Genomic DNA, 118,486 nt, shown 5'->3' with positions numbered 1-118,486 from the left:
GTGATGCTGGGTACCCTCATTGTACCATCTGCTGGGTGGACTGGAAAATGTTTCAGAGAATTCCTGAAAAACATGCTACAGCAAACTATTTCTTGTTATGGGCAGAAGTGATAAAGTTTTATATGGCATCATCAACACAGTATCATAATCTAGTTTACAAAATATTATTCTGAAAACTAATGCTTCTGCTGTTTGATTAAATTTCTCAAAGGGCGACACCCCAGCATTCTTCGAATAAGACACGAAAAATTATTTATGGAGAAATCTTCTAGAAAACTCCAATAAATTGTTTGGCAGGGTATAAGTTCGCCGATAAAGATGCAACTGTATATTTTAAAATGTGCTACAATTTTTTAAGGAAGCTCTTTTTCGTGGGGATTTTTTTAGAGGTAAGAATCAAGTCTACTTAGTTTACTTAGTGTTTCGGTTTTTTTTTTTTTTTGACATCAGATATAAACTTAATTTCGTATTATAATCATGGCTGATGATTTTTTAATTTAGAAACTATGATCAAACATTAACTGGGTAATCAGCCAAAGACAAGTCTAAAGTCAAAAAGAGAAGAAAAAGAAGAAACCGAATGCATTCATGAAAAGAACGAAAAGAAATTCACCCTGACGTCCTGGAAATGAAATTTTTTAAAAAATGAGACAATATTTTTAGCATATTATCGCTGGATTCCAGATCTCATCATTCTCAATATCTGTTTCTCCCTCGGCGCCTTCTACGAAAGTGTTCTGCCATGTTAAAGGAAACAAGATTTTTCTGTGATGTTGTGGACATGTCATCTTCAAGATTAACAAACATCATGGCGATGGCATTTCCCTCGGTGATGTATGACATAGAAGGGAGTTCACAGATGGAGATAGAAGTGTAACAAGGTTGTTAAGAGTAGAAGTGTTCGACACACTGCAGTGGACCGTTGTCCCGCCTACAAATGGCGGGCAGCCAGTAGTTAGCGCCTGTCACCAATACACTGAGGGTTGGATTCCCAGGGTTCAGTTCTCGTCTCGGGCACGCTGCTATTTCTCTTCATGTGGCATCTGTTTGCAGGTGTAGCTTCCTTACCGTGGTATAGCCTTCCTTGCTGGCTCGGTGTAAAACACCAATCATCTCCCTCCCACCGCCTACAAATCTCTCTACCCTCTTCTCCTACCCGTCATCTCTCTTTTTATTTTATCTTTCCTCTCTCTGTCTTCGCTTTCTCTGTTTTTCATTTTTATTCTCGATCGTTCTGTCAGAAGAAATATTTATAGAATTAATAGATTACGCATTCATGGACAGACAGACAAAAAGAGAAATAATACATGAGCTTCATGTTGACAGTAAAAGTCAGATATGAAGTGTAAACTAATAATACTAAAACTAACACAATACAGTGTAGAAATGATCTGTTAATAAGCAATGATAAGAAATTGAGTTTAAAAAAGATCAAATGTAATATTTTAATAATAGTTTTGAACAAAATCTGTTTAGTGAGCGTATGAAAACTTCCTTGAAATCAGACATAGACAGATCCCTCATTCTTATGTAGGTGTTACTTATGTCAGCAAACTGTGAATTAGACGGTTTGGTCCCGAACAACATTATTTCTTTATGTTCTCAGCTGGTATCTCGGTTACCTCCCACTCTGTTTGCTGTTCCTTCTCGTTTTCTTATCTCTGCCTCCCTCGAGGTCTAGTCTATTACTGTTTCTTCCTCTCAACTCCCTTCTTGCTGCACCCTGGGCATTTCTCTTTCAACTCTGTCGGGGAAAATTTTCAAGACAAGAGGGATTGGAGCATCTACTTGTGTGAGCAACTGATAGAGGCAGATATACATATACTGTGTGAGTAATATACTCACCCTCTCTCTCTCCTTATTTGTCTGTGTTTCTTTGTCTCTTAACAAACAACTTATAATCGCAAGCATCGTCGCATTTGTCTGTAAGCTTGTGTGTATATGCAGGCTCGTTCTTAGCCCCCGCGGGGCCCGAGGCAAAGGGCATGTGCGGGGCCCTCACGCCACGATCACACGGTTTTAGCTGGGATCTAAAGTCACTTTCCTAGTTACCATATCAATCAAAAGCGCGGGGCCCTAGGCAGATGCCTCGTCCGCCTGCCCCTAAGCACGGCCCTGTGTATATGTATGTATGTTTTTCATGGACGTGTGTGTGGATGGGTGTAAGTCGGGTGGGGTGGACGTTGTGTGTTTATCTGTCAGCTCATCTGTGTATAAAAAGAAATGTTGAGTTACATTTGATGATCTTTCTGATAACTATTGATTTCTCTTACACCAGATAATGATTTCTAAGCTGCAAGAAAATAACAACTGCTGTGTCTAATAATTGTGTGATGACACTAGCAACAACACGACATAATTTGGAAACATAGGTGCGGCCTGTTCGACATAAACCACTGAGGAAGAAGCTCATACCTGTCTGTACTGTCATTCCTCACACAACCACACTACAGAGAATTCTGTAGTACACTGATATATTTTACAGAAAATACTCACACAGGTATTACTACCATTGTATAACAAATCTTCTTAACTGGTCAGGTAGGCTTACTTCCCTCTAATGAATCTCAAAATGGCCGAGAAGCACTTCCCCTCAGCCTATAATTGAAATAATGTCTAGACTGGTCGATTGTCTACCTGCTGACCTACTGACCTGTCTGTGATGTAAAGTCTTGAACACAACGAGGTTACAGAAGAAATGTAATGTTATACTGTGGCAACCACTGTTAAGATTACAATAAGAAATGTTATGTTTATAGGGCCATATCCCCTGGCAACTGTCTCCCTTCTTCTCTTCTTGCATGAAGGATATTTTTTCCCTCCAGTCTTTCAAACGGCTCTTAATGATGCGGTGAAGATTTATTATATGTAAAGGAAAGGTTCATTTGTATTTGTTTTGTGTTGCTCCATCGTACATTAAAATTCAAATCATGTTCAGGCAGTTGCTTTATGCAGGTGGATCTTAAAAATTGTGTTACATCTGTCTTTGTTCATCTCTTCTTACATATTGTTCATAAGTTCATATTATTATTGTTATTATTTTGGAATCCAGCCCGTCCTGCACAAAACCTGGTTTGTAATTACAGAGATAATCTTTAAAAAAGGTATCATATATTTATTTTTATCATCTTGGTACCCTCTGCTCAGATTCTCTAAGTTTATAGCTTCCCTTTCGAGCACAAAAGGCACTTTGACATATTCATACAACATGAAAGACATTTCTTGATTTTCTTTATTTTGCCGGCAATAGGATACGGCTAAGGATGCTTTTACTTATCAATGTCTTGAAGAAATGACCTCCTCTTCACTCGCCTCTTGTTGTATTAGCATCACCAACTGGCACCGGCCTCCTGATGTGGGCCTCTTAATCATACACACAAGTAAATTCGTGTTTACATACCAACACAGTGGATTTTGTCTTTGTATTACAAGCCTGCAGTGTTGTGAATAATTTTACAAAAGCCTTCTTTGTGAGTAGATAAGGTGAGTACAGGGGATTGATTAGTTAAAAATGTTGTGTAATTCACACTTGTGCCAGAAATGAACAGGAAACACACGAACACACACACAAACACACATCAAAGCATACGCTAGGGAGTCCTTGGGTAGAAGTAGTTTAAGGTATTTTCGTATGTGTACATTCTGGTAAGGAATTTTAAGCTGTGGGTTCAAAATGAAAGCTTGAGAAAAGCAAAAAAAGTAGAATATTCAGACTCTCACAGAGCGGCGTCCTCCTGATATCTAACTAGTGATGGTTTACACTGGTGAAGAGGGTGAAAAGTGGAAGGCGATGTGCACTTGTCATTAAAGTGGAGAAGAAAGAAACAACAAATCTCCCAACTGAAGACAGTTCCAGGACTACAGAAATATAATCGTTATCAGCCAACCAAACAAATCCATTCTGTAAATAATACAGAACCGCATTAGCACCACTGGTATCAGGAGAAGAGACTGGCTTCAGACCAGGCAGCAGGGAAGCTGAGCAAACCTTTGTCGCACCCTGATAGAGAAGCATCTTCAGCTTGAACAGAACATACGGCAAGGACAATTACTACAGTGTGTCTATAGTGAGGGCCCTGTGTCCCCGGTACAAACCCTGACTGTAACCCAGGGACTTGTCCTCAGCAGCTCAGCTCATGAAGTATGACGAGGTCAACATGGACAACACGATTACATATTTAGACCCGTGAGAAACACATAAAGAACACTTTACTTATAAAGAACCAGACTGGACCTCACATCTCCAACAGTTATGAACTGCACTGGGATGTATATTATGAACCAGCATAGCGCAATACCCCGCTAATGAATGCAGTTTGCATTAAATCACAAACTCGGTGGTAAGCAATGATGATGGAGGAGAGAGCAACGAGACATCACCAGACCTATTGTAGAGGTTGCTGGACTACAGATGTCTCCGCACTGACTCACGATGAGATGATTGGCCAGTCTGGAGACATCATTAGCCTTCCTTTGACCCTCGAGTTGTCGCAGGACAAAACGTTCAAATACTTTCTAGAGAAATGGAATATTAGTCACAGTCTCTACTTTATTTTCAAATCGTCAGAATTCGGGTTGGCTTTCTTATGAAGGGGTCTTCCAGTGCGTGTTTGAAACACAGAAGAACAGTTCCAGCCGAAAGATAAGTATTCAAAATAGATGCAATTGATAGTAGAAGCTCGTCTAGACACCGGAGGAAAAGGCTAGAGGGAACAGGATAGAGTTTACAAGATTTTGGGGGCATTGGCAGCACTATGGAGCTAATGTAGTCAGCAGAAACGGGTTCAAAAGAATCTAATGGAGATATCAGCAAGCCTGTCGGCTGCCATTACAATACTTGTTTTGTGAGAGAAAACATCAAGATCATTTCCAATTTTGTTTTCGACCTTGCCTGAAAGAAAATTACACAATAACATCACCAACCATCATCCGGCCCCTAACTGGAATAGTTCACAGGGGAAGGCAGTGTACAATTATCGATGGTTGCCTACCTTGACCTGTGAATTACTGGAGTTTGGCGGAAATACCAACGATGGACAGCAAGCCAAGTACCTGACACAATCGTTCAGCCTGACCACGCTGATTGTTAGCAGCTTGAACTGTAGGTGTCATCCTGGTGCTGGCTGCACCAACACCAATAATGTCTGTCTGCTTTATGGACTGCAGCACCTAATGGCTTCCTGCGGACATCGCAGGTTTATAACAGACATAACAGGCCATTATTGTCACTATTATACAGTGGACTTCTGTTCCAAACTCAGCAACAGGCTTGCAATGTTCTATCCTTTTCCGAGAGAGGACAGACCCAATCCATCTTATGTATAACAATTTTGGTTAACGACGTCCACACTTTGTTTATATTGAAAGGTCTGCACAAGGAATGGAATCAAATGATGAATCCAAATGAAGATTTACACCAACTACAACAACTATTACAATCAATGTGTTGTTCAAGTAGGCCTGGGAGCTTATTGAGTAGCTAAGTGTTTTTCTAGGTTGATGGCAGTCTGTGGAAGCCAAGGACCTAAGACACTGCCCACTGGCACGAAAGCATACTTTGTAGTCTTCAGGGTGATTCCAACAGTCCCTAGAGTATATCCTGCCGGTGTCACCTCACATATGTTTAGTTCAGATAACAAGCTCAGGCCAATTTTTCAATTGAAGTGTGTTATTGTGGGCAATTCTCTCTACAGGAAGTCTTCATTGTTATCGCCCCTTGTAAGTTCAGGGTGTGCGTGTGTTGCTCCATTCATCGAATGGCGAGGTTATATCACATCACAAAATATGTTTTGTCCTGTTCTGTTTTATTGTACTTTGTAGATATTTTTCTCCATTACTACATTCCTCAATGTTTCTCTTCCTTCAATTCTTTTTCTTCTTTCACTCACGACCAACTGTTGCTTCTCACACGCACTACATACATTTTAGAGCGCACACACACGTAACAATGCATCACGCATAAACAGGCGTCCTGACGGAAGGACAGATAGACAGAGAGATGAAGAGAGAGAGAGAGAGAGAGAGAGAGAGATAAACACATTTTAGAATTTCAATTGCTCTGGTGGATTTGAGTCAAATTGAATAGCAGTTTACTGGAGTAACACAAAAATTCAATTTACTGCACGGCCCTCAGACACTAAAAAAAGTGTCCTGCAGGCGGAGTTGCATATTCTTCCTTTTTTGTATGGTATTTCTGGAACTGAAATAATTTGGTTGCTATATTTCTTTGAAAAAAACCATTTTGTAAAAATTCACTGTTAGGCCGAAAAAATTATCAACTCTGTATGCACTCCCAAACAATAAAGTCTTTCCGACTGTCGAGGATTAGAATTATCTCACCTTTCACAACGAGCATTAACTACTGAGAACTACTGTCGTATTTAAAATGGATTAGCCACTACTTTTAATGATTCTGTCTTCTGTCTTTGTTAATGATCACGTGCCCAACACCATGCTACTCGCTGCTTTTTCCGCTTAAGTCAAAGCCGTTGGCAAAAATACTTTTTTAAAAAATCATTCAAATTAGCATATTTAATCGGTTAAGTATGGATTCGTTATGCATCTTGATCAAGGTTTTCAATGCCACACTGTGAGAAAAAAGACACTAGATTTTCATGGATAAAAACTGTATGAAATGAGCACAAGGTGTATGAAAAGCTACTATAGTAGCCCTAACTATCTTTAGAGAACGAGAGAACGAAAGGAAAATCCAAGAACTTCTGGTGAAGGAGGAAAAACTTTGGTGCTTGTGGGCAGGGAGGGTTTCACTTGTGCTGGTCACCTCTCTGAGCCACGATTTCAATCTAGGATCATTGAATACGCCTCGAACATTCGAGGAACCGACTTCTGTCAGCTACATCGACGACCCGTGAGTCGTGAGGAGAGTCAATTCCAGACTTTTCTGCGTCATCTCAGACGGTTCAACAGCAGGTCACACGGCTACATCAGCACATAGTCCAACAGCTTGGCCAACATGTAAGGCTTTGCAGAATAACCTCTCTTGTCCCTTGTTTGCTTGAGCCCCAGTCGATGGCTGTCTTAAGACTGATCCCTGCAAGGTTATGATGCCTCGTGGACTCAAGAAGTTTCTAGACGGCAAGGATTTTCTAGGAATGAATAATCCAAACTCTAGCTGCTAGTAGCTTCACGTACAAATACTAGGTAATAGGATAGCATGCTAGCGAACTAATATGGCCCATAGAGAAAACAAAGCAAAGCAAACAGGATCACAGCAAATAGCAAATACAAGGATCCAATGCACGAGAGAAGAAATTCTATCGTCAAAAGAAAGTAGAAAAACAATCGCGTTGAGCGAATGAATAAGAAGTTGATCAACTGCTCCCACTGCTAGAAATATAAAAGAATATTTAGCAGTAAAAGAAGCCCACAATGAAGATTACAGTGAGCAAGGCAGACTGATGGCGGCTGTTAAAAATGAAGGTCACGTGACTCATGAAGCTTCTCGTCATCGTGGCGCCATAATTTTAGCGATGCTGGCGCCATCTTCTGCGATAGTTTCGCGGGTTGGGCCCTCTTAAACAGTGCTTAAACAATGCGATGTCCTCAGATTCGCAGGAAAGCTGACCTCGGGGTCAGTCCTCTAGAGTCCGTTTATCACGTGACCCATCTCAGGTCGGATCTGCACATCTGGTGACAAGGTCGTCTGCGATTCTCCACCCACCGGAAGTCGCAGTGCAGACAGTAAAGAGGGCGTTGGGAGAAATAAAACTGTCATCATTTCCTTACTCTCGCTGTGGGACATTGTGTTGTAGTGGAGTTGATTGGCTTTGGCTTTGCTGTGCTTAGTGTCTTCGCTCGAACATCTGAAGTGCTCGGGATATGACACTGTATACTTATAAAATCCATTATACAGTATACACCTAACACAAAGCTACAATACTGCAATACACAGGAAGAAGCTTTTTTTTAAAAAAAATATGCCATTAAGAGTGTATATCCATGGACCGACAATATCCTCGAGAGTGGAAGTCACGTGGTGGATAACGAAGGCCACATTCGTCCGAGCTCTCAGGTGTGCACACTGCTCAGTGTAATATTTGAGCGGATCATCATGCTTTTTCTCAGTTATACCAGATGTTGAAAGATTACAGACCGTGAATAAGTTTGGAGAAGGAAATGAAAGAATCTACTCCCATAGAAAAATCTAGCCCTGAGAAAGTGAGATGTCTGACACTCAAATATTCAAAGAGTAGCAGGTTAGGCAACTACTCCTCTTTCTTTTGATATGTTAGGTGGAAATATTCGAATACATTTCATCTTACTAAAACATGGAAATGGGTGTTACTTTACTTAAAAATACAGAATAGGTTTATTACCACACCATATTTTAGGAAACAGTGAATTGCTAAAGTAAGTTGTAGAAAAGTTTGCATAACAGCAACCTTTGAAAAAAAGTTGAAATCCTCGATTCATAAGACAGCCAACTCTTACGATGTCAGAAGAAAGCAGATGTTTGATACATTAGCATCTCGCCAGCTCAGAGTAAGAAAAAGTCAGATACTTGGAAAAACTAGAATTCGTGTGTAAGCCGCAGCATGGCGATGTGCTTTTCATGGTTTATGTCGGAGCTACCTTCAGGGTTCGCCTAATTTTCCGAGATGAAAAATGTTCAAGAGAAGAGGCGAGTGCTGAGTGTGTTTAGACAGGAATACGAATGATGCTCGGGCAAGATAGCAGACTGGCTAAAAACTGTGCACCTGCTCTGTCATATTACCACATGCACATCTCGGCTTCGGAGGCTGTATAAGTGATAGCCGCTACTGATCCCCCTCCTTATCTTCCCCTGTGCCTCATCCCCTCCTTCCATCCGAAAAAAAAATTGTCTGCTTGTTTGTGTGTGAGTCCAGAGATTGTGGTTACTATCCAGGCAAAACGGCAGATAAAGAAATAGTTTTAACATAACCAGGTTGTACCACAGATAATCGAACGATCTATACATCCATCTTTTTTTATTCTTTCATTTCACACAATTTACTCTATCACTCTCGAAACAATTTTTTCGAATTTTTTTTAACGACGCTGATGTTCATCTGAAAATAGAGTCAAAAAGAAATAAACAGGTAAGAAATATCACTTCTTTCCATATTCAGTTACCTGCATTTGCAGCTGTTCCTTGCACTGATGGTGGATAACAAGTTTCTTTTAGTCCGACGAGCTTTGCCTCGTGTTGTATCTGGAACTGTCGGGAAGATTCATAATGCAAGATAACAAGATGTCTCCTAGTTGCTGATATGAACCCGCATTGGAAGCCTGGGTATAGGCGCCACCAGGGTCACATGACAGGGTAACGGGTACGGGAACTGTCGGGGAATTACTATCAAATTAGAATAAGAAATGGATATTTGGATGTGTTGGTTCGAGGGATTTATAAGGTTGTTAACACGGTTCAAGTCTGGATGCAAATTATGTGGATTCTGTCTGCTTAGTAACTTGGCAAGTCACGACCTATGGAGCAAAGGTTTCTGTATTTTACAAGAATGTTGACTAAAACTTCAGTATAAACTACATTATGAGGCTTTTACCAGACGAAATATTTGGGTCCAAGGTGCAAAACTCTTCCACAAGTCTAGGATGGAATCTGAGTTGATGCAAAAGATTTTTTGATAGAAGCATCAGAGTAGTTTTCACTCCACATCAATTTCTAAAACCTTGTAGTCTTTACACCAACTAAGCTCCAGTCCGGAGAAAAATCCTCTTAACCACCCGAGCATAAGATCAGCGGAGTTCAGCTTGATCTCCCTTCTGAGGATTTCCCTAGCAAGGTCCTGTCTTTCAAATGATACTTAAGATGAGTAGAATACTGATTAATATTAAAAGACACAGGCCATGGTTTCCAGAGTGGTACACATACTGAACAGACAGGATCACGTGTTACAAACAATGCGTGCAGTACTTGTGTGATATTTTTTTATGACAGCGTTTATCTCATCTTACTAAACATCAATTGAAAATGTCGCCTCAGAAAGTAAACAAACCTCTGACATTATGTATGAAACATATCATATGACAAAATAGCAGCAAACAAATTTGACTGCAAAACGAGTGTAAATCCGAGAATTGTCTTTGCCACCGCGATTATTTAGCTTTTGAAACACTTCATACCTTAAGTCCTCTGGATCCACTGATGTCTGATCCAGCAAGCTCCATGTGCATCTTAGCGGAAGTGACATCAGTTTCCGTTACCATCATGCATATCCTGCCAAAAGCCTACAGCCTTGGTAAACATGAGTTGAAGCTCAGAGAGCGATAAGCCTCCTGTTCTCCCTCCTGTCCTTGTGTATGGATGTTCTTTGGCTTTTCTGAATTTCAAATGCATCCTGAGTCTTGTTTGTCACAGTAGTTGTGCAAACCTTTGTCTTGTGGGAAGAAAAATTGCTGACAGGCCTTTGCACTAAATCCCTCTTTTTTTAAGTAATATCTTGAGATTGGGGCTATGGTTGTTTTTCCATTTTATTCCCGCTTTATTTGCTCTGTTTTTTTATTGTATGTTCTTCTGTGTATCCTGTGTATATCGTTTCCATGATCCTCTATATTTATAAAACATTTTGAACCACTCTACCCAAAAGGAACGAAAAAAGAGAGCTGGGGATGTATACATATATTTAGAAAGATAGACACTCTATACTTAGTATTTGATAACTTTACTATGTCATCAAAATTTGTCATTTCAACAATAGGCATGCAAACAAAAACTAAAGAAAGAAAGACAAATGATCGAAACGAAAGAAAATGCGTGAGAATCTACCATTTGAAGCCTCCAAGTATTCTTCGTCTTGTTTAAATATCATGATACCGACATTTCAAGACCTGGTCCTGCTCAGTTTTTATTCTAAATGATAAGATAAATCTTAGAGAATGATACTACCTCCAAAAATATTTATATTAAAGAAGTATTTCTTTACTTGGTTAGAAATCTGTTTTTTTTTTACAAGTACTAAGATGCTTGTCTTTTTAGTAGTTACCGCAGTTCACAAGATGGAGACATCTCAAGACATGAAGACACTCACCAGGGATGATAAGGGGCTGTAGTTCTTCCTTCTGTCCATCATTTCCCACACGATCCGACTTTTTATTCCATCTTTCTATAACTTCAGCAATATGTAACAAAAACAATCGACAAAGCAGGCACGCCGATGCAGCCTCTCGCTGGCTTGTTATTACTGTCGATCGAAAACCCGATCTCTAACACAGACAAAAATATACTCCATATTTTAGTGTTATGTTCCCAAGCCCAGCATGACTACTACAACTTTAACATGCTGCCTGTGATTGACTTCGATTTCTTTTCATAAAGGAGACACTTTATTGGCTAGGAGGTGTAAAAGGGAACTTTGAGGTTGATTCGTAATCGCTCCTTGGACTCATCGAAAGTTGACAGGGTGTCATTAAATTTTGTGGCTGATGTTGAACAGAATAGCCGTGGGTTATGTCAGAGGCATTGGTCGTGTAGTTGATTAAATATTTTTAGTGGTCAACTAATCTTGCTGTTTTGAGAATGTTTTTGACCACAGATTTATTTTACAGTGTTTTATCTAGATCAGTACTCCACAAATCTCTTTTGAAAGGTCAGTCAGTCTTCCCTTGACCGGTATCTGTCGTTGGGGGATCAAACGAATAGACGATGGATAGCTGACAGGTCCTCCACTCTTGTCTATTGTGGATGAGATAGTCAGGTCCTGTACAGGAGGCCAGTTAAGTCTTTGATGTTTGTAAGTCAGTCCTTTCTCTGACCACCGAGACATCAACTACCCTCTGAGATGCTTGAAGGAGAGGGTGTCGTGCCGGGTCACATGACCAAACAAAACCATCTTACGGCGCTTGACTGTTGAGTGTAGATGTTGTAGGTGAGTAGATGATGATCGATGGACGATATTGAGTAATGAACAGATCGTCTGGGTATTATACGCCCCCCCCCCCAAAGTCCCGGTCAGAAGGACATGATGTATCAGGGTGATATTCGTTTGTAGGTAGCTATTCCTCTCGACGGATACCAGTGTGTCCTGCGGCAACAGTGTAGTCGGGTGAGCAAGAAGCCGTCGAAGAAGTAACATAAGGTCTCTGTGAGGCACTGAGTGGGAGAACCATCAACATACCACGAATGCATCAGACCTGCTGCTCACCTCATCACAACCGTGCAACGGGAAGAGACAGACTGACGAAGAATTCGCAGTACAAGGGAGGCAGCACCAACTGCCAGAGATAAAGTTGTGCTTATGTAAGAGTTGATGGTGTCTATAACAGGAGATAAGAGCTCTGTAGCATTGGAAAAAAGGGTGAAACTGGGACACCCTTTATAAGAGCCAGATTTCGTATGTAGACATTTTGCATAACCTGAATGTATTTTTTGCTCTCCATGAAGTCTTCTGTTCAGAGGAAAGCAGCAATGGTGCTCGTCAGTCAGAAGAAAGAACATTCTGATCTGCAGTATTGTGTTAACATCAGAGCTGAGCCATAACTGTACCCCAACTACCCAGTTCCACTGAGCCAATGTCTCTCATTTACAGAAAAACCCGGAACATTGTAGATTCTAGGAAAAAGTTTAGAAAACTATGTTGCCAGGCGCATCTTTCGTTCATCCAAGAAAGCCCAGTCATACTCTACTTGCGAAGTTGCAATATCTTCCCATTCTCCAACAAATTTATTTTTACTGTCTTTTGTTTCCATGTAATCAATCAGTCCGCTTGTTTCTATGTCAAAAATTGTCTATGTTGCTTTCAACTTTCTACTGTTTTATCTGATTCTCGATTTACGGTATTTGTGTTTGTGTTGAGATGTTTGAATGTGTAGATGTGTGTTATATATATGAAACATTTGAACATATATACACCTACCTTATACGTAGTACACTCAGACATGTACATGTATTGGAAAGGATGAAAGTCAATTTAGAGAACTATTTCCACACCAGCGGCATTTACCATCTGTCTTCCTAACTTTATAAAAGTCTTTACCACTTTCATTTGTTTTACTGGTGCCGTGGTGAAAATAGTCTACAACTAAGGGTAACTAAGACCAAGAAGATGGTGGATAAATTTCACGGAGAAAAAGGCTTTGTGGAGGTTTTTAGTATCAACGGTGAGACCATAAAGCAGGGTGATCATTTCAGTTTCCTGAAGGCCCCATCGGGAATGACCTCAGGGGGACAACAATAGGATGTCATCATCGAGAAGGCTCAGAAACGAGTTTATTTTCTGCGCCAGTTAAATGAAGTTTTTGTTTTTCATACAAGGGATGTACTTGTCCAGTTTTACCGGGAGGTGATTGAGAGTAGTGTGCAACTCCACACGGAAACAGAAAGTCCTACTCGGCCAGTCATACGTGTAACCACCAGAACTACTGGCTGTGACCTGGCACTGGCCAGTCTGGGACCTAGCTTGGACCTGGCTGTGATCTGGCTGGGACCTGGCAGTGTCCTGGCAGTGTCCTGGCTGTGATCTGACTGGGACCTAGCTGGGACCTGGCTGTGATTTGGCAGTGGCCTGGCTGTGATCTGACTGGGACGACTTACTCTTGCTTCATAACTACAGCCACAGACCAGAAATAGTTTTATGATACAGCTGTCACCCCTTACCGTTTTCTTTTCCCTTCATTTCTCCACATCAACGACAAATAGAAGCCCAAGTGCCTGTTACACACATTAACACAAAAAAAACCAGTGTGAGACAAATTATTTATTATCAATAAGTCTTCATTAAAAAAGTGAGACAAATCACATCCGAGCATATTGCACGTTCTGCCCACATTATTTTATTTTACACCGGTACAGAGGCTCCTGATCATCGGACACTTCACGTTTTCAAACTCGACAGAACAAAAGGTCGGCACGTATAATCGTATAATCTGCTCAACCTAAACTGTAAGTAATTATCATAAAACTGTATACAATTTAATTTAAAGATGCAATTCTATGACTCCGTTGAACTGTGAAAATTGTAATCCTGTAAGTTCATTCAATTCTGACCATCAGGTATAATCCTATCATGACAAGTTCCGCAGCAACGTCCATTAGCAGATAGTCGCAGCTTTTGTAAGTGGTGGAGGTCTCCTAGGAGCCCACGTGACAATCTGCACTTATCATAACACAGCACTTATTCCATATCAGCATTAATATTGCTGCTATTACCACAATTTCCGGCAAACATTTGCGAAGAAAGAGGACCTGAATTGTGATGTCCTCTTAGGTTCCTCGCGTTTCCAACAGCAACAATGGACAATAAAAATGACAGAAGTGCAATCATTGATAAGAATGTTTCTCTGTGGAGGTCAAGTGATCTGTTTTCCCGGGACAGCATTGTGCCACTCCCTGCCACCATCCGGTCCATCCTCTCACCTCTTCCTCAATCTCGAGGTCAGATGAAGTTCCTGGACATGAGTCTTCACGGTAGGAACATGCGAATGGAAGGAGATAAAAGAGTTGTACTTGTTGACATAAACGATAATGCGAGACCAGCGATGACAGACACGATGAGATTGTTACCGAAATCTTTGCAATCTGTTACATGCATCCAAGAGCTTCGTCAAGGGGAGGTTAGTCATGAAAACAGAAAGGGATAATTTCTGCGTTTTCAAAAATGAGACTGGAAAAGAAAAGTACAGCAAGCAATGTTTACATACGACAATTGTAGACAATGCAGTTCAAATAGACAGAGGAACAAAAATAGACGGACAAATATATGTATCTAAACTGACAAACATACTGAGAGATTGAATGCTAGCCTCATGAATAAAGCTATAAAGAAAGGTAGAAGCTGATTAAACACACAGAAAGAGTAAGAGGCACTAGATAAAAATGAGTGAATAAAAATTCGAAGTAAAAATATAAAATAAGGAACGAGAGAAGAGAGAATGAGAAAAATAATGAACAATTATCATTTGATCAGTTTTATCTTACTATATGAGCACTGAAACTGTCATCACAAAGACAAAGCATATACATCGTCCACAACTGAGATCAGCTAACAAATAAAACTAAAAAAATCGAGAGGGGCTTTCACCCTCTTTCGTCTAAATTTTGATCGTTTGTCAAGTTCGTATTTATATATCAGACTATTGTTGGGTGTGGGAGTTCATTTACCATCAGCATCCAAAGCCGAGATTTGGCTACACGGGCAGCTAGACTAAAAATATTCAGCAGAAATATGTTCTGCTATCGTAAATCCTCTTAAAATATTTTTTTCTTTCCAGTTCACAAAAGCTCCAAGTCGCTCACCAGATGATGCAGATGATAATAATAATAATAATAATAATAATAATAATAATAATAAATAATAATAATAATAATAATAATAATAATAATAATAATAATAATAATAATAATAATAATAATAATAATAATAATAATAATAATAATAATAATAAATAATAATAATAATAATAATAATAAAATAATACAAAAACAACAGCGAGTCTTCAAATACATGGATATGATAAGTGACAGCGAATTTTCTTGTTACTTGTTTTGCAGACCACTAGTTATCGTCTGCTAACAGTACCCGAGGTAGCGTTACACTGAAGAACATCAACTCCAATCATGGATGCTACAATGCCGGTAACTCACGAGGTCACTCACATATTTTTTACCCCAGTTTGAACATTCACATAATGTGAGCATGGTCGAGACAATAGCATCAGCGAGCCAGCGCTTTAATGTAGCCATCAGTCAGCCCTCGGCAACTTAACTGATCCCATTGCAAACAAACACAAAGTTGTCAGTCCTCGACTACTTAACTGATCCCATTGTAAACAAACACAAAGGCGGCAGCCCTCGCCAAGACCCAGTTGACGGTCGACACAATCCAGTAACAAACTTCTGTTTTCGAGACTGGCTTGGCGGTCAACTTAATCAGCTCTGTAGGCGTGTTTTTGCTCTCCCCCCAGCCCTCATTCCCCCTTCCTTGCTGTCTGGTTCACGTCCCGCAGGATTTCAAACAGTTTAAGTCTCACAAACACGTAGAACTGCTGCTGTTTCGATTCCTGTCAAAAACAAACTTTGTCTCGCACTCGGTGGGTGAGGTGGAGATAGTCAAGGGCGAGTTCTCGCCGCTGGAGGTCGACTCGGCCGTGCTTTGTTTCCTCAAAGCTGCTTTCTGTGCGGCGTTGGTCTTGATGGCCTGGCGCAGCAGCTGACCTCCATGGTGCGCTTCCGGTACCGGCTTCAGCGGGTGTTGCTCGAGGTCGAAGGACTGCGAACGCTTGCCGCGAGCGCCCCGCTTGTCGCTGGCGGAGAAGAGATGCTCGGAGAGCTTCTCGGAGCTTTGCGAGGACAGGGAGCCGGTTCGGATGCGGGTTTGTGAGGCAAAGGGAGGCGACTGAGAACGGATGGACGCCGAGGCTGTCTTGCGGCAAGAGGACGCCCCGTAGGAGCGAAAGAAAGCCGTCGGGTCACCTTTCCTGTAGCGGTGTCGGTACCACAAACGCTTCAGCTCGCCGTGTACCTGCAACATCATCATCATCATCATCATCATCATCATCATCATCATCAATCAATCATCAATCCTCCTCCTCCTCCTCATCATCATCCTCCTCCTCCTCCTCATCATCATCATCATCATCATCATCATCATCATCATCATCATCATCATCATCATCATCAGATGAAGGCATGAATAAAAAGACATGAATGACTGAACAAAAAAAAATAGTGGCAAGAAAAAGAAAGACTACACGAATAGAGAAAGAAAGAAGCTCATGTATTTGGGGATAATGACGGAGCAATGTGGGTTTCTTGAACTGCAAGGCTCGGCACTTTGACATGAAAATGTCTCTACGACGATGCTCTTATTAATTAAGAATGGCAAAGGTAGCTTGAAGTGTGATAAAGCAAACCGCGAAGGCGCTCACATTTGCAACATCTGCATCAATACTTGTAAAAAAAAGAAGCAGATAAGGACATTGCTTTGAAGCTTACAGCTTACCTCTTCGTTCAAGAAGCAGAATAGCAGTGCAAGCAGAAATCCCTGAAGAAACAGACAAAAACACGCAAATGTTTACAAATTCAATCGTTTGCATAACATATATAACATTATTTAATGCCTATAATAACCAATCATATTTACTCATAAGGGAAAGAGATTCTGGACATCTACATACTTGGACTTCTTGGACTACTCACCTGGAAGGAGTTGTAGGTCATCTCGAGGTACAGGTAAGCGATGTTATGCGAGTTGTTTTCGTTCTCAAAACTCGATGGCACCACGACATAGAAGACCAAGTACATGATGCCGAAGAGGGGAATCAACACCAAAATAAATTTTCCCAACTTTCTGTAAACGTAACGCAAAAGACCAGGTAAGCAATTAGGTCCAAACTTTTTGACAGTTTTTGTTATGCACTCTAGTTCCCTATCATTATTTTATTTGTATGTCACCTGCTGAAAAATTGGGAGTACCCAGCATGGTGGATGAGGATGTATGATCATTGTAAGAAAAAGAATATCTCACCTGTACTTTGCACGACCGCTGGCGCCCAGCTCAGAACTTTGTCGGATTTTCATAAACAATTTCCGAAAAATGTTGATAAAAAGAGAAAGATTGATCTGAAATTTAAAAAATACATATCACAATTTAAAAAAAGAAAAATCTGAATATTTTTAAAACGTATTGCTTTCTTTCTTTCTTTCTTTCTTTCTTTCGTTGTGTACACATGGAGAGTATCATTTGTGATGTCACTCTGCGGTTCACTTACCACGATGACTGCCACTCCCGGACCTCGATGAATCCAGTAGTAACCGGAGTTATGCTGAAAATTCCAGCAGCTGAAAACAGACTGTTCTTCATTGTGAAATGGGATGAAAAGTAGAAACGGAGAAATATCTTCTAATTCATTCACATTTACATAAGAAAGAAAGAAAGAAAGAAAGAAAGAAAGAGAGAAAGAAAGAAAGGTATAAAAGGACAGACGGAAGAGATAAACGAACATTGGAGGAAGCAAGGGCCCATAGGAAGGCAACGTACTGTTCAAAATCATTTATTTGACATAAATAAATAAATATAATGAAACTTGAGACAAAATAATTCAGGAGGTAAAGTTGAATTTTTTTCCTCTGTCAATTCCATCCCTACATGTAATAACCTACTTGTTCATCATACCTTAACTCCTACGGATTAGTCACTTACTTCCCCCTTGGTGGTGTACATTCGAGTGTAAGCGGAAGATTAATATTTGCACAAATTTTGGAAAACAGCTACGGAGCGTTACCCAGCCAGTCAATATAAAAACAACAACAACACTCGTTAAAGACGGTGTAACCCTCGCCATCAACAGTTGCGCTCATCACCACGACTACGGCAGCAAGGGAGGTAACGCTGACGGCTCTCGTCCTTTCCTGATAGCATCCCTCCAAGAAACACAAATTCGTTTGGTGAAGAAAGCTATAACTATATTCATTTTATTTTTATCTCTATTTTAGGTTGGCATTGCTCCAAAGACTGACCCTAGGTCACCAAAGCTTTGAAACATTTCAGTGATTACATTGTCCGACTGACATATGAAGTAAGGACTGAGCATCACTTGTTCTCTCACTGTTGTTCGAATTCCATCAGAAACATCAAACAAACTTTTTTGTAGTTGCACTTGCTCTCCTGTGGTCAAGACGTTCTTCTGCTGTTTTCTTTCTTCCATATCTCTTTTTTTTTTTCCTATTTCCGATGTTTGTATTGTTGACGAGTCTGCTGGCTTTCGTGGGATGGACTTTTGAGTGCAATCTCGAACTAATTATTTTCATCAAAGGCTGTTTTATATTTTTAAGGTTTTTTTTCTGTTGTGCCTATTAAAGAAGACATTTCCTTCGTAACTTTTCTTTAATAACGACCTTTGTTTTCATTTATTACTTCTTCTCTTTGTTGTTTACACTTCTCATCGTGGTCCTTCTGTCACTATCTTGACGCTGCTTAATACTGAAGATAAAATAAACTGTTTTCTTACTTCCAGTCTCACTGAATATCATTCTCCTGTTTTCAAAATTAATTTGCAATTCAAAGCCACATCTTTAGGATACACTACACGTGTCTATGATACTGTCCATGCAAGGCAAGACTGTGAGAGCTCCCGTCGTTTTAGCCAGCCAGAATTTTATCGAAGTTGTCCTCTACGATAGTTTTTGTTTGTTAGCTTGCGTGCAACCACCCGTGTACATTTGAATCAGTACACAGGGCAGCACATCAGCTGAAACTGTGCTGGAATTTTATATGAACTGTGAACTTTGGTACTCGAAGACAAAAATGTATACGTGATACCTCGGAGGATACAGCCCTACGGCTGCGATATACAGAGAAGCTCAAAAGATAAGTTGTGGCTAGTTTCTTAATGAGAGATTTTTGCTGGCTACCAGCTTCCATGAATACCATTGATAAATTAGTTGACTATTGCCTAACACGTCTCATTACATCTACTAAAGATAAAGCAACTTTACCCATGGATATATTACACCTGTCTATGATACTAACCCTGACAAAATAATAAAATAACTTGTCAGTGCTAACAACCAAGCTAATGTGTAAAAGCTGTGTTCGTGTTCATGATACCAGCAGGACTTAGTGTACGAGTATAATCAAAGATAAATGAACATATCACCATCATGCATCATGTAAATGTAACACTAAGAGAAGACAACTCAAGCAGGCCATCAATACTTACTATCTATTTTCGAGTACGGCTTTGACGACAACCCATGGATCATACAAATAAAGGGCAACACTGCAACAGAAATGATACACAGAAATTCTAACAAGATAATTTCAGAGGGAAACAAAATTTAAAAAATATTGATATCATTATTACTAATCTGTTCATTCATTATTCTAGGATTGGAATAATAAATCAGCCTGTATCACCAGATCCATCTTTATCCTGTCTTTTTTTTTACAGAATATAAGAAAATAGCAGTTAAAGAAATGAATCTAGTAGGCATGAGGTGGAAAGCTACAGATAAGAACACTAACAAGGATGAGAAATATTTTATTACTAGAAAACCCAAACAAGACAGCAGTAGAATGAGAAAAACTTCTTAGTCTCATTAATTTCGTGCTTTTTATCAGTTGGTAAACATACATAAATACATCATGTCAAATATTCTGGGGAATATATAAAAGAACCATGCCACAAAACCTGACATACATTCAGACATTATACCACAGACTCCTAAAGACTTGCTGCACGCTAGTTGTAACAGACAACCATCATTCGCCGAAACAAAACTATTCAAACTATTCGTACTTTTGGCCGACAACAACAGCTTCCTCCACAGGGACCAAGCACGAAATACAACCAGCGAAATCTGAATCCAATCCACATTTCAATCCAAATGCCACTCTCATATTCGGTCCTTGGCAGACCTACGGGATCTCCTTTCAGAGGAGAGGTCAGATGTCTTCGCCACCAAAGAAGGGTGAAGCAGTGCACTCCTGTAAATTATATCAGGACCCTCCCACAAAACCTCAGGACTGGAAGACTCCTTTCTCAACTTTGCCTCTCGGCCTGAACGCATGTGTGCACTTGATGGCCGCCTGCTTCACAGAAACAATATATATTCCACCCGAGATTCCAGACACCATTTCCTCCTTTCAGCCCCGGGAGGGTTCTTCAAAAGACAGACATAATCAGTCTTAATCAGGACAAATAGGACTCGAGTCGCACTCTTTGGCGCTGTCTCGTGCGCATGCGCTATTTCTGCTTCTCAAAGCTACATTTGCCGGGCGGTGGGTCTCCACCAGCCTCCGATCTTGTCACGAAGATGAAAGGAAAGGGCTTTGGGGCTGAACTGCCATCACACGCGCAAAGAAAATTGTCAACTCTGAGGAACAGACAGCCATCTATAGTTTTCTTTTCTTGGATGGTTGGTGGAGGTGCTTATACAAAATTCGGACTCATCACGCAGTGTAGTAGGAGAGGGATGAGGATACAGGATCATGTAGCCGACATTTCTTGTTCAGCTACAATACTTGTGGATAGCTCACACTCACTCCAACTCACATCATCAGCAATGTCTAACCTTGTTTTTTCATAAACACAAAGCTCAAATCACTTTCCCTTCTACAAACAGACGACAATGGCAAGTTGTCTACCTGACGGTTGGCGGGTTTGAGGAGTGTATTTGATTGGTTTGTTCAAACCTGACTTACCCCACCCCATCACCACGTACACTCGCACGCCCTTGCGCTCCGTCACCAGGGGGCTCTGCACCAGCATCGTCAGGTACAGGCCTCGGCCAGGATCCACATGTTGCAGGCGCTCACCGTGTACATGAACACCGTGAACAGCAACTTACACTCCCAGTGCTGCAACAACGATAAACAAGTCACTTGGACACTGGAGAAACATCAACAACTACTGTTAGGGTTAGTTGTTGTCATTAACATCTCATTAGATAACTTAATTATGTTTTAAAAAGAAGACTTTGCAAGCATGTTAAAAAACAATAAACAGGAAATTCTGTATTTAGTTTGCACATACTGAACCGTCTGAAATGAATCGGACAAGTCCATCAGCGTCCACCACAACGTCCTTCTTGAAGCCGACGTTTCCAACGAACAGCAGGTCCTTGAGGAAGGAGACAAAGGCCCGCATGATGAAGGCCAAGAAGAGGTTAATGTGCAGTGTGTTGCTTTTACAATGTAGTCTCCTGCAAGACATTAGCTCGGAGTCAAAAATTGTCATTTTTTAGTTATAAATCAATGTCGTTGGACTAGCTCTCTGTCCATTGATGAAAAAGACTTAGACACCATCTGACAAATGTCTTCAGCTCTATAAAAATGTTACATTTGTTTGTCAGATGAAAATAAATCAATTGTCTTGTGTCCAGGTAATGTTGCAGACATTTTCTCCATGTGTGTTTAATAATAAATACATTATTGCTATAAGGTTGTATGGCGATAAAGGATTATTTTGCTTTCAACAAAGCTGTAGATATAAAGACAAATGACTGGAGCTTGAAAGAGAAATAAAATGAAATCTTTGTCGACACTAATGCAACTAGAACTTTATTGCATACCGACAACACAGCATGATGATAATGGCGATGAGCAGGGTCCCCATTGAGATGCTGTAGCCCACTGTATACAACAACCTCAGACGATCGCCGAGTGCCTGAAAATGTGAAGACAGAAATTGATTTGGGTGGGACTCAAAGAATTCCTATTCTTTCTTCTTCCTTTTTTGCAAGTCTATTAGGCGCCTGCCATTTGTCAGCTTCTCCTTCCTTGTTTTATTGAGCAAATGAAAAATGGCGAATCTTTTGTAAGCAATTTCCAGGTTTTGTTGTAGTCGCATTTTCTCTGGTGCTAAGCCAGTCTTCAAGACCAGTTCACTGGAAACATTGAATAATTGTTTAGAAAAGAGAAAATGTAGCGGCAAGGAGGCTGAGAGAATCGATTGCAGGTTGATGGCTTTGTCTCTTAAATCAAATATGACTGTGTGTGTGTGCGTCTGTGTGTGTGTGTGTGAGAGAGAGTTTTAAAATACAAAAATAATATTATTTATTAAATGCAACGTTCTTTCTGTCTACTTTAATTATCTTATTTCATGTAAGATGAATGCATGGTTAACTTAAAGCACTAGTGAAGGAACATTATCGGCTTGGGAGGTCGGAGGGGAAAGAAACAGCAACTCAACATTTTGAGGGGATGGCTCACCTCCTTCTCCCCCTGCTTCCTACTCAACTGTTATAAAATCCCATTATTAATATTATTATTATTGTTGTTACTATTGTTGTTATTGTTATCATTAAGAGAGTGAGAATATTTTTTCTAGTGATTGAGTAAATCAAAGCAAGACACTAGTCCCCTTGATACCCTACTTCTGTTTGCGAAATACACATGTATCTACTAACATTATCATTCACAGAACAACACGGACTTCAATACTTTGGATGTTATAAAGGCTTTAGTCAGTGGCACAAGTGGGACCATAATGTGTTAATCAGGGAATATCTTTCAATGTGTTATCATTTGACAAAATCTTTTTCGTGTTTTGTAATGTTTATTTTAAATGGTATAATGCAAGTCTTAGGCCACAGAGAGAGAGAGACACAGACACAAGGTTATTTGATTGCTGATTTGTTTGTAGGTTTGTACTGTGAATTTATTTGAATGTGAATTGCTCACAGTATGGTAGGACAGGTCTATGTGAGGCCTGAGACACTCCGTGTAGTTGCTCCATGTGCCGTTGATGTCGGGATTCCGCCACCAGGTGCCGCTAGCTGTACACAGACGGGTAGCTGTCGCTGAAACAGGAGATGACAAATGTACGGATCATGATTTATAATTACACACATGTAAACTAGTAAAAAACATACATCATACATGTCACACCGTGATCAGTTAAATTTTAAAAATCTGAAAACAGAATATGAAAGCCTAGAAGCCTATAAAGCCTATCAAAAACAAAGATCTGTACAAGTAGTTCACAGGTTGCGACATCTAAGAAGAAGTGTTTGCTTTCAAAGGAAAATCTCCAAAATCATACTATTATTTCATTCGATTGCTTGTCCCAAAGCTATTTTTTCCTAATAAATAATAAAGAAATGGAAAAGGTCTTATAGCCATGGATATTGTTATCATTGTCTATTCATTGGCTCTCGTTTTACAGATACGATAGCACATTATCACTTTGCCGATTAAACTGTATCAAAACTGTCAAACTGTATCACATGCTTTTTCAAACTACACTCTTATGATTCAGGTCCACTTAGTCCATAAAGTCCATGCTGGCTGCACCTGCACAAACTGTCTGCAGAACACGAAAAGAACATACAATAGTTGTGTGTGTGCGTGGTTGTGTGATGTGTGCTTTAACACATTTTTAGATGTACTACTGCGTGTTTTGTCTTTTGATATGATGCATCACTTTATCTAATAACTAGCACTTGTTTGGGTTTGTTTTTTTTGTTTTGTTTTGCTGTTGTTGTTGTTTTTTTCCGCCTTTCCGTAACTGAACACACCTTCTCAGTTTAATTGCCCATTTACATCAATAAAGTTAGCCATTTGTCATTTTATTTTGGACAAGCAGTCTTTTTTACTTCAAAGAAAAGATTTTTTAAAGCAGATGTTGATGACTTAATAAAGGCTTAATGTACTGTTCATCTGTTCATGTTGCCACTGGCACAGCCCTAGTTAGTGCTGATTTCTCAAACGGAAGTGAGCATGCGCACAAGTAAACAGCGAGCTCTCAGGACCGGCCACCTACATATCTCTCCTGGAAGCCCTGTCTGGTCCTGTCGATATATGCAAACGAACAGGATAGGATGAAAAATTGGCTAATCCCATCGACAGTCTGCAAATGGTTCAGGGACCATATTCATGAAGCGAGGGAAAGACTTTGCCCAGCGGTAAAATGAAAAAAAGGACAAAGTTTTTGTTCTGTTGTTACAATCCACTGTCCCACCTCCACTGATATTGCTTTTTGTTATTTTCCCACAGGGAATGTTTGCCACTGGTTTATAAGTACAGTCCCATTGGTAAAGCAGCAACCATGGAATCTGTAGTCCACTTTTAAATACCGAGACAACGCCTTCATAAATAAGGCTTCTGAGAGATAAATAGGATCCTTTCATCTCCGTTCGAGAATTTCTTTTAGAAGTGCCCATTGAGTTTGTAACTAGTTTCTTTTCTTTTGTGCTTTTTAAAACACTTCCTTTGACATTACAATAGACATCTACTCTTATGTACATAAAAGCAGCCGTTAAAGAATTCGCATAAACAAGCATCTCTCTCTCTCTCCCAAGATTCTTATTTCAGATATTTGTACATACATAACAAAAGATTTCAATCACATCAAACGCTGATGCTACACACATTTATATCGTCCTATGCCATTTCGCAAACTGAGCTGGCCAAATCTCAAATCAAGATAAGATAAAGAAATCAGACCCCCAAAAATAATACAAATTACAAGACAATCAGCCCCAAATAGCTAACAACAACAACAACAACAACAACAACAACACACACACCAGTCTCAAAGGAGGCAGCAAGTATTAATAAGAAATGCTCAAAACGGAGCCCCCAACCACCCACGAACGAAAAGAAAACAAAATGTCCAGGACCATGTCATATATTCCTGCGATGAGGGTGTTCCAGCATTTGAGTTCGCATCGGTAGGATCAGTTACCATGGTTATTACTAAATGTCCGTTATCATAATTTAACATCATTCAACAAAGCCTTCCGCTCTCTCACTCTTATCTCCTTTCCGATGTAACTCAAGGGCGGACAACCTTCATCGATCCCCCTCTCCACACATGTCGTCTACTTCCCTAATCACACGTTCATAAACTCCAATGTACACATACAGACTCACTTGTAAACACCTACCCCTTACCCCACACCCACTGTTTGTATACAGATAGCCTTATCACAGTCTTTCAACGTTTGTTGAAGTCTGAGCGTCCATCTTGCTAACCTGGATAATCTCAGTGGCAGAGCAAAGCATTGTACAGTAGAGAAGGGATGCTACAACTCTACCTTGTTACATTCCTCGTCACATCACACAAACAGCAACACTAGCTGATGTGACTTCTGTTTCAAATCATGCCCGTTCCAGATTATTGTTTGCTGCTTGATATTGGGTACAGACGAGAGTAAGGGAGAGACTGTGTACATCTCCCCAAAGAATTTGTCCCAAAGAAAGAAAAAGGAGTTGATTTACGGAGACAGAGACAAGGCGCCGGCATAAAGACTCTGTGTTTACTGAGCATCGCCCGGTCATGAAGACAGGGAGGAGGGGAGAGAAGGGTTATGGCGACTGGATTCTCTCATTCCGTCAGAGCATGAATAAAGTAGTAAAACCAGAACTATTGCTGCCCGTGCACCAGACTTCAGGTCAACAAATTGAAATCACACCCCAATGAAGAGAGGTGTGTCAAGCGGTGCGCGAATCTTTTGTGCACGAGTCCATTCAGACAAGTCGTTTTTTATGTCAATGGTGTCTACGTGTTTACGTCTTGACCCTCAGTGGACGTAGTCAGTAAAATACGGACTCCACCCCGGCTTTATTAATATTTTTATCAACAAGTAGCTGGCTGCGATGGTGTTCGATAGTATTCTAAATGGACTGCCGTGTGGGAAGATGAAATGATGCTGGAAATTCGCTTTCTCCAACTTTTATGTGTCGACTGTTTTGTCGGTGTCACGTATGAACCTCCTGAAACTGAGCAAATGACTGTAATAATGATGTTTATACTTGACGATACAGATTTCAGACCGATAGGCACTGAATCCCTCTTGTTATTATTGCTCTGAAACATTAGTGTCATAACCTCTGCTTCCACTGTACCACATCTGTATTTACTGAAGTGGTGGTGATGATAAAAAACCACGTGATACACAGACTTATGTCAACAACATCATAAATAAAGTTAATTTATAGCAACATCTGCGACCATGTAATGAAGCGTCTGATTCACAATTTTTTAGCTTTTTTGAAAACGATGAAACAAATTTATCTTTATTTTATTAAATCTCTCTTTCTTTCTTTTGTCAATCCCTTTATATTTCGTCTTTCTTCCTCCTTTTTTCTAAAGTTAGTCAAAAGTCAAGGTTCTCATAGACTATTGAGCACAAGGGATTAAATGTAAGTGGCTCGACACGTCTAGAGCATCCTTCTACAATCTTTGCGCTCCAGAAACCATTGTTTGCTGAGTGTAGTTGGTAGAGAGATGCTGGTCACAGGACCCAACAGAATCTGGATTCGATCCTGTTTTATCACCTTTACCATCGACGGCTAAGGGTATGTGGACAAGCAAAGCACGCAAAAGGTCTTTAAGACCTGACCCAACCATAAACAATTTACAGTGTAGTGATAATGATTATTATTTAAAATCCCCATTTCTTAATGGCTCATGGCTCTTTGCAAAAAACAAAAACAAACAAAAAACAACAACATTGGTAAACACTTTGGTATCTGAGCAACAGAGTATCAGACAAAGACACAACGGAACAAGTGCGCCTTCAGCCACTGTTTGACTACCGGCCATGAGAAGGCATGTGTTAGCTGAAGGTAAAGAAAATTCCAGAAAGCTGGAGCGACGAAGGCAAACATTCGTCCATCAAAAGACTTTAAAATAATCATAGGGACAGTCGGCAGCTTTTCTCTAGAGAAACGGAGCAACCGAGGACGAAAATGTGTGGACAGTGTTGCAGAGCGACAGGAAATATTGTGGATAGAATGTAGTCAAGAGCTTGTCACCCATGGAATTTTCTATTTAATGTTTCTATGGTCGCAGTTAGACCTCTTGGTGTTTGGTCCATGTGACTATGTGTGTTTCAGCCCGTTGGTATGTGTGTCATACTTTTAAGAGTCTGGTTCATATCCCAAGGTGTCCACTGTGCTCATAAAGGTATGTTTTATGTTCCTGTATATCTGTTTCAGGCCGATAGAAGCTTCTAGATGTCTGGTACATATTAATGTGTATGGTTTGTGACCGTCTGTCACGTAGAGTCGACCTGTTCGCTCCTCTGACATAGACTAATTTCACATAACTCTGTTCGCTCTGCCAGACCAGCTAACGGAAAGTAAATATTCCATACATTCCTACACTCAGTCCTACACTCCTTGTTTTTCTGTCAGCCCTACACTCAGTCCTACACTCCTTGTACTTCTGTCGGCCCTACACTCAGTCCTACACTCCTTGTACTTCTGTCAGCCCTACACTCAGTCCTACACCCCATATACTTCTGTCTGGCCAATACTCCTACTTTATACACCTACCCTCGTGTTTGGACGAATACAGAATAGGAAATGATGTAAAGTCATGCCATAGTATATTGAAATTGTTTTTTTTTTATATAAGGACTAATGAGGCTTTAATGATGTGTTTTTGTATATTTTAAACGAAAGTCAGTTCTATGTCCTTCTTGTGTCCTATTGTGTATCAATGTTTGGCAAAAACTAAGTGAATTTCGTTTCACTCTCTTTATTCTGTAATGATAACGAGATTTTTACATGATACTTTGATGCAACTAACCCCTTTGTCAACAGAAAATTGGGGCAAAACAGTAAGCTGTAAAAAAAGTAAAAATACCGATTATTATAAACATGACACATGGATTATTATACAAGAAATGATGAATAAATAATCAGGATTGTTTAAAATAAGGTTAGTGCATACAGGTATCGTGAATAGTTACCGTTTTTATTAAAAAGGTTGATGTAACCAGGGCAGCTCTGAGTAGCGATGGTGCCTGCAGGTGTCAGGTCCCAGCACAGGACGTTATCCCACGTGACTTCACACCTCAAGCGTCCCATAAAGGGGGCTGTGCCTGCAACAAACACACAACACCTGTTGTCAACATTGTTCTTTCTTCATCCACTTTTTTCTCCACTTTATATATATATATTTCCATCGCTCGCCTCTCTCTCTCATTCTCTCACAGTCTCCCCTCTCACCTCTACCTCTCTCACACAGTCTTCCCTTCTCTTCCTCCTCTTTCGTCCCTTTGTGCTGTTTCTCACGCACGACATCAAAAGTTCCGTCCAGTTAATACAACTATTTACAATCATTTTGTTTACCTTACATTTCTTATCTGTCATACACATCCGACAGACAGATTTCTTAAAGCATCCCAAGCATTCCGCTGTCCTCAGTTATGTCCTAAACAAAAGCATCTGCCATTCTCAAAACATCTCTCTGTCATTCACCGTCTTGCTATAACCGTTAAAGGGGAAAAACTAAAATGTCAAACAAAAATCCATGAACATTATGTTCTAGAAAATGTTCCTTGAACGAATGCTTATTGCATGTCTATCTTGTTGTCTAGTGAAAAAGTTTATAGCCAAGTGGCCAGAACACCGGGATCCCACTGGAGATAGTATAGAATACCTACCTAACCCTTAGAGGTTTAGGGAAAGAAGGAATTTGAAAAGAGATTTACACCGGATTTGAAATCAGTTCTTAATCCCCAACGAAGTTTTGCCAGGATTTGCCCAGATACTGAAGATAAATGAATAAAATAATGAACAACAAATGCATGCATTCATTAAACGTAACTGCTTTATATTTCTCCTTTTAGGTTGTCCTACATCAGAATCCTTGACATTTTGTTCCTACCCAAATATCATCATTTTTTTTTATTTATTTTCATGGCCTGCAGGAAGACACTCAGCTCGTTAAAAGGACCTGGTTCGTGGCTCTTCTAAAAACATACTATAAACTGACATAAATAACCAGACTAGATGACATAATTAGAGAATCTCTTTAACTCCTGTTACATTTCCAAGGTCTTTAGGTCCCGACTCGAAAAAGCTTTTCGAGAAAAAAAAAATGTTTCCACATTACAAGCCTGGAAAATACAGAACCAAGACTTTCAGGTAAGGCATGTCCTTGAAAGTTAATTGTGTGTTGCTCTAATTATCTGTGACACACATCAGCTGTGGAGTTTGTGTGTGTGTGTGCATGAAGAAATAATCTGCATTGCCCCTCGTTAATTTTATTAACGCCATGAATGAAATAACTATTAAAACAAACTGTATCAAGCTGCATGAATGAAATTGTTTGTGCTCTGCTTCTAAAGCACAAGGGGTCACAGGTCACTATGATAATTTACTGGGTCATCACAACATACTCTAAAATTAGCGGCACTGATAGCAAGAACATCGCAAGGGAAAAAGCCAACCGTGCGCTCTCTCTCACACACACACCTACACGCACACACACCTACATGCTCGCACACACATACACATGCACACGCACACCTACACAAACACACATACACGCACACACACACACACAGAGCTCTGGCAGTCAGATGAATGTCCAGATATCAGGGTCTTTCTCACGCCCACAATCTGCCCTAAGGCAACACCAGACATGGATGAAGAGGACGGCGATAATATCTCATCGTTCGCCTCTTCCTGCGCAGCAGAGCGCAGCGAGGAGCCTGAGAGGATGTTTGCACCTCGCTTCACGGTACTGGTCTTAAGGTCAAAGGACAGATCATCCCGATGTTGCCTCGTCTTCGTCTTCATCAAAATGGCGTCTCATTACTCGCGACCACGCGAAAGAGCGCATCCGCAAGGGAGGAGGAGTGAGGGAGAGAGAAAAAGGAAATATTTTTTTTTTCAGCGGCAAACGGAAGCTGTGCAACAGCTGTTTATGCTCTCAAGACACAGATCGCATCCATTTCCAGCCACCTAATTAACGTCTTCCTTTACCAGGTTTTTCCTCTCTTTTCTTTATTTTTCTGCCTCTCTTACTCTGTCTCTATTATTATTATTATTATATATTATTATTATTAGTAGTATTATTAGTATAGTATTATAGTATATTATAGTATTATAGTATTATTATTATTATTATTATTGAGGCAATGATTTGTTTTTACTAAAAAAAATTAGCTCTTTTTTTTTATCTCCATGCCTACGTACGCACGAATATACACACACACAGAACATATATATATATAGACAGATTTTTCGTGTGCACAATTCAAGTATAAACTAGCCTCTTTTGTCTTCGTGGTCTATTTTCGGACACTGGTGTCCTTCTGTTCAAAGGAAAAGCGGAGACAAAATTGCTGGAGGCGGCGACCTACATCAATAAATCACAAGAAACGGTTTCCTTAAACAAAGATTCATCTTCACAGCTTTGCTGATAGTTGCTTTCTAACATGTGAACACTGGAGGAAATGGAGGCGTGCCACCAAGGGATCCATTGCAGCAGATGGTCGTTTGAGAAACCGAGTGAAATAATCTACACTTTGAACAGGAACTCACTTCAAAGGCTGGCTACAGACATGTTACCCCATTCCGCTCTTACAATTCACAGTAGTTCATGTACACCCCTTCAAGTACCCAGACCTTAAAGTTCAACGATTTTGCAGTTCCTGCTTCCTCCAGCTTACAGATGTTGTAGTTTGTACATATGTAAAACATATTTTATACTAATCGTTCATCTTGCCTTGATGTGCACGTCTCATAACCTGCTCTGTCTTTCCTTCCTTTGGTGTTCAGTAGGTTATTATTTACCTTCGTCTTTATCTTTACTGTATGAAGTGTATGTTTACTGGCAGCATTTCAAAATCCTCCGTGTTTAAAGCTCACATTTATGAATATTTTAGTGATCTTTAGACACACACCACTACATTATATAAACATTCTGCATCAGATGGAAAACTGATAATCTTTATGCTACTTTTCTAAGTATGTGTGAAATTATTTAATATTTCAAACTATTAAGTCAAGAGACAAATTAAAACAGTCTGCAGCAATAAACCGTTTGTATCACTTGTAAGTTTTCATCTCTTGTAAGAAAATCCAGAGACTGAGATGTTTTTATAATGATGACATTTTGCCCAACTTCAAGTTTCTATCGAAGCGCACGACGGATAAACACACAAACAGATGCAGGAAAAGATGAAACCATTTTTCTTCTAGTTTAAATTTAGAAAAGTAGACTTTTTTGTAAACTTTTTTGTAATGTTTTTTCCTCTTGTGCTGTTTCTGTATGTTTAAGAGCAACAGGCAGATTCATCATGTGGTACAGACACGTATCTGCACTTCAGTGGATGTCGGTGTAAACAGATGTTTTCCTCACCTGCCAGTTGCCTGGGAGACTGATATACTGGAGCAAGGGAGCGATCGTGCCTCACCTGATGTCAGCAGGACTGTGAGGTCCCACTCCATCTCTAACATTCACAACCTGATCTTGTTTCAATGGATAATGACGGATGCTAGAAAACTTACTTTGGGGAACAGTTGAGTGATGCTACTCTCACAATAATAACAATAACAGCAATAACAACAATAAAATGAAGAAAAAAAAGATGAATACATGTATGCGTCTGCGACGGTGCGTGTGTATGTTATAAAAGCTTTGTGTAGACGATTGTCTGTCAACATCATTAATTCATGCCTATGTGTTTGTATATATATATATTTCTGTTTGCGTATGTACAACTTTGTGTGTTTGCGTGTGTGCTGAAATAGGCCATTAGTAAGATAAAAGGGACAGGAGCCAGGACATGGTGAGATAATCTTGTGTCGGCCGAAGAAGTACAGATGAAGACAGTATTATTGTCCCATCAAAAGTCGTGGGTAACAATAACCTGAAACCGCCACCCGATGACAACATCTGTGATGACAATAGGATCCGGAAGGTCTTTCTTCTTGCCGACACCTGCCGCTGTCCTCTGTCAAGTCTCTTGTTGCACCACCAGACTACCAACCGGGATACAAAAGAAAAAAGTTATTTTCAGTCTGTTACACCTGTTGTTCAAGTGCTTTTTCTGGTCGCACTTTAAGCGCCTGTTTGATCGACTTTTAATCTTCACAAGTTTTGTTGTAGCGGACAAGAGGAGAGGAAGTCGCACGTGTACTGTGGTAAATAACCTCTGACCTAACTACACCAACAACACGGCGTAGTTGTACCTGAAAGTGCGACTGACGGGTTCAACAACCTGCAGGTGAGACAACACGAGCTGCGTAAATAAAGATGGACAAACTTAGAAACACCATGGCTTATGTAAACAGGTAGTCTGCACTACAAATATCTGACTGACAACAAGTTGGTATTAATAGAGCAGCTGGATAAAGATTCCGTAAAGCAGACTCATAACTTTCTGTCTAATTAGCTTTTTTGAATCATGACAGAAGGGGGAACGGCATTCCAGGTGGCTCAGTGGTAAGATGCAGTTAGCAAAAAAAACAAAAGAAAACAGTGGGGGGTTCAAAGGTGAGTTTCAGAGGTGAAAAAGTAAGGTAAAGGTCGCGTGCAACATAAAGATTGTGAGTCGGGAGTTAGAAACCTGTTTCCAGTGTGTGCGCATTTCTTTCTGAGCAATATATCCACTTGAATGTCTTTATGTTTTACTTTCTTCGCTCACAAATATTGCCAATGCTAGTTTACCAAAAACCGTGTTTCTGCCTTTGTTTAAAATATTTGGGTGGTAAAGTCATTTCTCAAGATCCCCACACTTGAAGTTAATGTTTAAACTGCCGCCCAGTCTCCAACTTGTCTTTCGTCTCTAAAGTAATTTAAAAAGTCGTTCTGACACAATTGAGAGATTGTTTACAATCTCACCATCTTATTCCAACGGCTTAGCCTATCGTTCTTTTGTAGTATCAAGACCCTGTCATCAGAGTAACAACTGACATTCTGTCTGCCCTCGACAGTGAGGATGATTTTATCTTGGCTGTGTTTGACCTTTTTGCCGCATTCAGTACAATTAATCATTCTACTCTCCTTCAAAGATTCCTCGGTTTCAAAGACATCGCTGGCACCGGAATGGCTTGGTTTGATTTCTATCTTACTGACAGGATTCAGAGAATGTTTGTTGATGGTCATCTGTCGCGTCCTGCTCCACTTTCTTGCGGAGTTTTTCAAGGCTCTTTTATCGGAATAATTCTGTTTATTCTGTACACACAACCACTTCATCCTATATTTTGCATCAGTCCCATGATACTTGGCTGTATTTCTGACCAGTCTCGGTGCATCATATCGTTTAGTGGATAACTTGGTCCAGTTTATAAACCTGTGTTCAGAAGGGTGTGTCACCCAGTACATTCCAAGTGCTAGACTTTGGATACTGTTGCCCACTTACCAGACTGTTTTGAGTGCAACAACTTGCAGGTCTTTTAAGAAGGATGCTCTAATCTCGATGACTTGCTCAACATCATTTCCTCATTATATTTTCCTTCTATGGAGGTAGCATTCAGTTCAAGCATATTGTGGTTTACCCAGACAACAAACCGTGGGTGACCAAGAGCATAAAAGCAGTACCCGTGACAATACTGTTCATCAGGCCAAGGTGCAATATAGAAATAAAGTGGAATTCTAGATTGGTACAAGCAACAGTCGCACAGCTTGGCAAGGCCTCAAGAAAAAGATCAGAAAGCCTCGGAAGCAAAGATTTCCTCTCAGACGAAGAAAGTGGGCCTTGCCATGGGCATTTCATGCTTTATTCAATTAGACACACATGACATCTCCCGGAGATTGAGGAAGCGCTCAATTCTCTCAATCACGTCCAAAGGATGTAATGTCCAGAACAAGTAGCAGACCTGTTTCAGTCAGTAATCAACCCTTTAGGTCCTGATGGTCCTTTTGACAGAAAGCAACCTTTATCAGCAAATGAACTCGAAGGCATTTTACAACAAATGTTTCAGCTTTCTAAATTTCTGCTCCTTCCTTTGAATGGAAATCGTCTACCATCGTACTGATTCCGACGAATGCATCAGCTTAGCACCTTAACAAATACAGAAAAATTGTTAGTAATGAAAGGACTGGAGAAAAAGCAATCAGTTTAAATGCCGCTGAAAAATATCTTGACTAACTGCAATTCCCATACTTAGCCAAGTGAAAAGCTGTTGATTCTAAACTCTTTACGTTTCATACTCTATAAAAATATTGTGAGATATCACATGCCAATGCCGGACTGCTGTTTGCTAGTTTCTCGTCGGCTTTTAACACCATCCAACCATATTTCCTAGCTAGAAGACTTCCTGGCAAATCTCCCTTGAGCATCAGCTAGTGGCTTGGATCGTCCACTTACTGAGTAACAGGCAGCAGAGAGCACTTGTCAACGACACTTTTCCCAGCTTTCTAACTGTATAAGCGACTTTTTTCTATGACAACCATAAAGGACAACATCTTCGATGACACTATACTGATCTCGCTGGTCAGCTGACCAGTAGACATCCATAGTGTAGTCTTCGATGAATTTATTGTATGCGCGATGACAATTCCTTAGAAGGTAACAAACCAAAGAGTCTGTCTTTAATATAGTCAAAGTTTTCCACCATGTGCAAAGTTCAACACTGCCTCTATGTTCTCCTAAAGCTGAAAGTCTTTCTTAGTTCTCCAGCTTGTCTACAAATATCATACAGAGAGTGTGCTGTCCTTTCCTTCATTTGTGAGTTAGCACTTTACAGTTAAGGACAAGAACAGCTGGAATCGTGTTACATTCACATCCTCAGACGATATTGTTGCCCAGAGTGACCTTTAGACTGTGTAACAGGCAGACATTTTCAAAATTGTCTCTACAGGAGACTTCCGTCAGCTTCTGTCCTTCCGCTGGTTGTGTCCCTGCACGCGGGGTGAGAGATTGAGTCTGCACTGTGGTCACTCGGCCGTGAAACTACCCCTACCCTGTGTGAATGAGTTGTGATCATACAACTATGGCTGTATTGGGGTCTGTCTGGTGTGGTGGATACCAGTGTGTGATTTTTCTTGCACACCTACTACTGATTGCCATCTGGGAGAAAGTCGTATCTTAGTTAATTTATTTTGTATTAAGGAAAGGTCTGGCTTTCAAGTATTACACTGAAAAAGATAAACAGTAACACTTACCATTTTTCAGTTCTGCTTCCCGTCGTTCGCTCAGGCGGTAGCAATCTTGTTTGGCGATCAGGATCAGTCGGCGCTGCTCCAGTTCCGACCTCACCGACACCACCTGTCGTCAAAGACCAGGTTAACAGCATTTATTATCGTGCCTAGCATCTCACCTTTACCACTTTGTCAATAACAAAACAAAAACATGTGAAACTCTCAAAATAAAACAAACAAGTAGCTACATATTCATTACCATTCTCAAACACATCCTGTGTACTACTTTGTGTCATTTTGAGATGTCCAGTCTGCTCAGTATGTCTGTTTTCTATCGATGTTTCTGTTGTTTGGAGAATGCTTAAGGATTCATCTGTCTGCATGTAGAACTTTTTCTTCCTTTCCGTTTCAGTCAATTTATCCGTCTGTTGTTTTTATATTGTAGACCTGCAAGTATAACTGTTTTCCATCCATTTTTTATTTTGTAGTGTCTCTTGTCTCTCTGTCCGTCCGTCCGTACTTAAACAGCTAACATGTCAGTAGATGGAGGGTGCAAAGCAAAAAAATAAAAACAATAAAAAAAATATTCAAAACATCTACAGTGGACACTTGCTCCTCTTAAATCTTACATGGTTCTCGGTAAACACAGATTTGTTATTTGTTAAACGCAGCCTGTGATCGACCAAGAACGATTTTTTTATTTTGCTGTGGGCAAATAATCTTTGCCACAATTCATCTTGAATGGCAGCTAGGTCATAGGTCATGGCACCTGGTCAAATGTGGTAAACAGCTTCTGAACTTTTGTCCTGGGAGAAACTTTCTTTGGTGGCACATTTTACATCTTCATTGGCATTTTGGGGTTATTTAATTGTAAATTTCTTATTAATTTATCCGCATAGTCGTTCACGTGTTTGGTCAAATCTGTTTTATTGCAATTACCTCGCATTTCACTCCACAGTGCACAATATTTTTATTCACAGCCAATCATAGATGTTTCTCATGACCAAGCTCTGTCAATCATGATCTACCAGACCCTACCCATGCTGTTAAAAATGTCTCGTTCAAACCTTCGCTTCTAATGTCATATAATTTATGAGTTGCATGCTCATCAAACATCAACAGACTGCCATCCACATTCTCACTTCTGAAATTACAAAACTCAAACAAAAAACTAATTTGTTATGGGAGGGGTCAGCAGTCGACGCTCTAGCCAATCAGTGTAGAACTAGCAAAAGTGGGCGGAGCTTCCAACTTAGTCACGTGACCTTACAGTGCTTAACAACAAGAACGAAGCATGGACAGCATACAGGGGACAGGAAAACAAACAACTGTAAAAGAATAAGCAACAGTACTAACGAAAAATAAAATAAAACACAGAAAACACAAAGAGGAACCAAATAACAAGAACAAGAGCTGAGAGTAACATGATATGACAAAAGGAAGGGTGTGACAAAGGCATTATGGGATAGGTTGTTGGATTCAATAGAGGGTAAGGGGCGGGTATGGAAAGGGAGAGAGCTTCATTGTCTCTCTGCCCAATAACTAAACATCCTGTGGCCATGTTGTTGTTTTGGTGACAGGAAGAGTAAGAAGACGATCGTCAGACGAGGAGTGGAGATGTCTAGCTGGGATGTAAGGGAAGAAAAGTTCAGAGAAATAATCATGGCAGGTGTCGGCAAAGAAAATTGAAACACACCATAGACAGTATTAATCGTTTTCACTAGCATATTAAGTGAATAGGAAATATGTCATACATGGCGGACTCATTATCTACTTACTATACACTGTATACATACATATGAACGGTCAGAAACACAGACAGAATAATAAAGAGATGCAGCAAAGAAATTAGTTTGTTCTGGAAGCCAGAACGGATGGGAAGCCAGTGTAGAGAAGGAGGGGGTGGCTGTAAGCACCAGACGTGCAGCACAGTTCTGTACTTTCTGGAGTTTGTGAAGAAGGTATTCAGGGAGGCAAAGAGTTGCAGCAATCAAGATGCTACGAAGGGCCTAGAAAAATATCCCAAGACGCTCAAACCTACAAGAATGGTAGTCATCAGTATGATCCAAAATAAATCCTTCAAGAGCAAACTAAACAATTAACAAATACACTTTCTTTTTACACTTTTGTCTGCTCCCCTTCGTAAACAAATTAGAGTCCTTAGGCAATTCATGAAAACAGAAGGCAAGCAAAGTTTTCATAAGTTTATGAAAAATAGAAAATACAGTGCAAAAACACCCCTAAACATCAAGAACGTGTTGCCTTAAGAGTGAAAAAGATGGTGGCATTTGGCAGAGCCAGGTCTGTCGATCATAAGATCAGTGAATGATATGGATAAGATGTGCTTTTTCTTCTTCTTGTTTCTAATCACCCCCAGTGGAGCATAGGGTTGCAACTACACCCCGCCATCAGACCCGGTTCTGGACCAAGTCATGCCAGCTGCCTCCGCCTCGCTGTAGACCGATCTCCTCCATGTCTGAAGATGTAGTACAGTACAGAATTTTCTGTTTGGACTTAAGCAGGGTGTTACTAAGTTAACAAACATTATTTCAAAAGTGAAGCGGATAAAAGAATGGTCAAAACACCGGCGTCAAAACCCAGGTGTACCCCGGGTTGAGACCTGTAATTCACAGCAAATTTCCTTAATCAGCATAGGTAAACACAGGATTGGCAAAAAATATAGGTAATGATGGCAGAATCCCATAAAAAATGCCAGCAATTAACAGCCTTCTCTCTTGCAAACCTCAGAGGATGAGCGGTGTTCAAGCCACTGCCTAGACACGCTAGCACGAGGTCTGCGGGGAATGGTGCTAATCTTTCCAGTGCCCTGGCATTACATTGACAGGATGCAGCCAGTCCCACCCGGGCCCCGCCAGCTTCTTGGCTGCAAAGATGCAGGCTGCAACACGCAGCATCACTGCAGCCAAAGCGATTAAAAGGCTAATCCCGGAAATGCCATCTGACTCAAGTGAGCATGCGCTGTAGAGCTCCTCACCTCACTGGCCGTCCACATTTTGCCAACCGCTTTACCTGCGGTGTAAAGAATGGTCTTTTTCTTTCTTTGTTTTCCCTTTGACCTCTCCCAGCCCCTCTCTCCACACCTCCCTCACTTGATCTTTTTCAGGTGAAGTTCAACGCACGCGCTGGTTTCATAATCTCATGTCTGGCCACATCTCTGTCGAGCACAAAATGCGGTTTGGCAAAGATGAGGCTGAAAGTGTCTGCGCGAGGCGGGTGGTGGTGTACGGATGTGTTTAGCAGTCACGGGTACCAAAGTGTTTCTCATATCTACTGTTCAACTCGTGAAGTCGCAAGAGAAAAAGAGATCTTACAATTTTTTTTAAGTGTCAAATGTGGAAAAGATTTCATGATGATCGAGAAGTAACAAAAATGTCTATATTTTTAGATTATGAGGGTAAAAACAATGTCAAGATGTAGGTGAGGACTTTGCACTTAAGAACGTTAGTTAGGAAAAATTAGGCAAGGAAAGAGAGCCATAGATAGGCTTAATCAAGGTTAATAGAACAATGACCTTAGAAACTAAACTACTTTCGTAATTACTTCTGAAAGCTCGTCTCGCTTAAAAGCACGCACGAGAATAATATTCATGGCCGACAACCACTGACGATGTCAATGAAACTCATCAGCTTCGCTCGTTAGACATTGTAATCCATTTACTTGCAACTTATTTTTTCATTTCATCCTCACAGCAGACTTTCTCATGCATTTACTGAAAGCCGGTATCCAGAAGTGACCATTAAGCATTCTTCTTTATTCCATTTCGATCTGAAGAAAACCTTGACACCGAGACACCGCGGCTGTGTAATGTCTCAAAGTGTTTTCATCCCCTACAAGACAATTGCCTCCAAAGACAAAATAAAAAAAAAAACCTCAATAGTTTAACGAGACAACGACCTGCAGTAATCAATGTGGGAGCCAGTGTCGTGACAGACGCCATCATCCTTCATCATAGAGGATAGGATGCCAGCAGATAACTAGTTCAAAGCCTGAAACAACATTCCCACCTCACAAAGCTTTTGCTTTCAAACAAAACACTTCAGCTGTTCTACCCTTTCCTACATTCGCCGAAATAAAACCAATTTATTCACAGAGCTTCTGAAGTGGATTTGCTTAAGTCTTCTTCGTGCACGATTTTCTCTCTTTACCCGGGACATTCTCTTTTGTAAAGAAAAGGGTTGAAAAGTAATTAAATCGTCAATTTAAAAAAGTGAGGTTGTACAGCAATGTTAGACATCGAACCCTCGTCAGGCAACGTTCATCAAAACAGTTCTTCGTATTATTTCTGGTTAATTGTGATAAGATTAGCTTGATGATTAATCTTATCAGTGTACTCTAATTTTCATCCGTCGTCGTATATATATATGATCATTACATTTAAAACAGATGATTGAGAAACTTTGTGGCAGTTGTATAATTCCATAATCTGGGACTTAGAAATAGTGTGTGTGTATATGAGAGAGAGAGAGAGAGAAGTTTGAGAGAAAAAATGCTGCTTCTGTCCCTTTGCCCTGTTTTTGCATCTATCCCTTCTATTTGTGGCTGCCTGCCTGGCTGGTCGGCTGATAATCCATTACCCCAAGCATAACTCTTCTTGCATCTGATCCTGAGAGGGCGAGGTACCCATGAGGAGAGCTTACTCTCTGTGATTCTCAGACTTTGCTCACACACTGTGTTGGCCCAGCTGTGGCGACACAGGATTCCTGGTGCCAAGCTGTGAGGTGTGGGCTGAGCTGTGGTCTTAGTGTCGGAGTGGCTTGTTTACTGAGGGCTCAGCACGGAGGGGGCCCTTATCTCCAGCCCCGACAGACACACGAACGACCCTCGTAACATCAGCTCAACGTAACATGATCCTACAGCTAGAAAGTTCTCTCAGAGCTCCCCCTCCTTCAAATGTCACCTGGTGCTAAGGGGGCTGCATGAACAGAGCATCGCAAGTTTCACAAACAGTTAATTCTATGTATCCATGAAATCAACTACAAGATGCACACTTGCTTAAAGTAAAATCTTTATCGCACATACATGAAAATGAACAAATGTTTGTAAGTTTTAACAGCATTTATCGTCTATCATCTATCAGCTATCGTCATTTCTGTCTCTAGCATTTCTAGTTCATTAGTATCTGCTTTTTTTCTCGACACGTTTGTAAATTCAGGGATTGTCTGAACACAAGCGATCGTACCATGAGGAGGAAAAATGTTACGGTTAGCTGAGAAAGGTGGAGGTCATTCGTTGTCATTTATTCGCCTGTCTCTTCCTCCCATCTCAACAGCAAGAGTGTAGTTACAGGCAAAGCCAAATGCAAAATTATTTTCGAATAAGTGGAATTAGTTTATTTAAAATCTCAATTCCTAAAAAAAACAGCCAATATGGGTTAGTACTGGGATAATTTTATGATATAAAAGTAATTTGTATTCGCATTGTTTTTTGTAAAAACAACGGTGGTGTGATCTACTCACTAGCTACCTGCTGTAAAATACTGAATAAAATTGCTTTCTAACTGGAAGCTTGTAATCGAAAATGTGAATAAAAGAAATTCTGTATGTAAAATAGTTGTGCGAAATAACTATATATCATCGACAATATGAGATTGGTTATGATCTTTTATGGAGAAATAGGCAACGAGAAATGAGAACAGCGATGCAGTTTTCTCTTATTGACATCAAGAAGGCCAATAACTTCATGTACCTTCATTGCCGGGCTGCGGCGGCCAGTCTCACAAAGATGGGGAAAGGACCCGGATGTGGGCAGGCATTCAGCTACTTGTCTTCCTGCGAAACCAGCGGACTGTCACAGATGGTGTGTTCTTCCCGCGGCCACAATATTGAACGATAACAACTTGGAGAGGGCTGACAAAGGCAGTCTGTAGTTCCACCCCCTCTGTTTCTTATTCTCCTCCCAACCACACACACACACACCTTAGGAGGCAGCACACACACACGCACACACACACTCACACGCCCACACACACTCATGCTACACACACACACACACACAAACACATGCGCGCATGACAATTTTATCCCAGACTGAGTGACGCATACACAGTCGTTCAGTTCCTATCTGCCAGACATCCGAGGGAAGCCATAACGGCTCTAATTTTAGGCATGGCCACTGAAGATACAAGGCACTTCCAGAAGATTACTTTATAAATCCAGTATCAATCCTAACCACAGATACAGAAAAAAAAAGCGTATTCCCATGGAGGGAGGAGGGATGAACTGTAATATTCAATAAAACTATAAAATGTAAAAAAAAATTCCCTTAGCTTAACTGTAGATGGTCTTATACTTTCTTAGTTCTCGGACAAAGCGAGCGAACATAATAATGAAGGTTGTGGAACAGACTAACACTGACTTCGTGAAAGAAGAAAATCCAAGTGTGGATACGGATGCATGTTTGCAGGCAAAAAGATGGAAGAAGTACAACAGTTCGTATCAACACTGAATACATTTCTTTCTTAATTAACCAACACATCAGAGAGTACAACTCAGGAAGGTCTGCTTCCTGGAGGCTCGCAGAAAACAAAAGCAGTACGGACTGATGTAATTCTTTTGTCTTCCAGAATGAATGGCTATGCAAACGGTCTCTTGACTGAAAGAAGATTTAAATTATATTTTCCACTACTAAAGATTTACAGTTATAAAGCGTTGGTATTAAACGCACGCGCACAAAGGTCGCCATGACATGAAGCCAAAAGCGAGATAAATAATTACTGTCTGAGTGATCGAAATCCATGGCAACATCCTCCACCCTTCTCAACGGGCTCCTCCGTCGGCAAGAAGTGAGAAATGATGGGATATTATTTTGGCTTTGATTTTTTTAAAGTTGGCAGGGGCTGTAACTCTTGCTCTGACAGATTAATAACGGATGAGAGAGTAAGTAACGGGTGGGAGAGAGGAACATAGTCCAGGATCATTGATAGAACATGCAAATCACCTGCATAATCTATTTTTCTGATGCAGATTATAATTAAAATTTAAAAATGCTGACATTCCTGGTGAAATTTAAATTATTTAAAATCAAGCTCTTGATGAGGACCGGCTTCCAACTCCATAGATGAAGCCAAGACACATTGCTTTTGTCTTTATATAAAATTACAACAACAGACAATAACCATTCATAAGAATGACCAGACATAATTGATTAAACTAATTTCAAAAGGCAGCTGATAGTGTAACAGCAGTAGTACAAGTGCGCAGAATCGTTCAGTGAGCATCAACTGATGGCGGCCATTAAATGTTGATGATACACCAGGAGGAGATAAGTCACAGCATTTAAAAGCAATTGATACCCACCATTGACATTGAAATATCTGTGCTGACAATACAAACTTGCTGAACATAAGATAGTGACAATTTTTCAAAGATAAATACTAAAACTAGTGGAGTGAGTGGATGTCTTTCGGTAACTGATGACCGTTGCCTCCACAACATGGCGGGATGCACGCGGATGATTAAGTCTTAAAGAATGGCCGACTTGGCAGAGATACAAATTTTATTCCTTCCCGGGTATGCAGCTGTGAATCAAAGAAATAAAATAATCTGTAGACAATTTTTAGATGAAAATGTTTGAGGAGTGGTTGCTTGTTGTTTTTGCTGGTGTTTACCTAGTTTGTATATTCCATGTAATTGGTACCACTCTAATGCAATCATCATCATCGTAGTCATCGTCTTGACATAACAAGTAAGTGAGCATAGCAAGGAGAGCAGGTGTGTGGTGTATACATGTGCACCTGTCTGCTGGCATCCCTGTGTTGTCCGTGTGAACGCACGTGAGAGGACTTTGCTTGCTGCACGCACACCTTCATCTCCGCTCTCACGTGATGATAATGTTATCAACGGCTCAAAATTTCTGCCAACCCCAGGGTACTCGTCTTATCAGTCAAGCCTACATTTTTTTCCTGTTGTTGCAACATAGAAGGTCCTTCACCCTCAAGCCAAGGGAAAAAAATGCTTGTTATCCGAGTCCCTCCTTCCAATCTGAACATAAATAAAACTAACAGTTTTGTTTAGCTGAGCTCAAGACTTCGTGTCTTGGCAAAATCAGGACCGAGATTTCTGAATTACTCGCTTCCATTGCAAACTGGGAAAAAGGAAACTATCGGACAGACAGACGGATGAAGAACGAAATAACATGAGGGACAGACACGCAGAAAAGAAAGGCAATGCTCTGTGGGTTTTTCAAGTACTCCAGGCTCAGACAAAAAATGTTTTTTACCTGCACTTATGCTGGCATGCTTCTTTTTATCTCCTTGCTCGTGTAAGCTACATTTCCGCGGTTTAATGGCTTTTTAGCCTCAAGAGATGCATGTGAAAAATATTGTAAGGATGGCAAGGAGGCAAACTTTTAATTTTGCTGTGTCTGCCATGATGGAACTGGCTGTAGAAGGAACAACTACAGTAGACCATTGGAATACCCTCATAAAGACTGTCCTAGTTGATATTTTAATAAAGGGTTTATAAATGAACTTTGGTAATTGTTCTACCATGTTATCGAGAGGACAAAACATCATGAAACAAAGACAAAAAGTAGAATGATGAAAGGGTGATAGGCAGACAAAAATCATAAAATTGTATTCAACATTCCAGAAATAAAAAGGAACAGACAGGAAGGCGAACGGACCAATACAAAAAACTTTCAGATCTTGTCACGTCCAGTAAATTTGAACTAAAAAAAGTAAATATGTATATTTATTACATCCTACTGAACTCTACATAAACCAAAACCATATAAATACCTTTTGCTGTAATGAAATACACATGCCATACACTTAAATATATTATTTCATGGCATAGCTCTTCATCAACATATATGTTTAGCAAAAAGAAACTACACAAGCTTTTAAGTAATGACATTTTTATAATGTAAAATTATTGCTCGAAGTATTCCGTCCTACAAAGGTAAGTAAGTACATCGAGATAACAGATTCTACCTCCTAGGACCTCCGTGAAAGCTTGGTCAGGTTTGGTCGAAAAGTCTACAAAGCAGTAAATAGCAAATCATCAGTAAAAGACACATACCTATAATTATGGTTACTTAAAAAAAAAACCTTCTATACTTTAAGGGTTCTTTCCATGAAATGATGGATTGAACGTTTCATCTGGACTTCTTAACCTCGTATCCTTCCCTGAAACCATTTATGTCAGGTCTTAAACCCTCTTGTCGGCAAGCTAAAGTGATAGCAAACAATAAAAATCAGAAGTGAAACTCACTGTTGTGTGTTGAGACATCGTTTTTTTTTTTTTCTACATCCAAGAAACGAACTCCAGATTTTGGTCAGCAGAGCCTCGTGCCTGTGCGTGATTCAGGACTCGGGTATCTGGCGCCCAATGTCGGGTATAGCGCGGGAATACACCAACTTCAGTAGACAACTTTGCTGTAGGTGATCTCCAGCTGCTGAGCGCGCAGCAACCCTCCTCCCAGACTCGGCACGGGAGGAAAGCTAAATGAGGATGGATGGAAGGGTTTCGGTGGGGACATGGGTGCTTGGACAGGAACTTTCAGACAGGAAAGATGCCGCACTCTCATTCCGCTGGAGGCTGGTGCCAGGTACCAGCCAAATCGGGAACTGGGTAAAATGTCTTTGACTCGTGACGAGAGAGGATTGTGCTCCCCTGGCGAGCTGTGAGGTATGGTTATGTTTCTTAGCAACGGTGCAAAGCCGAGTGTGTCGATAACATGTCAGACCAGACGATACCATGGCAAAGACAAGGGCAGGGTTGTGAGCCTTTATACTTTCTTTGTCGAGTGTGATTCAGGCATGATTGAGGGCTTGACAGTTCTTGAAACAGATATCTTTACATTAGAGGGAGAGGCAATGAAAAGACAGTCTGTTCTCACAATATTTCAACCATTTAAAAAAACTTGGGTACTTTTGGCTCAATCGGAAGCTAGGTCCAGTCTAGAAATGATATCTTCAAATTAAACAAAAATGTAATCAATCTCTCTTTTCTTTCAAATGTAACCTTTATTTACATTAGTACAGTAGAGAATGGAAAAAAAACTATTTCCTTCACAACGAAAAACACTGGTTTAGCTAACTCTTAAGATTCCATCAGACTAACTTTGTGGCGCGTATACAACCTGCAACAAGAGATAGTTTAAAAAAGTGTAGTAAAATATTTTTTATGATCGCATTTAAGATAAAACTTTATCTCCTGAATGTAAGACAATTCCTTATATGCGATCACTGACAAAAAAGTAATTGATTTTCTTTCAAGTAGCATTTTCTTGTTAGAGGCCTAGGGAGTCCCTTGACACCTTCAAACAATAATCAGAATGACATTTCAGCGCGAACTACTCTTTGCTTCTTCCCCAGGGATGTACATGCAGCAAAACATTTATTGGTGTAAATAATTCAACTTCTGTGACATTATTACTTCGTTGGATTGAACCTCACTAAATATACAGGATGAAAAAAGTCGGTCCAATGGACTAGTAGTCAACCACGGCATGTGTATGTGTGTGATTTAATTGATTTGTTTATTTCAGAGTTATTGTCCTAATGAAGGGTGAGAGAGAAAAAAGTGTGTGTGTGCGCGCGCTAACGTGAATGTCTGAATATATTCATAAGTGTGTGAATGGGGCGAGCTTACATGCAGTTTGTCCCCAACAAAATTTTTAAAAGGCAATAAGCTCAGATTGTAAACAAGTCCAAGATGCTGCCCATGAAACAGCGATAAAGCTCACCCAAAGTCTCGTTTTCCGGATTTCGATGATATCTGCCGGTACTTTGGGCGCCTTCTAACCAGATGACTGTCACAGATAAGGGGCTGCCCTTGTCTGAGACAGCATTTGTTTCCAAGGTTTTTCATTCAAATAAGAAAACTCTCAGGCTCGTAGGGGCATGACCGGAAATGGATAAAGTGGTTTTGCCATCAGCAAGGCGATAGTTCTTGCAGACACTCCGTGCACTCTCAAAAGGGCAAAGCATTTAGTTGTCCCAATGTGATGATGTCAATCAAGCATTCTGTAGTGCAGGACACACGCCACATTTGTTCTTGTTCTTAAGACTAAAAAAGTGAAAAGTGTACACAGCCTCTATCCGCACCCTCTATTTCTTCTTTTTTTTCGCTCCATCTCTTTTTTCGCTTCAAAGTTTTGTTTTGCTTAGTCTTTCTACACGCGCAAAAAAGTAAAATTAAATGCATTTCATGGGTTGATAACCCAGATTTTAATGGCAAAATAATGACTTACCAGGTTCAAAGTTGTAAATGCACGTGTAAGGGATTTTGTGGTGAGAGAAACTAAATCATAGATGTATCTCAATCTAACAGACCTGTCACAGATGCACTTGATAAATGTGTGATGCACTTTTTACTCTCATCACCTATAAACAAACATTTGTACATCTTGTCTTTCTAACTAAAGAGTTAAAGATATTTTGCAAAAAGTGTGAAACGTAGTTTGAACCATTCCCAATGTTCCACTCTTTCCTTCTGTCAGCGCGCTTGTGTGTGTGTGTGTGCTTGTTTTTGTATCTGTATGCGTATTATGCATTTTTAATAATGTATATGTACACTTAAGCATATAACTAGAAATAGTAAATCGCAATCAAGATATCACACTCTATAGTGTGATCAGTGTAGAACTTCAGCAGGTAGGAGCAAGTCAGCACTCAGACATTGGTGTTTGTCAGGCGCTGTTACACCTCAAAATCATGTTCACCATTCTGCCTGTAGGCTATTCTCGACCTGTGCCCCACTCCTGTAAGAAATGTATCCATGTAGACCTTTTAGCAGATTAAATCACCATATCTGGAGCCAAACGAGAGTGAGGAAAGCAAGAAGGAACAGGCGACACCTTGCCAAGTAATTACACTCAATTCCTGATTCTCCCAGAAACTTTTTAGCTACTTCCACTTTTTTTTTTCATCTCCGATTCTGGATTCGGAAAAATATTTTTGGTCAGTGCTTTTAGACGACTACTGTTTTCCCCCCGACCCACATTACACCCTGTCCGACCCATTTTTTGCTTATTTGTTTATTTATCTACAGAAGTCAGGTATTGAGCTAAAAGGGCAATAACCCATCAAGTGTCATGTTTGTCTCGAGGTTATCTGCCCCTGAACTGAGCCTACAGTCAGTGGTGGTTCAACTATTTATTTCTGTCAAGAGTTTCTTTATCTTTTAATGAAGCTTTTAATGGAAGTTTTCTGGAAATATCATTTTTTGTTGTTATTTTTTGTAAAACATTATGTACATTTCTTTTTTCTGGCCTATGTATCAAACACATGTTTGACCATAACTTCATAACTTTTGTTTGTACCAGATTATGACAAGGTGAGAACTGACCATCAAAGGTTTCTAGGTTTAAGTTACAGCTGCCAGCTTTCCATATGTACTAAGTACAAATATTAAAGAATTGAGCTCCAGTACAAATCAAAGAGAGGACTATAGTTGATGCTTAGAAAGTTTGTCTATATCTCATATCTAATATGCTTACTTTATTTTAGAGCATTAAGAAATCAAAACCTACCTTTCCTTTTTGGTTTGCTCTATTATTAATGTGTCATTAGTTAAACTTTCACTAAAAATATCTAATATATATGTACATTTAAACTATTCAGTACTATTGTTCATTTTTAAGTTAGTACGATTCTTGTAATTAGCTTTTGCGTATTTTTCAGCATTAAAAGTAGACATTAGCTGGTACGTGCATAGCATTATATATTTTCAATAGATAATGATATATAAAATATTTGTGGCACTTCGAGCAAAAGAAAGAAGACAAGGATAAAAGAGAGGAAAAAATCCAGAAAGAAGCACATAAATATATTTTTTCTACTCGCATCATTACACACGACAATCATTTGAGTGCTGTGCCATTGCCGAAGCATGCTACCTCCCATCCTCGCCATAGAAAGTCTACACCACTCATTTGTAAACGCACCGCTTTGCTCCCAGTGTTTCCTTCCTTCCTGCACTCCATGACCGCCGTCTGCAGGCAGAACAAATCGCCTGTCGGTGTGATGAATCGAGCATTTGCTGAACATAAATCCAATTGACCATGCACAGTCTAAGGCTTCTTTTGTTATCGTGGGTACCTTCGGCATCAACGGTCCCTGAATCGCTCTGTGTTACCGAAGAGTATTCTGGAAATATTGCTGGAGTTGAAATGGAGGACAGGAAGGTGCTCTCGTTGGCGCGTGAATCCCATTACGAGAGGAAAGTATTGGTTCACGGTGGTGTTGAGAGTAATAAGATTAACATGTCAGCTCTGACTATGAGATCTGACTGCATCCAGATGTATGGCCACAACTTTCTTCAGGCATTTTTTAAAAGTATTCTGACCAGTCACCCGGATGTAGCAAGCGATTATAAATAATGTCACGAGAGTCAAAGATCGGGAAATCCCTGCTTGATGCCTCGATTCCTGTTATTATGTTTACTGAGTAATGCTTCAGATTCTTCACGGTTATGGTTTCTTTAATATCTTCGCATTTATTTGAAAAAAGAAGATGTTGTGAACGAAAAGGAAAGTTAAAGTTAAGAAAACTGTTTACAAAAATTGTGACTGATAGTGTTTTCTGCTTGACACATGTAAGCTTACTGATTGCATCATGCCAGGACATGATTATTTCTTAATGTAAGGCTATAGTTTCCTGTAAGTGTTGAAAGATGTTTGTATACTTCTCTATATCTAGTTATAGCTTCCAGTGTGTATTGAAGGACATGTTTGTTCCTGTTTATGAAGTAGATTACAAAATAAACCAGATGAAGCCGAAAGGAGAAAATTCAACAATTTCATGCAACTATTTAATGTTTCTATGACCAGTAACATTTTAGTTCAGAGCTATAACTTCCTGTAGACCTAGATTTTGTTCTTGCAGCAATAATACTAGAAGTTTTGTTGTATTCTCATCACTGCTCAGCTCGCTTGCATCCTCAGCAATTCTCCTCCTTTCGTCAGACCGAAATTGTGATGCATCCTCACAAACGCAGCTGAATTCATTTCGTAATAAACTGGAAAGTTGTTTAACGGCTTCTACAGGCTTTTGTCTCTCGTCTTTGTGTCCACAAGCTGCATGATTATTATATTTCTTATACTTTCACATAATACAATGACACTTGAAGCCAAGTCAGGGCGAAAGAAAATAATTATTAATAACGTTCTGCAGCGTAATTATTAGTGAAGACCTCCGGTAACATTAATTTTCTAAATTTTCCGACTTTTTTTTTAAATGAACAGGCAAAACAAGTCAATGGCCAGTTAAATGCAAGAATTACATCTTCCGATCGGAAATTAATTTTCAGCATGCTTAAACTCTCTCCTACTCTCTCTCTTTGTCTCTTTCCATTTGTCCAACACTTTCTCTGTCCAACATTCTTTCTCCCTTTTTGTTTCACGTATTTTACTTTTGTCTGCTGATGTGTATTCCTCTGTGTAGTTTTTTATTTCTCTTTTTTCTCTCTTTCTCTCTCACACACACATTCACATTGGCATTCACGTGCACACGAACATGCGGAGATTCCATGCAGCAATGCATCAACAACTTTCTTTTTCTGACATTCCACGGTCCAGTAAGAAGCATGCCTCACGTGTTTCCACATATTTTCTAGCTAAACTCTCTGCTTATTTCTAACGAGCAAAAGTTTTTCTGAATACTGTTACAAATGTTTACTACTTTAGAAGAAAGTACTGGAAATGAAATTCATTTTTTTCCCTTTTTTCATGAACGCTGGGTGACCTCCAGCTAAAATACATTTCCCAATCACTACACCACAAACACTCTGTAGATGCAAAATGTAACTACAGCAAGATAATGGCACCGACACCAGCTAACCCTTAGTCTGTAAAATATTATAAGGGTTGTTCGTTTTCTTTTACGAAAATTTATGCAGCCTGTCAAATGTTGTAATGAAATCAAAGCCAAGCCTGAATCCATGCCACTTGAGCATCCATCATCACTGGACCCTGTGGAGTCAGCAAGTGCTGTAGGGGACAGAGAAAGTGGTTTGGGATTCACAGTAATTATAGTGCAAGCAGACTCTTACTCAATCTTTTATACGCTTTGCACACACAAGCAAGCTGAAATTTCATCTTCAGGTTGTAATTCATCACTCTCAAGGCTACTGGTCATTTATCATTTCTTCATGTATGGATATTGGAGACTGGAGAAGAAAAAAACTGAATAATTTAACTTCTGCTGAGGTGAGAAAATGCGAACTGTGAGTGTCAAGACACAACTTGACAAAAAAGTGTCTTGACACTCATTTTGATGATTTTTTTCCTTCAAATGAGACCAAAGGGAATTGGTAGCAGCCCTAAGTTTTTCAAAATAAAACAACGACTGATTTACACTCCTGCTGACCATAATGTCTGAGCGATTCTTCTCTCGGTGTAAAACTTACCCACTATTTTCTTGGTAGATGAAATGGTCTGGGAGTATTATGAACAAATAAATAATATTTGTACACGATGGACTATTCCCAAGATGGTTCTTTGTACCGTCCACAATCCATCATAATTATTCTCTTGATTAGAAACTCTTTCTTAGACTTACTTTCCCTAAGACAACTTCCTGAATAAACTGTAGACTGTTAAGTGACATGAAGAGAGATGTTTAGTTACAGGCAGTCGTCTAGTGTTGCAGGTTTGGACAACAACATTTAACAAACCTCAGCTAACACAACCCAGTGACGGAAATGCTCATTACTCTCTGTAAACATATGCTGTGACCTGTCAGATCTTTTAGTTGAGAGGTCATTGAGGGAGGTTCCCTGGCCAACTGGGTCTTTTCACATTTGCTGAGCTAAGAAATCTTGAAATCACGGGGTGGCTCAGTGCAACAGGTTTGTCCTATCACACGACTGTAAAGATAGTGCTTTGAAATTGCCTGCGTGTGCATTTTTTTCTTTTTAAAATGACTAAATTCGTCTTAAATTTAAAGTTTAAAAACTTCAATATCTCAAAATAATTACTATACAACAAAGATCTATTACTCTTTCAAAGTCAACTTAAGGAACAATATGTGAGTGAAAGGGATCCAGTGCAGCAAACGACAAAGAAAATATTTAAAATTTCACTTTTATGTACCCAAATTATAAAACAGATTATTGAATATTTACAGTCACACAACAACCAGGCTTCCTTTAAATTAAAGTGCAAAAACAGAAAACCCAAACTTGTCTTACTCTTATTCTGCGAGTGTCCTGATCACAAATTCTGCCTCTCTTTTACCCTCTCTCTCTTGCTCCATTTTTTTCTTTCCATTCTCTTTTTTTATCTCTCTTTTTCTTTCCACCTTCTCTGCTTCTTTCCTTTTTTTTTTTTTTTTTTTCCAACTGTCATTGCTAGTTACTTTGCTTCCCCGTATCTCTATGCGTCCCTTTTCTTGTTCATTTGTGTGTGTGTGTGTGCGGAAGACGACTCTGTCGATGATAGATGAGGAGAGAGCAAGAAACATACATACCACTGACTGTTCAAATTTAAATTATATTATTAACGAATGTAAGAGTCAGTAAGACACACAACATTCTCAGGTTTTGAGAGAAACAAAAGACGATCATAACTTACTTGCTCGCTCCACATGATCGCATTATTTCCGCCTCTGAAAATCGCTTTGACAGTTGCCGATCTACACCACCACGGTAGACAACCAACGCGAGGGGAAACAACCACTGTCAGGGGAAATAACCGACACCAGTGGGCGCCAGGCCAGCTCACTGCGTTTTAGTGTTGTTTTTCTGCAATATCTTTCAGTTTGTTAATAGATGAAAGACGCAGAATAGAAAATCGTGCTTCACCACTGCTGGGATGTAAACTGTCAAGCGTGCTTCCTCTGTGACTAAACATAGTCGACATGTGGAGTTCTTGAAAATATTAGTTCACCTCCATGAGGTACAGGAAATGAGAACAGGGCTTCATTTCCGGCTTAAAGGCTTTTATTTGAACGCAAATATTTAAAGAATCAAAATCTAAGGAGTTAATCTGACTCCGTGGACGACAGGAAGAATGAAAAAATAAAAGTACAAACACAAGCACTTAGAATATTTACCTTATAACAATGATATAAGAAATTGGGGAAAAGAGATAAATACAGTATGAGATGCACTAAGAAATAATGTATACCTCCACATTTTCATAAATATTTGAACATGTACTTTCGCTAAACACGATAAAAAAATATACCGACTTTGTGGTTCAGATTCTTCGGAAACAACAACAACAACAACAACAACAACAACAACAACAACAACAACAACAAATTATGGTTCAGTACTCCAGTGTAGTTACTATTTCATGAGTTCTTAAATGAAAGTTTTTGTATTCGACTAGTAAAGAAAAGAAAGATCGCGAATAAACGAGAAAAAGAAAAAAAGTTTACAAATTTGTTATTTATTCCCAAGCAGCAAGATTGATGGCCGTGCAGTGTAGTCCACGTGCCGTGTACACCTTAAAAATAACAAAACATTTATCCATCTCAGCTCCCTTCCCACCACGAGATGGTATCACATCTCCCTCCCCTCGCGAGGATTAAAATAACACTAAAATGAAATGTGCGCCGTATCTTCTCGCAGTTTCTCAGAGTCATCGAGCCTCATCCTCGCGCAGTTTCTCATCGCCGAGCCTCCTGAATACTTATCGACCTCGTGCTGCTCTCCCCACCCTCGCCTCTGTGTCGTTATCGCCGCGACAACGAAAGATCAAAGACCTCGGCAAACTACATCCCGCGGACGATGCCGGGGTGAGGCGGCTGCCGGCTAAATTACGACAAATGTATTCTCAACTCTAAATTCCTTGATTTTTTTTTTCACCCTGCTGCAATTTTGTAGCACTTATCTCCTTGCTTATTTTTCGAGTCTGGAAAAAAAGAGGAATCGAGCGAAGGAATGTGGGTGTGAATTTTGCTACTTATTGCCTCACATATCACCGAATCAAAGAGAAAAGGAGACTTAGAAATGTCTAAATTGTATATTAGTCACGATAGAGCGTACAGATGAAAGATAAAAATGAAGGAAAGAATTACAGGAAGAAGGAAAGAGCACATACACGGATGCACGTAATATAACATGAAAACCTAATGTCTATAGAATGACAAATGGAATGATGAAAGAGGAATCCAGTAGTCGCACCCAGCTTCCTCAATCCACTTGAAAGTCTGAAAAATGTTGGTCTGACTACTACTACGATTGAACCATCTAACACTTGCGTTAGTCTCGTGGCTCTTCTACTAGTCATTGGAAGTTCATTCAATCTCCCTTGTTTATCCAATTTATTTTCTGTTTTTCCCAAAACTTTTCACCCCAAATGAGTTGAATAGCATAAGCTCGTGACTTTATCTCCTTCGTGACACTAGCATTTATTTTCAGACTAAATATTTTCGATTTTTATGAGACAAGCCAACATCATAATCGCGATATTTTCAGACTAAACTTAATGGAGCAGACACTCACAAACAGGATGTTAAAAATTGGGGTCACCCTCATTGACTGCTTCAATCATCTCTAATTTTGTTTGTCCTCCGCAGGGAAGTCATGATCAGGGTCTTTGTGAGTCAGAAAGTTGTTTGGGTGAGGATGAAAGTGGACAACTGAAGAGATTATTTCAAAACACACTGTGTTGCTCGTGCGTGTCTCACCCTGTGATCTCCACTCTCAAACATCACATTTCAAACCTACAACAGCAATCCTATGGTAGAAAAGAAAATTAACTGGTGGACAATCGCTCGCAGACCTTTACTCAAGGAGATGAAAACTCCTAATATCATGTTTTCGTTCGTGCATCTGCTTGATGTCAGGTTTAAAACATTCCAAGACCGACTTGTGGAAAAAGAACTTTTAAAACCGTTGACGATGTGCTTAGTAAATATGTCTGCGGAAATTGTTCTCCTGAAGTTAGATATAAGAAGTGTCAGAGAGAAGAGGGAGCGAGGATGTATAATGTAAAGGGAGACACTACAGACGCCCTCAGAGATTGATGTGCACATCCTCTGTCTCGCTAATGGAAACAAGATATCTCATTAGTGGGACCTAATGGCACTCGGCATTTGCTCTAGAATTCACTGGATGATTTAATTTGGTAGATGTTAGGCCAGCAAAAAAATTTTATTTCAGTAAGCTGCGATTTGGAGGGATTGCATCATAATAAATTAAATAAATATAACATTGACAAACTTTGCATATTTTTTATTGATATCGGTTTCACACCTGTTTGAAATTAAAATCTCTTGTAAGCAGTATTTCCCGTTTAAAAACTGAACATCAGCAAATTAAATCTCAGTAAATTACTGTTTTGTCAGTCTCGAGATGGATATCAACCTGTCCACCCCACATCTGTCACGTGATATATCTTTAGAAAACGAGCTCAGCTTCCATGTGATGTATGTTCCACCAAACCTGTCAGCTTCCTGTTTCTGCATCTCCGGGGATACTCTCCCCTCTCCTGTGAGATGCGCTCCCTTTGCTTGCCAGAAAAGTGTGTCGAGAGCACAGCCGTGAAACTCGGTCATTCGTTAAAAATGTTTCAAATAAACTTGTCATCTAAATACTCCAAAAATGATGAAAGTAAAATGTTGTTAAAAGCTGCATGAATGTAATCAAAATATATATTTGCAAGCTTTACAGGTATAGGTTATTATAGTTTGTTTGAATTAGCTACGATCTTAAGGTTATAACATTTATTTGAAGAAGATGTTAATTAATATAAAGGCAGCAACAAAGCATATAAAGAAAAACTGAAATCTTAAATGCTATGGTCACCCATGAACATTTTAATTAATTAAAAATGTAACTGGTTGAGAAAGCGACTAGAAGGGGGCTACAGTGTGTATATCTATAAATACGTTTGTGTTCGTGCTTGCGTACGTGGGTGGTCGGGTGGTTGTAGAGATAAAGCATGATAAGGGTTTGTAAGATGGTGCGGGTGGTAGAACCTACTAAAAAATTACGGAGCAGAATGCACGTGACCGATCACGCTCAGTACGATAAACATTTGAGAAGACCTCCTTATCTTTCTTCTTTAAAAACTAGTAGAAAGAAGAAACCTGCAAGCATCAATTAACATCTTGCCACCTGTCTCATCACATTTTCGTCAGACACAAACATCAACACACACGCCATCAATCTTGCCTCTTCCTTCCACCCACCCATCCACTCATCCCCTCCCATACACATACACCCACGTGCACGCACAGATAGAGAGAGGGAGAGACCACCCCTGACATGAGAGAAAAAAACAGACGCAGGCCACATTGCAAGTCACTGGATTCTGCGACTTACCCCAGCTGTGTTTTGGTTTTGGAGAGGGACGAATGGCAGAGAAAATCTCTTGACAAACCGAGTGTAAAAAGTGGAAGCTCTCAACCTGCCGGCGGCAATCAGCGTCTTGTGAGTGAAGTGCGGGGGAGACAACTGGAGGGAAGGGGAGTAATTCCCCTGTCACGTTAAACTTACTCCCCGAGGACTTGCCTGAAGCTGGGGTGGAATACCCGGAACAAATCCCTTCACTTTACACCTATCAACCAGCTATCTCCTGACAACGAAATAATAATTACACTTATATTATTAATACTATGGAATTGTTTAATATCTTCTCCATTTCTCTGTAGGCCATTTTTTATATTTGGGGACTTTAAATTACAGAAAATGTTTTGTGAGAAATCTGAAGCAATAACTCATGTAACGGTTCTGTAGTCAGAGCTCAAGGTGTTTACGATATTATTTACAAACTTTTGTCTTGACCTCACTCCACGTGTGACTTTATCATAAATAAAAATGTTTAAATTATTGATTGTGAAATATTCGTGTTTCGGTAATTTCAATATACCTGTCGTCCTTATTTCTGTCTCCATCTAGATTTCAACCTTAATTAATGCCTAGCCACCCAAGTAACACTGTTTACTCCCAACAGACCTTGAATGATATTCGTTGAGCACAACCTCTCACAGACCTTGAATAATTCACCAAGCAGACGGAGTAGTTTTGAGATAGAATGAATCAAATGTCTCTCACAGAAGGTTTGGAGAGGGTGTGTGGGTGGAATCCTCATAAAAACACCATGAAATGAGTAAGTAGTCTGAGTGTAGATGTAAATACTTATCACCACCATTCACTTCACATTTAGCTGTAAACCAGATAGTAGAAGCTGGATGTGGGGTAGTCACCTGCCGGCCTGTTCCTACTCCCTTACACCTGGTGACCTGCGTCTGTACTCAATCATGTTTCTCTCTTACATATCTCTTGTTGTGTGCATTATTGTTTCACATCAAACCCAAATTTCACATCACATAAATCTTTCTCTAACAGGTTCTTTAAAATATGTAAGTCGCGACAGACCATGAAGCATTAATCATCTGAAGAGATGCATGATAAGACCGGAAACATTAACCTGTCCGGACTGAAGTGTTTCCATGAGTTTAACAATTATTAGTCCTTAAAGCTTATCAAGCGTATAAAATGGGGGCCAGTGTGTTGACAGTTTGATGGAAACTGCTTCATAAGAAGCATCTGAAAGACACGAGAGAGATACAAGATAAAAACATGTGGACAAGCTGCCAAACAGAGAGATAGCGGGCTAATGTGGGAGATAAAAAGTTCTCTGAAGACTTTTTGCGATCACGTGACATACCAACCACCAAACGTGAAAAAACAATTAAGATGCAATGCATGGCAAGCGGGAGAAATATGTTTCAGATGAACAAGCTGTCTGTAATTAGGTGTAAACGGTCTTAACCATCTGGAACACCAACAGGCAGGAGGAAGAACGGTTTTTATTAGAAAACACAAAAATGACAAGTAATGACTGTAAGGTCTTCCACTGTCGTTTTAGTGTTTTGTATTTTTGGTTTGTTTGGTTTTTTTTTTTTGTTGTTGTTGTTTTGGTAGCTTTTGTATTTATATTTTGTAAAAATGAACATAAAATATCTTCAGAACAGTCAGGAAAGTCAGAAAAGTCACAGTAGAGCTAAATAAATGAATCGCCGACATTCACGACAATGTAACACAATTTCTGCAAGCCACAGTTGCAGTTCCAAGAGTTCCATCTTCCCATCCTTTCTTTTAAACCCATCGGCTGGGAAACAAATTACGCAGAAACCCTTTTCTTTGCCATTAATTTTCTAATTTGGTTTCAGCAGGAGGCTCGTTTCTGACAAAATAAATTTTATGCGGAGCCCGGATGAAAGCCAAAACTCCCATTTTTCGACCAGTGGGCAATTTAAGAGTGTATTTCTTGAAGAAAAAACCCCAAAAGCTAGAATGTCAGAGCCGTAAAAAGTCGGAAAATAGAGAGGAGATAAGGCCGAAGGGATCGTCTGAAGTAGGTGGAATTGTCTAAAGAATAGACAGAGGTTTGAAGATTTTGTGGTCAGGGAAACTACTGACAGGATCAGAAAATAAAAGTTACTGCTTCAAAAAGAAGTCTAACTGGTTTCATTTTTTATCTTTGCCAAGTGAACTCAAAAGTCTTTCGGTCTTTCGACAGTTTCAGGAAAATCTTTCATGTTGTTTGCTCCATTTAAGAGCAGTTAACACATCATAAAGGGTCTTCCCTTTAGTGAGACATCTAGACATCATCTTTATTTGATGTTAGTTCTCGAGTTGTTTTGTTTGTTTGTTTGTTTGTTTGTTTGTTTGTTTGTTTGTTTGCTTGCTTGCTTGCTTTTTTGTTTGTTTGTTTGTTTGTTTGTTTGTTTGTTTGTTTGTTTTGTACAAGTTTCCATTGTGGGCTCATGCCACAGGACTGGATGATTCAACTAAAATCTGTGATTGCTACCAACATAGAACCACAGCACTTTCGAGAGGCAAAAGTCAAATTGTTTATTCTGGATTTACTATGAGTTCTATACTTCCTTCACTCTCTCTTTCTTTTCTTCCTACCTCTACATCTACTACTGTTTTTCCTTCTGCACTCAATGAATAGGTTCTAAGAATGAGAAGTGTCTTTGAGTGATACATATGTACTTAATGTCACTTACATGTTGAGTATTGTGCATATTTAATAAATAAAAAATGTAAAAACTTTATTCATTGGTTAGTAAGTGATGAGAAAGTGCAGTAAGTGGCAAAGAAAGCTTAGATGATTTAGCAAAATAATTATTGCCCACCCCTAGCTCCGTCTAGGGAGAGTTGAGCGCTGCACACCTGTAACATCGTCTTCTCCTGGATGCAGGTGAGACTTTTGTGGATGAAGAAAAAATTCTAAGATTATTAAAGAAAGTTCCATATTGTTTATATGGTTTATATTATATATGGATGATGCAGAGCGAGACCCACAGAGAAAAAAATTCGCTGAAAGATAGTTTGAGATGGTCTCTTACACAAAAGAACTTGGATCAAATAATTTTCCTTCGACACGAATGTTTCTCTGCCTTTCTGTTGTCATCAAGATAAAGTATTTTCGGTCAGAAAGAAAATCACTCTCGCCCTGTACATTGTCTGCCTTATTGACTGTAATCACACCCAGAGAAGAAAGGAGAAAAGGCCAAACTAGCTCTTTTCATTTTTATGGGCATAAGAGTTCAGCAAGGAAACATAAATCGAACAGCATGGAGGCTATTTTTGAACGAAAAAGAATGTGGCTTTCTTGCTCATGGCAGCCTTTTCCAGTTACATAAAATGTCTACTGGATTTATTTCAACGGTCCAATCTTGGAGAGACATGGACTCGCATATTACAATGAATTACTCCTTTACAATGAATCATGTTAACAAGTTTGAGTCTCCCGCCACTTCAAAACAACAAAAACTAAACATTGAGCTCGTGTTCATATGGGGAAGTGAGCTTTACAAATCCTCCTCCTCCTTCTCCTCCTCCTCCTCCTCCGATGATGACGACGACGACGTTTATCTCGTGTGTTTCAATATCCATGTCTTTCTTTGTTGAATGTCTCCTACGTAAATGTCTTGCCCCACATCATGTGAACAGACTAGAAATACTAGCAAACCGCTGACTGTGTCTGACCTGGTAATGAAATGCGGGCTGGTGGGGATAGAAATGATTTCAGGACAGGAAATGATGGGATTCGCAGCAAAAATACCAGCCACCATCTGAGGCTGCTGAACGGATGTCCGTCGGGACTCAGTTGAGTTTTAGTCTCTCCCTCTCTTTCCTTGATTCTCTTTCTTTCTCTCTTCCATCTATATATCTATCTTTCTTTCTTTTAATTGGACATCGGGAAGTGATATAGTGAAGTTATATTCCGCCATATTGCCGTACTATAAAAGAAAGGACACACAGACAAACATACACAGACAGATGCAGCATAATATAGATTGCTGTATAAAATGAAAGATAGGTTGTCAGAAGCTGCTCCCAGGGTGCACAGTTCATTAAATGAATTGTAAAAGATTTGGAGGACTGGGACCGATGACTTATTTCTTTTAATTAATGTACACCTGTTGTATTTTATAAACGTCTCTATATACTAATACTCTTCTCTGTTTAGGGAAAACACTTTCCAGCTACGTGGCAATGTCTGTGAATGGTGGCCATGGAAGATTATTCTCTAACCGGATTCGTACGTTGGTGTATCATGAATAAATACTACCACTTTCTTGTAATATTGGCCGATAACCTTCAATATCATTTGTTCATTCGTCTGTTCGTTCCCTCTCTCTCCCGCTTTCTCCCCTATCAGTCTCTGCTGGTGGTGATGGAGCAGTGATGATGATGAAGGTGGTGGTGGTGAGTGTATATTATACAATATCTTTTACTCACAGAACACACGCTGCACATTTTGTTGTTCGTTCTTTTGTTTGCTTGTTCTCTTTCTCAAACAGCAATTTAGTTGTTTTCGAGAGAAGTTTTCGAAATCTGCCTACAACTGAATTTTTGCTGTCCTTAACTTTATGCAAAAACATTGTTAAGGACTGTGATATCTTTATTCTGTGATTGACAACATCGCGGCTTTGTAGATTACCCAGTCTGATATCTATAGAGAACATTCATCTTATCTAAAAATAATAAGCTTTGAGACTTGAAACTTTTAATATGATTATTATATTACCTGTTAGAAAAAGTTGTTTTTCTTTCATTTGCAGTATTATTTTCTTATTTACTTCACAGAAAATCGGTCTTTTATTCAGGTCAGTCACACAAAAGACAAAATCTCCAACCCCACGCAAAGTTGATCATTCAAAATATGATGAACTGTCGAATAATTTTTTTTACACGAAAACTATTTTCCAACAATTTTTTTCTAATTCTTATAAAATGAAAAAAACCCACAGTCACAACTCAGCGACTCACCAGAACCATGCGAGGAAGGAGGAGCAGAAGAAGTAGACGGACCATGCCGATGGCTGGAAGACCTCCAGGAGGATGCTGGCAGGACTCGTGTCTACTCAGCGCATCTCGCCGCCTCGGAGGCCAGAGGCAGGAATATCGACCGAGGGCCGCGTCCCTCATCCCATCTCCTGCTCCCTCTTATCCCCCGGACCAATTGCAAGAGTAACAAACTGGACTGGCAGAATGACTCTTATCAATCACGCGGAAATAATGACTCCAAATGCTGAATTTGAACCGGTTGAACCGAACTCAAAGCTGATCGAAAAAATATTATTAGGTTCTTCTAAACCCTTGTAATTCAATAATTATTGCACAATTTTTGTGAGTCGAATATTTTATTTTTAAGAAACAACAGAAGAAGATCTAAAGCCCAGCAAGATTACTTGGCCAAGAAAAAAGTTGATACGAGGGTTCACAAATTACTTGTTATTCTCTAGGAAGATTCACTTTCAAATGATACTCGTTAAAAAATATTTTTCCCATTGGAACTAAAAGTTTCTGAATCAGATGCACAATGTTACAAAATACCGACAAAGTTTTCTAATGTCTTCCTTATTAAAGTTAACCAATAGTTTTCGAAAACAATACGGGTCAAAGGTTAATACTAGCTGAATGTCTATTTAACAAACACTCAGGCTACCGTCACTTAGTTTTCAACCCAAGGGGCTGAGATTAGCTCTTTCTTTCTTTTTCTTTCTCTTTTTCTTTCCAATGTCATTCTGCTTCCTGATGCAAAAACTAATGACGTGTATTCTATTTATAGGACTGTATAGCTTCCCAGTGAGAGAACAGTGATGAGTCTGACTCGTGAATGCCTAACAATGACCTGAAGAATCTGACAAAAATTAAAGAAAAAGTTTGTGGATGTGTGTAATACAAAATTAATAAATATGCTGACTTTAGAATGTAAAAATTGCCTCTACCTTTTACTTCAAAATCAGGATTTAAAATATCATGACCTAAGACTCCTTAAAATAGTAAATCCTGTAAGCAGACCATCTTGAAACTTTCTTCTAAATACAGAAATACTCAGACCTCGTCATCACGCTCGGGACTCGAACGCTAAATAATCAGGTTCGCGAGACTTGTTCTGACAGGATCAGCCTTTGCAAACTTTGGGCAGAAATGATGGGAGGATGTTTTCTGTTACGAGCGGAGTGTTAATGGATGGCCTGGCCTCAGTCTGTCCAAGCCAAACAGTTCGGTGACAATGAAGCAGCGCCGAGTGGACAGGTTCCCTCTGTTTGCTAAACACAAACAAAAACTAAAACAAACACGGTTTCAATACATGTTAGGTCGTTGTCAATGGCATCCGTGTATTGCAACAGTATTACAAACATCACCTCTGAGTAGACATGGATCTGGCTAACTCAAAGCCTTTTATTAGTTTTGTTCGCGGGGTCTGCGAGGGTGGATAAGGCTGCCAGGGGTGCACTGTGGATCACGAGGATTACGTGAGCATGCCTGAGGGTATAGTATACACAGGGTAGGCCATGGCGGACTTGTTTACTCTGCCGCCAGTCACGTGATTAGGCTCGGATTCCAAAACGTGCTTCATCGCCCTCCAGCCCCAAGGCGGCAAGAAGTTCGAAAACATTTTGGACAAAGAAAAGACTGTCGCTGTCTCACACACACAGACAGGTCGTGGTGAGTCCAATCTTTTCTTGCTGCTGGGGAGTGTGCATGTTCAGTCTTTGTCCATTGGTCCACAGTGTTCATGTTGAGCAGCATCTAAAGTCTCGACAAGAAGGCTAAGAGCTGTATCCCAGCCAGTCAACCTCCCACCGCTGCTTTACCTTCTTGTACATCACGTGACTTTTGTCAAACCTTGGTGGAATTCAACGGTCTAAATTATTTTCATTAATAAACCATAATTGAAAGACAGGAGTTCCATGTTTCATCCTCGGTCATTGCGTAGTCCTGAATATATCAAACATAACCAGCCTACAATGGACGAGTTGTAAAAACACACCGAGCTGATCGAGAGATAAACTCTGACTCCTCCGTGAGTGCGTGGGTGGCATTTGATGTCCTGCTGATGACTGGAAAAAGCTGTGTATTATTGTTATTATTTGCTAAACTCATAGAGCTAGAGAAATGACAATATTCGCCTATTTTCTTAGAAATAGAGAGAAGTGTGGACGTGAAGAATGAAACAGAAGAACGAACCCCCATTATGGGTAAATCTCATACAGCTATGGACCATTTCGCAAAGTTCTTTACATTCATTGTATTCGTAGCTACAGCAAAAACTATTCTTATTACTGGGTGTCGGGCAACAATAGTAACCCTTGTGTCTGCTTTACTACTGAAAGGAACAGTTTTCTACAGGAAGTGTTATCTTCAGAGGCGATCGAACAGCACTTGAAGATAAACAATATCATGGATTTAAAAACAACAACACCACAGGGATGCCTCGTCCACAAGCGCGCACACACACCACTGGGAGAGGAAAATAAGAAATAAGAAACTAAAGAAGATGGTTATGGATGATTGTGTAAGTTAAGAGTGTGTACTGTTAGTTACCACACAGCTTGAGTGTACAACAGACTTATTTCGGCTTTTACATGAGCCTACATTATACAGCAGGATTCATAGTCCGATGGTTAGAGTACTTGACTAGTTTGCTGCTTGGAGACTTATGGTTGGTTAAATGGATTCTAAAGGCAAACTAAAACTGCTTAGAGTCGCGTAAAGAGTAGGATACATTTGAATCTCGTCTATTTATATGTGTGTTCATGTGGAAAACGTTGGAGGCTTTTAGTAGAATGTTGTGTTTAATAAGAGAAATTACACTGGACTCTTGTTTTGCTTCGGTCACGTGACCCTATGACGTGTGGTTTCCATAGTGAGAACCATGTCTCCAGAATGTGCTGCACCCGATTGCCACGAAAAGATGGAAAAGATTCAAAATTGTCTTTTCATCAGTTTCCGACAGACAGAGCCTTACAAGCCTTACACAGAGTACGTCATACGAATAAACTGACGTCAAATCTTCGCAATGACCTCAGACACTTCCTGTGTGTGTGTGTGTGTGTGTGTGTGTGTGTGTGTGTGTGTGTGTGTGTGTGTGTGTGTGTGTGTGACGTCATAAAGAGAATGACGTCTCAAGAAGACTCTGACATCACAAGAAGACTCGTCTGCTTGACCATCACGAGAAGCTATCGCTGTTACTCGGCGGAAGGACACAAGGGTCGATTTCACTGGATTTTTTCAAGGTTTTTAAACATCGGCAACCGAAATAGTGCTAATAAGTGGTAATTAAGTGAGAAACGAATCCTTTATTTCTCCTGTATCGCTCTCGCGCTCTGTCATTGTAACTAAATATAGTTTTGAAACGTTTGACCGTCGCCACGGCCTTATCACAAGCCTTTAGAATCCCTTTAAGTCCCACCCGCTCTTTGACCACCAAATTGATGGAGACCACCAAAACGGAGACCTGATTCATCAGGGGAACTAAATTTGATGAATTCCGCGTGTCTTGCCCTTAACGGGGTTCAACTGCCTGTACCTTAGTCTCCATCTGTTGGGAGCAGGATATCAATGTCGCAGACGGCTCTGTCATTTGGTCACCGCTCTCCTCACTCGCCCACTAGTCTGACACCTTAACAAGCTACAGCTTCAACTGAAGACTAAAGAAGATGAACCGCTCCCTTTGCATTATTCTCCACAATCTGGTACCCATTAGGCTTCACAAGCCTTTCCACAATGCATTCGTCGGGAAAAAACAACAATTTCATGGGTCTAAAAAAAAACAACTGCGATTTCCAGAAAGAGAATAGAGAGTCCTGCCGGTATCACACCCTCGCCCCTCCCTACTCCTCACACAGGGTTGTGTGCCTCGCCTGCCCCTCAACTCACATATTTCTATTCAGCTTAGGTTTTGCACGGCTTGCAATTTCTAACAAACGAGAGAAAACCCAAAACTAAGATAATAAACGAAGGGAAGAGCACGAGAGTGTGTGGAATAAAGGAGGCAATTAAGGTTTGTGATAAATGAGACGCATCACGTGCGGCCCCTTGCTGACTGTCGAGCACAAGACCGATGTGTTATAGTTTCCGGAGGTTTACCTTTTCCCCCCGGAACGAAAAATGCTGAAGGAAGAAATAGCTGGCATGCAAATCATTGGCTTCATCTCATCCCGAGGTTGTGTTGTCAATGGCTGCAAATGTTTCAGGGAGATAACTAGTTATGGGTGAGGCGCGTTCTGGAAGGAATTCCGGTGGGGTGGTCGCCTACGTCACAAATCTTGTGCTCGGGAGGCGCGTGACGTGAATGGTGTGGGGTGGGGAGTGGGTAAAATTGTAGAAAAATACCGAGTGACTACAGTGAATACAGAGGTCGTAACCAAGGAGCTCGTGAGGATTGTTCACGACCCTCGCGTGTCAATAGTTTCCTTTCAGAGATGCGCGATTGGCGAATCGGGTATCATTTGATTCTCTGGCCAAAATTTGTGTTTGTGAAGTGTGAATGTGTGGGTAATATCCTGTGAGGGAATTGTGTATATGTGTGTGTGTGTGCGAGCGTGCATATCCATGTCTTTTTGTATTTGTCTGCAAACACGCACTTATTTTTGAAATGGATAGATAGACTGATGGGACAATGTATAACATACAATAAAACTCTCGTTACATAGCTAAGACATTGTGTACATGCTGCTGAACAGGCAAAGCTTCCAGCATCTCCAGACTTCCCGGCATCACTTGTCCCACAAGTCTCCGCCCGTGTAGGAGGAGTAAACAAGTGCAGCGCCCAACGTAAGCAAGAAACAAACACTCGCGCCTAGAGAAGTCTCAGAAAGATTGGCGGCTAGCGGGGGACTGCAATCTGCCAACAACACTCTGGAGACATGTCGTGCGAGAAAAACATTCGCAAACCTAGTACCCTGGAAACGGTTAGTGGTTTGTATGAGTCAGTCGGAGATGGTGGTGGGAGGCAAGTCTGGACACCCACTCAGTGGCAAGGGTATCAATGGCTTGAGGGAGATGGGAGCTACCAAGTGTATGAGCTAGAAAGGAAGATGGACAGGCAGCGCAGAAGACATTTCACACCCTTAAGTTTGTTCTAAGCCCTTTTCTAGCTTCTCTAGAACTGTTAATTTCTAGTGATGAAGCTCAAATGTGTAAAATAAGATCACTATAAAGAAAGACATAAACAATCTCACTGTCACATGTCTTTTTATGTCTACATATGGATATTTCCCTGAAAATTGTTCCCAGAAGATGAGCTGTGATCCACTGAAATCTCAATCTGTGCTCCAGGCTCGCTCCAGATCGCATTTCTTGCTTATCGCTAAAGTCGCGTTCCAGACGAGAGTGTTTGAAGAATCACATTTGAGTGATAATGTCCTGAAACAGGGGAGAGCATCTCATGCAGGGGAGATTACCTCACATCTACAGGTCAGCCACCGTGACCTGCTCATGCGCCATCTGCAGGGCTGTAATCTACTGAGAATAAATATGAAAAGTGCAAAGGTTTTGATGTTGCATTCAAACATCGTTGCTAGGCGACCGCGTGGTGAGGACGGCATTGCAGAAAAATACAGCAGATGGTTGTCTGACAATGGTGCTGTGACTAGAATAACAGACAGCCAGTTAAGGACCGGTAATTTCGCTGTGACATCTGTATCCGATTCGTCTTAAACATTGATTTTCTCAATATGGACTGATTTTGAATACTAAAGAATTTTTTGACGAACCCTCTACTTTCTCATTTTATTGTTTAACTTCTCGGGACGCTCAAGTTACTGACAGGAATATATTGTTTACATTTTCCTGTGTTTACCTTAACTGCAGGTGATAAACGAATAACCGTCTCGAAATACTCAGTATACTACTTTGATTTTGCAAAGGAAACATTACTAGCCAAGTTCTATTTATTTTAAGTGAGTTGGAAACACAATCTAAGTTTGTTTCCATGGCTACCCCGTTGTGGAGGTCTAACATACATGTACTAATTCTTGTGGATTTGATCACACACAAACACAAACACACACAAACACAAACAGTCTTCCCTGCTACACTTCGTCTATAAAGTTCGTAGCTGACGGTTCTCCTACAAATTCTTTAAATAAGTAAAAAAAAAGTTTTCATCCATCAGACGTGAAATTAGTTACTACTGGTTCATCATTCATGAATCTTACTGTATTCAAGAGGTCAGTTCCGGGATGATATCGCCCCTTTAATTCGTCACGAGTGCTCTATCGTGGAAGGAGAGACAAGAATGATGGATACAAGCCATGAGCGAGGGCCTGGCGGGCTCCTTGTTGGCCAAAAAAAAACTTGCTACCAGACCGTCTGTGTATGCAGACAATGGCGCTTCTCCAAACAACATCCCTGACATAAGAACTACAGGGTGTCAGCCAGAATGCTGCTGTAGCATTTTTTTCTGTAGTAAATCGACGTGGTGGGACCCTGAAAGTTAAGATGGTGATAAAAGTCCTCTCTTCTTGAGCCAGCTTCTTCCGTTTTTTTTTTTTTTTTTTTTTTTTTGAAAACAGTTCAGTTTATGCAACAGTGGGTTGGGAGAGCAAATTCATGCACACGCAACAGTGTGAATTTTATATCACATCACCTCCTGATTCAGTTATTGACCTTCATTCCATCTGAAATTTCTCTAACTTCTGAGAAGAGACTGATGTCAAGCAGTCAGCTCCTGACAAACAATGAAGGACTGACTACTAACATTTTGTTTCCTTAAATAACCCAAGCAGCTAGAATTGCAGCAGGAAATGGATTACCAGAAAGTGAATAAATATTACATTCATTGCAAATCACATTCCTATCATCCATCATTTTCATCGGCAAATGTACAGTGCAAGAAAGTAATCCAACTCACAGGGTTATCAGGCCTGTCCCTTTTCCTTACTAAATTATTTTATTAGTTTGATTTCCTTTGTCTTCCCTGTCCACGATCTTCTTCCCCTCACTCTTGTCTTACGTGTCTTTCGTGTGGAATACACTTACTGATACAACGGTTACATGCTCTTCATAAAAACTCGTTTTCAAAATGGCTGCCACATGTAGAATTATTGAAAACTGGAGCTATATAATCTGTGGTGGGTTTTTTAAAAAAATTCTCAAAATATATTTGAACTCATGAGCAGACAAGGATGTCACTGGAAAGATATGCTGTAAATGAAATCTTTCAATTTTCTCATCCGCTCGCAATCAGATGAGATTCTGGAATGTGTTAAATTTAGAATATGAATTAGCACATTCATGTCCGGAATGCCAAGGAAGCTTGCTTAAAGAAATATTTGCTTTCAGATCTTCGTGCGAAATATGATGACCCTAAGAAAGAACCGGAAGTTCATCGACCAGTCAGAATGATAATCTAGATCTCGATGTGTACTTTGCCATGCGCATGATGCCAGCCTCAGTTTTCTCTTCCTCTGATTCTGCAGGCGGAGCACCAACAACCACCACGACCTCATGTCAGCACCTCAATTGACATCTTAAAGGTGAAAAGGAAATCTGGTGCAAATCAAGCAAGAAAACCAAACAAGAGCCCTTCGGTATCACTACGCAAAGTTCCTTTCCAAGATAAATCGCTTCGGAAATATTCCGGTGCTGGCGAGGGCGGCCATCAGAGCCAACATCAGGTCAGTGTCGACTGATTCCAGTTCGTTCAACAAAATGACTAATGTAAAGCAACCCTTGATCGCTCTTGCATCTAACTCAGAAGTACTGGAACCGATTCATGGCTCGTGTATCCGGCGGACAAAGTCCAAAGTTCCCTTCACTAGTCTCTATAACGAGATCATTCTCGACCAAAGTTGCTGACAATGTCTAGGATGGACGTCCATCACTCGGGTTGGGAGCTCGGTCTGCCGGGGCTAATGGTGAGACCAGCGGCTATTACAGTCAAACTGGCGCTGGGTGCTTGGCAAGACACGCAACTGGCAATTGCTGTAATTGGAGGTCTGGTGAGGTTCCTGCTCTCAACCTCTGGTCATGTCTGGCAGTCCCCCTCCCTCTCTCTCTCACTCACAGTCTCCTACCACTGTTTGTAAGAATACAAAGACAAACCTTTTCTGAATGTTAGGCACCAGAATTTACTATTTATCGCCATAGTTGGAGAACGACAATTGTTTGTGGACAAATAACAGTATATCTCAAAAATATTTATTTTTTTTCAAATAATAGTCTGTTACTTTTGCCATTAAAGTCGCCATTTTGTTATAACAGAATATCCAATATTCCAAGCTGGTATACACGGGGATGTTAGCTTCAGCCTAATTTTGATGTTTTGTATCTTTTAATTCTTTTTTTCCGTTCCAAGTGTAGCATTTTTTTCAAAATCAAGCAAACCAATGGAATGACACGGTAAAGAATCTTTATTTTTCGGAGACTGGACTCAAGCCATAAACATGGATGAAGGGAAGAAGTGTTTTTATAACACTCTAGGGAAAAGCAGTAAATAAGCTTGACTAGATTCTCCACCTGTCTGGTGCCGCTTAGACTTTCTGATATTTCAGACGATAGAAGAGAAGTGGAAGAGATACGTCCGTCATCCATCCATAGCTTTCTCCACCCAAGCCCACGCTCTCTCTCTCTCACGTTCTCCCAGTCGTGTATCGTCCGCTTGTGCCTGTCCATCTACCCCGGGTGTGCACAGACATCACGAGGAGATTGCTATGAACTTGTAATAACAAACTAACCATTTTGCGGCTGCAGGTTTCAGACACCAGACTGTAATTCTCCTCAGCTCCATCTTCAGTAAAACACTACAGAAAATGATAGTCTTCAATTAAAACTTTAGCCATACCTTTGCGTCTCTCCACGAGATGCCTGAGAATGATGAAAATTGTACAGTTTCTATATCTAATGTGATTAAATGTTTAGGTAAAACACAAGACTTGCACACCTCTAGCAAATGTGTGTTCCACGAATGCGACAGGTTTTACCTGATATACGGTAGAATTCTAATCATTTAGGTTGTTATGTAAAATAATTCATTTTCTAAGCTAATTACACATCATTTCTTCACCTTGTAGGGGTCTAATATGCTTTCATTGAGAGATTAATTTCATGCATTTAAAAAAAAATTAAATAGTTACTGCTAAGAAGTACTTTTTATCAAGTACACTTCGCCCGCGTCTTTCATCGTTAAAGTAGAATTGGAAAAGGCACATGAAGAGGTGATTACAAGGCTAAAGCAGCTGCTGTGAATAACACAGAGATGTTGGTCTATGAAATAGGGAATCTCTGCAGTAAATTATTGCAGTGATAATGAGGGATGCTAAGGGTCATGTGAAGCATCCAGATGTGCAGCTTGTACAAGAACTGTAACAGTCGCCACAGTGAGACTTGAACCCAGTCTCCTCTCCCCCACAACTAACCCTCCTTGTGATGTTTGACTAGCACCTTACTCTTACCTTATACTTGCTAGTTCAAAGAACCAACACATCTCATGTATTTTCTTAGACAGACAGACAGACAGACAGACAGACAGACAGACAGACAGACAGACAGACAGACAGACAGACAGACAGACAGACAGACAGACAGACAGACAGACAGACAGACAGACAGACAAAGAAAGGTTAAGAAAGTTTTCGTGCGCTAGTAATGCCTCCCAGTGTGATTTTTTTTTCATTCCAAGAAGGAAATGAAATTATGAACTCTAAACATGTTTTGAAGCAGAACTACTTGAAAACCCATCGACATTAAAAAGAAAAAGAGAGAGTGGAACTAGCTGTGTTCACTTATGGGTCATTAACGCAGCAAACGTTGATGTTAAGCCAGATTCTCTTTTTTTTCTTTTCTGTCTCTCCTCAGTCTCTTTCCTCACTTTGTATGTAAATATAAATGCTTCATTTGTGTACTTACCAATTTATTGGATTTTTTTTAACAAGTTTAAGTGGTGAATTTTGAAGAATTTTTTTAATGGAGAACTCACTGCACTGACCTACATTGTCACTGCTGACGTCACTAAAGACTATAGCCGACGACCCGTTATTTGTAATGTCACAGGAAATGAATAATTCCAAACACACTGAAGACCAGAATGTCCTAACGCTTTTTTCTCATAACAAGAGATAACTTTTTTCTCACTTTGTGGCAGTTAATAACTCTTCATAAACTAACTCTACCAGTCACTAGTTGAAGACAAGCTGCCACTCGGGTTCGCCTTTAACCTCACTGCACATGCGCGGGAACGAGCACTGACCTTCCTGTTACGAGAAATGATTACGAGGTCGGTGTATCAATGAGCCATTGCCGTGCATCTAAAGCAACACGAAAATATCAAATTGCCCCAGTGTCTGCAACACATATTATACAGCACTTAAATAAAATGTTTCCTGACGGGAAGATTTTACATGAGGTGAGGGTTCTCTCTGAACATTGACACCACTCCAGGATAATGGTTACATAATCAGTTTTGTGTTCAGTGCTCTCTCTCTCTCTCCCCTTCTCTCTCTACGGTAGGAGGCAAGAATAGAAAAATCTAAATAAAAGGTAAAACATACACATGCATAAACACACACAAATTAAATACACAAACACAAACACTTCTGCTTTCTGCGTCGCAGCTAAACAGGTATGGTTGCTTGCGTTGGCTGTCAATCGTATTCAATATTTAACAATTTTTACAGAGAAGTGGACAAAGGAAGCTGAAGGGTCAACAACTCTTCTTGAATTTATTACATCTTTGTGCACGAGGTATAAAAATTTGAGCGAAATTCGTCCGGGTCGGTGTCTTCTGGGACAAACATGTTTTCATTTTGAAACAAGCGTTCCTGCATTGTGCTCCAGGTCTCTGTGGTCTTACATGTCTAGCTCCAGATCGCGATGCTTGAAAATCCCCTTTATTTCACCAGAGAATATATCTGTCCCAGAGAATAAAAATGGTCATGCTAAAGTAATTGCATCGCGCAAATGGACGCCGAGGCGGACAAAGAACTGATTCCAGCGCCGACCTCTCTTCCTGTGTGACTGGCGAGCTGTAATTTGTTTGCAGATCCTCCCTCGTCCCAACAGCTTTGACCAGACGTCTACACTCCAAAGACATTTACAATCGTTTCGTTAACCCAGAAACAACCTAGTGTACTTCTCTAAACGATGATTGGTTCCAGCCTCTCACGTGGTTTCGATGTGTGGCGGCTGCCGAGGTTCTGTGATCTCCAAGCTGTCTAAAGACCAACCATCCGACGACCGCGCTGATGAAATACACAGACTGTCAGCGATAAGGAAATCAAAGCTCAGTCCAGCAACAATGAAAACCAGTTGTCCACATTCACTGTCGTCTGCCGCCTCTCAAGATCACCTATCACAAAGACATGTGACATCAACAAGCCAATGTAATCCTGCAGGTCTCAATGCTGGTCCCCTGTCTGTTGGACTGTAAAGGTCAGAGAGACAGCAAATGGATTGGTCCTAGCTTCCTCAGTCCGACAAACAACAATCATGAGATCTTTGATGTCTACCCCGCTTTCGGCAGAGACAAATAGAGACGAATGTATCATTGAAAATAGGCATCATGATGATCGCAACCAAACTACTCCATGTGCTTTCCAGACCTTAAAAGTAGCATTGGAAGCTGTAAAAGAATTTTTTTAAAAAAAGTATGGAACTGTTTGGTTGTTGATTTTTAAAAAGACATTCACGTAAAAAAAATGCAAATTGGTGAAAAAATTTATAGTATTTCATTGCTAATGAGACCGTCAGCTAACAGCAAGGCACAGGTTCCGCTCACCAAAAATTTAAAGAGAAGATGTTGACACATTCACTGTAATACTTCTTAAGGGGACATAATATAAAAAAAGGTATTTGCAGAAGAAAAGGAAGATAAGAACCGAGTAGTTTTCCCATACTGATTTCCTCAAACGTCAGTAGACGACAGGCACTGATGACAGAGATGCTTACAGCGAAGAGCAAGCACTCACAAAGAGGCACAACATCTGGAACCATCTGTCGTCTCCTTCGTCTGTTTTCTACTGGTAACGCAAAAAAAAAAAAAAAAAAAAAAAAAACTACTCAAGATTTATGTTTAAATTTGTTAGGGATGATGTGATCTGCCTCAATGTTTTTACATACAGAACTTTCTGGTGCATTCTCTGCTTCTAAGGAACAGAGAAACTCGGATCTTGTGGTAGAGGCATGCTGGTCCTTTCTGTCGACCGCTGAGAAGGCTTGCGTGTATCAAGGTCTAATACTTACTAAGCTTTCACCTGCCTCTGCCTGCTAGGCTTCCAAGAGAGGAAAGATATCAGGAATGGATAAAACAGGGGAGAGTTTTAGAGAATGTTGAAAAAGGAGAACTGCAGAAGAGGGATGGTAGAGAGTATGAAGGGGTATAGTGTACAAGGGAAGAAAGGAGAGAGAAATGATAAGAAAGTGAGATGATATGGAAGAAAGCAGAAAACAGATAAATTTAAATAGCTCGAGGTGTCAGAAGTTAGGGATGGAGGGTGGAGAGATTGGTGGGGGAGAATGTAAGACAGAAGCGTAGGTGAGGAAATGGATGAGGAAAGTGCGGGCATGGAAGTCACTCACACTACTGAGGTCATCGACCCACCAGGGGAGAGTACAACGTGCCGTTGATCAAATCACGCCAATGGCGAGACTGCGAGATTTGAGTAATCCCGGGAACTGTCTAGAATCAGCAACCGAGAAAACGATGTTTACGAAACCATGCACACTCACACCAGCACGCAAACACAGTCACACGCACACACGAACACAGTCACACGCAGAGTCACACGCACACACAAACACAGTCACACGCACACACAAACACAGTCACACGCACTCTCATAAACACTCGTGTACCAACAGAGTATATCCTGCGCCGAGCACCACGCAGTCGTGTACCAATGTGAATGTACCCAAGATGTAAGAATATTTTCTGCATCACTATTCTTGTTTCCATGCCAGACACATGGAGGGCAACGTGTGTGTGTGTGATTATTTTAATGCGTGGAAACATAAACAGTAAACGTCAGTCGTAGTTCGAATCCCACCGAACAATTACACGTTGCCCCCCTTCCCCCCAAGAAAACTCAGCCCCCTCCCACAGCCGCTCGCAATCTCGGGGTCGCAGACAAACCGCCAGGACGTCAGACACTCTGGACGTCAGGTGAGCGGAGACGCCGTCGGAAGCTTGTCACGACACGTCCGGTCACGTGCCGGCATCCTGAAAGGTGACCTCATTTCCGGTTTGCCCTCAGGAAGCAGGAGGGAAATCGAGTAGATCGGTTGCTGTATGCGCCTTGCCCCGCTAACAAGACGCGATGAAGCACGAACTGTTCAGTCAAGTGAGCAAGGGTTTGATCGTATCCTCCGCGCTACCGCGGCCCGCTAAATGAATTATTACTTGACGATCCAAGGTGGGAGCCGTTTGATAAATGGTGGCACTGAGCACTTGTCTGCAATATTAGTTTGAAGATAAGTGAAGAGAAGGGAGGAGGGAATTGGTATTTTACACCGAGTCAGCAACTAAAACTGTAAGATGACAAAACTGCGGGTAATTGTGAGAGACAGACAGGGAAAGAAAAAATAATTATTTCTCCTTGGGCAATGTCTGTTTTCAGGGGGTCTGGGTATCTTTTCTCTTTGCGTAAATGTGTCGTCACCGTTAATGTGTTCTTACATGCACTTTAGCCGGAAAGTGCCCCTCCCATGGGTATGAAAGATGTTATTAATTAATTAATTATTCTCAATTTCTACTTAAGGTTGAAGAGACACATGAGTCGTGTCAGTGACGACCCTCGTGACACTCTTGTCTCTATCGCCCTCGACAGACTCGCCACCCGACCACTCTACCCTGTCATCCCCCAGCATGTCATCCGCTTTTGTTTCCGTCTGCATCCCAGACTGGATGTTTGTCTTTTTTTCATGTGGAGTGTCTTTAAAGAACACGGGTGTGGGGCTATTTTTAGTACCTCGGGTGCTTGCAACTTGCTTGGCAGATCTATCATCCATTCGATCATCCATCCACACAGCACTTCGTGACCCTCCTGCTGCGGAATGATGGGATTTTCTTGGACCTCGTTCTGAACGAAACCGGACGGCGCACGAGTCTCTTGCCCGTGAAATGTCTACAGAGATTAGCGTCCATTCGTTTTCCACGACAGTTACAAACCCTTTGCACGCAATCGCTGAGGAAGGATGATGGATGCGCCATGGCAACCGGAGACTGGCTCAAGATGGTCGCTTCAGCCAAGTGCACCATGGAGACCACCTCCTTCTGACGTCACACCCCTACCCACCGCCCACAGCTTCTCCCACACAAACTACGAACTTTTATCTTAGTCGTTAATTGTCTGCTGGCTGTGGGATTTTTTCTGTGATTCATGGCGTAATGGAGACCTTCTAGAAACATAATTACATGCAACATTCTTTGTTCCGCAGACTCACTTTGCCGCTAACATGTCTGTACCCATGGTTACCGTAACATTTGCACTTCCGCTGGAAGGTTCTTTCTTTTTTCTTGTCGGCCACCCGTCTGTGTTTCGATCACAACCGGCTGTGTAAAAACTAAACACAAAGGAGGAAAAAAAATTCACATTCACCTTTTAGATAAACTATTTTTGGTCCAGTTGCCATATCGCCATCAATATTACTTCTGTGCGAATTTTCTTTTTCTTTTCTTTTCTTTTTCTTTTTTTATCGCTGAGCACGTGAACGCGAAAATAGTTTTTCATTACTGGATCCGAACACAAGCAGCTGGCTCATGACTTTCATGCTCGTACATGCACGTGACTGACATTTTGCCTTGTATCACCCGAATTAACTCATAATATGTTTCTGTTCCTCCGTCTCAACATGCAAGCTGCAGCCTATAACATGTTTCTCCAGTCATGCATGTGTCATGGGCGACCTGCCATCCACGTTGATAGATGTGATCCGAGGAGAGAATTTTACGCAAAACGTTGTTGCCGGAAAGACACAAACTTTAACTCCTCCGTCCTACCCCCTTCTTTTTTCTCTCTTTCCTCCACCCAGGTGGTGAAAAAGTGTTTAAGACACTCACCTCGAGTTGCAGCTGCTGCATGGCTGGGACACAACGTAATCCACGTGAGCTGATCACGGCCGGCATCCACACAGCACGTGCCAGTGGCGGGGGATGGGCCCAGTAGTCGTTGTCTAAGTGTCGGGGGGAGCCTGAGGGCGCTGGTCGGGGGAGGGGGAGCCTGAGCGCCGTGTGCCGTGCGGTTGTCAGGTGGGAGGGTCACGGGAGGGAGGGACCCGAGCTAATTGTGTCCGATGCTGTATCTCTAGCCTCCCAGACGCCTTAACTGCAAGATGCACACCATCCATGCCATCCACCCCAACTGCTCCTCCGACGGATGCCAGTTTTGTCGTCGCTTCTGCGTCCAGCTATGGGGTGTTCTGTGGGATATTTTTTCAAACAATTTTTTTTATCTCCTGCTATTTTAAAGCATCTTCTCTGTGTTATCTTTGTTTTCCGCTTTTGTGTTCTGTTTTAGTTACTACAAGACTGACTCTGTATGCTGTAACAGGTGTTTCAAGAATGGGTGTATATCCTTTCATGTGCAAGACAAAACTGAGTTGATATATTGTTATAGTTATTGGAAGATTGATTATTATTCTACCTATTGTAACAACTGCATTTTAATCTGTCCTAGATATGGCCAGACGTACTTTGCCTTATGTCATAGGTATTTCAAGACTTTGTATTTTTTCTAGGTAGTTTAAGGCTGACTTTATATTCAGCTTTCTTTATGTGTGCGTAGTCGGTTGTATTCTACTCTAAGTATGACTTAATTTGTATTCTAAGAGATGCCACACCGACTTTGTATTCTGTTTAAGATAATAATTTTGTAGCCTGGTGGAGGTATTGCAACACGGACCTTGTCACGCCTTTTACAGCATTGTTAGAAAAAAGTCCTGCCTGTGATCTTAACTAAAACCGAATTGTTGAGTACCACGAATTGTTGAGTCAGGTAACAACCTGCCAACAATATTTGTCCCTTGGTGTCGTGCCGGCCTCCCTATGCGTGCCACGTTCGTGATGACAGAAGATGACAGACGATGACAAAGTCACTGAAGTCTAACAACACCCTGTCATCCACTTTGTCGATCATGCGCAGAGGGTTCGGCACCATAAAGTTTAAAGCTGTGGGGTGATAAAAACTTACTATGAAAAAAAATCGAGGTTTCACATAAATTTCTTTTGAAAAAAGAAGCCCAGATTACGAGGATGTAAGTAAACTTTTGTTCATCCTTTGTTCATTCCATGGATCTCGATTTTAAGCGCTAATACTTATATACATGTACTTAAAAACATTGCCCTCATGGGTTTTTTGTTATTTTGTGTTGTTTTATTCAAATTGGTCTTATTTTAAATTTCTTAAATTAGTTACAATTGAAAGTCCTCAAGCGTGCCTGCGCTTTTCCTTTATATTGTCTCTCATTCACACACATATCAAACTGTACACACACACACACATTCTCCATTTGTACACACACACGGAACTGCTGGGAACTTCAAAGGTCAAAGGCCGGTCTGTTTATACATCTACTGATGTGACAAATGCGTTTATTAACACAAATACATTCATTGACACACATATTTCATTCTACTTTCACAACTGAAGCGTTTTTACATTCTGGTCATGCATTCACCGGTGTCGGTGAGCGACGGAGCGCAGACGATCACGTGTTGCAGAGAGAGGAAGAGATGCGCGAGCATGTTCCTTTGTGTGCGCTAGTGGAAAGTTACTCATGGAAGTTTGCGGTTACGAAGATGTGAGCTGAAAGACAGGGTAAACGAAAATAGAAGACGATGATGAAAATAACAGCCACGTGATGTAGCGGTCAGAGCAGCAGCAACCCTGCGCACGCTCCAGCCACCTGTAACCCGTCTCACCGGCTGGCACGCAGCGCCTGCATCCAACCTTAAAGGTCTACAAGAGAGCTAAACAATTCCTTGTCAAACCACTAGGTTTAGCTAAGTATAAAGTATAAATACAGAATGGGGTCACAATTCCAACGGATGTTCCTAATTAACGTATGGTACCAGCTCTTTCACTGGTGTAGTCTTCCCAGTGAAAGTCTATCCATCAACATTCCTGTGCTAGCATTCATAGGTAAAGTTATCCTAGCTCGGGTAGTGCGCCAGTGGATAAAGATGAAACCTGATTCATCAACCACTGAGGATAATTGACGGTTATAGCGGTAATTAACGGAAGATAGGATTGCGCTTGTGTTGTTCGCAAAGTGAAGCAAGGCGAAAAACATTAAATATGTAGAGGGCCGGTAAGCCAACCAGCATTGCTGTTAGTTTTTGGCCAGACCTGCTGAGGTATCGCGAGAGAGTATACTCGCCAGTGATTGGCTGGGGTTAAAGGTCCTAACGGCCGTACAGGAGCGTCGCGGTAAGCTTAGCCTTCCGGTAGGTGCATAAGGGCAGAGGGTACACGAGACGAGGGAGAGCGACGTCATAGTTGTAATGACGTAAAAAGACACGAGAGACGTCATAGTTGTAATGACGTAAAAAGACAAGACAGACGTCATAGCTGTAATGACGTAAAACGACAAGAGAAGAGTGGGACGTGAGAGGTGAGTCAAGCTGTGGAGGGTAAAGGTCACGATATTTCTGCTGGCCGCTGTTCCTGCGTCTTTTTTGAATGCGTGGGAGGAAGTTTAATCCTCAGGAACACCTCACCCCCACCACTCCATCACAAATAAATAACAAATATCAATATACAAATGCAGGCTTTGAAAAGCGTATTTTTCTCTCTGACTGAATGAAATCTACAGGAAAAGATCAGACAGCAAAAATATTATTTCTCGCCATTCAAACAAACTCGACCATGGGGGAAATCCAAACATTTTGTTTACTTTTGGTTTTTAACACGGCGCATTGCTCTCAGATCAAGAATTTGGAATGAAGAAAAAAATCGGAAAGCAGAATTATTTATAACGGCCTCGAACAGCTTTGTGCTCTCCTGTGTTTAATTAAATCAAGCACGATCTGCACTAAATTTATCATCTAGTAAAAGTGTTATTCAAAAGACCACATAATTGATTGTTATACCTATCCAGAGGCTATGAATGAGACATTATCAGCTTCTTTATGCAGGTAGCAGATGTATCCAGCCTTAGTAGGCTAGCCTGGGGGTAGAAGAGCCCTATATTTAAAAGTTTCTGACCTTTTTGTACGCATGGTGATTTTTGGAGGGTTATTCAAACAGATTTTGAGAAATCCTCTTTTGTACAGAGCTGGCCCCAAGCAAACTTGACAAAAACTTGTAGCCTTGTAAGCCTTTAACACCAGAAGAACAGCAGGTTTCTGGTGTGTAAAGGTCTGCGGGCAGTGGCGCGCACGGACGAGGTTGCCAGTAATTTTCCGCCAGTGAAAGCAGCGGCGAAAAGAATTGGGGCAGAGAGAGAGAGAAGGTGGATGTGGCATACCCACCCTCCTTCTCTTGGTATTCGAGTTTGTGAGCCGAGAAATAAACAATCAGACAGATTTGGATGTTTGGAGAAACGCAGAACTTTAACAGCAAGGAATGCGGTTGCAAGAGGCTGTGATACATCAGATCCCGTTATTTACACTTTTAGCGGTCACATGGCTTTGCTTTATTTATTTTTTTTTTTTTACATTACTCCTCCAAGCAAAAGCACAACACCACAGTATGGACAATATGCGAAACAAGCTAGGACTGTACTTCTCAAACGCTGGTTCATGTTGTTGCCCTCAGTGTCTGCACGGAGGCTTATTTCAGGGGAGGTAACGAGTCTTCGTGAAATATTATCTACATATAAAAAGTTCTGTCCCTTGAGAGGAGCCACAATGTTTTTGTTAACTCTCACTGTGCAAACATTAGTCTGCATTTGCTGGAAGAGAACCCTGATATCAAAAGTCTGAGCGACGTAGACCTTATTTAGGGATCGTGTCATCAATCGCGAACGAACAAGCTCCTGTATCGCTGCAGACACATTCATCTGCTTTTCTCTCCTCTCTTTTTCTGTATATAATTATATGTACACATCCTGGTGGTCATTCTGTCTGCCAGCTTACATAAACATACAAATTATTTTTTTTTCTGTTGTAAGTCTGATTGCGTGTTTTGGAATCTGACTCCTGCTTCTATCAGTGCTAGCATCTCCTTGCTGAGGGCAGCAGGTTGAGGAGCAATGCTTCATTGTCGTTCCATCCCTCAGAATCCCATTCCATCAAGTGATGCTTGCTCTACACTTCCTTTGCCCTGTTTGTTGGGCGGTCCGCTGGCGCAACGGTTAGCGCCTGTCACCAATACAGTGAAGGATGGGTGTCCAGGGTTCAGTTCTCGTCTCGGACACGCTGTTGTTTTTCTGCATGTGGCATCTGTTTACAGGGCTGGCTTTCTTTTTCTCGTGGCTGTGCTCGCAAATACACGAACTGTGTGAAATATACGGCCATAGATTCCCAGTGCAATATTATAACAAAAGCATCTCTTTTATTCTCATACTTCTGTTCTTCACAGAATTACCCGCTTCTTTGAGGGAGGGCATGTTTGTAAGGTGCTAAGTGATAAAGTTTTTTTTATTATTTTGCCATCTCTTCTAGTCTACATATGCGAGATATTTTTCTTCCTGCGCTTGTATGATTTACTGAAGAACAAATCACCTACAGAATGCAAAGAGTCTGCTGTCTCATAGTCTTAGCTTTACACAGAAAGAAAGAACTGAAGGAAGGAAAGAAGGAAGGAAGGAAGGGTTTTTAACGCTGAAGAGTGGCTAAGAAGGAAAGAAACTCAGACCTTAAGGGAGAGAAAGTTGCTTCTCCCAAATGAAAGTGTAAAAATGAGATAAAACGAATGATTTCGGTTAAGATACCGGGACGTCATAGAGAAGCCATCAGGCGGGGTACCGCAGAAGCAAAACATAATAAAATAGACCACGTGACTGCTAATGCAAAACACGCTGTTTCTTTTTTTTTTTCTTTTTTTTTTTTTTTCTTTTTTTTTTTTTTTCTCGTGTGTTTGCCTTGAGTCTCCGCAAGAAAATAAGCCCTGACTCTTGAGTTTGGCAGATTTTCCTCCCCCAGACGCGCCGGGAGTTATCTCCTCTGCTTGATGTCTGGTGCGTCACGGGTATCACAAGAGATTACGGGTAATTCTCTGCAGTTGACGAACGATAAGCAGTTTTACTCCACGATTTTTCGCGCCCGATTATCTCTCCGAGAAACAACTTTGTTCAACTTGTGAGTGTTTCTTGCTGATGAGCAAATAATAAAAAAAGTCAAATGAGAGAGAAAGATAACCAATGTTATCTGACACGTAGATCTAAAGATGGAAAGATCAGGCAACAGATGTTGATTTTCTCAGTCAACAAGCAGTCAAATGAATCACGTGATGATTTACATCGGAGTTAAATGAATCAAGTCGTAATTTACACTCAGGGAGACAGACACCATGGGAGAGGGTTATATTATTTATCAGATACACACATGCAGAGCGACAGCTGCAAACGAATTTCGCGAAAATTATGAGTCAGGTTCTCCAGGTACTAAAGCAAAATCCTCTCAGCAAAGAATATCAGAAGAAAATTAAGCGTTTATCATGTTCAGATCTTTATCAGTAAAGACATTACAGGTTTTTCCAAATGAACACGCCCCCATCACACATTTTCCGCGAAAGACTCATCCTGGCACAGAGAGGCAACTCCGTAACCAGAACATGGACAAACTGAAGAGAATGAAACAAAAGAGTTCAAGCAAAACAAGTAATGTATTCTTACCATTAGTTTACAAATTGAATACAAAAAAGAAGAACGGAGAAAAATAGACAAAGGTAAAAAATGTATAAAAGAAAAAGAAATACAGCGCTAGCACAAAAGTGGAAAATGCAACAGTAGAGAGACTTCATTAGTTCCAGCGGCTGCTTGGAATTTGTGTTTTTTAAAATAGTCAGCGACATGCGCAGCTCCCCCGCCCTCGGTGGTTCCGGTCTGCTTCTTTTGCCTTCCAGTGGGGGCATCGTATCCCGGAAATATTTGTGTGAAGTGATATCGTGTATACGTCATAGTAATTAAGTCTGTCTGTCTGTCTGTCTGTCTGTCTGTCTGTCTGTCTGTCTGTCTGTCTGTCTGTCTGTCTGTCTGTCTGTCTGTCTGTCTGTCTGTCTGTCTGTCTGTCTGTCTGTCTGTCTGTCTGTCTGCCTGCCTGCCTGCCTAACAACAAAAAGGTCAGCAAAATGAAAGATTAAGACAACTATTTTGCAGCATTTAGTTTCATTATTTCGATAAAAAATTATTATCGTCGTCGTTCACCTTTTAGAAAACATCCACCAAAAAATTCTCAGTTCAGGAAGAAGTTAAGATTTTACAAGACTGTGTTGGTAAGTGAGACAAGTTTTTGTCTCTTTGAATAACTGTCTGAAACGTAGTTGATGCAAACAACAAAAACCTTGATTTACTTTCCACACTCACTTTAAGAGAAAAACTACAAAAACTAAACTGGCTTTCATAAGGAACTGTCACCTTGTGTAGTCAGGATAACTTAACAACATTCTCCTTCAAGCCTGTTGCCCTCAAGGACACCAAAAACACTCAAGATTTTGATCGAGTGCTTGGATAAAAAAGTCCCTCTTGAAGTGCCAGGTACTTCCGAATGTCGGAGAGTGACAGAGGTGCCAACTGTAAGTGTCTTTTTTGGAATGTCTTTGGCAACGGCTTTTGCACAACCTCCAGGGTCAACTGCGACGATTTCTTGCCTTCATCCCAGCCTTCATCGCTCTGATCGTCGGTGGTCTCGTTGATCGATGGGATCAACAGACTGCGTGACCGAGCGGCTTTGGCAATGGAGGGGAAGCAGAGTCTGGCTCGAGAGTTGGAGGACTTGGGGGACAAGACACAATTGATGTTGGGACGAGTTTTATAGTCTGCAATCTGTCGGGGCCGACAAAAAAATATATCCACTGCGGCAGGACACACAGAGAGAGGAATCTGAGAAATCATCAGACAAAAGTGACGATGAAGGTACATTTTTATAAGAAAGACTGTAAAAGGTAGGAATAAGAAGTAAAATAACATGTGCAAGAATGTAGCATCGTGTGTTGGTTGGCTTGTGTGGAAGACACGAGTGTAGAATGACAGGATCGTCAGCACTTGATAACGACAGCAGAGGTGCATCTCGAGCCAGTCACTACCTCGTATCTCGGGGTTAAGGGGTTCAACAGTTGTCTGTGAAGAACTGCTATTCGTCTTGATCTTCTTCAGCCGCTCCACATGTTTTTTTCATTGCTGCGCACGAATAAGTGGCTTTGCTTTTTGCGTTCTCAAATGTTTTCACATCCTCGTGTCTGGAGATGGTTAAAGTGTATCTGATCTTAAGTGCACATTCTTGCATGTGTGTGTTTGTATGAACGCGTGTGTATGTATTTTTGTAAGTCTATGGTGCGTGTAGTATGTATGCATATGATATTTGTATAGCTGTTAAGCCATGGTGGAAAACAATGTTTAAGCATAATTGTTTAATTAGTATGATGTAGAGGATGGGTAAAACTGAATTTTATGATGTACAGGTCTAGTGATTTGCCAGAAAAATCTCATCTAAGTTTCATGATGGCTGCTTGTTCTTTGATGTAGCGGCATTATTGAAGAGCTTCACTAGTGTAAATTGTGAAGATTTGAGGGAAAGTGATTTCTATGTTGTTGTTTGGTTGTTTTTTTTTTTTGTTTGTTTTTTTTTTTGGGGGGGGGGGGGGGGAGGGGAGTGGAGTTGCGTTCCGAAATACTCTACCTCTCTGACAAGGTCGGGGAACCTTTTCGCCGCATAATGTCAGAGAGAGAGAGAGCTTACTTACTTCTCAAAGAATGAAAGTAACTCTAGATTACACAATAATTCTTTATTTCAAACAAATTTACACACAGACTTCACAGACAGTTCACTTTGACTGTCACAGATTATGAGCAACAGCTTTTGAGAAAAAACATTGATACAATGGCGAGAGAAATGTGTGAGCTAACGTTCACATGAGGAGGGATAGTGAGAGAGAGTTTTTTGCACTGATACATTGATACAATGGCGATGTGTGAGCTTAAGGGGCGTCACACAGACTTCGGCTAAAGGTCCGTGTGAAATGTGTGCATCCTCTTGTACCTCGAAACCTGACGGGAGGCTTCAAAGAGGACTTTCTACAGAAATGACTGTAACCGAAAGACTTTCGTTTAATGGGAAAATTGTGGTTTTAGTGTGCCTTAATATAAGTCCGTAAAATACGTTAATTATCTTGCTTTGCTAAATAATTCTGAATATTATTTTTATTTCTTAAAATTGTTGTGTTTTCTATCTCATCTAAAAGTGAGTAAAGAGTTTCACTTCACGCTCCCTCACCACCACCCCATCTCTCTCTCTCACATACCCACTCACGCAAAATTAAAACTGGCGTGAGGTTTACAGGAGATGAGGCATGTTCATCTTGTACATAAACATCAAAACATCTACAAGTACACGAGGGTGTATCAGAACGCACCAAAAATCTTTAGAGAGGCAGATAGCCCAGGCCATCGTAACCTAAAGGAAGGAAGGAAGGTAGAAGCCAAGATAATTTTGCAGGCAGGAATGACCCTACAATGACATTTACTGAAAATACCTAAAAATCTCTCGAAAAAGGTATTTCTTTCAATCTACCTGGCAAGGAAACAGATTTTATTAACGATAACTTTGAGAAGTAATCAAGGTAGTAAAAGGTTGCCAGTAATTGAAGCTCTTCTCTTCCATCTGTTTTCTTGCTTTGTGTGATTATTCTGCTTTTCTCTTTGATTAAAGTTTGTTTTTAAAAAGTCTTGAGAATAATCTTCGAAGGAAACTTCATTGTAGAATGTCAGTTTTGGGAACCTTTCCGACTGAACAGAGATACAGAATGTAAGAGATGTGACAAGAGACAGCTGTTTGCAAGAATGGATGTCATAGTGATTGATCATTCCTCTCTCTCTCTCTCTCTCTTCTCTCTCTCTCTTCTCTCTTCTCTCTCTCTCTCTCTCTCTGTATGTTTTGATGTTTATTTGAATACACACCGAGCAAATATCCAGAAAGCACCAAATGTTAAATTATGTATGACATGTGTTGTCAAGGCAATGGCCCGACAGTATTGTAAGATTCCAACAAAATATCTGAATGTAGAAATACTTTCAACTTGTCCCTCTGTCCCAACCCTACACAGACACACTTATTAGCATCAGAGGTAAGTTTGTGGCCAGCCACCAAGATTACACCGGAGAACCACTCTCTTTAATAAAACGGAAGACATTTGGGTTCTGTGGCAAAGAAACAGTCCATCACAAAGACTGTGACCACAGCTCCACAGCTTGTCGTTCTTTATGTCCATCGTGACAAGACCGATGTAAAACTGTGTGATGAATGATTCTGCACTCTCTTCATTGCCAGCTGCAGCAATACAACTGCGATGTCCGCATTTTAAAGCCCTCGGAAAGGACATCTCAAGACTGGAGGACAGAGGCAGGGGTGGATAACACTGCCGCAGACCAGAGACACGAGGTTTCCAGGAGGATGGGTTATGGGCAGTGACTTCCCCTGCACTGCTCCTGAAACTATTTTTCCCTGAAAACATGCGAGGTACATGTGAGGTGCCGACAGGGCGATGAGAAAAGCAGATTTGTTTCTGCCAACCGTGCAAAGAGATCCCAGATAGGATGGAGTTTGAAGATAAAGAAAATTTGCGAGAGGTTATTGTTTTATACAGCTGTAAGCAGCTGAGGCTCCATTTCAGTCACGTGAGCAGGCGCCACGTCAAGAAATACGTGTTCCACTGTCATGCTCCATGACAACCGCTTAAGAAACCAAAGATGTGGGGAGATACTTTAAAGAAACATAATATTGGCTAAATGAAGTCTTCCTGTTGTTGTCCTGTCCTCAATATGTTTACGTGCAGAATCCGAAAACACTAAGACACTGCCAGTAAATAAACAGTTCAGTATTCTCCATCGTCGTCTTCGCAGTTTTGCAACAAATGTTTCAGAGCTGAAACTCGTTCCAGCAAAGTTTAACAAATATTTATATTAGTCGCTTCATTGCCTACATGTTCCCCGAGTACCCCCGTTAACGCTCGACACACCCGTAACTAAGACAACACATCCAGCGTCAAGCCACCACTCACACTTTCGATGATTTGTTGTCTCTTCATGTTTCACGAGTGTCAGGATACGGTACCCGTAATATTTACAGTCGTTCATCAAGTCGAGCTGCAGGGTGCTGCAAGCTGTAAAGCTGCTGTCGTGGTGAGCAAACCTAATTACAGTTAAATTGAGCGAGTCCGGTAACCGTCGTGTTCCTGTAATTAGCGACTGTGTGAACCGACAGACGAGTCAGAAGCTTGCTCATCAAGCCAGAACCCTCTTTAACTACCTTTCACACTGCGTGTGTGCCGCCATCAAAATTAATTTTTGAGAAGTAGCAGCATCGTCTACAATGTATTTTCGTATGATGAGAGGTAGTCTCGGTACGACTGATTGACATTATGCGCCTCATCAAGTAACAAACATTGAAATTTTTAATTTAAAAATAAAACACATCTTTTGCGTATAGAATGAACAAAGGGCTAGCCAGGAAGGAGAGAGAGAGAAAAGAGGACAAATAAAATACGTAGATGCATAAAGAAGAAACAAATGCAGGGAAGAGACACTATCCTACCTGCGCTGATTGCAGTGTCCACTGGTCAAGAATTTTAAAAGCCATTGCAATGATACAAAGACAAACAGATTCAGGTGAGACAATACAAAAAAACCTACCTGTGCTGAGTGGAGTGACCTTTGATCCGGTATTAGAGGGACTGTGATGACGCAGGCGACGACTGTGAGAACGATGAAGGTAACGACGACGCAGAGGACCCACGAGCAGCGACAAGGGACGCGACTCTCTTCCGCTTCAGTGTGTTGCTGTTGGACCACCTGGACGTGCCGTCAAACGACCCCAGGTGTGAGCGCAGAGACATACTCGACCTTCTCACCTCCGGGTACATGGCTGTAAGTGGAAGCAGAACCTGCTTTGTGTTTTCTTGTTGAGGTTTTCTTCTTGTTTTAAAGCATACGTCCTTTACTTCTTTTTTCTTTGTTTTCGTTGTGTAAGTAAATTCTCTTGCAATGAAGTTTGTCTGATGTCTGTGACGAACAGCGTGGAGTCGCTATTACAATGTTTTTCTTTTTTTTTTTTATCTCACTGTCTCAAGTCTTCCTCTGAGTCCAGTAAAGCAGTCTAGTATTTTAGCGGAAGTCCTCCAGGCGACTGCGCAGTTGGAAGTGGTCTGAAAAGGAGAAGTCAATCAAATTCGAGGAAATTTCACAGCAAATTGTGTTCCTCCGCCGCCAGCGCCAGACGTGGACAACACAGAGGAGGGAATGGGATATTGTTTCCCCTCCTCCACAGTCTCAGAAGTCTGTAAAACTGAAACCTGCCTCCTGCTGGATTTTTGCATGTAGCCGTGGTATTCCTGTAGAGAGGAGTGAGTTCGTTTGAGACCATGATTGTCGGTGAACCAGGTTAAAGGTTATGTCAGATATGAGGTCTGTCCCGTTGGCACACAATGTCTAGATGACGTCATGCTTGTCCTAAGCCTGTCGACATTCACCTGCACACCAACTGCCATCAAGGCTAGCAAGCTGATGCCGTTCACACCAATTCATTTGAAAGTCAATGCGAAATTCATGGGGATACAACTTTTGGTGCGATCAGCAATGTTTACATGTTGTTTTGTGCTCTGAGCTGTTAGCTGTCACTGTAACGGCCAATGTCTGTTTGCAGGTGTCTGGCAACTTTAGTCTCACTACACTTCACCACACCGTTGGCTGATGTCCAGCTACGCACGACTGCAAAAGGTCACTTCATCTCATTCGTGTCGAAATGGCATTCCCTCATTGTTTCCTCCATAAAACATTGATATTTATCCTGGAACCGGGACTGGCTGTTGGATTTGATAAGAGCTGCTGTACCGCCTGCAATGAAAGCCAAACTGTTGTGATCAGTCTTTTTATTTTATTTTCCTTTCATTCTTTAATTATTTCTTGTAGTCTTTCTTTCTTTCTTTCTTTCTTTCTTTCTTTCTTTCTTTCTTTCTTTCTTTCTTTCTTTCTTTATACTCTCCTGTCTTACTTTCCTTCTTTATTCGATAATTTCATTTCGTTTTTTCTATAAAGTCTAAGTAAAATTAAATTTCGTCTCTTATTACTGTATCATGCAAATCAGTCCTTTTCGTAAAACTACAATCAAGGTTACAAGATTAAGTCCTTTAAAACAAATTATATATCAGTTACATTAATAAAAACTTCCACATCGCTTTTGGAAGAACTTCTTTCTTTTCTTTTTGCTGTGTTTCATCTTTTAACGTAAAGCAACAAAGATAGGAATATTTATTACAATATTTTTTTCTTGATTCTACCCAATGCCTATCTATTTCTGATGCTTTGGAAGCAGTTATATTTTTCTGTTGCTGAAGGGATTTAGACCTTCAACATTTTTTTACCAGAGACGATTATAGAAACCTTGTACCTCATTTCTCTGCAGGGTAAATATTTTCGTTTTGATATCGAGTAACCCTCCGCCTCGAGGGATCAAAAATAAAGTCCATGCCTCTGCCTGCGGATCGATTTCTAGTTTAAGATAACATTGTTTACCGCTTGCCTGACGATCTCACAGACGATTGAAAAGATATGTGCATGGAGTTCAAACTCTGCGGGTCTTTGGTTTCAAGAGAGAACAACACAATCTAAAGAAGTGAATACAAGCTAATGAAAACTCATGACATAGACCACTGGTGGCGGTTGATCGCCGGTAGACAGCTTTCGTTTTCTCCCTTCAAGCTGCTCATTAGGTTTAGAAGTGCCTGTTGACTTAAGTGTTTAACTGTTTGATGCATGTGCAGGCTGACGAGAGGAGTTTACAGCTCTCAGCCAGAATAACAACCGGAGGGTAGTGCGCAGACCTAACAGATGGCACAACGGGTACCTGGCGCCCGAGACTTGTTGAGGGAGATCGTGAAGCAGCCGGGTGTGAACAGAACATGCGACGATGAAAGACTGTGAGAAAAACGCGAGAAAGACCGACTACACATCTCTGTTCTGTGATCGCGCACTCGGAGATATTGTGTCGTCAATACACCTGGAATTAAAACCATAAAAAGAAACAAACTTTCAAACTACATACTCGTACCCCCTGCTTCTTGTTTACAGACAAACCACACAGTAAAAAATATCTATGAATGCTCAATAACTATGAAAGATCTTTTCATGGTCAAGGCCTATGGGAACGTTGGAAGAATATGATGAAGAGAAAATATTTTATGAACGACAATGCCTTTCTGTGCCCGGGGGAGAATTCTGATGCCTGATAGGTCACCTCGCATCTTGAGATAAAGAACGTGTTCATTCAGAGGATGAGAATAAGAAACATGAATGAACGCGTTGCATGCTGGTCCGCCGCTAACAAGCTAACACGGTTAGCACGCTAATCTTAGTGCCTGTCACAACCATTAGCACTCAAATGCATACTCATTATCCTTGAGAGGCTCGTTTCTTTTATGAGCCAGAAAAAAACTGTAATTGTGTGCAGCTGAGCACAAGATGCTTATAAGGCTCATCCTTACAAGATGCTAGGATGCTGATGGTGAAGTTCAGGTTTCAACTGGCTCTTCTGTATGAATTATGCCAGAAAACATGAAGATTTCGAACAGCAAACTGATTTTCCTGGAGATTTCTGCTTGCTTTTCTTTTATATCGTAAGTGATTTTTTTTCTAATTTTCTGTGTATGTTTATATATATTGAAATTTTTTTTTTTTCTGTCGAGGGTTAAAAACTACTTGTGTTGCCGAATTAGCTCTGATCCTTCACACTGATAAATCTCTCTCTCACTCACTCACTCACATATATATATAAATATGCATGTGTACAAACCCCTCATCCAACACACCAAAAGATGATCTGAAGTAACGAGCTCTCACGTGGCAGCTGAGGTTTTGCGGGAGGGAGCTGTCTCTGGTGGGGCTGGCAATGTCTTCAATCATTACATTCGTCATAACAGGAAATTATCCTGACAACACTGTTGAGTGTTTCAAAGACAGGACAGTTGCAGTCACCTTTTCAGCAGACGCAGCAGGAAAACATCAGGGATCGGATTACAAGTAAACAAAAGCAGCTGTTGTCGCGAGAAGCTGCAGTCGCTAATTTGACAACCACGTGACTGCCTGCTGTGTTTGTCTGTTGATGAGGTGGGAAAGGAACCTTGACACCAAAGCCTTGATGTTTGTGACAGGGGAAAAATATCAGACTACGGTGTAGTTTGAATCCCACAGTTCTCACTACTAGCATCTGTGTTTAAACTAACACCAGCGCTGGACAGGGGAAGATGTTTGTTGTTTGTTGTGAGGAGGGGAAGGTCCTCAGTCTCTTTTCATGTCCACCGTACAGAACCCACGAAAGCAAGTGACACCAATCTGTGTAGCCCTTTAATTAATACTGTTTTCTGTGCCATTGTAATCACTAATTGTGATGAACCAGTTCTGTCTCCTCGTAATTTGCATCACTTCTTCGTAAATTGAGTGTAACCATCGTAAGTCGGACATACCCTCTAACCCCTGTAATTCCGCTGACTCGCTTGCCCATCGGATCATTCCTGGTAGTCGGGAATGTTACAAAGAAGAAAGAAGACAGAAGAGATTAGTTTCAGGGCACTGCCGGACTATTTCGGTGTCCAGACGTCTCCGGACAAGACTGTTTGCACGGGCCAGTGGCAAGATGTACGACTGGCATCATTGGGACTTGTCTTCCTACAACCAACGGAGATTGCCAAGGCAGATGCCAAGCAGTCGCCTGCAGCTCGCATTTCTATTGGCGAAAATATTGGATTTTATGTTTAGGTAGAAGGAGTTCAGGAAAGAACTCGCGTCTGGCTTGTGAACAGTCACCGGGGACAAACAGGAACTAAGAGATGTCACACGATTTCCATGATTTTCGTTCTCAATGTGTTTTTCTGTTCTTCCGTCTTTCTGTCGATCTCCCCTTCCCTCGCCTCTTCTCTCTCTCTCTTGCTCTCTCGCTCTCTCTCTCTCTCTCTAGCATATTTATAAACGGACATAAGCAGACAGTCACGCAAACACGCCGACAAAGAAGACTTTGTGTGGAGAGGCTGCTGACCATTCCCAGAGTTCCACGGCATCAACAATCCACAAAACCCTTCACAAGTTCATCCGTGGATAGCATTGCCTGCTGGTGAGGGAGCAACACACAAAAACAGGAAGAAAAGAAAGAAACCGGTACAAGAGGCGAAGAATGTTCTTTGCTTCTTGTAACAGATTTCTCGTCCCCTTGACTAACACAGCCTGGAGCAGACGAACGCCAAGGGACGAGCCGCGAGAAATGTTTATACTCTTTATTTATACTGATACTTTCTGTGTAAGTGCCTGATCTTATCTCTCAAATGTAACATTCTAAATGCTTGTCACTTCCATTGTCATGGCTTATCGGCTTTTGAAAAAGATTTTAATCTCCTTCAACAAATAAGTTTGTTTTTATTAATATTAAATTCATTGGAATAAATAAATAAATTGCACAGGTATTTTCAGCGAAGTCTGGTTTGCTAATTTGTCATCAGAACTAAGGTCATGGGAGTGCAGAAAGGTGCTTTTGCGATGTCAAAAGGGGGAAAGTGCTGTCAGGTCACCTCTCGATGTTCCTACCCCTGTGTCTTTCCATGCAAGCAATGATGAAAAGATGGCAAACGACAAGAATGTCAAGCCTAATGGTGGTTAGAGCCGTTAAAGTAGTATACAGTTAAATGGATTTTATATTTAAAGAAAAACAAGCCGACATGCAAAATCCGCAAAGTAAGTCCCTTGAACATAGTTCTGCCAGCGAAGTGGAACAGACGATGCAAATCGGAGTCGGAAAAGAAAACATATTCCACATGAAGACATGCAGAAACAGACTTTACAAAGTCTCAACTCCTTTCTTGAATTACATTCACGTCTTGCACGCGACATGCACGCGATCCGAAAACTAAATACGTACGATCCGAGGTCAGTTTGGGGTGAAAGATGGAGATAATTAGCATGAACTCTTCATTACACTGTTGGCATCGACCGTCTGTAGTAATTTGAGTGAGTTTGGCACCTCTGTCCTCCCTAATTGCTACACCTAGCCATCCCCCGTGAGACAGGTGATGAAGACATTGAAGGTAGTGTGTGTAATGCCACGTGAGCTGTGTTCAAACGCTCAGTTTTTTCAGTAGTTTAAGTTTTTGGAAAATCGTGTTTTATGTTTTTCTTTTTCTTTTATTTATATTTTCTTTGCTTTTTTTGTTTCTATTTATTTTTTTATGCTCTTGTTAAGCGTAGACGGTTCATTTTATCGCTCAGTCATGTTCTCTGCCCTATCTGCACTCAGCCACACATCTCATAAAATGGTCCTGATTCTGCACCGCGATATCCTCAGCCGCCACATCATCTTTGATGTTCACGCATGCGTAGTACCAATATTGTCCACGCCTCGCAGGCGCCAAGCTCAGCAAGCAGGCATCATCGCAATATTTCGACGAATCTTTCTTTTTTTACCGGGCTGAATGTCAACTTTACAGGAACTGTATCCGGTGCTGGCGGAAAGGATGATGTGTAGGATGGAGGATGTTTATAGAGCTGCAGCATGCACTCTGTGACAATGTGCAATGAAAATCCTTGTGTCCACGGTTTTCGCGCACCTGGAGCAAACTTCCAAGATGTTCCTTTATCCTCAAATACACGTCACCTTTGACCTCTATACCTGTGACTGAAATTTCAGCAAGGCTACAGATCACATATGTGCTGATGGCTTTCGCACTTTTTTTTTTAAGAGTAGCAACAGTAACAGAGTTCACAATCAGCTCTTTGCTTTTTGAGGCCAGCTTGTGTGGGTTGTTTTTTTTTTCTTTTTGTACGGCGATTTGAGCCTGCCTTTTCTGGTGGAGTAAGCACCTATAAATTAATTTTTATTATTATTGCTACTACTACGACTGTTGCAACAACATCAGACCCACCACCGGCAGCTGCTAAGCTGGTGACGTGTTTGCTTCCTTACAAGCCCCAGACGTGTACGAAGGTAGAGCACACAGCTCTTACAACTCTCCTCAAATCTGTAATTAAACTTATTTCTCTCACAGCTTTAATATTTTGTTTTCATAATACGAAATTGTACACGGCAGAAGACAGACATTATGAAAAACGGCAGCAAGTAGCTGACACAGCTCTATTAATGCATTAATTTTCTGTTTGAAATATTTTTGTTAGCTCTGAAAATGTATTCCACTATCATCGTTGTCATCGTCGTCGTCGTCGTCATCATCATCAGTCAAGTCAGGCGCCCTGTGCCTGACATAGGTTGAAATAAACAAGCGACATTCTTCCTTAAATTAATATGTTGTTCTAATCAGTTGAACTGAATCTGTCCTTTGTTTTGAAGGCACCCATACCTTGATGAAAATGTATCAGGTAGTCTCAAGGAGTATTTCATACCGTGTGAAAGTATACTCTCTCTCTCATGTCTGTGCGTGTGCGTGTTTAGGAGGCGGGGATGTCCGAACCTTTGTCCTAGCACCTTCACACTGCTCTACTGTGCCACCCACAAGTCTCCATTGCATCGCCCACGCCATGTCCTCGGACAAGTTATCTCAGACCAGTCCGCCACCTCCGAACTGGCTTCAGGCAATCAAGATTGGACAAATGCAATACACTTTCCCTCTGGTCGCCTTTCAGAGAAGGCAAAGGGGAAGCTGGCGGCTGTCACGTGCAGTGCGGCTACACTCCACATCAGTGAGAGCAATCGAACGTCATCATCCGGGCATCGTAAAAATGCTTTGCACGCTCAATTGCACCCGTGCACCGCACTTGAAATATTATAGCTCTGCGAAACTCCTCCCTGTAAACTCTCTGCATCTTACGGCAGCGGGTCGATGGAGGACTGGGTGGCTTCTGTACCGAGCTCTCAAACACCCGCAAAGACCGAGGGCTGAGTACCCAAGTCCTTTATAGCCAGTATCTGCTGTTGGCGTCCCTCTCAAGTGATTGCATTTCAAATGAGAGTCTGCCCTCCTCGCCAGCAGGAAATAGGCGCTAGTAGGGCCTCGGACGTCGGCTTCCTTTCTTATTAAGATGGCAGAAAGAGATGGAAGCGACAAAGGCCTACACAAAACCAAATCACTGAGAGGGAGGGAAAAAAACATGCTGTATATTTACTGATTTGCCTAAAAGCCCATCTCATTCAACGCCAGACCAGACGCTAATTGGTTTCTTGGAAGGGATTTTCAGGACCTTGGTACAGAATATGACATGGAGGACAAGGATTTCAATGCCAAGTCTTAGATTCCGGCGTTGTCGCCAAAGTTGTGAGAGGCTGCTGGGTGCAAGGGGAAAAGTCAGAAAAATAAAAGTGTATTTCTGATGTGACAAAAAGTCGAAAGTTTTAGTATTTTTAAAAAAAAATCAAAAATATTCATTAGAAAGCGTTGATGGTCAGGATGTTTACGAATTTCGTTGCTGTTTCGATGCTGGGGGAGAAATATTCAGTAGCTCGCGCTTATTTGTGGTTTAAGATGTTCACACTAAAAGTCAGCATTCATCGGTCTGAACGAAAAACTTAACAGTTTATACAGTAGGAACATGTGCGCATGTGCAGTATTTACTAGACAATTACTCGAGTTGTCCTTACTTTTAAAGTAATGTCAACAGTCTACATCCCAGTCTTTTCCTTTTCTTGCGGCATCTTGTTCAAACGTTTCTCTTTGTTCTCAGTAAATACACCTTAACATTCGACTAGCTTTGCAGGTATAAATCTACAAAACGCAAAACAAAACAAAAAAAAATAGAATGAGAAAAACATTAATTATATTTATGACATTTGCGTGACTTATCTGCCAGGATAGGTTTCGATTTTAACTTAAAATGTGTCAACTAGTGCACACAAATAACAAGAGGGAAAGGCTACAAAACGAACGACGAAGAAGAAAAAAAGAATAGGACAGAGGAACATATTTTAGATATATTTTAGATATATATATATATATTTTTTTTACACATTCCACAACCGTCCAGAGAGCCGCTGCCTGCTTGATGCTCTGGAAAGATAAGTCAGATCCTGTCAAGCCTGCCTCGCTTACTTCCCTGACTGCCAATCACCGACCGTACTACTTATAAAATAGATTGTCTTTACTATAAATATCTCAGTCACTATGCTCCTGATTACTTTCTTCCTTCTTCAGCATTCAGACTTCATTCCGTCCATTTCTGTTTGCATCTGACAGCCTCCCGCTCGACATCCCTCGCATCAACTGCGCCTTCCCCTACAGCAAGTCTAGTCTTGCTAGCCACTCACCTCGCCTTCACCTACAGCAAGTCTAGTCTTGCTAGCCACTCACCTCGCCTTCACCTACAGCAAGTCTAGTCTTTATTCCGGAGGGCAATTAGTAGCAGCAAGAATTACAATCACACAGCGCAGCATCAACAATCAACAATACCATCACACATTATTCACACATTCACACCAGCCACAACAGACAGCCACCGATATCATCACAATTCATTCCCACATGTCAGAGTTCAGAAGTCGCATGGCCTCAGTCTGTTGGTCCTGTCATGCAGGGACAGAATCGGTGGTCCGATGAAAGCCGACAGGACATGAATATCATCAAGAAGATTTGCAGACACTGAGAATTTACCTAGAGTATGAAGGTCATTCTGGGACATCCCAATAATATTTTAGCAGTTTATTCAACACTATTCAAACTGTTGACCGATAAGTTGTTATAATAACAAACAGGTGAGAAGGACAAAAACTTTTATATCAGAATTCTACAAAAGCTAAAGACATCTTCGGGAGGCTGAGAAAGACATCAGCTTCTGAAAAAGAAATATTTTTATGATTCCCGAGCGGTGATATCCACGTGAAATATCCTCTTGAAGATGATGCCCAGGTTTCTCAATGTATTGACAATGTCCTCCCCCTCGTGATGGATGAGTTATGGGACCTGGTGGACAATTCCGACTGAAATTAGAGACAAACTCTTTTGTTTGACTGCCGTTGAGTCTAAGAAACTGCCATCGCACCAGGCAATAAAATCATTCAACATTATGCCATGGGGATTGACTGGGCTCGATGAAAAGAGAGCAGTTCAGTGTCATCGGAGAATTCGACAAGATATTGTCCTTCGTAGTTACTGCAACTTCTGTTGGTATGCAGGATAAACAGAAGAAGGGATAAAACACAGCAATGGGTTAAGCTGGTGCACCTTGTAATAGAGATGGAAAATGTCATTGACAAGTACTCTCTGCCGCCTTAATGATTCATTATTTCAGCTGATGATCAAAGGGAAATTTTCTCGAGGAGCTTGTAGCTAGGAGATATGGTTGGATGGTGCTAAAAACCGATGAGACTTCAGCAAACAGCAGTCTTGCACGGATTATGCTATCTCCATGTTTCATTCAGTGTTTGGCATCTTCAACATTTCATTTGGTCGCTGCACTTTGAAGTGGGTCAAGACATTTTTCAGTTATTTTACAGTCAGCATTGCCTGCTAAGTGATAGTTACAACCATGGTACAGATTTTCGTCTCTTTTCTCCGTTTAAATATTTAAATTTTTTTCCCAAAATAGTTTCCATCTCTTTGTCATATTCGACTCACGAATTGTCGAAACTAGCAAAATGAGAATCAAAAGAATTTGGTGTTCTTTCAGTCTCAGCCATTACGCAGTTGCACCTGGTACAAACAAGACAAATCTGAGCAATTATCACAGACCGTGTCTAATGGAAACTGCCGGTTGCCACCTAATTGTGTATTTACAAACCCTCCAGCCATAAGATTACAACTGTTTTCATGTCGTTTGATCAGCAACCAGCAACAGCAGCCACGTGCACAGCAGGAAACGCTGACGGAATTCGTTTACAAGAATGCATTTCACGCATGGCCAAGCAAACCATTGCACTGCTACAACAGTCCGAAAACATGGACGGGAGCTGTGTTCACTGCCATGCTCAGCTTGGATTTCTGTATGATTGTCTCTGATGACGAATCTGCTAAAAGCAGCATGGACTCAAACATCTCTGTACAAACATACATGTCGAGTTTATTTAGGCCGAGAAACATTTTATTTCACTCTCTTGAATTTATATCAAGCACGATCTTCACCATTTTTACTTTGGAGACAGTTATCAGCATCCCACACCTGGGATACATGTAGACATGTACATTGTAGAGAGTGTTTGGATAACGAACTTAGGAGCATTCTAGACACTAGCAGACCTACCCAGACGGACCACCCCGTGAGTACGAAGACAAGGAGTGAGTAAATGTTGAAGCCACCCTACACAATGTTTACAATGAGGTTAGGTGAGTATACAAGAAATATGGCAAATTCTTTGTGAGCTTCAGACATCAATATTAGTAAGTTAACAATTACTTGGAGTCCAAGAAAGAAACTATAATATTTCCTGGATCATTACATTGAGTAGAACACAACTCCATTTCTTTGTTCGTTACATTACATAAAAGAATAAAACCAATTTCCTGACTCATTTACTTGATGTAGGAGGAAGCTACATGCCCTGGCTCACAGCGAGAACTAAGAGTATATGTCTCGGACCTACCTATTCATCTTCAACGATGGACTAAGACAAAACATAAGTCCCGGATGAGTATATAAGCCAGGACAATTTACAATGTACCAGGACGAAACTCCAGCTCGTCATTGATGTGGATTCCGACAAAACTATAATTTCTTGTTTATTATGTGTACCCGATGGAGAGGAAGGGATCTCCATAATATAAAAGCTTCGACAAAGTCTTTCATGGATGTGAACACAGCTGGCTCAAACACTGCTCACTACGTGCTGTGCATTCGTCAAGCAGGGGTGGGATGGCGGCAGGGGGCAGAGGAATGGGAAGAAAATGTCTCTCGGCTTGCACAGTGAGATGCCGTCTAGACTGGAATTTCATGGACCAGCCTAATGTCTGTGGATTTTCAGTCGCCATGTCATGCCCAGCGCAGCGTCGTCTGCATTTACGTCAGGGCTTAATGGTAATCCCATTCTTTAGACGACGGAAGGCGATGGCACGTCTGCTCCTCCTTCCACAACGTGAGGGGGAGGTAAGCGCAGCTAATATCTGAGCCGCTAGGGGCGCCCAAGTGCCATCGCTGAAGCGACGGATAAGAGCAACGCTGGTGGCCAGGACCATTACGTGAAAAAGCGGCACGATCACGTAGTGGAGGTGTTTATCTGTTTATCGCTAACTCGAACTGCCGTGACTGACTGGACCCTGGCGGAGTGCATTCCACCGAAGATGCAGACATAAAAATAAATTTGGTAGTCATCTATTTAAAAAAAAAATAAACGAATGAAGTCTAATGGTGGTTTTTTTATGTTTAGAAAGCATTTTATTCTTTTACACTCACGAATTCTAGACACGAGACCGCCAGCACAGTATTTTATGTGCATGGAGCTTCTTTTTTGAATGGAAATTAGCTCATTGCTTTTTCTGCTGACAGACTTCTGATAGCTTCTGGCTGAAGCCGAGGTTATTACTTTACTGTCTTCAGCTTGCACTTGTACATCGCTTCCAGAACAAAATTCTCTTTAGTTCCACTTGTGCCTGCCTACTTACAAATGATAGTGATCAAAAACAAGTTCGAGAATGAAAGAAAGATCAAACAAACTGACAACAAACAAACAAAATGCAAACTAAAGAAAGAGTGACTGGACGAGAAACGGAAATCAAGCGACAAAGTAAGAGAACATATAATGATAGACCATACAAAGGACACTAAAATTACCAGTACACATTCTAGCTAATTAAGGTCATTAGTACCCGTATAAAGAACTCTTCCTCAGATCTCAACACCTTGCGCCGCTTGACCACAGGCTTGTAGCCGACTGTAACAAACCTCGAGACATGCCGTGCCCTAGCCACGATGAGCCACTTACTTCTTCTACGGCCGCTGGACTATTGGATTTTTTTAAGATGCATTCCACTTGTTGTCTCGTGTTTGTAATGGGCAGGTCAGACTCCTCCCTGTGTACCCTGTGCTACTAAGACTGGAGATAATTCGGTTCTGTTACACGTGTCTGCCTGGTGTTCGCAGGAATTGGGGAATTATTGATAATATTGATGTGGTTCCGGTCCGCTGCGCTTTCTCGCAAAGCCATGTTGATATACGAGGCTCGACAGACAAGAATGAAGGAAGGAAAGTCGGTAGGGCTGTCTAGGGGCGGTGAAGACACCAGAGATTCATCTTGTTGGTCCTGTTCGTGCTGTCTTCTACTAGTCAGCTGTAGAAGCACGTTGGTTGTGTCTTGCTGGCACTGTGCGAGTTATTTCTATATTTGGTGTGCACAAAGTCGACATTAGTTTCTATACAGTAAAAAGTCTTTTTATCTTGGTAGTATTATTATAAGATTTACAAATAAAATCTTTCACAACGACCTAAAAGTTAGAAAACTACCTTTACTTTTCATTAAACAAAAACCCCAGAGTTCATTTACAGTGTTATTTTACAAGGGTGAGTAGTAAGGAGACATAAATAACAGTTCAATATAATTATAATTATATATATATGATCCCATACACTCTATACTGGACAGAGTGCGCCATTAAAGGGATTCTAAAGGCAAATAAAATAAAACAGCTTAGAATGGCGTAATTGTAGGATACATTTGAATCTCGTCTATTTATATGTGTGTTCATGTGGAAAACGTTGAAGGTTTTTAGTAGAATGTTGTGTTTAATAGGAGAAATGACATGGGACTCTTTTCTTTGCTTCCACGAAGTCTCGTTCTCCGTCACGTGACCCTATGACGTGTGGTTTCCATAGTGACAACCATGCCTCGAGAATGTGCTGCACCCGACTGCCACGAAAAGATGGAAAAGATTCAAAATTGTCTTTTCATCAGTTTCCGACAGACAGAGCCTTACAAGCCTGACACACAGAGTGCGTCATACGATAAAATGACGTCAAATCTTCGCAATGACCTCACACACTTCCTGTGCTTGTGACGTCATAAGGAGATGAAAGAAAATGTTACACATATTTACTACGACAAATTGTAGCCCCAAATCCAACATTTTCAAGAACTCTGCTCTCTCCTTTGATAAACCATGAAAATTTGCTTTGTAAACTATCACACAAAATTACGTGCATGTGTATTTGAACCTTAACATCGAAGCAGAGGCAGGACAGTGAACAAATATTTTCAAGAAAATTCCCGGAAGTGAGACCCTAACAGCAGGGAAGGATAAAGTGTGATGCCATCACCGACAGGAACACGTCTTAAGGGAAGAAATAATGTTTCAACTATTGTTCGTCATTGCTGAAGGATTAATTGACCAAAGCGATCACAGACCTGTCATCATCAGTACCAACGACAAACAAGTGTTTCACCAGGTCACCGCCATTTTTTTTAAAAAAAGAAAAGGGAAAGTTGTGAGGCAATGCATTACCAGCAGTTTACAAAAATAACTGAGATAATTTATCTAACGACACTAACATTTATTAAATGTTTATGAGCTACTGTACCAACATTTATTTAACAAACTACACTGCTGGTCTCCCACACATGATGATATGTCTGACACAAATGCTACATTCAAGGTTTACGGTTTGTTGACGGGTGTCTGGCTAGAGATCGAAAAAACAGTAAAAAATAACAACACTGAGGATCAGAAGGATGCAAATAATTTTCTGTTTTATCATTCCATGTATCTCTAAAATGTAAGCGAGTGGGGACATTCTTCTTGTAAATTAATTACCTGTAGATGAGATAAAGTTTACTTTCAAAGAAAACCTTATACTAGTGAAAGAAAAATGTGTAATACATGTATCCTCCATAAGCAATTTTCTTTGATTTTATTCACACAAATGCTTTGGAAAGACCACAAATCAGCTTGTATTTGAGAAACAGGTCCTGTCATTAAAAAAAAAAAAAGCAGCAGGTGACACCAGAGAGAGAAACAATTCAAAGACCACAGTACAGAAAGTCACACACGAAGGCGAGAAGGAACTCACCTTACAGAGCAGAATAATTGCAGGACCGCAGAAGAGAAACAGAACCTCTAGTCTGCCGTGAAAAGGGTCAGTTGGTCAACTGACAAACATTCCTGAAGATGCCAGACTACCGGGGTGCAAGTGCGCAGTTGTTGCCATCGAAGACTCGCGCCCGACGTCCCGAGACCGAGGCGAGGGCATCGCGTTACAAAACGTCTTGGCCCCCAAAGGTGGGCGGCCCTCCGCAAGAAGTTCAGACAGCTGGATCCGGTAATTGACAGCCTAAACAAGGTGAGTCGTCTCCCTCCCCCTCCCTAACTTCTCCCTGACAGAAGCTTCACAAGCCTTGGCTGTATTTTCTTCCAGTAAACATGCCCCTCTTGTGCCAGATATTTCCATCATTTGTGGCGCACTTGGGGCGCAGACGCTTCTCGCCTGTAAACACCAAAAACTGCCCACTTGTCGATGGTGTTGCAATGGACATTGATGGATAGGTGAAGATGCTGCGGCGAAGTTTCATTCACAAGCGCTCTCCATCGTCTTTGATCACAGCCAGGTGCAGGGAGCGATCGCTTTGCGACTTTACATTAACCAACCTTCTCTCTCTCTCGCTCCTCCCACCTTTCTCTCTGAAAAAAGGTATATTTGTTTTAAAAATTCCAAAGGCTAATGCCTTCCTCATTTTAACGCTTTTATATCTCTCTCCCTCCACATCTGTATAAGTGGCCACACTCGTCGTTTTCCCACAAAACTCTATTTTAGAAAATTCTTTTATCGTCAAAATCTTCTTCTTTATATAAGTTATTCTCTCACTTGCTTTTTTATGTCGATGGGGAGAAGGAGGCCTACACTTTCGATATTTTTATTGTGTTTCTGTGGATTCATGTTATTTTCAAAAAGTGTGAGAGAGAGAGAGAGCAACTAAACATCAAGCAGAAAAGCGGTCCGAAGGTAACTTGTTTACCAAACGATTCCTTGCTGGATGCCAAGTTTTCTTTCACAACGTAGCAAGGTGTTCTGCGGGGCTGGTCTGAGGCTGTCGTGCTCAGACTTGAAATCCGTGGAGACTGTAAGGGTGGTTACAGGCTCGTCAAGTGGATAAGGTCTGACCTGTGTGCCCCCGTCAAAGCTCCACTAACCCATGAAACGCGCCCCCCGGCGAGCGCACGTGCTCTCTCTCACACACACATAGTCGCCGCCACACAGAAGACAGGTAACCAGTCAGAATGGCTTGCAGGTAGATTACAGTCTCGGTGTGAAACCAATCCATGTAATTTATCACATACTACTTTAACCTGAAAATCAGAATTTGATACTAACCCAGAATCTGAAACTAGTTTTACATTTGTTTTCGATAGAAACGGAAGAAACCTGTAATGTCCATAACAGGACTTCAGGTAAGACAATAACTTCCAGCAATTAAAGGGAAGACATAAATAATTATCTTTATAAGAAAAAAATTCATTTATAATCAATGTGATAGTTAAAGTGCGACAAACGATAATCGATGGCAGTGGAGGAGAAGGCAGTGAAGAAAGAACAGAATTGTCTAAAGTATGTGGCTGCTAAACTTACTATCAGCAGTGTCTGCATACTAGGATGGCGGTTTATCGAACATGTGGATACTATTTCTGTTTACTATAGACATGAGGATAAAAGGATGTTTGTTTCAGATAATACCTGTGAAAAACAGGTGTGTGTGTGTGTGTCCGTGTGTCCGTGTGTCTGTGTGTGTGTCCGTAATGCTGTTGTATTTTTATGTAACCGAGTAGTGGAGGGTGGATTGGTGTGATAAACACTGAGCTTCGCTGCCAGTTGTTGGTTTTTGATTGCGAGGTACGCAGCATCCCGCCACACTCATCAGCATCCTCCTCGCACCGCTGTCACCGGTTGTAGAAACTTACGATTATGTCGATGGCATCTTAATGCTCGCCATATGCCTCTATTACTACATTCATAATCGTTTTCGGTGCATGAATTATGTCATGGGGGGCATAATAACTCGGAGTCTGGCAGGCCCCTGAGTTCGCTGAGGACACATCCACGAGCAGCATTGTGTGACATTGGATTCAGAGGCAGAGCCACCTTGTCTTCCTTCTGAACTTCTCCACACTGTCCTGGTGTCTTTTATAAAACTTTTGTAGAAGGTAATTTCTCGAGGCTTTGATGTCATTGCCGCTGTTCTGCTACCTGGAGATTCTGCTCGCAGCGCACAAACGATGTAAGCGAGTGGTGGGAGGTGTGTTGTGAGTAAACAAACTTTCTAGACCACACAATCAGAAGCAGGCAGAGAGCCAGCAAATACAATGCCATGGTGGCATTTTTTCTACAGCAACATTTTAGCCTCAAAGCGCCGAAGCCGTCTCTACATCTTTCTGTGGTTGACTAGTTTGGCAGGAAAGTGCTTCCATCTACAGATGATTTGTCATTTCGAGGGAAATATATACCTATTTCAAGGTCTTGACTTTTCCCCCATACTCCTATACTACCGCATCCATGTCACTGAGAGTCCAAACAATCGCAATTCTACATCTTATAAGGCTAAGTCTCAGTCTCTATACCTCAGAAGGTTGTCGTCACTTGTAAGCTTCTCTGGATCCATACCAGGCCGCCGGTGGGTTACCGGTCACAACCTCTTACATCCAGACAAGATTCATACACTCAGTCTTGTGCTGAATTTTCTCCTCCACGAAGACAGGAGCAGAAAAATGAAGGTGCGTGTTTGTATATCAGAATGGTCTCCCGTTGAAGCGAAACACCTTAGAACATCCGTCTCCAGATAAACGGTCTCCTCTTACATTATGGCATTCGCATGTGTTCCTGCAGATTACCTGCAGTTGTTTTGACAGTGCAGTCCTCTGTCAATGCAGCGGAACACGAGAAAGGTCGTGGGCTTTTCCCTCCAGTCTGCCCTTTTTTTCCCCCCTTCTACTGGGTTCAGACTTGAATGTCTTGATGTTGGCGAGAGGTTTAAAGACACATTGTTTTTGTTTGCGCATCCACCTTGGGTGACCCGTCGATGAATTCTAACTGTTGGTGAACAGATTTTCTTTTTATTACAATTTATGTTGATACAGAAATGAGCTTTAAACAATTGACTTCGGAGAACATCAGTCTCGGAATTGCTTTACCGCCTGTCTACCCGCCTGTCTACCCGCACAGGGATCGCTGGCCAAGGAATTAACCAACTGGAACCTTGTCGAGGGCTGGAGAGAGTATTGGTGGAGTTAGCTATCAATCTGTCTGGGTAGCTCCATAAGCAGAGCATTATAAACATGTTATTCGTTTGACTTTTTCATGGCCATGCCGTATCTTCGTTCTCTCGGGGCGTTTTTTTATTTGTTCCTCCATCAGTCTTTCAGCCGGCCCGGAAATTTTTAGTCGTGTGCAGGACATTTGAGCTCTCTCTACACACCTGAGTGATGTTTACTTACCTGTTCAAAAGTGATAGAATAACCCTTCGCATTCATCTTTCCTTTCTGCAAGTGCTTGCCCCACTTCCCCTTTAAAAACCGACCTTCAAGTTTTTGTAGGTTTTTTCTTCTCTAGTTTCGCTGTTTCTTTCACTTGTTATTGCCAGTTTCGCGAATGTAATTCTGTAAATATCATCTTTTTGCCAAAATATCCTCCTTTTTTCATATATTCGTCTAAGCCCTAAGTATCCTATCAGAAGACAGCTAAATGTAGCAAAAAAGCGAGTATGGTATATTTAGCCAGTCAGGATGTGAATGACTGTGTTCAGTTCTACCTACAGCCTATTTACTGCATGGTGTTCTTTGAACTTCTGTGAACTATGCTACTTGTACCACAGCTCTATCAATAGTTATGCAAATAGAATTTGGACATTTTCACTTTTGCTTTTTTCAAAACTGAAGAAGAGAATATGATGGTAGATATTTTGGTAGCCATGGGTCATTGTGTCCACGAAGCGAAACATGAACACCGAAGTAGCCGGACGAATTCCCTTCCAACTTTTCTCTCACACACACCTCTTGCGCTTCCACTCTCTTGTCGGAAATGTTTCAGGACCCCCTGCCGGTTGATTAATTGCAAAATAAGTCATGCATGAGATTTATGTCACGCAGTTATCGATATCTCTCCTGGGAGAGGTTGTCGCTAACTTAGGAAATATTCCGTCACATCGATGAAAAATTAGGTTGGTACTTGTATAGATTCCTTTCAGATCGTTGTTGTTGTTGTTGTTGTTGTTGTTGTTGTTGTTGTTGTTGTTGTTTTTGACGACACTTAGAACAGAGAGGATGGTCAAAATAACGTAGCAAAGGGATGAGAAGACTATATACTATGACTGAGAAAACCTGTGGGTTTGCTTCTCAAAGAACCTTCGGAAGAGTCTAAGAGGTATATCAGGCCTTGAGGGGTATATATAAGACCTCAACAACAGATGGAGCGAATTCCTGTCCAGTGGAACTTCTGCACAAGGATTTAATATGTAGCAGGTTTGACAAAGGAGTTTGAGAGCTCGGAAAAGTTCTTTAAAAAGAGATGGCGGTTGTACTATTTCAAACATGAAAACAGACGCCGGGGCATCCCAGGCTTCTTTGAGAGTCAGCTATGTGGCTCATACATTAATCATATGCAAGCTTCATTGCAGGCAATTTTTTCATGAAAGATGGAATGGAATAGACAGTTGATAGAGCTGCCGTCTGTACCTTCTCTGCTCAATCAGATGGCCAGTTCTGCTGGAGAGATGCTAGGCGGACACGCAGAATTTTCCAGCGACAGGACAGAGTAGGCCTCGAACCAGCGGGACTGGCATTGGAAGAAAACTAACCACAGTCTGTCTATGGTTCACAGCTGCTGGCCCAGGACAGTCTCCCATCTAACGATGCCCCACCGTGCCTAGTAACTTTTAAAGACCGACTGGAGTCTAAGCATTTCAGATGACTGGGATTAGCTCACTATTTATTCCCGAAATATGAGAGAATAAGTCACGACTCGGAGGATACAAGATGTCAGAAACATTACATTACTTGTCACAGAAACATTACATTACCTAGGTAGGAAAAAGTGTTGAGATGTTTCTAGCCTACAAAAGTGGTTCACAGTGTAAGGCGGAACCCAGCCCTCTCCTTCCGCCGCCGTATGATAACTCAATTACTATTTTGGTGGACAGCTGCTGGGTGGATATTTCTCCTCCTGGGGTATCCTCCCGCCACCTCGACCCAGCAACTTTCTGCTCCACAACTCACTGCGGTAACCACTAGGAAACTCTGCGGGAAACGAACGCCTGGGTCGTAAATCAACAACCCCGCTCCTCCTCCATATCACCTCCAAGACAGACTATTGACAGGGGCGATCTGATAACCATGGGCAATAACTCCATAGCACGTGGTCGGAACGACAGGAGCAAACAACTCTGACAGCTTAATGAGAAGGTAAAAAATAAAGCAAAACAATTTTTTTAAGTGGATGATTCACATGTCTGCCTGAGCTGCTTGTTGTGTCACACTTTCGTATACTTTTTATTTATTATTTATGGTGACGACACCACTCCTTTCCCGGCTATGACGAGTGCTGCACAGGGCAACAGACTTCGCTATTGTCAGAACATCAAAATAATACAGACAACAATAAAAAAAAAAAATAGAAAAAAATACCTACAGTGCAAAGACGAGAATAAACCATACACAATCAAACTACTGTTAAAGAAGTGCCAGATGAGATAGGAAAAAAGAAAACCTCGACACGGTAAAGGAGAGAGAGAGAATTTGTGTGCCGATGCCACTTCCATGTAATCCATTGTTCTTCCGTCTTTTCCTGATGTTTTCTTTTATTTCTTTCACCATCCTTAAATACTGAGATGAGTGTTAAGTAAATTAGCGACCTTCGTGGCCCCCCAGTACTCTGTTTTTTGTTTGTTGGTTGGGGGTTTTTTTTGTTTGTTTTTTTTTTATTTTATTTTTTTGTAACCCAGAGCATTCGCTGTATCAAGCCCTGACATACGCGCGAGAGCTTTTATCGAAGCAAAAGCGTGAAGCATTGCCTCCAACTTCACACCAGACCAGACACATCAGGGACGAAGGGGTGGAGGAAATGGAGACCTGCCCTGTTCACAACAGAGAAGCTTTGATGGAGGCCAACAAAGTACAGCAGAGACCCCTCCGTGCCTACAGTCTGCTGTGATCGCCGCTCTCTCCATCTCAAGTTGTAGAACAACACGAATGTTGTCCATGTTGAGGCCAACCCACCCTGTGCTGTAGTTGCACATTTATTGTTTAAATAGTGTATTCTGTGCAACACAGATTAGTTGTATGCTGCTGATCATACATTTCCAGTCAGCTGCCATGAAATTATGTTTGCCATGCCAGAGTTTACAGTTGGTTTTTACACAAACGAGCATTTAAATGGTGGCTTTCCTGTGTGTGAGTGTGTACTCTAACGTGGACCTCCATATTTCCTCTAACCCTTCGAAAATATATCTCTTTCACATCATTCACGATGAACAAAGTCTACATATCTATTGAATAGTAAAAAAGATAGAAGTTGTAACTTTTATCGGCCGTTTAGGATTGAGGTATTACAGATCACACTTCTGTGAGGGCGGTGTCCATCTTTCTCTCGAGATTTTCCTTTCTCCAACCTTTTATGGACTCGGGTACGCAGTACAGACAGCTAAATCGAAATGGGAGAGATCGCTTGCGCCACATGGGTATCGAACCAATCTGCCCTCAGGTTTGGGCGCCAATGCCCTAACCACTCGGTTATCCGATTTCCGAGATACTCTTGAAATACTCATCATCAATTAAGTAGTCTCTTTCGTGCTACCTGACAAGAACAAGTCGTATCTACGGGCTTTCCGTGCAAGACCTCTTCATTTTCTCATGTGTGATGCAATCTCGTCCTCGGGGGACAAAACAAATGTCGAAACAAATCACAGGAGGGAAAGAAATATTTTATTTCCTCGTTTGACGTGGACGTAATTCCTCTCACCACAAGAAAGTTGGGTTTCTGTACTAGGACCCTTTTGTAACATTTCAGAGATATCTTTTTGGTGAAGCCCTGATCCAATTTTAAATAACTCATTCTTCCTATCAAAACAAGAAATCAGAAACACAGCGAATGTAAATATCGTTAAGATGTGGCACAGCAATACATGCATGCAGATTACACAATAAATTCGTGGCAAAAATTCTCGGAAATTTAATTGTTTTCTGACCTTTATATTTTCTTCCTTTGTATTTTTTTTTTCAGGCTGATAAAGCAGCTGCATATACATATATGTGTGTATGTACAAACACTTTTGTCAGCCTGCTAATAGTTTCTCACATTTTATTTACAAAATGTTGAGGGTGGCTACACACACCACTAGGTGTTGTTTTGAGTCAAAGATTCCAGGAAACTCCAGGCTATGAGCAGTAACTCAAATGGCTAGAAGCTATTTCACTGACTTTGCTGTCTTGTTACTCCTTCTCCTCTTCTCCTACCCCTATCTCTCTCTCTTTCAGCTTCTTCCTCCTCTTGGTTTCCCGCGGTGTGTGTTTACGAGGTGTTTGAGATGTTTGCATCTATCTTCCCTCTCACTTTTTTTTAACCTGGCTCACTCTTCTTTTACACTGTACTCTGCTTGAACTTAAATTGTGAAAGACCTAATATCATTATGATTATTTTAGGACTCTTAATTTTCCTCGTATTCTTGTTGTTCTTTTTTTTAATTCGATAATTTCTTTTCAAATTATTGAAATCGTGTTGTCGTTCTTTAAATGATGTGACTTTATTTTATTCTCTCCGTGCGTGCGTGCTTTGTGTGTGTGTGTGTGTGTGTGTGTGTGTGTGTGTGTGTGTGTGTGTGTGTGTGTGTGTGTGTGTGTGTGTGTGTGTGTGTGTGTGTGTGTGTGTGTGTGTGTTATTTCCTGTATTTGTGTCCATTCTTAAGGTTTCCACTCTTTTAGTCCCTCAGAGACGCCTAATGACTGTTTTTGTGAGTTGCTTTACGCATTATATTGCCAAAAATATTTTGGACGAACACAGTCTCCATTCCTTCAAACGCCATTAGCTGGCAATAAAATTTAATTAATCGGTTCTTGAGAACAGAGCTAAAAGGCTTCAGACATAATTTCGCTGGAAGACAGTAAAACTCCTCGCCAGACCTAATAACCAGCAGGTTCCCACATTTTCACATGAGGCTAAAACTGGCCGTGAAACTAAATCTCAGATATAAAAAAAAAACTGTGTGCATCTGTTTTTTTTCTTGCAAACACCATGTTAATCACAGGAAGCATCTTCTTCACTACAGGTGTCTAAATTTTTCGGCTTGAGTAAACATTTTAAACTTTTAAAGCTCAGCAATGAGTAAATTAATGAAGGTAAATAACTCAGTCTTTCAATCAGATCCTCTTTCTCGTTTGCTTTATCTTAGGTACAGGTTCTAGAATTATTGTGCTCATATCAAAGTTCAACTCATGATAATGAGTTTTGATGTTAATGTTTAGCCAAATACGCATTCACGGTAACCGCTTATCGGAATCTCGCAAATTTTTTGGAAAATAAGGTGTGCATCATAAATGAAAATTGTTATTGTACGTGTATTTTTATTTACGCAGTTATATTATCCTTTTTATTTAAGGTTATGAGTTCTTTTGCATGACATTCGCTTTCATTTATCTTTCATTGAGGTATTTAACTTTTAACCAACGATGTGTGTAGTTTTTCTGATGGCCGTCAATGAGGTGATGATAATAAGTCCAGAAGTCAAACTTTTGTATTTATGCCACCCTCATCTGTCATGCTTCAACCACTTCAATATAACAAGCATGCAATAATTTATGTTGACATTTAGTTTTTCACTTGTAATTCCGTTTTAGTATTTTCCGGAATGTTCTCGGGGGGGAAAAAGTGTTTAAGAATAACTAGAAGATAACAATACTTACCAAATGCGGGATCGAAGATTCTGGGCGCACTATAGGGCTGCTGTGCCTCGTGTTGAAAAGTGTAAAATCTCGGTTTAACCGACGCTGTGTGCGTCTGTCCGACCAACCAGGAGTTGCAGCATCTGCTGTAGTGGCTGCTGTTGCTGCTGTTGCTGCTGTGTGGCAGGCAGGCAGGCGGACCTCCAACATATCTCTTGTTCTCTCTCGTTCGCTTCCAGTACAATGGCCAACTCTTTCTCTTTCTTTCTCTCTCCTGACTTTCATCCCCCATCCCCACCCTTCTCCCGTCCTCTCATTTTCGTAGAGTACTTTTTTTTTCTCGTTTAGTCCGTGCTTCTTCGTTCGCTGTTTTTGATAGTCTTCCTTCTTACGCGTGTCTTGAAGCTTTTCATCATGACTGGAGTTTTTGGGGTGTCATAAACCTTCCTTCTCTGTCTCAGCGAGACACAACAGTTTTCTTGACGGGCCATTTCACTGAGCCCCGGGCCCTCCGATAGGCGCTGCAACAACCGAAACAGTGTTAAGCTGACATCGTGTTGACAACCTTATGATCAGAGAAAACAAAGCTTGCTTCTTCTTTCTTTCTTTCACTCCATCTGGACATAACATCTACTTTGTCTCCTTCACTATTCCCTCCTCTCCTTACTTCATAGTTATCTTTCCTTCACTTCTTCCCATTATCTATTCTTCTGTCTTCATTTTTCTTCTTTATTTATTAGTGCAACATCCAAAGGTCCAGTAATCTCCCTTTCTACCTTACACGCACTTGCATACACACGAAGGAATGCTCAGTTCTTAAAGCATGAAACAGAATGCTTTTGAAAAAAAAATGTTAGAGTGAAAAATTACATTAATATATGGCCATGGCAGCTGACAATTTTCTTGGCAATGATCATGACGCAAAGGCAGGAAAGATGAATAAAGGGAGAAATATTTTTTGACTACACACTACTCAGTAGCCTACTACTACTGGTGTGGTGTGCTGGTGCATTCTGCACTACGCCGCTGATGCTGTTAATCTCAACCCTCTTCTCGCCAGACCAACAGGAAAGAGGTCAGGCCTGAGGAAATAAACAACCCTGAGATGATTGTAAAATGGATGATGTTGCTCTTACAGGAAAAGAAAAGCAATAAAAAAAAAAAAAAGTAGATCAAATCAAGACGAAAGCTCGAATCAGTATGCGAGTTGGTCGTCTTATTCATTAATTTATTCAGTCTTCCATTGACTGGTACCAGCTGCCGAATGGTTGTTATGCTGGTCCGCAGGGAACTGCTGGGCGATGAGAATACTGCAGCCGGACGCAGCGACTACCAAGGCTCGCAACTCGGGCATGTCTCAAAGGGCGGTAAGTACGCCTCGTGGTATGGTCGTCTCGCTTGAGGTGTTTCATTGCGGCAAATCAGCCGGCTCTTTGATCTTTTCTTTCCCCTAACCGTCCAGAGAAAGGAACAATTTGGGAAACATTCGGAGCGTGATGTAAGCGACCTAGACATCCGCGCTAAGCGAAATCTTTTCATTTATTCCCTGGACCGTTAAAACCACGAAACTTTGGTATGACCATGTACTGAGCAACGCGTAAAAAAAAAAAAAAAATTATTCTGGTGATCACCGCGTGTGCCTGAAAGCTGAAATCTAAATTAACATATTTAAATTTTAAAGCATTGTCCCAGTTGTTTTGGGTTTTAGGAAAGGTTGCCTTCCGCCATTACATCATGAATTGTATAATTTCATAGTTCTTGTTTGTTTGTTTTTTGTGGGAGAAGGGTTTCGAACGGAATGTCGCCCCCTTCAATAGACCTGTAGGAAAAACAATCAGCGGCAGGCCACGAGAAGGAAGAACGTGCCCAAGGAATCCTCCCTATACCTGTTGACAAGCGCAACCACTGAGCCACCGGGGTTCCTTACTTCAGCCTTGTCCTTCATTTGGGAGCAGAACTGAGGCCTGTAGCCCCTGCCAACCCAGCAAATGGTGCCTGGCTTATTAAGGGGAGCTAAATTGATTTAAACCATTGAAAACGAGTTGACTGAAGAAGAGGTTAGAGTATCACCTTCTACATTCCGTTTACTAAATATCTTACAGCTCACAACCCCTACAGGTCACTAGCCTATATTAGTCACTGTTTTGTTTGCGTGGCATCTCCCTTAGTCACACAACTGCACTACGCAGTCTCTCACCTAATGCCTTTTATATTTTATGTCTCCGTTATTCGTACTCTAAGGTCAAAGTTCGTGTTTCAAGCGCATTTCCCTCGCTCACTGCTGTGCTCAGCCATTGTGCTGGGGATCAAAAGTGTTCTGGAACCAGGAGGCAAACGCTAACAAAAAGATGAATTCCCCAAAGCATTTGAAATGAACAAGAGAATCGACTTGAAATAAAAACACCAATAATCATAAAGTATGGTCTTTGATCGTCAGGAGCTGATGCAGCAGATTTTTGGATGACCTGCTGGTGCAGCCCACAGAGAAATCAGTGAAATAGTGGACGGTTCCAAGGGCCCACGATTGGTGTGCGCGCGTGCGTGCGTGCGTGTGCTGCATTCTTTCCCTGGCATTGGAAATATACACGGTTTAAAGAAGAAAGAAAAGAGAAAGATGATGAAGAGAATGTGGTCCCCAGCCTGCCGTGTTCCGTTAATCTTTCTGGCGATTCTAGAATGAAAAATAATCTATACAACGATTCAGTTGTGAATTTAACGATAGACGGAACATCAAACAACTTTTTTGGACCCCTGTTAAATCCTTTAAGAAGAAAATTTTATTTTTCTTTTTCTTAGATGCTTTAAGAAGCTTGAACATTCGACTGACATATCCCCTCTCCCACCATTCTCGGAGAGTTAGCGAAAGTGAGATTACCTTTCTGCAGACTTACAACTGCAATGAAAACTCCAGCAGAAACCATCGGGAATAAATAATGAAGGTCTCCGCGGTTGTGGCTAGCTTTAGCAAAAATAAAAAGAACAACATCGCTTTGCCATTTAGACCCTCGTGTCGCCGCTGTCGGTCGAGTTGCAATAAACAGTTTTGGTTGTCACTTTGCCGACTCGCCAACACGGAGGAGGGGAAGGTAGAGAGTCGTTGAGGCGTGAGACAGCAGCAGCTGCTAACCGTCTGAAACCTTCTCAGAACTGATTTCTTGCTCCTCACATGTCCACGGCGACGGTTGTGTATTCCTCCCCAGCTGGCGCTCCGTTCTTTCCATGCTTACATTTCAGTTATGATATCTCGCCTTTACCGGTTCACAGCTTGCTCCACAATCTTGAAATGGATATTTTTTCAGGCCCATTTATAATGGGAGGAGGATATAAGCTTTTATTTATTTTGTTATTTTAATGTCATGTTTAGTCATATCAGGTTCATTCTTAAACTATGCGTAGTATGGTAGAGTTTCTGCGAGATATATAAAATTCACAAAAGTCGTCAACAAGGCAAATAATTAGTAATCTTCAACCACATCATATCACATTCTCCCATCCAAGCCTTCAGGATATTTTTAGATCAGACAAAGCCCCTTCCTCCCAAGCTGACCTGCTGACCCTAAGAATATTACAGTCGTCGTTGCTGATTGAGAGCAGAGGTGATACTTGCCAAATGCTACAGAAATGATGGATTGAACTCTATTCACACAAGCCATTCTACAATTAGTTCCTCGTCCGTCCTGCGAATTTTGGATGACTCAAATATACGTGTGTTTCCACAGTTTGAAGTCTACGTCACACGCCATATTTAAACAACTGTCAAAGTTGAATATCTTCTGAATATCTTCACAGGTATTCCAAATGGATGTTGAAAATATAAGCTTGTAAATTTTGCATGAGTGTTTTATTTGGCAAAATTAATAAACGGCAAAAATTAAAGGAAAGAAAGTGGACTATAATCACTCTGTGAAAAACGAAAGGTTTCGCGAAACGCGAGATTTTAGTGTCTTCAGTTTAGAGAGCTCGTTTCCCTGCGCATGCGCATAAACGTTTCCCTCGACAACTTTCGTTTGTTTAGGGGGAATTCGGCTGACAACCTGTAAGCCTCATGATACCTCTGGCTGAGAGCAACCTATGAACTTCAGGCTTCTCCGCCTTTTGCGAGACGAAAGATGAAAGCGCCCATCGGCGATAAGCAATCTTACAACAGCGAGCCACGGGATCAGCCTCTCAATCGATTCACGTAGCAAGAAGGTCAGAGGTCAAGTCATCAAACTATCTGTCCTCCCAAGTCTCAGGCAGACCGTGACTCCTACGACTGAGGGTCGTGCCAAGCAAAAGATTTTTAAACATGAGCGGTAACCAGACAGAGCTAAGTTTCTCCAAGACAGGCGGCAACCAAAAAATGATTGAAGAGGCTCAGAAGCATGAAAGTGTCAGAGCTTTCACTGGCGTAAAATTCCAAAAGATCAAAGTGTGTAATATTTGCGAAAGTGGCGTAGACTTTTTTACCGCTTGCTTCCATGATTGCAAGAAAGTTTCTTCAGCATTTTAATGTGCATATAAAAAGTGAAGACTTTCCACAGGAAGAGGAAGATTTAGCAAGTAATGCAAGCAGAAGTATTTAAACTGAGCGCTCATTTGATTTGTTGGACAAATGTTTCTGATGCTTAGAAAATTGCATACAATGTTTTTTGTTGTTGTTTTTTTTAGTCCTCGACACAAGCGTCAGATTTCTCTTGCCCTCTCTCACTGTCTCACTCTCTCTCTGGTTTCTCATGCAAGCACAGGTACACACGCGCACTCACGCATGCACAGATGTTTTCAGATGAGCAATATTTTTTTTTTTTTAAGATATCAAATCAGTACTCACCACCACCATAATCATGCTTCAGCCCCGTTTGTCTCCTTCTGTACGATTAATATCGTATTGTTGTGAGTGAAATCTGCTCATCAGTCAATACACACAACTCACTTCTTCATAACACTCTCATTATCTGTCCACAAAATGTCTCCATGTAAAAACTGTACTTACCTTAATTTCGTTCAAAGATTTCTATGAAATACGTAATGCTTTCCTTGAATGTCTTACTTTCCAAATAAAAAAGCTGACAACAGAGTAATCAGCAATGAGCTTCATTCCTCTGTGGAGAAGACTATCGAGGGCACTCCAATAATCTTTCTTAGCCACCAGCATCTTGCGACAAGATTATCTGTGGGAGAAAAACAAATGAACAAGTGTGGCAACAGCATATTTCCAAACGATGAAGGCCTACAGAACGGCCGTTTGCTGACCTCCCCAAAGTCCTTCACTTGGGAAACTTGCGAGCTTGCCATGTGCAGTCTAAAAATCACTTTGTTAACACCACGTGATCTCGCCAGCTGTTGTTCTTTGCTCAGATAGCTGCATTCCTCAGTAACAAACACTGGAGGCAGGCAGTGCTATGCACTCATTTCCACAGTTACATTTAAGACAGCAGAGTCGAACATTTTCTTAAACACTCTTTCTCTCGCTTGCTCTTGTTTCTGTTTCTCATCGCCTCTTAGTCTTTTCCTCAATCGCTCGCTTTTTGCGACCTTATGAGTCTGACGACAGCTTCCATTTATGCCAGACCTGCTTGTTGTCTGAAAGACATGTTGAAATCGTAAATCTAGACTAATCAAGGCTCTCTCTCTCACACACACACTCACACACACACAAGCGCACGCGCGCACACACACACACATAGAGAATAGAGCGAGAGCAAGAAAAAAAAAAAGCTGGCAGCTGACTTGGAATGCTTCGTCCTTGTGTCTATCATTAGTCTATCTTTAACTTGGTAATAGCTGTGCGTCTAGTTCATTAGCGTAACAGGCGCGTGCACACGCATGCACGCACACACATAAGCACACGGGTACACGCAGGAGCACGCGAGCAGCTGCTGACGAGGGCATCATGCACACGGACACACGGACACACGGACACAGCAGTCGGGGCGTATTCTTGGCAAGCTGTTGCGGGCAGGAGCTGACAAAATGATGGACTAAATAAACACCGGCTTCCTTGTGAGAAGTGTGAGATAATGTCTAACGAACTTCAAACTTATTCTTTCCAAGCTTTTCTTTTCGTTCTTTGTTTTGTGGACGACTTCAAGTTAAACGCTGACATGATGAGCTTTAAGAAAGATGAGCTTAAACATTCATTCCTAGCAAAACACACCACCTATTCCAGTTTAAAAACGAAAGCCTCTATCATGACAATAATTAATTTTAACATAAACCCAGACAAGCACGACATACACAACTTTATATCAGTGATAAGCGTAAACAACCGACCCAGCAACTCGACAGAGAGATGGGGAATGAACCAGAAGCTTATGGGCACTAAATCCTTCATCAAAGCTCGGATGCAATAACACGAGATAGCAGCCCGTTAGACGGCGACCCTGGACTGAGAGAATGGCCAGGCCACATAAAGATGAGGGTAGGTGGCGGTTGAACATCAAACAACTGAAGCCATGGCATCCATCGACCCTCTAAATCCTTCCTCTAATGGCTCTTGTCTGGATGGTGTCCGTTTGACACGTTTAGTGCATATGCAAATTCAGTTCCCAATTACACGTAGGTTACACCAACATTTATAGCAGCAACACACAAACAGAAGATACAGTTAAGCGGGACTAATACATACAATACATAATACATAACAAGGTGCATGTCAATATGGCGTGTTTTGAAAAGTTCGTGATATCATCAGACAACATGTTGATAGACCAGTTAGTTCTCCGGCATGAATCATGAACATGCTACTCAACACTTCATCATCTTCCATGATGGTGTCTCCGTTATATTATGGATTCTAAAGGCAAAATAAAACTGCTTAGAATGGCGTAAAGAGTAGGATACATTTGAATCTCGTCTATTTATATGTGTGTTTGTGTGGAAAACGTTGAAGGTTTTTAGTAGAATGTTGTGTTTAATAAGAGAAATTACACGGGACTCTTTTTTTGCTTCCACGAAGTCTCGTTCTCCGTCACGTGACCCTATGACGTGTGGTTTCCATAGTGACAACCATGCCTCGAGAATGTGCTGCACCTGATTGCCACGAAAAGATGGAAAAGATTCAAATTGTCTTTTCATCAGTTTCCGACAGACAGAGCCTTACAAGCCTGACACACAGAGTGCGTCATACAATAAAATGACGTCAAATCTTCGCAATGTCCTCAGACACTTCCTGTGCGTGTGACGTCACAAGGAGAATGATGTCATAAGAAGACTCCTCTGCTTGATCATCTCGAGAAGCTATCGTGACTGTATCGAATCAATGTCGTGTTCGTAGCATGCAGGTTCGAAGAGGACACGTTGCTACAGCAACGGACTTCAAGACCCTGACAATCACTTTTGAGTGAGTCATCAAATGTCCTGTATACATGGCGGGAAATGGACAATAAAATTAATCAATGTGCATCCGAATCTTCATGGTGACTGTAAACAGCAAACACGTGATAGGATTTCTGTCCAGGAGCTGGCTGCACAGTCGGGCTGGATGTTGACATCTGAGTGAGCTTATATTTACAAACATGTTAAAGCTACTTCAGAAAATCAAAACTTAACTGCTAAAATGTCTGAAAAAAATGGACTTTTCGTACAATGTTGACATAAAGTGTTCAATAAATTGCCTTACAATTCTACGACAATTTGGAGTTCGGGCATAATTTTTAAAATTTCACCATTTTAACGACCTTTATTTCTCCTGCTTAAAGGAGTTATACTCCTGCAGGAGGGAAAAGCCGAAGGGACAGACGTAAATATTCCCGATCTTTCTGCAGAGGCATAGAAAATCGATAAAATTAATTATCCCTCGACTGCATTTTTTCACTGTGAAACTGACGAAAACACGATTCATCTAAATCGATATTCATCAAACTCTCTTCTGTCTGCCTGAAAAGTTTATGCCTCACAAGCTCTTTCAGTGAGGGCACAGGAATTCCCAAAAGCCTCGTTAAAAAGAAAGAAAGAAAGAAAAGAAGAAAGAAAAATCCCCTAATATATTCAGAACCATCACAAATCGCTTTCTTGAGTTTGTTGTCTTAGCCACTTTGCTTTGTAGTCTCGAACCGCCTTCAGTTTAGTAAAGACAATCTGGCCTTGATCAGGGCAAGACGAACAATAATAAATATTTTTCTGTATGTTCGCGTTTTGAAATGAATATCTCATAAGAGGCTTATTCATTCGTGCATAGCAGATTGTTCTCTTAGAGCAGAACAGGAAGAAAAACAAGAACATCTGGTTTCTCGAGTTTACTCATGAGACTCCCACCTCTACACATCAACAGATAGGTAATTCACCCGGCCGACATGACTTCCTTTGCTTTTTCTCCGATCTGTCGCACATCCATCTTTGTTGTCGAGATAACGGACACACGAAGAAAACACTTGCAAAACAAAAGCAATTTTTTTGTGATATATTCAAAACAATGCGCCAGGTTATAATTTTGTCTACTGAAATGTGAACATTTCTTAGAAACGATTGGTGTTAATAGATGCTATCATACTTGCTCTCATATTTCAGCAAGCATAATGAGCAAGTTGAGCTCTCCCGTCAGATGTACATCACTTACATAATCGTCCCAGAAAACTGCACGTAGCTGCTTGCATGCTTGCGAGTTCCACCTGTGTGCATGCGTTGCTGTTTTTCACCAGACACCTGCTGCCAACCCCATCAGCAGATGCACCTTCACCATCCCCTACAAAATACCTACCAGAAATTATCAATGAATCACTTTCTACTACAATCTCTTTGATCTTCCCCTATCTCACCTGTGCGCAAGTGTACATGCAGTTTTCTTCCCGTGTTCATTCGTTTGTATATATATATATGTACAAACACTTCAGCAAGCTGACACTCTAAAGGAATACCGGTATCCAAGCTGCTCTTGACCTGCAGATAACTTCTCCACCCACCCACTACTGTATTACAACTCTGAGTCGACTACCCCATGTTTTCAACAGGCGCACAACACGGAGGGTACATTCCTTCTAAATGTCAGCTTCCTCGCGGCGTAGGTCTGACACTGGATGTCACGTGTGTTTACGAGGATCGGAATATATATATATGTATATGTCTGCTGATTGAGCCATGCCGTCTCACACCATTTGTTGATGCGGAGTGGCATAAGTGCGCTCCCTCCTTCCCTTTCTCGCTCTCTCGTTCGTTTGCTCT

At 41.0% G+C, this 118,486-nt stretch overlaps 1 protein-coding gene and 1 long non-coding RNA gene across 2 annotated transcripts; both read right to left on the bottom strand.

The window, feature by feature from the left end:
* Positions 1-15,427: 15,427 nt before the first annotated feature.
* LOC112565063 (parathyroid hormone 2 receptor-like) lies at positions 15,428-21,210 on the bottom strand. The gene is made up of 7 exons (XM_025240310.1): positions 21,138-21,210; positions 19,654-19,713; positions 17,704-17,773; positions 17,460-17,554; positions 17,132-17,282; positions 16,935-16,976; positions 15,428-16,454 (listed from the first exon to the last, which is right to left on the bottom strand). The coding sequence occupies exons 4-7, from the start codon at positions 17,510-17,512 to the stop codon at positions 15,960-15,962; spliced, it is 741 nt and encodes a 246-aa protein (XP_025096095.1). The 5' UTR covers positions 17,513-17,554; positions 17,704-17,773; positions 19,654-19,713; positions 21,138-21,210; the 3' UTR covers positions 15,428-15,959.
* A 7,045-nt stretch (positions 21,211-28,255) lies between these two features.
* Positions 28,256-109,638, bottom strand: LOC112565064. The gene is made up of 4 exons (XR_003099332.1): positions 109,370-109,638; positions 86,226-87,425; positions 35,293-35,395; positions 28,256-28,270 (listed from the first exon to the last, which is right to left on the bottom strand). It is a non-coding gene; the product is annotated as an uncharacterized LOC112565064 (long non-coding RNA).
* Positions 109,639-118,486: the final 8,848 nt, after the last annotated feature.

Source organism: Pomacea canaliculata, linkage group LG5 (genome assembly GCF_003073045.1).
Source record: "Pomacea canaliculata isolate SZHN2017 linkage group LG5, ASM307304v1, whole genome shotgun sequence".
NCBI lineage: Eukaryota > Metazoa > Mollusca > Gastropoda > Architaenioglossa > Ampullariidae > Pomacea > Pomacea canaliculata.
This window is presented reverse-complemented; position numbering and strand designations above follow the sequence as displayed.

Bases quoted from the DNA above. Each gene is read 5' to 3' on its own strand.
- LOC112565063 (XM_025240310.1), bottom strand. From the start codon at position 17,512: ATGAAAATCCGACAAAGTTCTGAGCTGGGCGCCAGCGGTCGTGCAAAG. The intron at 17,283-17,459 runs GTGAGATATTCT...TTACGTTTACAG, and splicing joins AGCGGTCGTGCAAAGTACAG to AAAGTTGGGAAAATTTATTT. The intron at 16,455-16,934 runs GTAAGCTGTAAG...ATGATGTTGCAG, and splicing joins TCTGCTTCTTGAACGAAGAG to GTACACGGCGAGCTGAAGCG.